Source organism: Sturnira hondurensis, unplaced genomic scaffold, assembly GCF_014824575.4.
Source record: "Sturnira hondurensis isolate 20B ecotype Veracruz unplaced genomic scaffold, ASM1482457v3 Scaffold0008782, whole genome shotgun sequence".
NCBI lineage: Eukaryota > Metazoa > Chordata > Mammalia > Chiroptera > Phyllostomidae > Sturnira > Sturnira hondurensis.
This window is the reverse complement of record NW_028081413.1, coordinates 5,030,827-5,175,005: the sequence shown is the minus strand read 5'-3', so window position 1 is coordinate 5,175,005 and position 144,179 is coordinate 5,030,827.

Below are 144,179 nucleotides of genomic sequence, written 5' to 3'. Positions count from 1 at the left end.
GCTTCCAAGCACTTGGCTATTGTAAATAGCATTGCTATGAATATTGGGGTGCATAGGTTCTTTTGAATTGGTGTTTCAGGATTCTTAGGGTATAATCCCAGCAGTGGAATTGCTGGGTCTAAAGGCAGTTCCATTTTTAGTTTTTTAAGGAAATTCCATACTGTTTTCCACAGTGGCTGCACCAGTCTGCATTCCACCCACAGTGTACTAGGGTTTCCTTTTCTCCACAACTTCGCCAGCACTGTTGTTTGTTGATTTGTTAATGATGGCCGTTCTGAAGTGGTTATCTTGGGTTTTAATTTGCATCTCTCTGATGCCTAGTGATGCTGAGCATCCTTTCATATGTCTCTGGGCCTTCTGTATGTCCTCCTTGTAGAAGTGTCTGTTCAGGTCCTTAGTCAATTTTTAAATTGGGGTGTACGTCTTCCTAGTGTGGAGTCATATGAGTTCCTTATATATTTTGGAGATCAAACCCTTGTTGCTGGGCCTTTTGATTGTTGTTCTGTCTTTAGGTTAGTATCTAAATGATGTAAAGTTTGCTTTAAGAATTAGGTTACATAGAATGGGTGTAGCTGGTGTTGTTTATAGGTGAATTTTTATTAAAATAATTTATAAATTTCAAGAGCAGTGCATGTCTTCAAGTCGTCAGTAATAATATCCAGAAATTGTAATCAACCTAAAAAAATAAAACTAAATATGGTATAGAGAACTTAGAAAGTAAAACAAAGATGAACTTTCTTATTTTTTAAATTAATACTTTCACTAATTACAGGAGAAGTTTTGACATGTACATTGATGATATTCTCTTTTAATGTGGCTTTGGCTTAATTATCCTAAGGGCTGCTTATATTCGGACAAGACCAAGAAGCGTTATGTGTATATGTGTGTGTATAAAAGTGCATATACAGATCTTTTATGTATGCATATATGTGTGCATGAGTATGTATGTACGCAAACAGAAAGATCAACAGTGAACACACACACATCTAGGGCAGCATTTCTTAGAACACTGGGCCTTTAGCCTACAAGGTAAAACTTACTAGGGAATATAAATTATTTGTCACCTTGCCCTGGCTCATATGGCTCAGTGGTTGAGTGCCAGCCTCTGAGTCAATGGGCCACGGCTTTGAATCCCAGTCAGGGCACATGGTCGGGTTGCAAGCCAGGTCCCCTGTGTGGCCTGTATAAGAGGCAACCACAAATTTATGTTTCTCTCCCTCTGTTTCTTCCTCTCTTCCTATCTCTAATAAGTAAATAAATGAAATCTTTAAAATATTTGTCACCAGGGAAAACCTCTGGTGAACCTAGAAATATATCTCACAGATTTACATGATTAAAATTAAGTTGCCATATAGTGGGTATTTGTGCAGGAAGGTATGATGGCCCAACGCTGGGAGAGTGCGCAGAGGAGTTGGGAGGCAACTGTGTCATTATCCAATTCAGAAGCCATAAAGCCTGTGTCTCTGGAGTTTAGTGACAAGGCCATGCCACTCTGTTCATGTTACCAGGTCAGGAGCGCAGCTCCTGCTCCATTAGGTCAGTTCACCTGAGCCCTCACACTCCTTTCTTTCAGGCTCAAGACCATCGCCTTTATGCAATGAAAGTTGCACGGCAAGCTTTAACTCACCTTCTGGAGATGCATACTTCTGATTCTTTGCAAGGGCATTCAGAACCTTATAACTGTCAATATATATGTGTATATATACACACATATATACACATATATATGTAGTAACAGTTTTCTTATATATTTTCAACATTGGCAAAGCTTCATTAACTATTATTTATTCAGTGCATACTGTGTCAGGCATTGTGTTAGAGGTTTAGAAAGCATTATCATATTTAATTACTACCATCTTGTAAAATAAACACACTGACCACTTCATGATTATTATATCATTTAATTGCTACCACTCTGTAAAATAAACTCAATTATTATCTAGCTCTCATAAGATGAGAAAAGTGAAATTAAATATAAGTACTTTAAATGGTCTGTACAAAGTCATGCAGTTTTGTCAAACCAAGATTCAAATCCAGATTTGCCTACTGCGAAAGCACATATTTTTTTTAAATAAACTATATGAAGTTTTTTAAACTTTGCACTCTGAGACAATTTTAGGCTTAAAAAGTGGCACAAATAGTAGAGGAAGTTCTGTCTGTCTTTTCACCAGTTTCCTCTAATGTTATTTGCTCACATAAATTTCAATTAATTACAGCTACAAAATTAACATTCACATAATACTATTTATTAATCTACAGACCTTATTCCAATTTTGCCTATTTTCTCACTAATAATCTTTTTCTAGTTCATGGTCCAATTCAGGATCCTACCTTGCATTTGGTGTCATGTCCGTTCAGTTTTCTCCATAATGTGACTGTTCAGTTCTTGTCTTTCAATGCTTTGGCACTTTTAAAGATTACTGATCATTTGGTAGAACATCCCACAATGTGGGTTTGTCTGGTGTGTTCTTATTGCTGAGGTTATGCATTTCTGGCAAGAATACTCCAGAAGTGATGTGTCCTTCTCATGTCATTGTATTAGAAGGCAGATGATATCAATATTATGCATTACAGAGTAGAAATTTACTTTTCTGTATTATCTTTGCCTTGTAATTAATAATAATATTAAACTATTATCCAGCATCTCAGATCTCACTGGTAAGAAGGATTAAACAGTTCAAAAATATGCCATATTACATCATTTAGTAGAAATCACATTGGCATCCAAGTAGCCATGATGAGTTAGAAGATGCTTCAAATCCTTCACCCAATTAGCACTGAGTCTGTGTGTGCAGAGAAATGCTAGTAAATGTTTAACAATTAGCTTTCTTGGACAGAAAAAGCCCTTGTTTTTCACTTTTGCTGATTCTGTGGTATAACTACTTCCACCACAGCCCACTTCATGCTATTAACATTATGTCACTGAACTCAGAACTGGGAAGAGATGTGCACACAATCAACTTCCAGAGGCTGGTGGCAGCAGACTCCAGCTCCCCACAGGAATAATGTGTATTTACGTAGGCATTTTCTTGGTTCTAGGCTGCAGATCATAAGGGCCATGCACATAGAGGCAAGCCAAATTAAAAATACTCAAGACTAGAATTATCATACAAGGCAAATACTGTCATCCTGAGTCATAATTAAAAATGAGGGTGAAATAATACATGTTGTCTTTGCCTCAACACCTTGCAGTTGCTTGATTCAAAACTTTAAAAGTGTCATTTTAAGTTGTCCAGTTTCTGAGTATTATTAAAAGTAACTTCAGGAGCATAGGATGAAATAGTGCCTGAACAAGAGGCAGAAAAACACCCTCTGCCCTACCTCAACTGATTTGGGCGGCCCAGTATTTTCTTAAGTCCTCTCACTAGATGCCATTAAGTCGGCTTATTGTTAAAGCAGTTTAACAATACACTCTTGCCTTCCTTACTACTTATTTTGCTAATGAGGTCACAGCTGATAATAACAGCAGCTGCTAGAGAGAGATTTGTAAGTGCCCATTTTAATTGAAAATGTAATTTTTTAACATATATTCCCCACTACATAATTGACTTAAAACACTTTTTCACAATTTAAATTTGTACATGATACTCTGTAAGGGGAAATGAACACACCCTCATTGGAAGACTGCTTTCAGGTATTAGGTTAACTAATCAAATACGAGGTATATTTAAAATAGCCAACAGGTAGCATTAGTAGCCCACACCTTTCCTACACATATCTGCATATCATTTAAAGGAATCAATTTTATAAGAGAGCGTTTTTTTTTTCAAATAGGTCATCCTTTCTACGTTAATTTAGAAGTTTTAATATTTTATGCACACTGTGATGGGCAGAATGGCCCCCCCAAGATGTCCAGGTTTTAATCCCCAAACACGATATGGCAGAAGGGACTTTGTGAATGTGATGAAGTTAGAACCTTGAGCCTGGGAGTTTATCCTGGATTACTTGAGTGGGTCTCGTATAATCACACAGCTCCTGATAATAGGGAGGCAGGCAGGTTGGAGTCAGAGAAGGAGATGTGACCATGGGAGCAGCGGTCACAGAGATGCAGCTACAAACCAAAGCAGCTTTTCCAAAGGCAACGAGTGGACTCTGCTAGAGCCTCAAGGGCACACAGCTCTTTTGACACGTTGTCTTGAGCACCCCTAGAAGACACCCCCATAAGGCTTATTTAGACTTTCGACTCCCTGCACCACAAGTCAGTACGTTGGTGCTGTTTTCAGCCACAAAGTCTGTGGTAACTTAGTGACTATCCATAGGAAACTTAGACACACACAAAACACGCTTTGACATGAGATTCGTTCCTCTCTTTTATGATTTATTTTAGCTTCCATTTTCCTCATCCTTCTCATCTTCTTTACTAAGCATAGGAACATTATGGGGAAAAAAGTGTATTAAATATTTATGGTCTTGGTGTCCAAAATGGAACTGATGATTACTTCATATGTCTAAAAGCTTTGTTTTTATATAAAATCATAGTAAAGTGAATCAAAGTAAAGTAAAATAAATTTGCACCCATTATTTTAATGAGAAAAAAAGCCCCTACTTAGAAAAATTAAATACTGTCACAGAATTAAAAGCTAACTGTGTCAAAATGCACATACCTTAAAAATGTTTCTGCTCTGAGGGGGAAAAACTTACTACTTTGTGGATTATTTGTGTTGACACAGCCAGAAAGTAATACCACAAAAAAAAGCTACTTTGGTGTGCTGTTTCAGTTGGATATTCTTTAGCTGAAACTATATGAAACAATAGAAGTTAATGGAAATATTTAACCCTAAAGTAGTATAAGATTTTTAAGTGTACTTTGGATTAAAGTTTAAATTCTCTTGTGATGTCAAATGTATTTTCTAGGTTTGAAATCCTGGAAATAGGAAACCAAATAATAAAATTAATCAGAATATTCTTTTTCTTTGTCACACTAAGTCAAATAGATTATGTATGATTGGATACATTTTTAAAACTGTTTTTAAAGAATTAAAGCTGAATTTACACTTCAGGAGTACATGTATAATCTAACACGTAGAAAACAATGATAGAATTAGAAAGACCCATGAGCTAGGAATCATAGACCGGGAATCTAGCTCCAAATCAGAACATAACCTTGAAAAAAAGTTAATACCCCTTAATTCCATTTTTAGCATTACTTGTCCCACCTACCTTATAGGAAATAGTGAGATATAATAAATTTTAAAAATATATTGTAGACAGTCAATTGCTATTCAAATGAAAAACATAATTCAGGAATAGTCTTGAAATATTCCATAGAATTATGGTACCTAGAAGTAAAACATCCCCCAAATGAATTCTTTCATTTTGTCCTTTAGAATTGTGTGTGTGTGTGTGTGTGTGTGTGTGTGTTTTCCAGGCTACTCATCACTGACTAACATACAGATTTTTATAATAACTATGGCTATTGAATTTAGACAAATTATTTAAGCCTATGTGTCAAAGTAAAGGAGTAGTAGAGGTTTACTTATTTAATTATACATATCTAGAAATAAAAAACATAAGCATAATTGTTATGTCTAAAGACATATTATGATTAGAATTAAGGGTTCAGGTGGCTCTTTTTAATATTACAACAAGCTCCCACATTAATCACTTAGAAGTGGCCCAAGGTCACGCTAAATGGATGGCCTAAAAATCAGATGAGATATTTGCCATTTCCAAAGTATTGGGGAGGTGACAATTCAGTAACTAATGCTTATTAATGGAACTTTTTATTTTCAGATGTGAATCAAGAACATAAGAAGTAGGAAGGTGAGCCAGAAGCATAATCCATATAATTACAGAAACCTGCACAAAGAAGGTGATAATCATGGTAAAGGATGTGTTCATTAAAAACACCTCACAACTATTATTATGTATGAGTGGTTCTGCAGTTGAAGACTTTGTTTCCAATGTTCTTTTTTAGCTACTCGTACGTAACAAAAAAATAAGACTCGAAATCTGACAGAGCAAGAAAATAGTGGGCATAGGAGTCCATGGAAAAGATGGGTGGGGACTGAACAAAATAGACTGCAGTAGGGACAATGCACATGCATAAATAGAAAAGAAAATGAAATACAGAAAAAAACGCATGGAAAATAGAGGGTTAGTAGGAAACAGGCTGAGAGGACAGAAGATGGGGCTGTTGGCCGATGCAACCTACTTTGACCGTGAGGGAGGGTTTGAGGCTCCTAGGAAATGACCAGATGCAGAGAATATCTGGGACTGCTGTGCTTTGACAATAATCAATAAACAAGATGCAGATGAACTGGGGGAGATGACAGTGTGGCATCCAGCAAGGTCTACATTCTGAGAAGCCTGGTCTCCTGGTATTAGAGGTACTACAGGAAAAGCAGGAAAACTATGGAAGAAGATGATAAAGGGAAAACATTAACATTGGCCCCAGACACATCTGATAATCAAAGGAAAAGGAAGGATTCCTGTGAAAACGAGGGTTCAGGGGTCTTGGGTAAGCTTGCATACACACGCAGTGAGGAAGAGGGAGGCAAAAGGAAATTACAAGACAGGGAAAGACAGCCAATAAGCAACCATTCTGATATTCTTAAACTTGACTTAGGACAGTGAGGTAAATAGGAATTTATGCACATAGTATAAGCAAAAGGTACAGATTCAAATTTCAATTTTGGTCTTAGAGAAATGGGTATGGCTCACTGATACAAGTGCTGGCTTTGGAGTAAAGAAACAAACAAACAACAACCATATTTCAATTCCAGCCCTAACTAAGTAAAACCATCTATGACACAAATTGTTGAAAGTCTAAGATTTTCTTGTTTTTCTTCAATAAAATGAGAATATTAATAGTCCTTACCTCTGAATTATTGAGAATTAAATGAAAAAATCTATGAAAAATCATAGTATCTATGCTTATGGTAGTGTTAGCTACACCACTATTTACATTAACTGCAGGACCTTAAGCAAATCCCTGAAGCTCTGTGCATCTTAGCTGGACAAAGTTTCCAACCTGTAACATGGAGATGATGAGAACAAACGGATGGTCTGGAGGGAAGCAGAAACAAGAGCATTGATGAAAAGTGTGGCCCACTGTAGGCTCACAGTAAATTTTAAAGTGCACTCGTTTCAAAATAGCCCATTTCAGCTTGTTCAGATAACAAAAGTATAGTATAATTCCTGATTTTTTAAATTTATGTACTTGAAGTATTTTATATCAAAAAGAAGGAATCTGACACAGGTTGGTAGTGATGTTTACACTTTTCTTGGGAAAACCACTGAGGATAATGACTTCTAAAAGTTAGACCACCCAAAATTCTGTTTACCCAATTAGCTCTAAACCTGCTTTCAATTTTTAAAATTTCATCCACATCTTCTCATCCATTATCATGTCTTCTGCCAGTAAAAACACAAAAGTAGTTGCCTCTGGGAAATAGAAAGTTTGTGAGATACCACCACTCTCAAGATTTGTTCTCTGAAAGGCTGGCTGAAAGTGACAAATCAAATTTATTTTTGAAATACTTCCTGATTTCCATTAGCTTTACTTCCTTCATCTTACCATCATAATTTCAATGCTGTTAAATCCATGAAGGAAATACTTATTCCTTCAGGTGCTTAGAACCATAAGACTGTTTCCCTCCCAATATTTAGCCATGTTTTTGTAAACAGATTAACAGAGATTTAGAGTAGGTACTTACCTAGAAGCTACATTGTTTTAATTTCTTTCCAAATTTAAAAAAACACACATTTAAAACAGCTATAATTAGAGCAGAGTAAACTCAGTCTTCTCTATTGGGGATCCATATTGCTGTCATTATAAATGTCACTTTTCAGCACCATGTCTATTACCAAACAGAACTCAACTTGAAATGCTAGTTTTTGTGAACAACTTCATCCATTTGTCCAAATGGTATTTGGACAAGGGGAGAAGTTTTTCTCTTCGGGTTCATTCTCAGGTTGTTAGCCCAACCTAAAATAGAGCTTCTTAAAAAGTCTGCCCGAATGTTTACTTAGAACAGAGAAGGGACAGCTGAGTGTTGAGCGGTAGTGTTACAGTGAGTGAAGACACGACTGTAAATAACTCTGCAGTTTGGAAATGAATGATGCTTTTGACAGAGATGATTATGGCGTATTGACAACATTGATGTCAAACGGGGAGTGCAAATCTGAGATTGACTATCAGCGGTTTCCACCAGTGATCACTTGAAATAGCTTCTCGGAGATAAAGACACAGTAACATATGCATTCCTCCCATTCCCTCTACTTAACACTCTTTTTCTTAGTCCAGTTCCACTTTGGGGGTAAAAAGGCCTAGTGTTCACACTTTGTCAAAAGAGGATCAAATACTCTTAGCTGTTTCTTTTTAAGTTAATCGTTTCCAGGGCATCATTAGTCACTTTTCCCTCCCAAACAAGGGGAGCCAAAATACCCAAGAAAAGAAGCCAAGCCCTGAACTTCTATAGAAGTAATTATAATGTGCAAGTTAGACCTGACATATCGGCAATAAGGCTGGTGTAATGAAAACCTCACAGGGGGCTCGTAGCAGCCTTCAGAGTCATTGTTCACATAACTGCTACATACTGGCCTACATTTCTGGGGTGGAGAATATTCTTCATGGTAAGTTTTTCAGTTTGGAAAATTGTCGTATTTTAGAGAGTCTTGGTGAGCAAATAATTTCTCCTATCTCTCCATTTTATTTATTTGTTGTATTATTGAAGTTTTTAGCTAGTATTTCTGTTGACTAGAAAGTTATGTTGTGTTTAATATGCATGAAAAGTGATTGTATTAATATCCACATTTAAACATGTAAAATAATTTAAATATTCATTAAAACTAAGCTACAGCATAAAAGTTAGCAGACACATTTGTTGAATATTCTGGAGTTAAACAAATATGCTTGCATAAGGTCTGTGGGTCACTATATCTGGGCGTGGTCAGAAGAATTTGGGGAGGAATTCGTGAGGGCATAGCATGTCTGCATGAAAAATATTCAGCTCTCACTCTCAGAAGTCACACTGGAATATTTATCTTGGCATGGAGCAGTGTTAGTTAGGCCTTTGTGCTAATCCTGCCATTGTAGCCTTTCATGTGGCCATGTGCCACCGATGCAGCTCGTGTAGGGGAAGGCACAGTTCCTACAGTGTGACCTTTCTCTTTGGGGTGGGGACATAGACAGGAGACATTTTTCCCTTTGGGAAACAAATGTTGTGAGCTTTCTGTCAAAGGATATGTGATTTTGACCCGGTAAAGAAAGTATCCAGTATATGATGCTAGAATCACACTCTTTAAAGCGAGTGCCTCTTTGTGAAATGGGTCAGTTTTTGAGGGCTTGAAACTTAGTAAGGGATTTACCAGTTCATTGTCAGAATCACTTACACAGAGATGTCGTTTTCATAAAAGGAAAAATAAAATCTATCAGCGGAGGGAAACCTAAGAACACATTTTAATTAAGGAAAATAAGGTAATTTATTAACTACATGACAATATTGGATAACTTTATTTCATTTAAAGATTGCCTTGAAATGTAATTTAGTAATTCAGCTTTGCAACTTCATTCTACAAACCTGAGTGTGTATGTCTCTCTGTGTGTATATGCAAACATATATACATATACAAATACATTTATTTTTATTTTTTACCACAACATCCTAATTTCACTCTCATATGAGATCATGGGATATAGAAACAGTTTTTAGTATAAAAGATTGCCTAAAGGCTCTAAAAATGTTAACTAGATTTTTAAATTATTCACCAATAAAATAAATATTTTTGCAGTAGACCTGTCCCATTATGCAGAAATATGGGAGGCCATTCATTATTGTGGACTTCCTAACTTTACTTTCACTCCTATGTCTCAGCTTCCTTCCTTGCAAGATGATAGAGCTGAACTAGCTCATGTCCAGGGTCTTTCTGACTTAAAAATTTCATCAATGTGTGATCCTTAATCAGAGAACGAATTCAGTAAATATTCTCATATGAATGCTTTTTTGTTCTAAGCTGAATTTTTCATTAGATGTTTGATTCTTTAGTTTATTGTTTTGACAGAGTCAATAAATCTCCCCTCTTTACCAAGGCATTTTAACATACTGCGTCTGTGGAATCTGTCTCTATTTTGTTTAGGTGCTTTTGTTCACTTGCACAAAGCACTGGGAAATTTCATGTGCACCTCCTATGTTGGCATTTTCTTTCAATATCTTCATTGCGTTCCAGTGGGTCAGACTGATGAGAGGTTTTGTATTCATTGAGATTTAGAAAATGAATGTACTAAGAGACCTTGACTGGTATTTCTCTCTCTTCTGTTCTCCATTTTTTTCCCACAAAGTAAACACCCACAAGGGGGTCCATTACTCTGCTAGAACACCCATAACTAAGTGAAAGGTGTGTGTTTTGCCCTCGTGCTTACTATATAGTGGGGAAGGTATGTATTAACAATACGTTACACATAATGTTATAGTAACATTAAGAATGAAAGAGAGAAGATACAAAGGCAGTGCCTTAGTGGGAATGATTTATACTGTGTTGTTGAGAGATGCTTGTTTTAGATGGTGGCTTTAAGTGGACTCTTGCGGAAGGAGTAGGAGTTGGCCAGGTAGAAGGTTCAGAAGGAATGAGTTGTGCTCAGGGGGAACAGCATGGGTGAGGACTGTGAGGGAGAGAATGGTTGGGTCTTTCAAGTTGGCTAGGGTGTAAAAATAGGACACTGAGCCCTGAACTTCTTTAGATGAGTTTGTAGGAAGTCATACAAAAGTTATTTATTTATTTCAAAGTAGGGTGGTTTGGACAATAGAACTTATTGTCCCAAATGGGGAGCTTCAGAAAATGAAAGTAGCCACTGCTAATGATTAAGCTGACGATAGACATGAACCAGGACTTGTCCCCCCTGCCCAGCCCATCCACACATGACAAATTGTTATCTATTTAAAGATAATACAAAAACGATTTAAAACTTTGGGCCAGGAAGTAATAAAATTTGGCATATGTTTTTGAAATAGCATCCTGGCTACTGTATGCTGAGTATATTGGAGGAAAGTAAAAATTGAAGCAGAGTCTTGCAGTAGTCTAGATGAGAAATAAGACACAATCAGTGAACAAATTTGAAATATAATTTGGCCATAAAGTTACTAGAACTTGGGGATGGAGTAGATGTGGGTAGGGAGAGAAAGGGGGATGTCAAGTGACTGCAAGGTTTCCAGTTGTGTAACTGAGTGAATGGGATGTATTTGTATGTGAACAATTAAAGAAGCAACAAATTTGGGGCAGAAGTGGGGAAAAATCAAGAGATTATTTTGGGGATTTTAAATTTGAGATGCCTGATGAAGATGGGAGATGTCATACAGAAATTTCTACCTGGAATATCAGTCTATGCAGTGGACAAAAACTTAGGGGCTGTGAACATTTAGGTTCTGCAGTACAGGATCGTCTGACATTACTGGGAAGGAATATTAATATAATAAGAGAAGACAGCCTAGGACTGGGTCCAGAGGGCCACAAACATTAAGTGATAGGCAAAGAAAGAAGAAACAACATCATTTGAACAATAAAGGGGAAGAATTCTGTACACTTCTCAGGAGGCCTCATGGGAATTAGTCTTTTTACCCCTTTTGCTTGCTGCATTGACTTTGATAACACACTTCTCTTGCCACGCATCCATTCCCTTGGATCACCTCTCAAATCAACTACTTATATACAAACCTTCAACTCACGCTCTGCTTTGGCTCCAAGAAGGAAGAACCAAAGGAATAGAAATATAAACAGGAGAGTGTATTACCACAAAAGCAAAAAGGCTGTGTAAGAAAGGAAGGCATGATAACTAATGGGGGCGCTGTGGAGAGGTTGAGCAACACAAGAAATGGTTTGGAGATATAAATCACTGGTGATCCAAGAAAGAACTGGGATGGTGGGTGTGAGAGCAAGATTGCCTTAAGAAGTGAGGGAGTTGATTTGCGTTTGAAGGGAAACTGAGAAATTAGGTACTAGTTGGAGTGGAAATGTGGAATCAAGAGAATACTTTGTTTTGCTTCTCATTTTTAAATGTGAAAGTTGATGAGAATGACTCACTAGAGAGAAATAGAAGAAATAGGAAAGGTAATTTCTAAAAAATACTTTTATTTAATTATTGTTCAAGTACAGTTTTCTAAGAGAGAGGACCCAAATAAACATAATCAGAAATGAAAGAGGAGAGATACAACTGAAACCACAGAAATAGAAGGGATTGTAAGAAATTACTATGAAGAACTTCATGCCAAGAAATTTGAAAACCTAGGTGAAATGGACAAATTTCTAGAAAAATATAATCTTCCAAAACTCAATGTCGAACAAGCAGAAAGCCTGAAAAGACCAATAACAGCAGATGAAATTGAAGCAGTAATAAAAAAAAAAAACTTCCATCACACAAAAGCCCTGGACCAGATGGTTTCACAGGATAATTCTACAAAGCATTCAAGGAAGAGAGAACTCTTATTCTTCACTGACTATTCCCAAAAATCCAAAATCATGAAAGACTCCCAAACTCTTTTTATGAAGCCAGCAATGTCCTAATTCCAAAACCAGATAGAGACACAACAAAGAAAGAAAACTTCAGGCCAATATCGCTGATGAACATAGACACTAAAATCCTCAACAAAATATTGGCAAACCGCATCCAACAATACATCAAAAAGGTCATACACCATGACCAAATGGGATTCATCCCAGGGATGCAAGGATGGTTCAATATTCACAAATCAGTAAATGTAATACATCACATAAACAAAATACAAAAATCACATGATCATATCAATAGATGTGGAAAAAGCTTTTGATAAAGTACAACACCCATTTATGATAAAAACACTCAGCAATAGAAGGAGCATTCCTCAATATAATAAAGGCCATATATGAGAGACCTACAGCCAACATCATACTCAATGGGAAAAAACTAAAAGCTTTTCCACTAAGATCAGGAACAAGACAAGGTTGTCCACTTTCACCACTTCTATTCAATATAGTATTGGAAGTTTTAGCCACAGTGATCAGAAAAGAAAAGGAAATAAAAGGCATTCAAATTGGAAAGGAGGAAACAAAACTGGCATTGTTTGCAGATGACATGACAGTGTACATGGAAAATCCTATAGACTCTACCCCAAAACTGCTCGACCTAGTAAATGAATTTGGCAAAGCTGCCAGATACAAAGTCAATATCCAGAAATCAAAGGCATTTTTATATACTAAAAAGGAAAGATAATTTTTAAATGTTATTTGAGACACTACAAAAAAATGAGTTTTGAAAGAGGGTTACTTCCTGCTCTGTAATTAGAAGAAAGAAGGAGATACCTAGATGGGTGAGTGCAGATGCAGATTGGGTAATGAGAAGATAATAGAGTATATCAGGTGATTTTCATATTCTTGGTGAACTGTGACATCAGATCACATGCTGAGAACAAATGGGATGGGACAGTTGAAGGAGCATGGAGAAGGTCCTGAGTAGTAAATAATGGGGAGAGGGAAATCATCTTAGTCTTTCCATGTTTAATGACAACTTGAGGCTAGTGTTCACTAATGAACCATCATCCCAATCTTCTCTTGTCTAAGGTTTTTCTCCCACTGTGCTCACCTCCATGGATTCTGGCCCAGAGAAAATGCATTGTTGTATTCATCACTGGGTTTTGCAAAGTGATTGTGATGGAAAGAAAGGAGCCCAGGGCATCCAGCGTATTTGCCAAAAAGTCATTATTAGAAAGGCTCTGAAACAAGAGCTAGTGAAGAAGGGAAGTGAATTCCTGAGGGGGATGGTAGGTAGTAATGAAACAATAAGGATAAAGGACTGCAGTCCCCTACCAGGTCAAAGAATTGTCATAGTGGGAATGCTCCAGAAGAGTGCAAGGTGTGATAAGAAAAGAGGATCTTTAAGGCAGGGGTGTCAAACTCATTTTCTTCTTTTTAAAAAATATATTTTATTGATTATGCCATTACAGTTGTCCCATTCCCCCCCTTCATTCCCCTCCACCCTGCACATCCTCTCTCACCCACCTTCCCCCCTAGTTCATGTCCATGTGTCACAAATTCTTTAGATTCTGTATTTCCCATAGTATTCCTGCCCTCCCCCCCCTGTCTATTTTCTACCTACCGTCTATGCTACTTGTTCTCTGCACCTTCTCCCCCCTTCTCCTCCTCCCACTCCCCTGTTGCTAACCCTCCATGTGATCTCCATTTCTATGGTTCCACTCGTGATCTAGCTGTGCTCTTAGTTTGCTTTTGTTTTAGGTGTGGTTGTTAATAGCTGAGTTTGCTGTCCTTTCACTGTTCATATTTTTATCTTCTTTTTCCTAGATAAGTTCCTTTAACATTTCATATAATAAGGACTTGGTGATGATGAACTCCTTGAACTTGACCTTATCTGAGAAGCACTTTATCTGCCCTTCCATTCTAAATGAAAGCTTTACTGGATAGAGCAATATTGGATGTAGGTCCTTGCCTTTCATGACTTTGAATACCTTTTTCCAGCCCCTTCTTGCCTGCAAGATTTCTTTTGAGAAATCAGCTGACAGTCTGATAGAAACTCATTTGTAAGGTGACGTGTCCCCTTATTTCTTGCTGCTTCTAGGATTCTCTCCTTCATTTTAATCTTGGCTAATGTAATTATGATGTGCCTTGACGTGTTCCTCCATGGGTCCACCTTCTTTGGGACTCTCTGAGGTTCCTGGACTTCCTGGAAGTCTATTTCCTTTGCCAGATTGGGGAAGTTCTTTATTATTTGTTCAAATAAATTTTCCAGTTGTCACTCTTCCTTTTCCCCTTCTGGTACCCCTATAATTTGGATATTGAAATGTCTAAAGATGTCCTGGAAGTTCCTAAGCCTCTCTTCATTTTTTTGAATTCTTATTTCTTCATTCTTTTCTGTTTGGTCATTTTTTTCATCCTTCTGGTCCACTCCATTGATCTGAGTCCTATTTTTCTTTCCATCACTATTGGTTCCCTGTGTATTTTCCTTCATTTCACTTAGTGTAGCCTTCATTTTTTCACCTAATTTGTGACCAAAGTCAACCAGTTCTGTGAGCATCCTGATCACCAGTATTTTGAACTGTTCATCTGATAGGTTGGCTCTCTCTTGGTTGCTTAAAAATATTGGCTCTGGGGCTCTGATTTGTTCTTCTGTTTTAGCTATAATTTGTTGGTCAGGTTGCAGCTGTTATATATGAGGGGCGGAGCCTCAGGTGTTCACCAGGGTGGGGCAACCCAGTCAACCCAGTTGCTGGGTTGTGACACTGTATGTGAGGATAAGGTCAAAAAGGGAACAATGGTGCTTGCTCTGCTCTTTCTCAAATTTCAGTCTCTTCTGCCACTTCCCAAAAGCAAAGTTGGCCCTTCTGGTGCTGGTTCCCAGGTGGGTGGGCTTGTGTATGTTCTAGGACTCTGCAAGTCTCCAACAGAATCTTCCATGAGGCTGGGAGTCTTTCCCAGTTCCTCAACCCCACAAGTTTTTTTCAGCTGGGTCTGTCTCACTGCCCGTTTTTGCTTGGTTTGTCTGCCCGCAAATGTGTGTCCATGGTCAACCAACTGCTTTGCACACCTCTCTGGGTTGGGTCTGCTTGTTTCTTCCTGCACCCAGGTCTTCCAACCACTGTTTTTCTCATTTTCATCAGGGGCCACATCAGCCTTGCAGTTTCCTTCAAAGGGCTGAATGTAATTTTAGGACTGTATAAATGTAACTACTCCTTAACAGTTAAGCAAGCGAGAGCTTGGTGCTGCTGCTGGGTAGAAATAGGGTGTGGGGCTTGATAAAACAAGATGGAGAGCCAGATTTGGGCCCTGTGTTTGCCACCTATCTTTAAAGGAATGATTTTGCGTGTGGTATGGCTTTTGGTGATGAATTCTGTTAGGTATATAAGTTTCTCAGAATTCCTACGAATTCAGTTGTAAGCTGTGATAGGGATACACAGGAATAGCTTACATTTCACTTTGTCTTAGAAAAATGGCCTTTACATTTCCCCTACTTGTCTAAGGCATTCCTTTGAACTGGGCATTCGTGTTCCCTGTTCGAGAAGGCAGTACAAATCTGATGCAGTTTACTAAGAGTCTGAGAGCCGTATCTGTCTCCTTCTACTTTACCAGGGGACTTCAGGGACAAACTAAGCTAAAGAAACCCTGATATCAAACACAAATGGCATTACTCTCTCACAGAAATTTATATTGTCCAATTTCAACAATACAGCAGTCATCATCTTATGTCCTTTATATACCAAACTATTGACAGGTATGTAACAATGCCATGTTTTATTTCTGTTTTCCTGAGACTGTGTGCGTCAATTGCCTGAAATGGTCTACTTCTATTATATCATATTCTTCCTTCAAAACCCTTTCAAATACGATCCCTGTTGTGATATCCTACTTGACCATCTCTGGCCTCCCCCCTCAGTGTTGTTAGTGCACCCATCCTCTGGGCCAGAATAGAGTTTCTGTAGCTTATTTTTTGTCATACTCTCGTAATAATTTATTTACATGACTCCCTCTTCACTTGACTGTTAGTTTGTTCATCTTTGGATTCTTAGTGCCTAGCCCAGGTTCTGGCATATTTTAGGTGTTAAGCAAATATTTGTTTTAAAAAATTAAGAAGTAAGCTGATACATTCCATTCATCTCTTGTAAAGCATGCAGCCATCACTAGCAACCATCATGATATTAAATGGTACACACAGCTATAAGCTTGTTTACTGATTCTTGCATTGCTGACTCTCAGAAGAAGTGTCACAGAACCACGTTTCCATACAGAAGTGTGTCTATAGTCTGGCCTTTGTAAATCCTGTGCTGTTGTGGACTGAGTCTGGTTTATCAGGTGGAAGGAAGGGGAAACCAGGCAGTACTTTCTCTTTATGAGAGGACAGGGGAGTGGAGATTAAAATGCAGAATGGCAATCAGATTAAAAGGTTGACGAGATCCTAAATACATCCTTCAAGCCTTCGGAGAGCCCGAGGGAGTAATCTTGGGAAGACTGCAGGCCACTGAGGGAAGGGAGAAACTAGGCTTCCTACCACTAAAGTAACAAAAGATAAAATGAAACCCACTTATCTGATTTTAGAATTTTATCGGGACACAGACACCTTCAAATTATTTATTTATACATCATGATATCAAACTCTATCTACTTCTACTCCAAAGGAAACTCTTAAATAGTCAAATAAAATGTTGAGGTTTCCTGCCCGAGTTAATCAAAGAAGAAGGGGAAAACAAATGAAGGGTTTTGAGATTTTTTTCTAATAACTTATTTTTAAGCAGAGTATCAAGAATTATTGGTTGTTTTATGTTATTTAACACAGAAAAGGGTCAGATTTTACTAAGCACATTTGTACCCATCAGATCTATATATTCTTAGTGTTAACACAGATTAAATACAAATACTTCCTTTTACTTTCATATTATAGAATATGAGACATTTTCTAAATGTGAAAATCCTTCAAATAGGTCATTTTCTCTCAAAGATAGGGTTTAAATGTTTCTATATACTCGTTTACAATAAAAACTCATTTTAAATTACTTTAACCACTTATATTTAGCATATATTTTAGACATTTGATAACATGCTTTTAATAATGCCAATCTTACAGTCACACCAGCTTCATTTTAACTTTAAAAATATATTTTCCTTTTAACACAGTAGCTTAAACTATTAAATCTGTTAACAGTTTTAGGAGAATGATGGGATAAGTGATGGGCATTTTCCACATAAGGAAACTGAAGGAAACAATTTGATTTATCAGAGGCCATTGCCAACATTTGGGAAGTAAATAACTAGTTTGGGTTTTTAAGACACAAAGGCAAATTAATAGCACAAATATATTTGGATGCCCTGGTACCCGAATAAATAGATTTTTATTTATGTGTCAATCTTTGTTTCTCCCCATTTGAAGAGATTCTATGTTTAGAAATGAGGAAGAAGGTGCATCTGTGTGGCTTCCGAATATCTAAGAACGAATTTAGATTCAAATAGGAAGCAGGGAGGGCATATCGGAAAAGAAAGACGAAAGGGAGTGGGAAGTTAGGGTGGCAGGTAGGACGGGAAGAGAAAATGCAGGGGAAAGAGCTATATGTGGTTGTTGGGTTTGTAAGGTTCCGACAGTCACCTCCACAACCCGACTCAGACCCTGCTCACAAGGTTCCATTTTAGGGAAAGACTGGTAGAAAGTGTCCTGACAACAATCAAACTGGTATTAAAAAATAGCCTGCCTTATCTGGAGTGACAAAAACTGATGACAATAATAGCAAAGTCTGCCTATATGGACAAAGGCCAGGAGTTAAAAATTACATAACATGGTAGCTAACATGAACTACCCAGATATCCCAGGCTGAGAGACTAAGTGAACCTTCATATTTGGATCCATGCATTGGAGGAATTGGAGAAGGAGAAACAAAATCCAATACCTTGAATAGTCTCTCCTGATTCCCATATTTCTAAGCAGAATGAAAGTTCACTTCCTGAAATTGAAGTTCTGGTTTCTAGATTATTGATTTGCTACATTTATTTGAGAATCCCTGTTTTGGGGGATTGTCATGCACTAGATTATCCCGTTTTTATTTTATTTTTATTTTGTTTTTTTTTTCACTTTATATTTTCCTCATGATTGTTTTCTACCAATCACCAGGGCATTGGCCTGCATTCATTGAAGAATCAGTCGCTCTCCTAGATAGTTTTCCATGTAAGTTCTATTCATCTTCCTGAATGATTTCTACATTCACATGGATAGCACATTCAGCACCCTTTCTTAACTTCTTCTACCTTGATGATCTTCATCTTTCCTCTTGTTCAGTCACCCATTTCATGACTGGAACTGGTATTCAGCTAGTACACACTAGCTAGTAAAATAGTAAAATAGGTATACTAGATACCAAACACTTTCCAACCAGATGCTCTGCCTTCCTCTGTGGTTGGGACCTCTCCAGAGTTCTCCCCAGTTCAGCAGTTGAAAGGCAGACCCAGGGTCATGTGCAGAGGACCACCAAAGCCCTGCTCTAGCTCCAGAAGCTGAAATGTTTTAAATGTCAGCCCTGGCCATGGCCATGCACACAATCTTATCAACATCTGAGACTTCTTCCCCCCAGAATTATATGCCCCCAATTTATACTCTAATTCCCCAATTCCATGCTTCCACTTTTCATATTTCTTTGTTCCTCTTTGCTTCTTCTTCCACCGCACTGAGCCACGCCCCCTCCTCTGAGCAATCAGTTTGCTCTCCTACTATCAGCTTCTCTGCCTTCACTTTCTTCTCTATTAAATTTTGGTCTATTACTTTAACTCCATTCTCTTCAAAACTATCTCCTTTTATTTCCCTGTCCTTCTACCACATGTGCTCTGTAAAATTTAAATTACATTAAATCCACAATCTATCTTCTCTGATCTTACAACCACCCAAGCTTTGAAGAGAGCTGGAGAAAACCAAATAAACTCACAGATAGTTATGTGCCTCAGTACTGCCTAGTGGCTTCTACAGTCCAGGTCACCTCTGTTGTTTCTTATTACTTATTCCAAATTCATAGCTCTCTCCTCTAGTGCCTAACCCATCTCTCGGTACAGCCCCTTCACTTCTGCCAGAGATTTTGCTCCAATTTTAGAGAGAAACTTGATATTCTCTTGTGTAGGAATACACTCATCTTTATAGTCTGCTACCTCGGGTTTCTGGAACTTTGACCACTTCTTTATGTTTTTATTCTCAGAGCCTAGAGAAGAAGCTTCCCTCCACTGGCCAAGGCCAGCACCTCCTCGTGATTTTGTTTCAATTTCACGGTGTTTCATCACCTCTCTGTCTTTACTCCATCAATGATTCTGACTTTCTTCCTCTGCACTGGGTGATTTCTCTAAGTTTGAAAATGTGCTTTCATATTAAAAAAGAAAACCTGAGCCCTGGCCAGGTGGTTCAGTTGATTGGAGCATCATCCCATACACCAAAAGGTTGTAGGTTTGATTGATGGTCAGGATACATACTTAGGCCGGTCCCTGGTCAGGATGTGTACGGCAGACAACCGATAGGTGTTTGTCTCATATTGATGTTTCTCTCTCAGAATGATGTTCTCTCACTCTCTTTCTCCACCTTCCCCTCTCTCTCCCCATTCCTCTCTCTCTAAAATCTATAAACACACCCTCAGGTGAAAACTGTAAAATATTTTTTGAAAAAAAAGAAAACCCAATTATTTTTCTGTCAGATGACTCTTCTTGCTACCATTATTTTATGATTTTTTTAAAATTAGTATTGAAACCCTTCTAATTAAGGTCACTGATGTTTGCCCATTTGTCAAGCACAATGGACATTTTTTTAACTTTCATTTCACCTAAACTTTTTGAAGCATGTAACACTATTGACAATTTTCTCTATTGCAAATTGCTCTACACCTTGACCCATGAGATGTGCTTTTTTTTTATGTGACCATGCCTCAGCTTTATTCAGTTATCTATTAACTAAGGCATTTGTTTCAACTGGATTCTGTCAGTCTTTGTTTCTTTAAATATTTCTCTCTTTCTGTATTACCTTCTCTGTAATTAAGTTTTAATAATCATTTGTATGATACTTTCTCTGTCTATAGAATATCTCCAAGTAGCTAATAATATTAAAATTAATACTAATTATTTATTGTATTTGTATTTATTAAGCACTTTTTTTCAGGCACTGTGCTAAGGCATTTTCTTACATTAACTAATTTACTCACCAAAATTCCTGAATTCCCCCCCACTGTTTTTATATCTGAGAGGTGAAGCAACTTTCCCATGTCACACAGAAATTAAGTGGCTGAATTATTATTCAAAGTCAGCTTATCTGATCCCAAAGCCCATTCTTTACTGAACATGATATATCCAAACATTACCACATATTCCCTAAATTTTTCATCATCCTATATAATACTTCAACAGACAAAATAATTTAGAGCAGAACTCAAAATAGAAAACGTGAAGGCATGCTACGTTCCCCCCTTCTCCATGCAGTAAGCCACCGATTCATGGTAAATGCTTGTACCTCTTGCCTGCATCCTTACCTAATGTTACTGGGTTCAATGGTCTATTATTTACCTCCTGCCTCATTGAAAAACCTTGCCAACTGGATTATGCACCTTTTTCTCATTTTGGTGTCCTCCAATTTATCCTCTAGGACCCATTTATCTTCTTATACCATTTATCTGATTACATCACACTGCAGACAGATCCCCAATGACTCCCCATGATCTGCAGCAGAGTTTCTCAGAGTGAGTTTTGTGTATCACCTTCCATCAGAAGCACCTGGAGAGCTTGTTAAAAAGCATTCTCTGGAACCATACCAGGATTTCTGAGTTACAATTGAAGGTGGTAGGACCTAGACTCTGTATTTTTAACAAGCTTCCTACGTGATTCTTTTGCACACTAAAATCTGAGAGCATCTGGCCTCCAGATCAGGTGCAAACACTTCAGAATTTCTGACAAATACCACCTGACTCTGGCTCGTTCACCTCGATTCTTGCCGCTCCTCCACCTACTCTCACACTTGCAGGTACGCCTGACTTTTTGCAGTTCCCCCTAGTACCAAGCTTCCCTGAGTGTGGGTGACTTCGTCTGTGCTTTGTCTACTACCTGAAGGCCCTTTTCCCTGTGTGCCTGGCAAGCTACTGTGTGCGTGCTCGTGTGAACGTGTGCAATGCGTGCCTGGAGTCCTGGTTAGATTGAAAGTTTATCCCAGTACAGTGTGAGCTACATTGTCACGGCAACTGTGTATTGTGAAATCTCCGTTTAAAAAAGCTGCCATTTCAACTTCAGGCTGTGTGTAAATCAAGTTATGGCTGAGGAAAATGGAATTAATATGAACTTGGCATGTACTCTGCATGTAGGGACTTGAGTCTTTTAGCAACTTCTCTGTGGTTCATGACTGATTATTTGGTTTGCAATTCACATAATCTTTTTGGAGCAGAAATTCACATTTGCTAGTCTCTCTCCCAGTAAGTACACCTATGGAAATGAAAATCAGAGAAGCTATTGCGTCATCCACCAAAAGCTCTAATCAGAGATACATCCGAAGGAGTAATTTAATTGAAATCTCTATATGTTCTGTTTATATTGATGTGTCACACTCATACATAATTCAGGGAGAGGAGGGATATAGGTAGTCGTGTTTATCACTAGATGTTGAACTATGCATTACTCTTCACAATTTAGCCTATGAATGTGTGATCTTGTCTTTATAGATGAGAAGACGTGGAAGAAGCACTTAGCTGGGAGAAGACAGCTGGAACTTGGATGCAGGTATCTTTATGTTCTTTCTTCTATTATAGGTATGTTTTCTTCTTTTGAAGTATGAGAGTATGAAAGTTTTGTCTCAGTGAGTAAAACTTGGTTCAGACATTTTTTCTCAGAATGGTAGAACTATTCTGTGGTGATTTTTCCAATAAGAGACAATGTTACCTCCCACATAAATTCATTCCTTTTAAGTTTCAGAGAATGACATGAAGGATAATATTCTAAGGTTTTTCCATAACTGGTTTTTATGTCTTCCACGAGCACAGAGAAGAGTAACATACTGCCCATTACTCAGAGAGGAGGTATTTCATGCCAGCACCTATTTGCCAGATTGGCTTACGGGACCAGTAGTGACATGGAAAGCAAAACCTCGGAGGTAAAAGCGGTGATTTCCCTGCACCTTTCCATTGCCCCTCCTTACCAGCACCCTTTCCTTTCCTATGCCCCATCTTCAGAAACTGGGACAGCTGGTTATCCATCTCATTTCCCTAACAGTTGCATGCTGACTCTGTCACCAAGCTGTGCATTTGTTAGAACATTTACTTTTTTTTATAAGGCTGATGAGGAAGAAATGGCAAAAACACCGTGCATTGTTTCTCTTAAGGTTCATGATATTCTGTGTGTGTGTGTGTGTGTGTGTGTGTGTGTTCCTGTGTTCATCCCTCTAAGTCAGGGGCAACTATTAGGAGAGAGCCAGATCTCTTTAATGAGCCTTGAGGTAATACAAAATTTATGTGCCTTCACCTACAGCTGGGTGAAGCCTGGTGCACACACAGGAAGGGGGGAGGCAGGAAGGGTCAGTTGTTTATGGTCCTGCTGAAGCAGGTACCCTGGTTGCTACTGGGCATGCTGACCCACTTGTTCGTTTTTAGAAAGAAGTAGATACTTTCAATGGGAGAAACTCAAGCATCAGATTTGCTCCTTGGAGCATTAATAAAAGGGCTCAGTTAGCTTCATCTCATTATTTTACTATGAGTATTGACTTTGGCCTAGAGTCATGTATAGATAAAATGGTGCAAGGGCTTGTCCTAAGTGATTACTCAGAATTACAAATCATTTCACGTGTAACTGAATACTGCAGTCTAGCTGGCACCCTGCCCCTTGCTACCCCCCCTCCCGTCTCTCTAATAGGAGCGCAAATCCAGCTTTGTCTGAAGAGGCAATTAATCTTATTCACTGAAAGCTGAATTTTAATTCACCAGCATGTGGAGGACATATTTGCCTATCACACAGAATTAGTTTAACAGAGAATTTAGAAAAAAATATTGGAGGTCTTGGCATTCTTGGGCAGGCAAAATATCTTGTAGGTACATTCTTTTATTAGCCGTCTACATCCTACCGATAAAATCTTCTTTTTGTATTAATAGCTCTATTAGGGGTTTATTTTGTATTTGAAAGTGGCTGATTTACATTTTATTTTATGTGAAGAAGCCCACAGGATATGTGTGTTTTGGAAGAAAATGAATGTAAGGTGAGAAAGATAAGCGGCATTTTTCTAGAGGTTCTAAAAGGCTATTATTTTTAAGGGCACAGTTTAGAGATGATCGGAAAAATGAAAGGACACGTAAAAATCCGAGACAGCCTAAACACATCCAAATAAAATCCTATAGAAGGGTAAGCATTAAGCTCTGAAGCAGACAGCACGGCCAGAGCGCTGCTGGAGACACTCACGTGAAAGCTGTTAGGCGGCGACCAGGTTTCCCTCCTGCTTCTGCTGAGCCATTTTCCCCTGAGCGAGACCCTAGTGTTTTGTCTGAGGTTTGTTTCTTGTGTAGACAAAGTGTTAAAACAAACACAGAAAACATGGAAACAAAAAAGAAAAGACACCTTCCTAAAGCAGTTTCTTAATTCAAGAGATTTAGGCAAGAGTGCGATTTAATGCGTGTCCACCTGAGTGAGATATCAAGTCCCCATAAGGTCGGAAAACACACGGGCTCCGTTCTGTACTTCTATTTAACATGGCACTGGTCAAAGGCTACCTTATGGTACAGGCAGGTATCAAAACATGTTACTGCTTCCTCCTCAGTGAAAGAGGGAATTGAGTAATAGTAGGGGTGCAGATGATCTTGTATGCCAGACAATAATTAGTAGAGCGTAAATCTTACGGGTGTACTCTAGGATAGTTAAAAGGTGACATTGGCTTTTCTGTGCCTCCTTCTCCACTTATGATTGTCTTATCCCCTGGAATTAACTTTCCAACATGATTGCTTCCATTGCCTCTTCCAGGAATGCACTGTTGAATACTTACATAATGAGACGAGGACCCAGGGAACAGTGAAATCACAGTGAACTCTTCTTGAATTTGTCTTATGAAAGTCATTTTTTTTTTTTGCTTTGTTTTTACTGCCGGTATTCATGGGGCGGGAGTGAGCCAAGTGCAGACAATCTCCCAGATTAAATACGCGTGATAGTCACCAAACTGTTTGGTGACTGTTTAAACTAGGACTGTTTAAACTAGGCACAGGCCTGTAAAGTCACACAGCTTTCTTGCCTTGTCAGACCATTTGCAGTGCTAACCCTGACAATTATTCTTATTGGAAACAACTTAAAAAATTTAAGGTTTTCACATTATTACCAGAAAATATTGCTTTATGTGCCATGAATATATATTTTGGAGTTCCTTTGTACCCTTTGTGTTATCTATATAATTGGAATTTAAAGTACGCAGAGCTGGAATTTGGATATGTAAAAGCCCAGAATCACATATTTGCAAACAGGCACTTATAAATGTTCCCGGATTTGCATGATGTTTGGAATGTGCAGCAGCGTCCATCTTCACTAATTTTTGCACGCTCTGCCACCATGTGCGGGGCCTAAAGATACTTCAGAGAAGATGTCCTGGTTTACAACTCGTTTGACTGTTTTGTGGTTATATCTTCCAAGCTGAAACTATTTGACATGATAGGACAAAAATAAATGAAAAGGCAGAGTTTTCCATTTTCTTGTTGTTTCTCAGAGTCTATGAGAAATGTTCTATTTCATTCTTCACACACATTATTTAAAATACACACCCCTTGGGGGGGGCTTCTGGGTGCTATTCTACTTACTCCTCTCATGTCAGCCTGTTGGCATCCTTTCCAGTATGAAGGTGAAGAAACTCTTCACTAGCTCCTATTTTGGATGGAGAACTTATTTCCCCTGTCTCCATAAAAAACAAAACAAAACAAACAAACAAAAAACTCACAGCAAAAAACAACCCCACCTACTCAGAACTCTATGACCCCAAACAAGTAGGTGTATTTCCATGAAGAATTTTTCCTTCAAGCCTCGAATCTTCTATCTGGGTTGTCCTGGATATTCCCAACGTCTACTTAGAGGGGGTCTGTTTGTTAAGGTAAGATGAATTGAGGTGTTAAATGAACATAAATTAAGTTCACTGCGATCAGGGCGATGTTCAGGCACAATCTTACGAAGCAGGTTTTATTACATCCATACCCAGATGGGAAACAGAGGCCCTATTACTTACATGTATCATCTAATTTGCTCAATGGAGAGGAGTTAAGATGTGAACATGGGTCTTTTGGTTCCAGAGCTGATGCTTTAAACAACTTTGACATCTTGTCTTTTTATAAACTATGAAGAGTATATAATTTTAATAGTCTAAGATAGTAAAGTGACAAAAACGGAAAGCAGAGAGAAAACCAAAGTCATGAGAGGAATTTCCATGTCTTAATATCTCTAGATCCCATTTCAATCACAGCAGTAAGTGAAGGTTCTTAGATAATTTCATAAGCCTCTTGCTAAGTAGCCATAGCAGTTTAAGGGCTTCTAATAAGGATCAGCCTTCCACAGTATGTGAAAACAGTTTTCTGGTTCACAGGTGTGAAACAAGCAATATTTGTTAAATTTATTTGGAGGAATGTTAGGATGTTTTATGTTGCAATCCATCAACAAACTCAAAAATCCTGAACAGTCTGAAAAAATTTTTAAATGTCATATACTAAGTCTGAAAGTGAGCTCTCTCAGGGTCAGGTAATCCAGCAGCTGCACAACTGTGTCACCCAGGATCCAGACTTTATTTCTCTTCCCGCTCTGCTTTCTTCAGGATAACAGCTCTCACCCCTACTGTTTTCAAAATGGCCACTCAGTTCCAGGCATCATGTCTCCACATACCAGCGCCAGAGGCAGAAAGTGCAACTGCCTGTATTTTGTGTATTTTTAGTAAAAACTTTCCTGGAAGTGCTTCTAGAATATTTCTCTTCACATACCATATATTACCATCTACAACTTGGCCCCATGTCAATCCTAAACCAACCTCTGATAAAGGAAAACATTTTTTCCTTTTAATCATCGGAATATGTTCCGCTGGTGAATGATGGTTTTTCAGAGTCAGATTGGCTGAGTGGCCCCACAGCAAAATAATTTCTTTGCTGTCAGGGTACCCACAGGGAAGCGAGTTCCACTAGGTGTCCCCCACGCCAACCCTGTGCTGCAGAAGAAGGAAGAAGCAAAGCACCTGGGAATCAGAAGTCCCTTCCTCTTCCGGTGCACAGCACCACCAGCCCCTGGTATCAAAGATGAACCTCCTGCCAGCTGGCAAGGAGTAAGGTTCCACTATCACAAGCAGGCAATGAAGGATGGCTTTGGAACTGAGAGGCAATAAACTGGTAACTGGCACAGCTGGCTTGGCTGTCAAATCACAGCTCTTTCATAAGAAGAGCCTTCTGAGATGTTGATGGCATGAGCACCCAAGAAAGCTTTATGGAAAGAAATAGCTATAGAGCTTACTCTAGAAGTTATGGTGTGGACACTGAGAGCAATAGCTCTTTTTTTACACATGGAAATATATCAGAAACCTTCTTATATATAAGTTTTATATATATATATAAACATATGTATATGTAAGTATATATGCACACACATTTATATGTTTGTATATATATATTATAGTTAAAAGATTTTTTTAAAGAATGTGAGAAGTGGATACATTATTTCCCTAGGAAAATAGGAATCTTCATGCCAAAGTCTAAATAATAGTGAGTTCCCAGAATCTTAGTGATTAAAAAACAGGCTGTGCCCTGGTTGGGGTAGCTCGGTGTATTGAGCGTGGGCTTGTGAACCAAAGGGTCGCCTCTTCAATTCCCAGTCAGGGCACATGCCTGGGTTGCAGGCCAGGTCCCCGGTGGAAGGCACATAAGAGGCTACCACACATTGATGTTTCTCTCCTTCTCTTTCTTTCTCCCTTTCCCTCTCCCTAAAAATAAGGAAAGAAGAAAATCTTACCTTTTAAAAATAAATAGGTTGGAGAAAGGAGAGCAAAAGATGGAGGGAATTATCAAAATATTTTGGATATTTCATTCAAGAGCCTAATACCCTGAAGTATATCCTAACTCCTGTTCCTTTTGTAATGCATCTTTGGAGAGAGCATAAATAGGCAATCTACTCAGGTTTACCATCCATTCCTTCATTCATCTTCTTAGCAAATATTTACCAAATGCTTCCATGTGCTGTCTGCTGTGTCAGATGCTTAAGTGAGGAACAGTGGGGGTGAAGAAAGAATTGTAGCCTCAGGAAGGTGAATAAGATTCTACATGAACTTGTGGACCTGAGTCCTGAACAAATCAGACAGGCTCTGCCAAGGCCAGCGCACTGTAATGCACTAATATATATTATTTTTCCAGGAGGCCCAACTGGAAATAGATGAAAGGGGTTCGTGTTCTGTTGTACAGCAGGTCCTAGAATAACGTAGCTTTGTTATAACAATAATGAGATGCTGTAGGAACTTAACTCTCATTTATATCAATTAGCCTATGGTAAGAGTGATTTCACTTAATATTTTGCTCGAAGTCACCAAACCCATTGCTGATGTTCAGTGAGGACTAACTGTAGTTCCCTCTTCTAATTCCCATAACTAAGCGCTCTTAGGGAGGGGATGCCCAGGGGACACAATCCCCATGATCTTTATTCCTTACCGTTTCTTAGAAGATCTTCAAGCCATAAAAGATTGCAGAGACAGCTCCCTTTTTAGGTGAATATTATAGTCATCAGTCATCCAGTTCCTTAAGACATATGGAAACCCAACCTTCCATCAAAGGAATGCACGTCCTGCCAGATTGTCTAAGCAGAACCATATTTCTGTTTGAAATAACATTCAACTTTAAAAAGATTTCTATATAAAAAACTTCTGACTTTCGGTGAGGTTTAATAAAGCTACTATTTATGCAACTCAGTCTTTGAACCATTTTTAAGTAAAAAAATGCTCAAATTTATATATCTAAATAAGTGTCCAATAAAAGGCATCATAGGCCCTAAAGACAACTTCAGAGAAGTTCCTTATTATTTAAGTCTATTGTAGGAATAAATAGCCTCCTAAGGTGACTGTTTTATATATTCTTTAATATAATTACTCACAAAGTGACTTAATTTCCAATTTAAGATAACACCTCATATAAAACAAATTCCCTTTCCCTCTGTATCAGTACCTGCTTAGTGAGCCAGCTGAAAGTTGTTGGAGTAAAACTTGTTGGGTGCCTAGCATTTGAAGAAATGAAATATGAAGAAATAGCGGATCTACAATGCTACATTAGCAGTATCCAAAATCAACAGGAGAATGTAACGAGGGAATGGGAGAACATGTAAAGGAAGACTGAAGGAGACGAAGAAGATGAAATAGAAAAAAAACAAACTTTATTTCTGAGATCCCAATGCATTATTATAGAAGTACAGAAGAGAAGTCTAGATGTTTTTATGAAGAGATAGTACATGAGGCACCATTGAGAATTAGGAATGCTGACAACAGAATTTAAAATGTTGTTATACTTATTGTGAAATTGCATGGCTTCTACTTAGTCCATGAAATATATGCCTTTGGGGACCCTGGTTAACGTAGTTTGGTTGATTATGTTGTTTAAACATCCTGTGGTGAAAGCAATCTGGCAAACTAGCCACATTACAGGCCAGATCCAAAGGAAATTTACCAAAAGACAGAAAGCTGTCTGCTCTCAATTCGACTCTATTTGTACTTGGTGGCCCTATTGAGAACATGATTGGAAATACTTCAAGAGCTTTTACCATCATATCTCTCTGTAAGAATACAGTGCACAATCAGCTCCATCATATTCACTACTTGTTATTATCATCTTACAAATATCATGCCTGGGGCTCTGATTGCCATTTTAGACATGCTGGATACAAAGGTTAATAAGGTATAAATCCTTCCAATGAGCTTATAGTCTACCATGCCAAATAAACACTTAGGCTTCTAAAAGAGAAAATAAAAATCAAAAGCTATGCTTCTATGAGTATTAGAGAATTGCTGGGTCTTGGAGATTCTTTTTCTATTAACCTAACAATTTAAATATGGCATGTGACTTACTAATATGACTACTGGCTTAACTCTGTAGAATTTTTCAAGTTGTTTGGCATTGGTTTGAAATAGCCTAACCTGAAATTAGGATTGACAATAAACTGGGCATAAATACAGGGCAGAGAGATATGAAGGAAGTTCTCTCTAATAATTCAAATTGACAATATTTTGGAACCTTACCCATGATGCATTATTACTGGATCAGGTCCCAGCCCAGGTAGTTATAAAGAGGCTGGGAATAGGTATCTTGAAGGACTCTGGGATGAAAGTTGTAGCCCAGGCAACCTGAGTTAGACCACGTAGACAAGGACTGATGCTGAGCAACGTGTTATTGTCTCTCTCCACAGACTCAGTTGCTAAACTCATCGGAGCTTTGATTCCTGGAAGCAGGGGTGGGAAAATACCACTTTTTAAAAGAATTAGAAGAGTTCTAGTTAAAGAATAGTTTTTTATACCTTTGTGAAATGGAAAATGGATATTTATAAGTTGCTTATGAATGTGTTTTTAAACATGTGTTAGGAAGATCTAGCATAAATAGTGCATCCCTATTACTGAATATACACCTCATGTTTCTGAACTCTGGCACTTTATTTCATTGTTAGATTGGAATATAAAATAAAAATGATATGAAACATTAATTATTTACCCTAAAAGTCTTAGAGTTTTAGTAATAATGTAAATTACTACCTAAATGTAGAGGGGGAAATCTAAGTAAAAAATTGTTAGTGGTTTCCTCATTTTAAATATTTCAACAAAGTATTTTTAAAAAGATCAGCAAGACGCAGAGCACCCCAAATGAACCCCTGTGTCTGTTTTTCCTCCACGTGCCATTGTCTTCCTCCCTTCCCTTAGAACAAGGTCCAATGTAATTTCAGCCCTGACTACATTTCCTCCTGCTTTTGTAGGATGAAGGGAAACCACCAGTTAATATAGTAGTTATGTTATGAAAATGGAGCTAATTTAGGTTATTTTTATAGTTCTGTTCTTTTCAGAAGTAAGATTGTGTTTTGCGACAATTTATGTTTTGAAGAATATTGACTGACCTGTACTCAGAAAACTATACAACAATGAAGGAAGAAATTAAGAAAAACACAAATAAGTGGAAGCATATACCATTTTCATGAATTGTAAGAATTAACATCATCAAAATGTCCAAACTACCCAAAGCAATTTATAGATTCAATGCCATCGCTATTAAAATACCAATGACATATTTCACAGAAACAGAACAAACATTTCAAAAACTTCTATGGAACCAGTAATGACCCCAAATAGCCTCAGCAATTTTGAGAAAGAAGAACAAAATAGGAGGGATCATAATATCTGATATCAAACTGTATTACAAGGCCACTGTGATGAAAACAGCCTGGTACTGGCATAAGAACAGACACATAGATCAATGGAACAGAATACACAGCCCAGAGTCTATAAACCCAAGTCTCTATGGTCAATTAATATTTGACAAAGGGGGCAGAAGTGTAAAATGGAGTAAAAATAGCCTCTTCAATATGTGATGTTGGGGGATCTGGGAAACTAAATGCACACACACACAAAAACAACAAAAAACTCGACCACCAACTTATACCATACACAAAAATAAACACAAGATGGATAAAAGACTAAAATATAAGTTGTGACACCATAAAAGTCCTAGAAGAGAACATAGCCAGGAAAATCTCAGATATTTCATGCAGCAATATTTTCACTGATATGTCCCCTAGAGCAAGGGACATAAGGAAAGAATAAACAAATGGGATCTCATCAAAATAAAAAAAGCTTCTTCATGGCTAAAGAAAGCATCAGCAAAATTAAAAGGGAACTAATCCTATGGGAAAATATATTTGCCAATGATACCTTGGACAAGGGTTTAATCTCAAAAATATATAAAGAACTGGCATTACTCTCCTCCAGGAAGAAATACACCCCAATTAAAAAATGGGAAAGGGCCTGAACAGACACTTCTCCAAGGAGGACATGCAGAGGGCCCAGAGACATATGAAAGGATGCTCAGCATCACTAACCATCAGAGATTCAAATTAAAACACAATGAAACACTACTTCATACCCATCAGAATGGCCATCATAAACAAATCAATAAACAAGTGCTGGAGAGGATGTGGAGAAAAGGAAACCCTAGTACAGTGTTGGTAGGAATGCAGACTGGTGCAGCCACTGTGGAAAACAGTAGGGAATTTCCTCAGAAAACTAAAAATGGAACTGCCTTTTGACCTGGCAATTCCACTACTTGGATTTTACCATAAGTATCCTGGAACACCCATTGAAAAGAACCTATGCACCCCAATGTTCATAGCAGCACAATTGCAATAGCCAAGTGGTGGAAGCAACCTTAGCACCCATCAGTAAATAAGTGGATCAAAAAACTATTGGTACATTTACACAATGGAATTCTATGCAGCAGAAAGAAAGAAGGAGCTCCTACCCTTCACCACAGCATGGTTGGAACTGGAGAGCATTATGCTAAGTGAATTATGCCAGGAGGTAAAAGTCAAATACCATATGACCTCATCTATAAGTGGAACCTAATCAACAAAACAAATAAGTGAGCAAAATATAACCAGAGGCATTGAAATGAAGAAAAAAGTGAGTAACTGGAGAGGAATGGGGAGGAGATAACAGGGGAAAGAAGAAGGGTCATCAAGGAACATCTATAAAGAACCCATGGATGAAGCCAAAGGTGGGAAGGATTGAGGGTGGAGGTGGGTTGGGTGAGGGAGAGTGCTGGTGGGAAATGGAGACAGCTGTATTTGAACAATAAGAAAATAGTAAAAAAATGAACGAACCAAAAGTATTGACCAAGGCTGAGTCCCTATTAGAAAATAAAAGGTTCCTTTATTCATATTTATGGAACTCAAACATAGCATGTCCTTGCTGATGGTACATAGCATCTATTTCATAAACATATATTAATTAACTGTTATAAAACAGACAAAAGAGAGCTCAACTGAAACAAAAAAATTCTAAAAGCTTGATAAGACACACAGAAGCTTCACGGTTATTCTTCAATTATGTAGATGAGTCCAAATTTGTCCTGCAGCATGGTTACCAGACAACTTAAAAACATATTTGTTTTCCTTTCTTTTTGACCTTCTCAGTCAATTGGCTCCACCTGGCTGAGTTATATAGCTCAATAAAAGAGAATTCTGGGGATTTTTCTCCGTTAGTTTCATGTTTGTAGTAAACGCCCTGAACCTTTTATACATGTAATGATTTTCTCTTAAAACTCACTACTATTATAACTGTACTAATAAAAGCATAATGTAGATGACTAGGTCTGAACCCTTGGCCATGGGCATCTGTGCGTCTTAGAGATGGTCCCTGCACGAGTGTCATAAATGACCATTTTATAGATAGATAATGTTCTTAATCCATAATTCTTTATTGCTGATGGTTACTGCATTAGATGATGACCCAAAGCTATTAAGAGTCAGTTTTTAATATCACAACCATTTAGAAAGGTTAATGGACTCAGTTTTGAGACTTAACCTTTGGACGCTGCAGGTTAAGAGGTTGTATTTGTGCACTAAAATACCAGAAAATATCTGCTTATTTTCATTTCTTGATGCACTCTTTGTAGTGTGGTCATGTACAATAACGTGTATTTACCAAGCAAACTGGAAAAAAAAAGTGTACAACACATAAAATAACAAGTTTCTAGAGCAGTGAGATTCTTTTAGAATATACATTTTGTATTCGGGTTCTATTATTTTTCATTTGGACATGAGAATTGAAATGTGAACAGAGGCAACCTAAGTCAGATGAGGAATATTTATTATGGCTGCTCAAAAAAAATTAGACCGAGGTTATAATTCACAATATTCTTGGCCAGCTTGAAAGTTCACATGCATTTAATGGGGGAACTGGTCATCTGGGAAAATCATGAATCCCTGTAGATGATACCTGTCCACAGGCCAGAATTTTCAGAGGAATAAAATAGTGTCTATGTGAATTCAGTTAATTCCATTTCAAAAATCTAACCGGGATTCCACAAAAGCCATTTATCATTTATTTTGCCACTATCATGCATTATTCTTTCTAACATCAGCCTTATTCCCTTTTTATTCCATTTCTTAATTGGGAATGGGCTTGTGGGAGGAAAATCCCAGCATCTTCTTTCTACTTTGGAGGCCAGAAGCTGAGTGTGTAAATAGTTACTGTAACAGTTCCCGATAAATTATACCTTCTTGTATCCATGGCATTGTCTCCACTCCTCATGGACTCTGGGCTGGACCACCTGAAAGGTTTGGGCCCTATGGGATGTAAGCAAACATGACACAAGTGAAGGCTTGAAAAGAGTCTGCACCTTTGCTCTCCTCTCTTGCTTGATGCTTTCAGAACACAGTCACAGTGTGAAAAGTGTAGGCTCCGAAGTGAGAGACCCAGAACCCGTGCCTTCCTTGCAAAATTAACCGCCAGACCAGTCAGACCTCAGCTGATGCACCCGTCCTTGTGTTCTGTTCCCTAACCTGTCACTGGCTCTCTGAGCTTCCTGACAGTTTTCCAAGAAGTTTTCTTTTGACTAATTTAGCCAAAATTGGTTGCTAGTGCCACCAAGGACCCTAAATAACAAGGTTCTTCAATTGGGACTTGGAAAATGTAAAGGGATTACTTGAGGATAACACAGAAATGCCAGGAACATTCTTATAGATATTCACTTAGAAGTTAAATTACGAGTGAATTCTCATTCCTTACCAGGGTGTGGTTGATAGACCGTTTTTTTGAGCTAGACCGTAATACTAACTTAACCACCTCTGGAGAGTAATCTGAGTTTCCATTTCTTATTACTTGAACTCATCTGCTTTGTGCTCTTGGAAATTTTACATGAAGTCCATATATTAATATAATATGCAAATTATCTTAAAAGATACAGTGTATTTATTTTTTCATCCATAGCCTGAACAGCATAATTATTTTTAAAATATTTTATTTATTTGTTTTTAGAGAGAGGGGAAGGGAAGGAGAAAAAGTGGGAAAGAAACATCCATGTGTGGTTGCCTCTCATGTGTCCCCTATTGGGGACCCAGCCTGCAACCCAGGCTCGTGTCCCGACCAGGAATCGGCGACTCTTTTGCTTCACAGGCCTCACTCGGTCCACTGAGCCACACCAGCCAGGGCTGAACAGCATAATTATTGATAAATGTTTGTTTTTACCACTTTAAGGATGGAGGCTGTATCTCCCTGTCATTTTATCGCATCAATTCTTCAACTCTAACCTGGGAATCTAACCCAGCAGTGGGTGATTCAATCGTGGTTGCCTGGGTGTCTGCGTTTTATGGTGACAAGATCCTAGCTCTTACAGCTGGTGATCAGCACAAAGAGGTGAAGTGTCCTGGTGTTGCTGCTCTGTACACTGCTCTAGAGGTAAACTAAGCTTAATACATGTCCATGGACTTGGAATTAAATGATGTAATTTTTAAAGATTACAGAATTGGTCCTCATTCATTCTAGAATAAAGAAACCTAGGGTTTCTGATATTATATAACAACTCCCAAAGTGACAGGAAAAGAAAGTTATTCTCTTGATAGATATGCATTCAGTCACAAAATAAATGGACCGAAAGAAGATATGGAATGGAGATATGAAATCTGAAATCCAAGGGGGGAAAAAGAGGCCTTAAAGGTTAAATAACATTTCCCTCTTTTTCTCCCCTGCATCACTCCACCAAAGCTATCGCAATCTAGTCAAAGATTGTAAATTTGATATTTTGTACATTAGAAGGTACATTCAACTGACAATGCCAGGAAATCCATTTTTATAACTTAACAATTTCTGTCAACATTTAAAAAATGTTTTCTGTATCCATTTCTTGGGAGACTCATAAAGCTGGCTTTCCTGACTGTTTTTGGTTTCTGCTGTTTGTTCATTCTTGAACTATTTTTTCCTTCCATTTTGAGGAAAGCTGTTGGCCATTTTCTCACCTTCTTGGGCTTTGCCTGTGATGCTAGGTGATTCCAATATAATTAGGTGAGATTTTTATATGCCCACAAAGGCTAACAAAATAATAAATGTGGCAGTTCAAATAATAGCAATCGTAGCAGGTCAAGAAAAAAAAACCCTCTGCATTGAGATCGACAAACCCTAATGTTATCAGAGTTTGGAAATGCAACACTCTGTTTTCTTATCATTTTTTGCTTTTTTTAAAAAACTTTTTTTCTGTTGCGCAGGGATATTTTCATTGTGTCTCCACTGTTCTTTTTTTCATTTAAATTTTCAATGCATAGTTTCTGCTTATTGAAAAATAGACACATATTATTGTAAAATGATCATTTTCCTTGAGCTTATGTTTATTGTAGGCTCTTTCAAAGAATACCTGTTTCTCTAATTACTCTCTAAGAAATGAAGACATTATACATTTCTTTGAAATTTTTTATCCTTTTGATTTTAAAAAGAATGTGCTTATTGCAGAAAGTTAATATACTTCAGAAAAGCACAAAAAAGAAAATTATAATTATTATCTATTTTCCTCATCATTTTCCCTTTTGTATCTTTCTAATCTTTGACTAAATGTTTACATGTATGTGACATACATACAACTGGAATTATGTGTTTATTGAACACATGTTTATAGAACTCCAATTAGTAAAATATCAAGTGCAGCCTTTTTACAATTAAAACTATTTAAATTAAAACATGACAGAGCTCCATCAAATTTCTGTAGTGTGGATAGAAGTGCAATTGCTCTTTAGATACGAACAGCTCTCACTATTTGGATGGGAGCTTGTCAAAAAATTAACTACAGCATATATAAAATGATGAACACTTCAGATGGCCCTACAAATAATGCCCTCAGGTTCACTTTGATTTTTAATTATTTTTCTAATCAACTTTAAGGCTGCTCATCTCTCTATCCTTACATAGCATTCTTTTTCTCATGAAACTGAGCTGTTACATATTATGGGCTGAAATAAGCAAGAATAAAGCTCACAGAATTTTTCTTTTATTCTTTTATCTTTTAAAAATGTGGCTTGCTTTTTTTAAATCAACACTAAAAATGTGGCTTCTGAAAGATAACAAGGAATGGTTCCCTAGCCCCTCTGTCTCCCCCACTCACGGCTAACTCTTTTGTTTGTACAATATTCTTTTATTCTGAGCAATATAACATTTTAGTTCTTGTAATAAATGCCTTCATGTGAAGCAGTGCAGCTAAGAGAATGTTATTAGACTGTGCTCCCAGGCAGCGCACCTCCACCCGATCAATACAAAGCTGGGCCTCAGCTCATTCCCTCTTTGCTTAAATTCCCTGCAAATGTGCAAGAGAAGCAGCAGAGGGTGTCATCAATCACAGGCCACTGTGACATATGCTGAAACCTGACCAGGGCCGAGATGTTTTAATAAGGCATCCATTAAAACCCTCAAATAAATTGCAATTTGAAAACAGAACATAATACCAGCCAAGTTTTCCTCATCCATCTTGTGGCTTGTCATGTCATGTAATTGCGTTGTTAATTTATCCAAGAACTTTCTCAGTACACTGTTTCGTTGGCACCACTTAATTTCCCTGTAGACTATTTGTGTGTGAGCGTGTGTGAGTGTGTGCATGCCTGCCTGCATGTGAGGCAGAGAGAGAGAAAGCAAGAAAGAGAGCAACTGGAGGGAAAAAAAAGAGACAGAATCTGGGCTTATTGTGTTTGTGTGTCTGTTGCTTCCTTGGAGGAAATAGCCATGTTTCTGCTTAGCATGGCATTAGCCAGAGAGCTAGTCAGAAGTTTGAAGTATTTGACGTTTTGTCAATGGCCCCTGAGCATTGCGATGCTGCCTCACCCGCTCTGGCCCACAGCTGGACCACCTCCTTCCCCCGCTCAACTCGCCATTGGTTTATACCCCTCCAGAGTGGGATCGCTCAGAGCGCCTGTGGATCCCATCAATAAATATTGACAAAAGTGTTTAGGGGCCACCTAGGATCCCCACACAATGACACTCAAAACAGGACAGCGCTGATTCTGTTTCTCTAGCTCTTGGGGTGATAAGTGAAAACTTTTGACAAGGGTAAGAAAAGTAAGAAGTTATAAATCAATAGAAAAGAATGAAAAAAAGTTTCTCTGAATAATGTCAAAGCAATTGCATTGAAAAAAATATATATATTAAAGCTTGGAGGAAAGATACAGGCAGGCAGGGGCTCATATAGATTTCTTTGTCTTCTAAGCATAAATCTAAAAATAAATAATGTGATTCTTCATGTAGGGCTGCATCAGCAGATTCTTCACCTTTATTTATTCTTTTGGGTTTTCTTAATCTGTTTTTTTTTTCCTATAAAAGAAGCCATTGGAAGGCAGAGGGTGAATTGACTCCACACATTCCATTTATATCTAGGATGTCACAGCAAACATGGTGCCAGTCAAACGTTGGTTTAAAGCTGTAAATGTCTCTTCTTGGCCTTGTGTTTCATAGTGATGAGTTGTTGAACTAATGACAGAGAAGGCAGTATGACAAAAGAGGAAAAACTGCACCGTAAATGTACTTGCATAGTAGCTGTCGTTTTGTGATCATTAATAAGCAAAAGACTTATTTGGGATTTTTTTTATTTGTAGAAAAAGACAAGCAAATAGAAAGCATACGAGCCAATAAATGAATAGCCACCCTCTCTCTGTGGCTTCTTCTGTCTAAAGTTGTGTTAGAAGCTGGCCTTCCGAACACGGCGACATTCTACTGCAACCTGCCTGCATACTAACCATTCTCTTCCAGGCTCTGGCTGATCACTATGCAAACTATTAGACAATCACTGCGTATGAGAGGTGCCAAGGAAAGCCAGATTAGTTTCGGCTTTCTGCTAATGGATGACCTTTGTGATTTGAATCAGGTGCTGAAATTCACTTAGTCAGAAAGGCAGGAGAGTGGGGACAACACCTAAAATCATTTTCTCTCCCTGTAGAGAAGATGCCTGGCTACCACCTGCCCAATAAATGTCAACTGAGTGGTTTTTTAAAAAATAAGCAGGCTCATTGAAAAGCATTGGATGTGGGTTGAGGGGTTCAGGGGAGTGGGAGTGAAATCTCTTCAATGCATAAAATCAAAAAACACAAAGCTGAAACAAAACCGCTAAAAATTAGACACGAGAGTGGTTAGTTCTTTCCTAAGAGCACCTCGGGGTTCTAAGTGGATTCTTAAAGCTTTACTGAAATATGAGCTGGTTTATTATGCTTAGTAGGAATCATGTTTGGTTTTTTATAGTTGAAAATATTTTGAGGTTTAGCTAAAATTTGTTTGGAGTTGGGAGTGTAATACCCTATGCAACATTCAAGGGATCAGAACCAACAGGAACTGGGATATACAAAAACACTGCTTCTGTAGCTGCACGTGAGCCCGGGTTGCCAGCTCTCACATGCTTCTAATGTTAGCTCAAGCTTTCTGGCAGTCCCATTGTAAAAGCTCCATTTCACAGGCATCCTCTGTTATTTTGGCATTTTAGCATTGGCCTTGCTTCCTTTTATTTCCTTGTCCGGAAGTAGTCATTTTAAAAACAGCATAATTATTATAGGATGTGCATTTTTTTGTACAGTTCCAGCTTGAGATAAATTCTTTTTCATTGATATTTAGCCACTATGCTCGAAATGCATGGAAAGAATAAAACATTAGAGACACAGAGGACATGGACCTTTAATTCCTCTTGTGTATTACAAGGGCGCGGATGAAATGTCAGTTCCCTAGGTGATTATATAGTGCATGTTGGCGAGAATGAAATAATTGTGTCTCACCCAGGGTGTGAGAAATGTATACATGGAGAGATAAAATTGTAAGGGGACAGACAATATACGGTAAGCACATGTACAGCACAAAAGAATTCAATTGGGTGGATGACACAGGTCTCTGGCCTTTGTGGAAATCAATGAACTGCTGTTTAGGTGTCTTTTTCAAAGCACAGGGATGTTGAAAGGATAAAGCCTTGACTCTCTGATCCACCGAGGCTTGCTCAGCTAACCTTAGGATATTTTTAAGAAAGTTGATTTGTTTTCTTCTTTTATATCCTTTTACTCTTGGCTTCCTTGAACTGATTTACAATTCCTGCATCTATTGCTGCCTGTAGCAATGTGTGCCATTATTCAGCTACCCTTTTTGTAATTAAATTCTGCTTAAATTGCTCATAGGCCTAACCTCCCTCTTTAACTTCAACGTGTGACCTCCTGTCTCTAAGTTAGTTAGTCACGTTGTACTGGGCACCCCATGAATAACCTTCCCTAGCTGCTCAAATACCTGGGTCTGAACACAATTTGAGGTTTCATCTTTGTACAACATTCTCTGCAAACTTGCATGTAAATTCAAAGCCTGATCCATAAAAATCTTCTAGCAATATCATTCTAATTTCAGAAGCCTGGTGAGATGAAGCCATGTGTTATGTTATAAACACCCCAACAAAAGAACTGTGATCTTACCATGTTATTTTCTTCCCCAATGTAATTTTGTAAATGTTGTTGATTCTGCCTCGCCATTTGGAGACTCTTGCATGTGTTACTCTTCCAAATTCCTGGCTTTAAAATTCCCTAGAGTCCCATAAGTGCTGGGTTTCTTAAAGAAATAGGTTACCCTCACCCCTACCCCCCCAACACACCCACTCCTCCAAAAACAATCCCCATACAAAAGTGCCAATAAACTAACTCAGCCGCATACAATGATATTGTCAAGAAAACCTCAGGAGAAAACCATTTAAATTTTGTGGCATAAATCTGAGCTCTTGGCCAACCTTCCGTTTGCAAGTCTCAAGCACAAGTCTCATGCTAATTCTCTACCAAACCTCTAGTTTTATGAAAGCTACATTTTATCTCTTTGGTTACTTGCCGTCTCCAGAGTTGGAAAAGGCATATTAGCACCATTCACGTTTTATTGTGGGAGCCACAGTACTTGGTTGACCCCCCTTTCAGGTCCTATTGAATTTCCTATACAAAGGAAATGAAAATGTTTTATATTTAATACAGCAGCACATAACGAGAGGCTTAGTTATTACACAGAGAGCTGCAATTTTCTGCCTTTGTTTCAGCTATTGCTGTGGAGCTGAAATTTCCAAGCACATTTCTTATGATTTGTTTATTGCTGGCTTTAGAGATGACAGTGAGGGGGGGACACCACCTTCCTGCTCCCTTCTCCGCAGAAAAGGGCGTCTGTGTGTGTCTATTCATCACACAAAAGAGCGGCCCAGCTTTATACCGATGTCCCAGTTTCTTGCAGACAGATACATTTAAAAAGTCTAAGAAAAAGTAACCTGGCAGAAGTCACAGATTAAACATAGAGCATTCTTCAAAAGTTTACTCGCAGGTGCTCTGGGGTTACAGTGGTGAGAAAGAACTCCAAGTGGGCCCTCGGCACGTGCCAGGCCCTGAGGCTGAGCACTCACCTGTCTCAGCTGTCCCCACAGTCACAGTGGGGTGACGGTCACTAGGCATTCTTGTTATTATTATTAACCTCTTTCTGTACATGAGGGAACTGAGGCTTAGGGGGGGTTGGTTTCTAACTTGCCCAGTGTTACCTAGTCAATAAACAGGTGGCTCAATTGGATTGGAACTCAGGTCTGTCTGATTCCAGAACCTGTGTGTCTCCCTTTTTTGAAAAAAAACAGTAGGCATTTATTATGTTAAGTATTTAAAATTTACTTTTCTTCTTTATTTTAGTGTCTAAATTTATTTAACATGTAATATAACACACACACAGCTTTTAGCAAGATTCACCAATGTTGCCATATTTGTTTTCTTCCCCTAGATGTATATCAATAAATGTCTGTGTGCATTTAGTTCTAATGGTTTCTGCTAAGCCATCTGAAAGTAAGTTATACCATTATGCTTCACCCCAATAATAAAAATATCCTCCCATTTCACCAAAATGTCATTGCCACACCCAAAAAACATTAATTCAGTTATGTCGTCTACTATACAGTCCATATACAAAGTTCCATATACAAAGCCTGCCTCCAAGTGACTTTTATTCCTTTGACCTATTTATTTTTGACTAAAGATCCAATTATGGAAGAGCCTGCCCTCTTGACCCTTCCACCTGTAGCCTTTCCAGTATTCTCTGAATCATGTTATTTTGTTTTAATGTTGATGAGATGTTGTAGGATGTTAACTCTCGTTCATATCAATTAGCCTGTGGTAAAATCAGTTTTGTTGTATGTCGTTTCACGTAGAGTTGTAGAACCTATTGGTGGTGTTCAGTGAAGACTTACCATACTCGATGTAGAGCAAGCTGGTTTGAATTACGTAAAGAGCATGAGCTGAACGAAGTGCAGCCATTGTATTGATTCTGTTGTATATATACTATCATATAGGTCCATATATATTGTATATACATACTATCATAATAGGCCCATACCTTCTAAAGTCTCTTTCCACTCTGACATTCTTGCAACCTACAATTCTTTGACTCAGGCCATCTAGAGTGAAATAATAAGAGTTCAGTGGTTCTGTAAGCCATTTGAGGCTTAATTTTTTTTTTCATCTCAGAATTAGTTTTGCCTACCATCCTCAGCCTCATTTTATCTTGTTGCCGAAATGAGTCTAAATAGGCCTTAGTAAATCTGTTCCTAAAAGTACTCTGGACACTCTGGGATTTGAAAGCTGTTATTGAGGAAGAACAGGGAGAAAAAGGAGTAAGAAACCAGAGATAGGAGAGAACTAGGGAGAGGAAAAGGCAATCAGAATGTGAAAAAGAGAAAAAGGCAATCAGAATCAGGACGATTCATTTTTATAGTCACAACCATGTATTTGGCCAATAATGGCCAAAATATTTTGAATGCTTTAGCATGCCTGGCAAAATAATTAGGGTTTAAATGTATCGATTCATTTAATTTCTACAAATAATGTTCCAAAATAAGTTACGACTACCTCCTCCCCATTTAATGGAAGAATTATTGAGTCTTGTGAAGGTTAAGTATCTTGTCCAAGGTCACCTAGATCATAAAATGCAGCTGTGCTCAAACCCAAGCTAAAGAGGGAGGAAGGGATGAGGAGGAGCTGAGGAATGCTGATGTTGGCAGGGGCCCAGGGGTCATCTCCAGCTCCTGCTGTGCCCTCCTCTAAAGTTCCTAGTCAACACATCCCATCACTGGTGGAGAATCTCATTTTTTTCTCTATGACCACTGCTTTAGTTCAAGACAATTCTGTCTCTTAACCAGATGCTGACAATAACTCTTAACAGATTCCATATCACCAGCCTCTCCCTGTTCATCCTCTACTTCACAAAATGGTCAGAACATTCTTCCCCATGGTCTTCGAAACGTGTTGCTCCCCTGTTTGAAATTCTTTGACTGCCTGTTACATAGACTGCTGTGGTTCTCAGCCCTGCCTGCACATGGAAATGGCTTGGAACACTCTACGAAATACCAGTGGGCAAGCCTACCTCAGGGATTCTGATTGATTTTTCCAAAGGGATAGGAAAAAACTATAGACAAGAGTTAAGTTTAAATTTCAAGTCCACAGCAAATACATTGGACATAATTTGTACTAAAAATTGCTTACCTAAAAATTCTGATTTACCTAGCTGTCATTTTCATTGGCAAGATCTTGCTATATGTTTGTGCATTTTGTGAGGGAGCTGAGTGTAAGTATCTTAAAAATTTTCCTGCATAAGTCACATATACATCCAGGGTGGAAACCACTGGCTTGTAGCAAAAATTATGAATAAAATAACACCTAAGTCCCTTTTCATGGCATAAAAGGGCCTTCAAATGTTGGCCCTTGCTTCCTTTCCAAGTCTGACATGCTCTCTCTGTACACCCCACACTTATTCTCCTAAATGCCATTTACTTTATCTCCGTGTCTTTGCACATGCTGCCTCCCAAAGCCTGGGATTTCCTTTTGGGGCTGTTTGATGAACTCCCGGTCATCTTTTTAAGACCCAAATCCAACTTCTTAGGTGAAGCGAATTGTCCGTTCTTCTCTGCTGTGGAGTTTCGCTTGTGCATCTACTGTTCTGACTACTCCTGCAATTAGCAATGATAAGCATCACCTGTCCTCTTGTTGCTAAGCTCTGTAGTCGTCACTTCACATTGATTATCTCAAGCTCCTGATTAAAGTATAATCATTAGTTTATTTGTTAATTCAAATTAGTCGCAAGCTGTGCTAGTTGTATGAAAATAGAACCTTTCCAGCAAATGTCAAACACCAATTCTGAGCCAATTAACATGGATTACACTCTTAACTTCAGTACATATCAAATACAACATATACTGAAATTGTACATTTTTTGCCAAGACTTCTCTCCCTCCTACCCAGCAGCCAATGAAACAAAATAGCTTAGACAAACACTTGTATCCAAGGCTTCAGCATTTGAAAGATGTTTGTATTTCTAAAACCCCCAGCTCCAGTTTTCCTGGTGGCATTACAGTTATGCTCAATAATATGTTTGGATGTGTCCTACATTAATTGATATAAAGTTTTGGTCTATCTAATTAGAATGTTGTCTTATTTATTACTATGAGTTTTATGTTTTTTCCTCATATTTAACAAGTGAATTCCATTTCTTGGGCTTCTATCAATGCTAATATATTATGATTTGAGTAGAGTGTGTGTTGTGGTTACTTCTCATACTCAATGTTTATTTTACAAAATAATTTCTTTTGGAGTTGAAAATAGGCAGAAAGGTACAAAAGTCTGCTGTCTTGTAATTCCAAGGTTAAAACCTAAAACAGATTTCCAGCTGAGTAATGACAGAAACACTCACTGACAGGGGAAGGAACTCAGGCAGTCACAGTGACCCCAAATATGTTGTTTATATTTGCAGCTCCCATTTAGAAGGCAGGTGAACCCTGCAGCGTGATGGTTTCCTTGTTGAGTTCTGGGATTTCGAGAAGCTACTGACAAAATTACTGAATTTGATGAATATTTTGTCAAATGCTATATGACCTTGTGATATTTGTCTTTGTTTTCCAAAGCAACCCAAAGTTTGCCATGTGATTCACATTCTTCCTCGTATAAGCATAGTATAAGCCTCATTGAACTTTCACCCCATCCTGGGTTTCCCCTTTTCATCCAGTAGCAGCTGTATAGCCATAGTCTTACATGCACTCTGAGGTGGTGTCAGGAATCTTCAGCGTGATATCGAGCCTTTCTAACTTATTGATCAAACGCCTGCCTCCTCATTAGGTGATGACCTTCTCCGAGACAGAGACTGCCATTTACTCTATCCCAGCACCAAGTATTAGGCTTCCCACAAACTGGAATTTCAGCTTATTTATTCTGAAGTTGACATGTGACAATTGCTGGAAAGCAAATTACAACTACAAAGTTAGTTGCTATTAGCTTGAAATGACAAATCAACACACGATTACATTTTACTCATGACAATGTGATACAGTTGATATAAAATATACCTAATAAGTTGCTTAGCAAACAGCAGATAAACAATGAATTCAATTGTAAGTAGCTATAATCAGAACAATAGATGTGCATGTAAAAATGTATATCAATAGTGAGGAACATATACAGAGTGTGGCAAAAGTAGGTGTATAGTTGTTCATATGGAAAGTAATATAATAATAAGTAGTAATTCAAGAATAAACTCTGAATTTTGAATACCCACAACTATAAACCTACTTTGCCTCACCCTGTATTCCCTGGGTCTGGGGAAGGCAGCTTTGTCTCTTAAAGGATGACTGGGGAGTTCATCACACAGACCAGACAGGAAATCCCAGACTTGGTAGACGTCAGGTACTAAGACATGGTTCTCTCATATACGAGAAATCATATACTATGTTATCAAGTAGGTGTGAGGTGTAGAGAGAGAGAGGAGGTAAAACCTGAAAAGGAGTCAGGAAACAAAGACATTCACATGGTTCACAGGTACATGAAAAGTGCTCATCATCACTAATCATCCGAGAAATGCAAATCAAAAGCACAATGAGAGATCACTTCATGTCTGTTCAATAAATATTCTCAAAAGACAAAAGATAAGTGTTAGTAAGAATGTGGAGAAAAGGGAATTCTTGTGCACTGTGGGTAGGAATATCAATTGGTACAGCCACTGTGTTAAACAGTATAGTTTCCTCAGAAAGTTGAAACTAGAAGGACCACATGATCCAGTGAGTTCACCTCTGGGTAAACATCCAGAGCAAATGAGAACAGGGTCTCTAGGAGAGACCTGCTCTCCCCTGTTCACTGCAGCACTGTTCATGGAAGCCTCGGCATGGCAATGACCTAAGTGCCCTCTGATAGATGAATGAAGAAGATGAGCTACACATACACATAGACACACAATACACACACCGAGGAATATTCTTTAGCTAGAGAAAGAAGGAAGTCCTGCTGTTTGCAGCAACGCTGATGGACCTTGTGAGTATGATAAGTGAAATGTGTCAGAGAAAGACCCATGCTATATGGTATCACTTATATGTGAATCTAAAAAAGCTGAACTCACCCTGGCTGGTGTAGCTCAGTGGATTGAGCGCGGGCCTGCGAACCACAAGATTGCGGTTCGATTCCCAGTCAGGGCACATGCCTGGGTTGCAGGCCAGTTCCAAGCAAGGGATGCACGAGAGGCAACCATACATTGATGTTTCTCTCCTTCTCTCCTTCCCTTCCCCTCTAAAGATAAATAAATAAAATCTTTAAAAAAATAAAAAAATTAAAAAAGCTGAACTCATTGAAGCAGGGGATGAGGGTTACCAGAGGCAGGGGGGAGAGGGCCTAGAGAGGTGTTGATAAAACAGTACAAACTCCCAGTTATAAGACAAAAAAGGACTGGGGGTCTGGTGTACATACAGCATGGTGATTATATTTGGCAATACTGTGTTACATACTTGAACATTGCTAAGAGAGATATCCTCACCACAGAGAAAAATGGTAATTATGTGATGGAGATGTTAGCTAATGCTATAGTGGTGATTATATTGCAGTGTATGTGTGCCAAATGGGCACCTTGTGCATTGTAAACTTATACATTGTTATAGATCAATTGTATCTATGTAAAAATGGGAAAAAAGAAACACGGCCCAAACTCTGAAGGATGTTTTATGTTATAACAAAAGCTTAGATAATACTTTACTCACAATTTTCCTGTGAGCCAGTGATTCCAACCCTGGGTCCATACTTGACTTAGCTGTGTTTGTTTGTTTAGTGAATACTTAAATACTGATTTCTTTCCAGACTTAGAGAGTTCATTTTCATGTGACTTATCTGCTGGATGTTCTAATTTATTAAAAACCAAACCTGTTAGAATAGTGATTATAAATATAATTTATATTTGCATAGTACTTTATACCTTTCAAAACAAGGAGTATTCAAAGAAAAAATCATTTGTTTTGATCTTCACAGCAACTTTGTGAGATAGATAGGGAAGGTATTAAAATTACAAAGAAAAACGATGGAGAACTTAAGTTGCCTTCTGATTCCATAGATGAATGAAGAAGACGAGCTACACATACACATAGACACACAGTACACACACCGAGGAATATTCTTTAGCTAAGAGTGCAAGAGTGCAAATACTATGCCATCTCTTACCTCATTGCCTACTGTATCATGTAGTTAACATGGAATTATAATGCAAATAATGTAGAATTTTTTTTAGTGGTTGTCTGAGATTTCCTGGAAAGAAAAAGCCTACGTTCATTGAAGTACTTCCACGAAGATTTACTTGAGATGAGTCAGAGACTCCTAAAGAACATGCTAAAAGTACAAGAAATAGTCTTGGCAAACAATTTAGAAACTGGTAGGGTCTGATAATTGCCAGGGTTTTCATCTGAATAAACAAAGACATGTGGTTTCAGAATAGATACATTTACTTATTTTGATCTAGATACATTTCTCTGTATAATAGAGGGCAAAAGCAGTCAAGGTTGGAGATTATAATGTCTGGGAAAGAAGAAACAAGAGTCAATAAGACTAGATCTCATGGGAAAAAAAAAAATCATCTCATCTCTTACTCAACAGAGATGGGCAAGAGCCTGAACAAGATGGAGCAAGAGCTCTGTCTGAGGTTGGGAGGGTCATAATGTGCACCTCACTGTACTCCCTAAGTCATCTTCACGTTACTCACTGTTAATTGTTTGTGGAAGCTAAAAATAAGGAAGAAAGAAGAGTTGGTATTTGGGTACCATAACATAGTCTCATAGAGTAAGACAATTTACATACAGCATTAAAGACCATAGATTTTGAAACCAGACAAATATACTAGCTGTCTGAGTAAGGAAATGTCTGCTTTCTGAGCTGGGATAATGACACCTAACACAGGATCATTTTAGGGTTTAAAGTTATGCTAAAGTATGTATGGCATCTAGACTCAGATTGGGACCCTACTGCATTCAATAAATCATGGCTATAATTATTGATGCAACTAAGCTCATCTGGATTAACAGGTCACAGAAACTCACATATTGATGTGAAGAGACCCTTGGCACTGGAGGCCGCAGCACATACTTGCTCTAGATGGAATGAAACAGCCTGGGTTCAATGAGCCCTTTCTATGTCATTATCTCTCTCCACCTCCATCAATCCTTATGTGTGCTCCACTCTCATATTTTTTAGACAAGGATTAAAATCTCATTTACACTATGGTCTGAAGATATAAGTGTCTTATAAGGTTCAATGATACCTTTCCAAGGGTAGAAAGAGCACTTTTATGGGTGATGAAAGTAAAATGAATCTTTGATAGTGGATTTCAGGCATTGATAGCTGTAGCAGCAGGACTGAGAGAGAAACACCTCGAGCCCTCGATACCATACCAACTTAGCTGGTCCCTTACTCTACTCGTGCATGGGGTCTGCATGGTTCCATCACCAGGATCCCATTCAGAGGGTCTTAGAGTTCAGTAATCTGGCAATGCTCATGGAAGACACATGTACTTGGAACATATACCCTTCCGAGGTCTGTGTGGCAGCAGTACTTACAAGAAAGCCAATTTCCTGGCCTTCAACATTCACATGAACTTCTGTCTGATAACAAGTCTGTGGCTGAAGCATCATTCTGGTTCTTCTTCCATATTTCCTCTTTAACAGGTGTCCTCCTACTTTATGAATGAGAGTCATACCACTCACCAGTCTGGCCTGCAGGTGTAAGGAAGTTAGCATACCAAATTGGGGGATAACTAATACTACTATTCTCTGTGAAGCCAACTGTAACTACAGAGCCATAAATTTAAGGTCTTTTCTCTTACTTAAACATATATTTTTATTCAGAATAAACAGAGAAGGGCAGCTAGCCCCAAGATGATACACTATTTTAATTCAAACATATTTGTGAAGTAGGTGAGAGATGTTATATTTCCTTCAAGAACTTTGTCCTTTTCCTTTGCTAATTATTGTCAAAAATGGGTGATTCTCATTAGAGGGATCCTTGGGAACAAAGCAAAGAGAGAAACATGGAGTGTCAGCAGATAACAAATTTATGACAAATTTCTATATCTGATCTATCATCATAACTATCTACCTACCTACCCACCTACCTAATATATCTTAGAGGTAGAATTCAGAAGTGAGGTATTGTCACAGAGGTGTGTGATAAATAACATGTATTTGATTTGAAAAATAACATCAGATTTTTTTTCCTGTTAAAAAGTAAATTTGATTTGATCAATTGACTGGACAAGAACTGGCTTTGTCAAGTAGGTTAAATAATGAACATTTTCCAAAAATGGAATGAACTAAATCTTTAGCTTCAAGTTTTGACATAAAATATATTAAAAGCATGTGATAACATGAAAGCACTTTATTTAAAAACATACTAGCAAAGATATGTTGAAATTAATAATATTTTTACTTTTCCCACCTTTTTTTTAGTGCATCATTACTCAAAGTGCTTCAAAGTCAAAGAGTAGGAGGGATCATTGGTAGTTGTTTGAGATACTGGTAATGTCTCCTTTTGAAAAAGGAATTTATTATTGACACTATTACAGATGTCCCTATTCCCCCGACCCTTTCACCTGCCTTCACACATCCTCCACCGCCCCCTCCCTTGGCCCAGCCCCCCATTGCTGTCTGTCTCTATGGGCACATATGTTCTTTGGCTAATCCTTTCTTTGGTATACATCCCAGCAACTGAGGCAATGTGCGTATAATGTCTGGGTGACAAGCCTGTCTCAAGGTAGGTTGTTTATGATTCTTTGCCTTTAGTAGAATTGAAGAAGCACATAGTCAAGTTAGCTGATAGAGTACTAGAAGTGATTTTTTATGATAATGCACTATTAGATATTTTGGAATTTAACTAAAAAAGTACCAATAATTGAGTGCCAAGGCTATAAAAAAATTTCTCCCAATTCCATTCACCTATTGGTGTGGGCAAGGTTTTTTTGCAGTGTTTATACCTGTAAGTGAGGGAAGGAATAAAATCAGTGCTCAGCTCTGCCCAGTGCTCATTGCGGCAGTAATGTTCACCCACGAATACACAAATTCACTGAAAATGGAGCCAGACCTATCAGTCTCATTAAGAAAAGCATCTCTAATGAAATTTATTGAACGCAATTTTTATCCAGATTCGTAAGTTATCATTTGTTGACTGATATTAATAAGCATAATAATAAATCACTGTTAATTTTTTAACTGTAGGTCCTTATACCAAAGAAAAATAAGACTTTAACTGATAGACATTTTTTATTACAGAGCAAGTAACATAGGGAAATCAATACAAAACCTTCGAGAATAAACATGTATGTATGAAGATAAATTTAGTTGGGAAGTATGAATAGACATACATTTGTGGAGGAAAGGGAAAGTTGTCAAATTGTTAAAGACAATCTCACTTTTTTAAAGGATAGATGATGTAGCTCTGGCTAGTGTAGCTCAGTAGACTGAGCATGGGCCTGAGAACCAAAGGGTTGCTGGTTTGATTCCCAGTCAGGGCCAATGCCTGGGTTGCAGGCCAGGTCCCCAGTGCGGGGCATGTGGGTGGCAACCACACATTGATATTTCTTTCTCCCCTCCTTTCCTTCCTTCTCTCTAAAAACAAATAAATAAAATCTTAAAAATATAGATGATATAGCCCTGGCTGGCGTAGCTCAGTGGAACGAGTGCCGGCCTGCAAACCACACATTCGCGTTTCGATTCCCAGTCAGGGCACATGCCTGGGTTGCAGGCCAGTTCCCAGCAGGGGACTCACGAGAGGCAACCATACATTGATACTTCTCTCCTTCTCTCCTTCCCTTCCCCTCTAAAGATAAATAAGTTAAATTTTAAAAAATAAATAGATGATATAAATTAAAATCTTGGCAGTATTTAGGGATTTTGTCTTTACATACAATGTTAATATTCATAGCGATCCAGAATTTTTTTATTTTTAACTATGTAACATTATGAAAACTTTGGATATCCACTTAAAATAGATTTTTATAATTACTTTAGGGATCAGGAGAACACAAAAATGAAAAGTTAAATACTATAATGGGAAAGAAACTGTTGGGAAACTTCACCTCATGTCCATCTGCCCAGTAAGTGAGGCTCTGGAGCTACAGTGAGGCCCACACCCAGCTGTGCGGGTAAAAGCAGCTGTGCCACACCTCCTGCTCTGAGAATGCACAGTAAGAACGCACCTGGACAGCCATACACCAGTGCGTTTTAGAGCTGCTGAAGTTGGATCCAAAACAATATAGCTTCTGACGCAATTGTATTACACTGAGATGCAAATATTTCTAATATTGAAGCTCATTTAGTCCCTAAATGTTCACTCTTTAGAAATAGCACTCATTGAGTTTTTATGAAGATACTCCCCTGCCCAGTTCCTTTATCACTGTTTTCCACTGGAATCCAAGGAACATGATTGAAATAAAGTTTAATGGAGATTTGGCCACAGTCCAGATGTACACTAACCACAAAGAACCTGGGACGTGACACTCTGCTGACTCCACAGAAAATCCCTTTGCTCCTATTAAGAATAGTTGATTCAGGATTTAAAGATGAGCAGCTAAATTTTATCCAGATGTCGTAGGAAATAACATTTTCATAAATACAGATACAACTAGAAGTGGTCACCTATAAAGATTTTAAAGACTACATCAAGGAGAAGGCTTGACTAAAGACTTAATGAACCAAATGACTAATTATCAGTATTAAAAATAATAGCCAATAGTTGAAAGTCTTACAGTGTTTTTTTGCTTTATTGTTTAGAGTATTACTGATGTCCCCATCCCCCCCCCTCACTTTGCCTGCCTCCACCCAGTTCCCACCCCCATTCCCTCTGGCCATCACCACACTGTTGTCTGTATCTATGGTCATGTATATATGTTCTCTGGCGTCACCTTCTTTCATCCGGTCCCCCTTCTCCTGTCTCCCCTCTGACAGCTGTCAGTCTGTGCCATGTGTCCATGCTTCTGTTTCTATTTTGTCTGTCAGCTTATTTTGTTCATTAGATTCCACATATAACTGAGATCATATGGTATTTGTCTTCCTCTGACTGGCTTATTTAATTTAGCATAATAATCTCCAGGTCCATCCATGCTGTCACAAAAGGTAAATCACTGTTTTGAATGCATTACCCACTTTACCTGGAGCAATCCGCAGAATGAATCTAGGAGTTGAAAAATATCACTCCCGGTTTACAGATAGGACACAGAGAGGTTAAACAACCTTACAAAGTTCACCCAGCAAATACGTAGAGAGCTGGGGTTTGAACCTGGTCTGTGTGGTTCTAGAGCCCTGCGCTAAACCCTTCTTACACCTGACTTTGTGGGAAATGCTGCCATAGACAAAGCAATTTACACTTCCTGAAGGTGGGTTTTTAAAAATATGGCGAGGGCAGATGGAGGAGGAGGTTTGGGATATTTGGCCCTCTGCCTAGAACTAAACATTTGCTAATTTCTTTTGCTCTCTCCTTTTTCTGAGTAAATTGCTATACACACTTATTTTATTATCATTATTTCTATCTGACATGCTGTGCAGGAACATCACGATTGAAAATAGCTTAATAACAACCCAGTGAAAGGGACTTAAAAGTAGTGTTCAGAGAAAAAACAGATGGCTGCCAAGTGCAAATTCTGCATTCTTATTATTTTGTATGAGGAGTAGATGTGGTTGGTAAAGGTTATGCTAATAAGCAAAATGTTCATGTATTGTTATGAGCTTATTATTTAAAATCATTTCTGAGATTTCTAAATTCGCTAAAATAGTATCCAAAGTACATTCTGGCAAAAGGAACGCTAAGTCTTCTTGAAGAAGGTGACCTTATTTAAGCAGATCCCTGAGACTCAGATAAAAAGTCAAACTACAGATTAACTCTCGTCAATAGGCTGGAACGACCTCCATTTATGGCATGTGCTACTAACTCCTGTCTGAAAATACCAAGGTATTTGTACAAACCTGCACTCTATACTGAAGCTATTTTTAAATCCCAGCAACTTCCTGGGGAAAAGTTCAGTAAATATGGCCAGGAAACTTGAATCCAAGATCCTGACTGCCGAGGCCCTTTTTGATCACCTTTGAACCCTGGCTTGCCATATCTTCGGTACAGCCATCCCCTCCCCCAATCCCTTTGACTGTTGGCTGGAGTCGCAGCCTCATGTAAGTTCATGCCCTAGTTCAAGAACCCCACTGTCCTTTTCGTCACCTTTTTCTGGATGACAACTGTTTCCTTCTGTTTCGCTGTGGAAATAGGTATTTTGGATTAAAAAATAAAAAAAGACAAGTCAATTCCAACCCCCTACACAATTCTACAGAAAGGATTTATACCTATTCCCGGTGGCCTCGTGGGTGTCATCCTCCTAACCCAGCTGTCGGGATGTGCTGTACTGGCTGTCCGCCACACACACAATTCTGCCTTGGGACCTCCTGCTGGAGGCAGAAGGCCAGTCTGCCCTGTTCCTCAGCAGCTGGGTTGACAAGCCAATACCCTGAGGATAATGATGTTAGTATATGTGTATATATTTAGAAATACACCTATACTCTGTGTATGCATGTCTATACAAACACATGCGATAATTGTTCCATATATGCCATGAATTCAGTTTTGTTGTGTATATGTATGCATATGTATGCATATACTCAGATTCCAGATGTGCTATAAGCTTCCTATTTCTAGTCTAATCTGAAATTTGTATGCCTCCAACCTTACTTTTGGTCACTCTCAGTCTACAAGGATGTTGCTCACTTTTCAATGTACCCTCAGAGCACAACTCTATTCTTCTGTATTGTGCTGACATGGTTTCACTTTGGGAATCTTTAAATTACTGATGCACCTTCTGACATACGAGTGGCAAGCATAACGTTAAACATTATGCTTTGTGTTTCTGGGTTACCCATTCACACATCATTTTATTTTTATAAGCAAGGAAAGGAAATACCAATCCAAATAGATATCAACATAAGCCTTAAATTTCCAGACCTGAAGGTTTAACGTGGATTTCCCTCTACTCTATAAATCACTGTCCTAGATTCTACTAAATCTAGCCAAGCAAGCTATATCAATATTTTGTCTGACAACACAGATGCGGTTTTAAAATAAGTAAAGGAATAAGAAGGTACAAGTTATGGAGATTCTTGGATGTTTCTCTAAATCTCCTATGCAATTAGAACACAAAATTGGATGGATTTTAACAGATTAGAAAGAGAATTGTAATGAAGCCAGGATTTTCTCTAGAAGGATTTTTATTCAAAAAGCCTCTGAGATAACTGTGCACTGAGGCAGAAATGTGTACTTTAAATGAAAAAAAAAATAGTGGTAGGAAAAGGTTAGGGCCAGAAAATGAAAAAATATCAAAAACGTATCTTTTTAAATTAAATTTAGTGGGATGACATTGGTTAATAAAATCATAAGTTTCAGGTGCACAATTCTACAACACATCATCTGTTAATTGTATTGTGTGTTCACCACCCCAGGTCAAGTCTCTTTCCATCACCTTTATCTCCCCTTTACCCTCTTCTACCTCCTCCCACCACCACCCTCCCTTTTTCTCTAGTAATCATCATGTTGTTGTCTTTGTCTGAGTTTTTCTTTTTTTCTTAATCTCTATACCTTTTTCACCCAGCCCTCCAACCCCCTCCCCTCTGATAGGTGCCAGTCTTTTCTGCTTCTATTTTCTTAGTTTATTTTGCTCATTAGATGCTACATAGAAGTGAAATCATGATACTTGTCTTTCTATACTGCACGGTAGAAAGAAAGAAGGAACTCCTACCTTTTGCAACAGCATGGATGGAACTGGAGAATATTATGCTAAGTGAAATAAGCCAGTCAGTGAAAGACAAATATTCTATGATTTTACCTGTAAGAGGAATCTAATGAACAAAATAAACTAACAAACAAATAGAACCACAGGCATGGAAATAAACTGAAAGTGACCAGAGGGAAGGTGAGAGAAGGATAATGGTGGAAAGAAGGGGAAAGGACTAGACAAAGGACATGTATGAATGACCCATGGATATGGACAATAGTGTGGGAGTTGACTGTGGGGGGAAGTGTGTGGAGGAGGGCGCAGGAGGAAATACTGGGACAACTCTAATAGAGTATCAATAAAAATTGATTTAAAATATATCTTGATAAGGAGATTATTTAATTAGTAAATATGGACTGTGAATATTTTAAACATGGAAGTAAGTCAGCAAATAACTTTGAACATATTCTGTGGTTCCCCTGCCCCCCAAAAAACTGTAGAGCTTAAAATGTAATTTTCTTCTTAATTAATTTATTGCTTTGTTTTTTCCTTTATTTTTATTTTTATTTTTATTTATTTCTTGTTCAAGTACAGTTTTCTATCTTATATTCCCAGCCCTGCCCCGCCCCCAGTGCTCCCAACCTCCTTCCCATTTCCGCCCCCCACCTTAGTTATTTTATTGCTTTGAATGGAGCAACCCTTTCTGTTTGAGACTAATCTGATGGTGAATCATTTCACTCTGGATATTTTAAAATATAGAAATAATTTACAACAGATTTTTTTAACTTTACTGAGGCACATATTTGAACCTCATGCTTATGCCCTCTTTTTCACTTGAGTGATAAAATAAAACACACAGTATTAAGAATGGAGTTTCATTCAACTAGCATATAAGGTCATTATGCACAGAATTGTTCTTTTTGGGAAAGAGAATAAGTTTTAATGAGAAAAACATAAAGCAGTTTAAAAATTAATGAATGAATCATGAACATAGAAATGAGTACCTATTTGTGAGTATAGTAGAAACAAAATACAGAATGATCAAAAAAGTGAGTCAGGGAAACCTAGAAGATGGAAACTTTTGATTTGGACATTGTGTCCTAGTGATCTCTATGGCAGGTGTCTTTAAAAGGGAAAGTCTCTCATTTAATTGTATACAGTGAGCTAAAATGCACTTGTTCAATACCGATCTGTGTGGTTCTTCCCAAAAGGCATTTCTGGCCCTTTAATAGAGGAAATCATCTCCCCTCTTAGTACTCCTTCTTCACCTGTCGCATCCAGCAACTGTTGTACGTATCACCCATCCACTCTTGCATGTATCATCCTCTGTTGTATTTTGCTGTTTACCTGTTGATTTCCTGTGTTTTACTAGGAACACTGTGAGGTCAGTAATTATCTGTGAAACCTAGTACTGTGTCTTACTAAACATAAATGTTTTATGAATTGATGAATCTATAGATGATAGATGAATACATAATGGTATTAAGCTGAATGTGTGGCATAAAAAGCAAAAATACAATGCTGAGATTTCATCAGCTCTTTCACTATGGTGTCAGCTGATTAGCTTTTCCCTCAAGTAGGGTTAAAAGTAATGAATCTTAATATTTCTTTTAAAAGTCCCTTTTAAAATAGGGTTAGGGGTAAGAATCCTGATATTTCCAAATACTGTTCTTTTTAAAAATTACTACTTATGGACTGTTAAAGTAATCAGAGGGACTTTTTCCCTCTTTGTGAAGTAAATCCCTACATGAGATGAGGACCAACCAGGGAATGTTAATGGCCAGGTGAGAGTTCTTTATGATTGGCTAAATAAATCTTGGAGAAATTCTACTGGCTCTGTGAAATTCAAACTATATGAGTAATATTTAGAATACAACAAAGCTCTTTCCCCACCCCATATTAATATCCCACATTAATTTTTCCTATTTTATAGTTTATTTAACCACTGTAGCTGAAAATCTGATTTCTAGCCAAAACTGAATTTTTTTCCACCAATTTTGGAGCCGACTTTAAAGTCATACATAGAGCACTATTACATGAAAGAACCTGGTATTGGCCTGGTTTTTAGACCTGTTAAGTAGCTGATTTTTTTAGAAATTTGCATATTCCTGTAGATAAAATCCTACCTTTGTTTGCAGTACATTATTTATAAAATACTTCCCTCCAGTTCTCCTCTATATTTGCTGCAAATTGAAAAAAATGGCAAGAATTTTACTTGTAGCATCCTGGAATTTTTTTTACTATTTTCATCAGAACAAATATTTCATTGCTATTTATCTAAGAACTACGCTTTACCCAGAGTTGCATAGTAGTTAGCCACAAAGTTAATTAGAACTTAAGTCTTCCTTCTAACAAAGTATCTCTGATATAGCCCATTTGACCTTCGACTGTGATTGATGACCTTAAAGCTATAAAGAAATCTGAGAATTTGGGCAGATTAGTTTTTAAAAGTCATGGCAGGGCTGGTCAGAATTTTGTCAGATATCGACATGCTTACCAACTTTGCCTTATTTGCAATGTAATTTAATCAGAGTTCCATTATTTCCTTCAAGCCCAATCTTAACAGCCTCTCTTCTCAAAGTTAAGTGCCCAGATTCGAATTCTGCCAAGTGTGTGGGCATTTTATTTCTTCACTTCTCTTATCTTCATGAAAAAAAGTTTCCGTCTTCTTGCCCAAAGCAGAAATGGCAACACTGCAGATCCTGTGATTAGCATCAGGCTATCCCTAACTCTCAGGCTTGAGTCCCGATTGAACATTTCCCTTCAGGCTCAACTTCACAACCAGTGTACTGATGCTTTGATTTCTTTCTAACTTTAAAAGTTCTCTGCCTACTGTGCTACCATTCTACTTACCTTCACAGCTGAGGTGTTTAAAAAATAGTGTCTACTATTTCACATATGAGGGAGGACCCCCAAAATGGAGTTTATTTATAAAAATTGTGTACTTATTGTTAAATGTTTAAACTTCCATCATCTTCCAAGTGCTCTCCATCTGATCCGGCACATCTATTGAGATGTTTTCTCCCATTACTCAGAACAGTTTTTGAACTCATCGATTTTGAAGCCTTTCAGTGCTTCTGCTATTTTTTGTTTGTTCATTTGTTTGTTTCACCTCTTCCACCTTGGCAAAACATTTCCCTTTGAGGACTTTATTCATCTGGGGAAACAAAGATAAGTTACTTGGGGCAAGATATGGTGAATAGAGAGGGTAGGGCATGGGGGTCATGCCATTTTTGGTCAAAAACTGCTGAACACTCAGTGTAGTGTGGGCAGATGCACTTGTAAATCACTCATCATGAAATGGGCACTCCTGTTGAGAGTCTTCAAAAAAAATCACAAAAGCCAAAAGCAACGTCTCATAACAACGCTAGCTGGTACACTGATACAGATGGGCTCCCTAGTGGAGGAAGACTATACTACAAAGGGGCCCACCCTCCAGAAGGTAATTCCATGTTTTTTGCCCCCCCATACCTTACCTGTACTGAGAGACATTGCAGCATAGTTTCTTATACCACTAGTTCTTCCCACCCCTCCCCCCAAAAATAGTAGCCTCACCACCTTGGTAAGTACAGTTCATTCTTTTCAGTAGTCACTTAACCAAAACATGATGGAATAGAAAATTAGTCACTTGGTTCTTGAAGATCATGCTTCCTTTGGTCTCCATGACCAACCAGTGTTTCGCCCTACTTCTGCTTCTCCATTTCAATGTGTTTTATGATGTCCTCTACACATAGTTATGTGTGCCTCAGTCTCTGTTTATTTCTTCTTGTCTTCTTATTAAGTCACTCTTCAGGGAACCCATTCATTTCTGTAGCTTAATGAACTGATTCCAAAAAGATACAGGGTGGGGCAAAAGGGGGTTTACAGTTGTAAGTGAAATACAGAATTTGTTCTATATTGTTATTTATTAATATTGCATTATTTTCCATACAAACAACTGTAAATCTTTTGCCCAACTCTATATTTATTGAATGCTCTTTGTGTGTCAGTGAGCTCTAAATCATTCTGTTCGTAACACCCCAGAAAAAGGTACTCCCATAGATGTAGACACACAGAATAACAAAGCAGTGATTGACAACTGAAAGAATTAGTGAATTTTCCCTGAATCTTCCCAGGAATTTCAAAAAACTCAAAATTATAAGAAAACCCATACCCCTGGATAAGAGAGGGGCAAAGTATGTAAATCCGTGTTTAGTTGTGATTAAATAAGCCTCAAGTGAACATGTAAGTTGATATTCCACTGTCTTGCATTTAAACATATGTCACTTCCCAGTTTTACCTCTTTCTAGTAAGGGACCACAGATGAAGTCCTTCATCTATTGCAGGGGAGTCAAACTCATTTTCACCAGGGGCCACATCAGCCTCACGGTTGCCTCCAAAGGGCTGAATGTAATTTTAGGACTGGATAACTGTAATTACTCTTTAACTAGGGGCGAGAAGCTTGGCAATGCTGCTGAGTAGAAACAAGATGCCGGGCCAGATAAAACAAGGTGGAGGTCTAGGTTTGGCCCACGGACCTTGTGTTTGCCATCTGTGCTCTATTCATTCAGCGGTATTCGTTGAATTCTTATTACGTACCTGGTATTGAATCAGTGCTGAAGGATACATGATTGAACAACGTAGAGAAAATCTCTAACATCATTCTCAATCTCAGTTTGCTTATCTGTAAAAAAAATGGGTAATAATACCTAACTCCTAGAGCTTTTTAAATATAAAAGGAGAAGGTATCTGTGGAGTTCAACTAACACAGTACTAGTAACCAAGCAGTTTCTCAGTAAATAATCATGTGTGATTCTTACAAGGTTTCTCCTGTGGAATGCTGATGTCTTGGGCTTTAGACAACAAAATGAGTCCTATCCTTAAGAACTTCAGAATGGAGCAAAACATACCAGGCTTTGGGGGGAAGCTGGTTAATTAGACAAACTCAGGTGAAATACCACTGGACTTTGCTGGTTATTTAAGAACTTTAAGGCTTCTCTTTATCTTCTATTTCTGGGCTAGAATTTTAAATAATAATAATAATGATAATGATAGTAATAATACCCTCTACTTAGAGGGCACATTTCATGCATGTCACCTCTTGTTTAAATTGTCTCTAATGCATGATAGAACCTTCAGGGAGGTAGTACTCTTATTCATTATTAGTATCTTATGAAAGAGGAAATTAAAATCCAAAGAGCTTGATCAATGAATCAATGTCACATGTAGTAATAGATACAGGGGAGAGATTTTGATTTGGTTATTCTGACTGACAGACTGTGCTTTTCCCACTATATACCACATTGCCTCTGCGACAATTAGACTTATCTCACACAATTTTACTCCGATTTTTATTCAGGTCTAAGGACCTGATTCTGATACATGTTTTTGCTGACTGTTTTAAGTTGTGTGTGTGCTGGTCAGTGGACTACAGCCGGGAGACCAAGGGTCAGGCAGGTCAAGGTCTATTGGTGCCTTTGTTCTCATCTTGTCTGTTTCTCAACTCTCCTGACAGCCCATGACTGGATCTTTTCCTTTGTTTTAATGTTCTCTTACAGACTTCTGAATCTTGTGCCCTAATAACTCTGATTAACCAGGTCACAGACATTCAAGGAAAGGGGCCTTCTATCTTTCCCTGTAGCTAGTGCCAGCCTTTCAATGACAGAAAGCACCATGCTAGAGACGGTGGTTCAGGATTATAGTGTAAGTCTCTGTTCTGGACCAGGGATGGCACAATAACCTAGCCCCAAGCTCCAAGTGAGGTTCTTAGAGCCTGATTCCTTGAAATTCTCCAGCGTATGCCTCTCCAGGGACCCTGCTCTCTGAACTTTTGGTTTCCCTGACCTTTGACTCCACTAGGCATTGACCTATCTGAACCTGTGTCCTGAACTTACTTCCTGGCTATCATGCACCAACACACACACAATTTAACCCTTTCCCTCCTAATCCATCACTCACCACGTATGCCACAAATTTGACAGCTGAAACACCCCGTTCAGACTTCCAACTCCTTTACAGTTAAGGAATTTTTGTTAAAGATATCATTTCCTTGATAGTTTAAGAAACTTTTTGTAAAAATTAGAATTAAAATAATTACAAAACTGTATATGGTGGCTCAAAAACCCATGCATTAAAAAATACCAAACAAATTCATACACACTTATTTTTGTAAGGTAAGTTCTATATGTTTAATACTCATTTTCAACATTTATAATAACTAAAGTAGAATATATCATCCACTTGCAATTTCCTATAAGACTTTTACATACATTTTTCATGCTAAGTAGATAAAGGTGTTTATTTATAAAGTGTTGCATTATTAGTATCCTTTCTTAAATTTTAATTGGTAGATTGAAATTTTATTTGAAATATATATTTCATAGACCTATATTTTATAATATAGCACTTACTGCTACATATGACTTTACAACTTAGTTCTTTTAGACATTTTAGACAGTAAGACTGTAAGAGAGAAGCTCAATCCTAAGAGCTATGAAAGTACAGTTAAACTGCTTTCTGAGAAATCCCTGTAGGTTATGGAAATTTGATAGCTAATGGCAGAAGACACATTTTAAAAAGTAATCAACAACTACTACCAATAAGAATATTCATCACTTTATTTTGTAAGAGTAAAATATAGAAAATAATTCAAATGTCCAACATTTGGGACATTTTATGTTTTCAAAGGAAACTTAATAATTTTTATTTTCTTTCTCTTTTTTTTTTTGCATTTTCTAAATTTTTGAAAGAGCAGAAAAAGCACTGTGAGTAGGTATTAAACCACAGTACCTAACAATAAATCTTTATTGCCATATGAGGGGGCAGTTTTGAGAGTAAGGGGTAGAAGCAGGCCTATAGCTATAATCTTATGTAGAAAATAAAAAGAAAAACAAGATCTATTTAGATCAAACAAAGACTAGGTGTTTGTTAAAAAGCATCTCCATTTGTACAGCAGATGTTCCATATAAAATTTCTCTACATACATATTTTAACCCCAGCTAATGGTTATCTGGATTTAGCCTGAAGTCGGCCAAGACTTAGAGGAATGCCTTGAGATAGTCTCAGCTGAGTGGTAAAATAGGCAAATTAAGATGGGACTTGAAAAGGAGCAGAACAAGAAAAGTACAGAGGGAGAGAACAGGATGAGTTATGGAAGAGTGAAGAAAAAATAAGCAGATGGTGTGGAGGTTGGCAGAATTCATTTGTTTTAAATATATTGTATAACCTGAACTTTCACTGGCTTTGGTGAGCTCCACCCATGTTGGCAGTGCAAGGTTTACTTGACTTTGTGAAAGAGGTCCTTCCTGTGGCTTCCAGGAATAAGTCTGGTATTCAATAGCAATAATATTGTAAGCATCAAACGACAGGTAAACTCTAAATTTTATAAGTAACATGATTCACTGAACAAATGCATATCATTAAGAAGCCTAAATCTTAAAAAGAAATAAAATGAAATAAAGTAACTGGAAAGGAAAAATAAAGTAGAATATGTATTAAAATCATTTACATTTATTTTTATAGAGGTTCTAAATCATCAGTAACCCTCTTTACTTGGAAGCAGTTATGACACTGAACAGCATTCGGCATAGTAACCCGGTTGAATAAAACTTCTAGGCCTCAAACCTTAGCAACTATGCAATGTGATTTAAATGCCTAGTGCCTAGAGCGTAATGTGCATACATCTGTTTTATACACATGTAAAACATTAGCACGTTTCCAGCACATATTTTCATCTGGAAATCTGATAGGCTTCAAGAAGAATCTGGGTGTATAGGACAAAGACAGAATGGGTGGAGGAAGGGGAAAAGGGAGAGAGAGTTGAGAGGTAAGAATGAACATATTTTCTCTGGGAATTTTCACATGGAAGGTATAATATTATTTCCCTGCTGAGATCTTGTCATCCTTTCTTTTTACTTCATAAACTCTCCAGTCTACTCTAGTTGAGTTTTCCTTTGAAGGCCACCCAGAAGCTGTGACCTGGCTGGCAATGGAGAGCACAGCTGATTTAAAGGCTGTCTCAGAGACCCCTGAAACAACACGGTTTATACTGCAGCATCAGGGAGTTGGGCTGGACAAAAGGTAAAGATTACCCCACACGGGAAGGAGGGTGAATAAGCTTTCAGACTCCCATTTTTCCTTTCTGCTCACCCTCTCTCTTTACATTAGCATTAATGAGACACTGTTCATAATAGAGAGAACTGTTTCTAACAGCTTGGTATAATGAGATATGTTCTTTCATTTATTTTTGTAAATATGATGATAGAGACAGTATTGAGTAATGTTTCAAAGTGTAGCCTCAGGGGCCAGATGACCTGGATTCAAACTCTGACATGGCTACTTCTTAGCTGTACTTGAATCAAAAAGACAAATAGCTTCTCCGTGCCCCAGTTTACTTACGGAAATGGGAATTACAAGGATGTTACAAATTTTATGGGGGTATTGACCAAGTGAGTTTTTAAATGTAAGGTCATCAGAACAGCGAATGAAACATGATAGTCCTCAAAAAAAAAAAAAAAACCGCTGGCTATTATCATCACATCACTGTGCTTTTCATTCCCTCTCCTGTTCCCTTTTATGAAGATATTATTCACAAGGTGTAGAAATGTAATCTGTGGCCACAAGAGTTTTGTCTTTCTAGAAAGCCTCTTTCAATGAGCGCCTTGTCTTTCTGGTTGATCTGAGCACCAGGTAACCTGCTCAGATGAGTAGATCTTTGACATTCTCATACTGCTTTGCTTTGCTTAAAGACAATCAAGTAGAAATCTTTGGGGAAAGAGGAAAAAACTGATTAGGTCAGAAGTCCCAAGGAAGTAAGACATTTGCCGTGCACATGGCTTCAGGGGAAGCTGGCCGCCATTTGGAACCCAGGCCCAGTAATTTCAGATGGCATCAGGTCTCAGGGTAGCCGGCGCTGCCACCAGCACATGGTCCGCTTCCCAGGGAAGCCTGTTTGCTGGTGGTTCACAACTGTGAGGCCATAACCATCACTGCTGGCTGTCATTTCCTTAGGAAATGGCAGTGGTTAGGAAATGGTTAGGAAACATGGTTTCTAAAATTTATCTGCTTTGAAATAGCTGATACCTTTTAGGACAGAGCATTACTGTTTTCATTACCTCAGAATTTAATTTTAGGATCTTGTCTGGGAGCAATCACAAGTTAAATGACGTGTGTCATTCTCTCAGGCCACAATATACTATTTCTAGCATGTTTGGTACTGTAAAGGAAGGAGGAATAGATAGAAGTGAACATTTCCTGAAGGGTGACTATCTATCCCATTGAATCTTCACAATAAACTGATGAGGGAACTGACTGTTGGAGAGATTAACTGACTTTCCTAAGGTTTTCACCTCATACCCCATCTGCAGTTTCTGTTTTCATCTCAAATGTCCTACTGCCATCCAACCCATCATCAAGTCCTACATCTAGATTTTTTAAAAGATTTTTTATTGATGATGGAGAGAGAAGAAGGGGTGGGTGCCAGAAAGAGAGAGAGAATCATGGATGTGAGAGAGAAACATCAATCAGTTGCCTCCTATAGGTACCCGTAGCTAGGGATCAAACCTGCAACCCAGGTATGTGCCCTGACTAGAAATCGAATCTGCACCCTTCTAGGGTACCAGATGATGCTTCTAACAACCACCTGGTCAGACGTTTGAAAGTCACAGATGCAGCCGCTTTTTACCACCCCTACTACTACTACACGAGTCCAAGCCTCCACCATCACTTGATCAAGTTACTACTGCAAGAAGCCCTTGATGGTTTTCTCTGCTTCAACCACTGTCCCTACAATCTACTCAGCACAGAGTGCCAGAGTGACTCCATCTCTCTCAGAATAATACCCAACGCCTGTATGCTGGCCTAATTTTACAAGATCCAGTTGTGCCAAGTCCCTGACCTCACCTCCTACAGGTCTCTATCTTACAAGTTACTGTTCCTTTGTGTTCATTCCTTTGTGTAAAATACTTGTTTTTATAAGTAATATTTGGATTTGCAGCTATGGGAATTGAAAGCTAAACCTATGAACAATTTCATAAAGGCTTAATTTCTTATATTAGAATAAGACAAGAAACAGAGATGATATATATGAGCCAGGTGGGATATAAGAGAAAAGAGAAATGATATTTTTACACCTTAAAAGACAGGAGCCATGTGGGGGAAAATGGGGATAATTTCTGCTAGCCTTAAGTTAGAGAAAAACAGAAAGATGCACCGTTTTACCTATTTTATGATTTATTTAATGGGTAAATTATACATTTTATTTTATTTTTTGTTGTTCAATTACAGTTGTCCCTATTTCCCTTCCATTTTTTTCCCTCACCCTACCTACCTCTCACATTTAATCTTCCCCTGTTGTCTTCATCCATGGGTCCTTTATATTTCCCCTTCCCCTTCTTTCCCCCATTATTTCCCTCCCCCCTCCCTTCTGGTTACTGTCAGTTTGTTCTTTATGTCCATGTCTCTGGTTCTATTTTGCTCCCTTGTTTGTTTTGTTGATTAGGTTCCACTTATAGGTGAGATCATGTGGTATTTGTCCTTTACAGCCGGGCTTATTTCATTTAGCTTAAGCTCTCCAGTTCCATCCATGCTGTTGCAAAGGGTAGGGGCTCCTTCTTTCTTTCTGCTGCATAGAATTCCATCCTGTAAATGTACCAATGTTTTGATCCACTCATTCACTGATGGGCACTTAGACTGTTTCCAGCACTTGGTTATTATAAATTGTGCTGCTATGGACATTGGGGTGCACAGGTTCTTTTGAATTGATGTTTCAGGATTCTTAGGGTATAATCCCAGCAGTGGAATCACTGGGTCAAAAGGCCCATTTTTAGTTTTTCGAGGAAATTCTTCTATTCTAAAAGCATTGAGTCTACTACAAATATACATGACCGCTTTCTTACCTTATTCAGGTCTGTAATCAAATGACACCTTTCGAGCAGACCTCTCTCACTATTCTACCTAAAATAGCGTTTCTTGCCATCACTTTTCAATCACAGCTTTATATTTCAGAGCACTTTTTCTTGATAGTACATTACTTTTTTACTTTGTCTCATCTAAGATATCCACCTCCATGAGGACAGGGACTTGCTCATAATGGATCTCTAGTGCCTAGAAGAATCCACAGCACATAGAAGTGATCAAATATATTTATTGGATAAATAAATGGTCTGAAAAAATTGGAGTGGGAAGTGGGAGAGACAACTAAGGAAACACATGCCTAATTTCATCTTGGTAGGTTAAGGGCTCAAACTCAAATACTTGCTTAAGGGCAAAATGCAGACTAAAACCTATACCTCCTCACTTCACAGTGTGCTGAATTTTATGCTCTAAGAGAGGCTGCCTTCCTTTAGGGATTTTAACTTATCAGTAATACACAAGCGAAAAATTTGAAAAGTTTACTTTGCAGTGACCATATTATTATTTTAAATAATATTTAAATCTGGATACTTATACTTCAATATTGCACAACTACTCAGAGTACCTTCATCATAGAATACATCACAGAAGAAAGAAATAGAAAATCACTGGCTCTCCCTGAAAGTGTTTTCCTAAGAAAATATTAATGTGCCTGATATGTAATTTTATGACCTCTCTCTAATGGCAAAAGAATATGGAAAAAGTCATGAGAATGAGTGAACAAATGAATTTATTGTTCTGGGTTTTCTCTAGAAACTGACTATAAACTAGTTTGGCAAGAATAATAATAATTATTATTATCGAACACTTATGTAGTACTGAACACTGCTCTAGGTACAAAAAATATTTTAATCTTTAATTCTCACAATAATTCTGTAATTTAATTTTATAAAAATTAAGGCTCATAGTGGAGCATCTCACTATTTCATAAGATAAAAATCATTTTTCTATGTCTTCCAAAGCACCTCAGCACTAGCTATACTATAGATGCTTTAAAATGTTCAGAATAAAACTTACAGTTGGAAAGAAGTTTAGAGATTGTCTGTCTTTTCCAGGAAGGAATCTCTGACTAATGTTTTGGGATACAACTTTAAGGAATATCTTACTTCTTTAAAAGCAGAACTAGATTTAAAAAAAAAAAAAACCATGTATAAAGGACCCATGGACTAAGACAACTAGGGTAGGGGGGATTGAATGTGGGAGGTGGGGGTGGGTGGGGCGGAAGACAGTAATGGTGGGAAATGGGGACAACTCTAATTAAACAACAATTGAAAATATATTCTTTATACAAAGCAAAACTGGATAGAGATCTGAGCTCCCTTAATTGCTGGTTGATCTTTCACTAAACCCAGTCCTATTGTGTTGACTGGCATGAATATGATACTTGTAAACATGTTAAATTATAATCCTATGTATAAAGTTCTATTTATATCTAAACTATATAAGTGATTTACATTTAGTAGAATTTCAATTCAAGTCCTTCTATGTTCCACACAGTTGGACCTTCTGGTAAAAAAAATGACTATAGCATTGAACCATTATGGTATAAATTAACTTTTGTGTAGTGGGTCAAATGCTGTCGTCACATCTGTTTATGTGTTGCATGTATATTTGCATGTACATTGCACATGAGCATAACCTAGCAATGCTTCCTATGTATTGGATAAAAATGATGGAAATAAGAATTGTGCATAAGCCCACTTAAATCCTTAAGCAAAGTTAACATTATGGGAGAATTGTGTTGACGTTCATAAGTTCATGTTTGTTTTCCAAAAATAACCATCCTGTAGACTGCAAAAAACACTGGTCCTAACCAAAGATTACATACCAGGTAGCGATGCCAAATGCAGTTCACACAAAGCAATTACAGTAAAAGCTGTGAGTTTTACTACTGCTTGGGGAATACTTTACACATTTACTTTTCGTCCATGAAAGAAACTTGTGCTGAGAAACCGCTGCCTTCTCTATGCAAATACAAAATGTGAGATACCTGAGGAAAAGGTAAAATTCCGTTTAACTTTTATGTGAGCCTGTTCAAATAACTTTAAAAATCAAATGGACTTGGGGGAAAGTAGCACACAAGTATTCTTATTGCTGAATTGGCTCTTCTTAGCCATTTTCTTCCTAGAGTCTAATCTGATTCAGAGCAGGAACATACAGTACAGTTAACATTCAACTTTAATTGCAATGAGGTGACAACATACTGTGTAATGAGTTGTTTATGAGTTGTAGATGTGTTTACAATGAGTTGACAATGTGTTGGATAAAGTGTTCTTCTAAAGTTGTAGATCTATTTACAGTGAGCGGTGGGGGATATTCATTAGTTGTCGATTTGTTTGTTTACATTGTTTTCGATTTGCAATTGCTATGAAACAAATTGCACACTGATGAAGGATGATTGTTTGTGCGCCTTAATGATTTACTGTAGTAGCTTGTCTGAAAAAGTACTTAACTCTGCCTCATCTGTCAGTTTCCACTGCAAAAGCTCCCAGTCACAATAGTTTTATTAGCATAGCATGGACCATTTGTAAGAACATTATGCATCTAAGAAATCTCAGGACTTTGCTATTCAGCCCATTGTATTTGGGCCAGCAGACCTGAACTGAATTCTTTCTGCTTGATACACATTTATATCTTTTTAAGTTATAACATGATTAATAGTCACTTCTCAAACTCCCAGCTATAGGAAGAATTCTACAAACCCTGTGTAACTCAAGGTACTGTGAATTTTCAACCTTAAATTTGACCTACCAACTTCTGTAAAAGGACTCTAAAAAATCAGAATAATTCAAGGGTAGTCATACAATTTTACAAAATAGATTTTAATGTATTGGAGGACAAAGGCATAGCATGGGCTCTTATGTTTAAAAACTCGCAATAAGCCAGTTCAGTCTGCATTAGTATGTATTACTTCTATAAGGGGTACTTAATAGCTTTTGTTGATAGAAGAAATGGGGAGGGAAACTGAACTCTACCCACATCTTCACCATCTCAAAATTTACTCTGTTCTCTTATCCACATCCTAGACACATATGTATTCACATAAAAAGACGAGTGTACATGATGCCTCATTTATATTGCATTCTCGTCTGTTATGATAAATAAACCTATCTTGCAATAATTTGACTGTAAAAATTGATGAGTCAGACTTCATGGGCCAAGCCTAATTAAAGAACCTATAGTCTTTAAAGCATTGAAAATGAAATATTGTGGTTAATTCTTGGGATCATTAAAAAAGCAACAAAGAAAATTAGAAAAGACAAAGAAGCCCGTTAAGAAAAATGAGTTTACTAGATGGTAAATAACATTAATTTTAATTTCTACAACACAGTATCTTATTTAATCTACTGAGGACACACAGTAGTATTTATTCCCATTTTTCATAGAAAGCAACTTAGACCAGACACCTATATTTTTATGTAAAATATGTGATTTTTAAATGTTGGCTTTAATTTTTTACAATATGTGAAGCAACTCCTGATTTTGGAAGGTCCTAATTTTACATATAAAGTATTTTACATATAAAGTAATTTTACATATAAAGCAATAATAGAAGCCATTGACTTTTTAAACTCATGTATCTAGAAAGGACAGAACCAGAACATAAACCTAAATGTTCTGATTCCAATCTATTGCTGTTATTGTCAGTTTCTGTTCTATTTTGTTTTCTTTATGCTAGAAGTAAAACCTCAAAATATGAACCAAAAGTTTTTCTTCTACCCTTTTGACCCTCACTTGTAGGAAGCACCCCCAACGAGAGATTCCTACTAAGTCTGGTTGCCATGCTTATCACTGAGGAAGATGTTTTGCCTTCATACCAGAAGTCAGTGTCATAGGCATGGTTTTCCATGCTTAGTGAGGAGAAGGAAGACATTTTAGTTATCTGAAACATTTAATTTAATAGATATGTCAAACAATTGCCTCTAAAGATATTACCTGAAAGGTCCTAAGTGCTATATTGGGCTTTTGGAGAGCTTGAAAAAATAAATTCTTAGTGCATTTCAACATGCTGACCCTAAAACAAATCTGTCATTGGAATCTAAAGAAAAGGCATTCAACGAAGTGCTGAGGTGTTGCTTCCAGGGATCATGTTAGCATATTCATGTTGGAAAGGATTTCATCTTGGAGGCTTCTGTTCATCTAACCAGATACTTTGCAAGTAAAAATGCATGAAATTTAAACCAGCTTTTCACATGGCCATTTTTTATGGCAGACCATTTCAGCAGTGTAACAGGGCTAGACACCTATAAATGTATAATGTGATGGATTCAATTGTAATGTAGCCTAGATACATATGGAGGTAGTGTTTGCCCTTCAGTGAAAATCCATTTTTATGTCAAAAAGAATCCATTGAAATTAATAGGGCATTATCCAAGCAATAAGTAACACTGTATATACAATGCAAAATTTTCTAGCAGGAAGACAAATTTTCTCTAAATAATGTGAAAAACAACCATGCTAAGGAATAGTAAATTTATGCACCAAAACAGTGAAGTATTTAATATTAGAGGAAAATAGGCAGTTGAATGAGTAAGATCTTTAACCTTTATTGGAATAATATCTAGTAGAAAATGAAAGGTACTATTTTATAAACCCACATTTACTTTTGGAACAGGCACTCAAGTTACTTTATGTCACTGCATATATTTTGACTATATAATGTTTACTTTGCTGATCAAAAATGATTGCATTCATTCATTTATGCTTTTTTAAATAAATATTTTTGCATTCCTATCATGTGCCCCCCCAAAACACAAGTTAAGCAGAGAACACAGTAATAAACATAACGGGCATAGTTATGTTCATTGTGTTAAAGTGTGAACTTTTTCAATTTCTGAATATGCTTTCTAAATTTTTCTCTGAAGTGTTATTTTTACTATTTAATTTTTATGAGTCCTTTGGCTATTTTCATGTTTCACTTTTTTATGCCCAGTGTTTCTTAAAAATAATGTGCTCCCATACTTTTGCTCTGACGTAATTTTTATCACTTTTTCTAGTTGGTACTCATGTATATGCTCAACTTTCCTTTTCCCATCCCCAGGAAGTATTTTCTGACCACAGCAAATATAATATATCCAGACTTCAGCATGTACTCAATACATACTAATTTCTCCATTGCATCCTCAATAGGAACTACTGGTCTTTTAATTCCTTCTGTGCTTTACAGAATTCAATGAAGGAATATTAAAGGCAGATGGGAAGTGATATTTGTAAATTTTTTTCTTTTAGTTGTATAATTTTTATTTTAAATCATACTCATTTTTCAATTACAGTTGGCATACATTATTATTAGTTTCAGGTGTACACCCCAGTTATTATACATTGCATAACTTACTAAATGATCATCTGGACAAATCTCATACCCATCTGACACTATACATAGTTATTAGAACATTATTGACTATATTCCCTGTGCTGTACTTTACATCCCTGCATCTATTCTGTAACAACCAATTTATACTTCTTAATCCCCTCACCTTTTCACCCAAGCTCCTAACCACCCACATCTGGCAACTGTGAAAATCTTCTCAGTATCTGTGAATCTTTCTCTTCTGCTTGTTCATTCATTTTGGATTTTAGTTTCAATTGTTGATAAGGTACTTATTTATTGCCATCTTATTGTTCACATTTTTAAAAATATTTTATTTATCTTTAGAGGGGAAGGGAAGGAGAGAGGGAGAGAAATATCAATGCATGGTTGCCTCTCATGCGTCCCCTGCTGGGCACTGGCCTGCAACCCAGGCATGTGCCCTGACTGGGAATCGAACCGCGATCGTGTAGTTCGCAGGCCTGCGCTCAATCCACTGAGCTACACCAGCCTGGGCTTATTGTTCATATTTTTATCTTCTTTTTCCCAAAGAAGACCTTTTAACATTTCATATAATAATGGTTTGGTAGTGATAAACTCCTTTAGTGTTTTCTTGTCCAGGAAACTCCTCATCTGTCCTTCAATTCTAAAGGACAGCTTTGCTGGGTAGAGTTATCTGGGTTCCAGGTCCTTGGTTTTCATCACTGTAACTATTTCTTGACAATCCCTTCTCTGAAAAGTTTGTTGAAAAATCAACTGACAGTCTTACTGGACCTACCCTGTAGCTAACTAACTGTATTTCTCTTGCTGCTTCTAAGATACTCTCATGTCTTTAAAGTTTTTTAATTTTAATTATGATGTGTGTTGGTGTGGGCTTCTTTGGGTCATCTTCTTTGTAACTCTCTGAGCTCCCTTGTATGTCTATTTCCTCCACCAAGTTAGGAGATTTTTTGTCATTTTTTAAAATAGGTTTTTAATTTTTCTCTTTTCTCCTTCTGGTACCCCCATAATGGAAATATTGTCCCAGGGCACAAAATATTGTACCCTGGAAATTGTCCCACAGACTTCTTACATTATACTTACTTTTTTGGATTCTTTTTTCTTTTTGCTGTTCTGATTGGGTGTTTTTGCTTCCTTATCTTCAAAATGGCTGATCTGATTTGATTCTTGGCTTCATCTATTCTACTGTTGATTACCTGAAGATTATTCTTTATTTCAGTTAGTGTATCTTTATTTCTGCTGGATCCTTGTTTATGCTGTTAAGGTTCTAAGTTCATTGAGCATCCTTATAACTTGTCTTTTGAAATATGCATCTAATAGATTGTTTATCATCATTTTGTTTAGGGTTTGTGTGTGTGTGTGTGTTCTGTTCTGTCATTTGGAAAATACATCTTTGTCTCTTCATTTTGTCATCCTTCCTGTGTTTGTTTCTATGTATTAGGTAGAGTTTCTACATCTCCCAGGCTTGGTAGAGTGGCCTTATGTAGTAGGTGTTCTGTAGGATTCAGTGGTACAGCCTCCCCTGTCACCCAAGCTGAGTACTCAAGGTGCATCTCATCACTCGGGTTGAGTACATCCTTCTCTTGTAATTGAGACTTGATTGCTGTTGGTATTTCAATGGGAGGGATTTACCCAGTTTAGTCAATTGCAAGGACTGGCTGTGACCACAAATCACTGACCTCCAACCACCATGGAAGATCAGCCATGCTGGTGCCCACCCCACAGAGTAGGACTTACTTCAGGAGAGCTCTGATACCTACTGAGCCTGTTCCTTGAGTGTGTCACTTGTGGAGGTGGTTGGGTGGTGGCGCTTCAACAACATCTGAAGCTGTCTGCTGGGTAGGCCGGCTCTGCGACCTCCTGGGAGGTTCAGGCCAAGGTCAACCACTACCTGTGATCTGCCCAGGGCTGCCCAGCAGGGACTGCAAAGTGATTCATCTATTTGTGCAAGACTTAGAGATCCCCAGGAGAGGCCAAACTGTGAATCAAGGATGACTGCTACTACTGTTGGGCCTAAGACAACTTAGCAAGAGGCATGGATCACCCTGAGGCCAGATTTTAGGAAATTTTGAGAGATTCTAGGAAAATGTAAAGCATGAGCCAAGAAAGTCCATTTGTATGGAAAAGTCACTGGAAACCACTTGGGTGGGCTCTAAAGCTGGGAAGGAGTGTCTTAGGGAATGAATCACCAGGGTGGGACAAACTGTGTGAGCCACATAGATGGAGTCTGAAATATGGTGGTACCTGCTGAGTTCTGTTGGGGAGGACTCATCAAAGGAACAGTGGCCTCTGCCAGGACTTCTGTCTGGGAGAAAGCTGCACCGCCAGCTCTTGCCCTGTTGCTGGAGTTCCTCCCCATACGTCCTCATGACATTCAAGCTGCTGCCCCAGTGTTGGAGCTCACAGCAAGTGACTCAGAATAAGTCCATGAGCAGGGTCTTTAAGAGGAACTGCCTGGAACTCCAGAAGACCTCTATCTCTCTCAGCCTCAATTCCTGCTGGTTTTTGCAGCTAGAAGTTATTGAGACTTCTCATCTTGGCACTGGAACCCTCAGTTGAGGGGCCTGGTGTGGAAATGGGAACCCTCTCTCCTCAGGAGGACCTCCGTAGCTGAGATATCCTTCTCCATTTTTATTTTCCATGCATGGGTGTGGGACCAGCCCATTCAGTGTCTTCACCACTCCTACCAGTCTCAATGTGGTTTCTTTAATTTCTTAGTTGTAGGACTTCATTCAGTCAGATTTCAGGTGATTTCAGAAAGTGGGGTTGTTTTCACATATAATCAATAGTTCTTTACTTTTGCTGTCAGTACTAAGTCATGGGAACCATGGAACAGGTAGATCTGAAAGACCAGATCCTGGAGTCACTTGATTCAGAGAATTTGGTGAATGGTATCTACTAGCAGTCAGGTCCTCAAGAGAAAGGCTACACACAGGTAAGAATGGGAAAGACCAGTGGTTGCCACCAAGTACCCAGTCTAGCTTTTTGTTGCATCAGAAAGGAGTAAGCTGGAAGAACAGAACTGATCAGGAGCTCCAAAGCAAATGCAAATTATGATTTGGCATAAACATGCCAGTCTGGCACAAGTACCTCAACCTGAAGAAATGATCAAGGAAAAGGTAAAATCTCCCTACCAAGCGTTTCAGACCTAGTAAAGCATAGGGAAAGTCGTGCAGTAACATATATGACCCCAGAGATAAGATTTTAAGCAGCAGGGCTAGAGGTTAGAGCTGAAACCTACCAACCATTTCTTCCTTTTGAGCAAATATGTATGCCGATGGGTATGATCTAAGGTTAGAAGGATGTGCCTCATTGCCTTTCTCAAAGGTGAATGAGGGCTCTTCCACAGCATGTGTGAGGTGGCCACCACCTGGGCCTCATGTGTATCGGGGTTTGTTTGAGCTCTGTCCTCTCCATGAACCTTCAGGGCAGGTGCACAAGAGTGAGGAGACTTGATATGAACATGTTTCAGCCTCGTTAACCTCCTGCAATTTGCCTGATATACAATGTATTTTTAGCTATTTTGTCATGGAGAGATTGCTTTTCGGAACCTTTAAACTGCAAAATTTGTTGAATTGTATGTCAAATATTTATTTAGAATCAATACTAGTACTGGGAAAAGGATAACAGAGCCATAGTCTTACTTGTCTTCATTGAAAGAGCAGATAATGCCGCCACCTGCAGTCTTGTGGTTGTGGACCACTGGCTAGTTCCACTAATTAGTGCTCAGCAACCCCCTGGTCCTGTTCTGCTCACACAGAGACATGCATTTTCTCCAGCTCTCAGACCCTTGTAATGAGGCTGTAAAAGAAGTTTATGTGGCACTCCATATGCTACATACGACAACTGAAAAAAAAGATTACCCACTCATAATCCACTGATGTGATGCTCATCCCCCAAATGTCCACAAGCAGCACAGTGTTCAAGGGAAGACCCTTTGCCTGAAGCTGGACACAAAGCCAAGGATGGGTCATTTTGTGAAAAGAAGATATTTGGAAAAAGGTAATTTTTAATCTTAAAGTTATATTAGGAAGTGATTTTCCTGCTGGATAAGAATGTGGGAAGCTTAATAAGTGTGGAGAAAGAGAGGCAGGCTCTACCTCAAACTTCCCCCATGGTGCAGAGCTGTGGTTTTCAAAAATGTGCTTGAGAATTACTTGGAGATCTTGTAACAATGAGGCATTTTCAGCTCTACCTTCAGAGATTTGGATTTAGTTGATATGGACTTTGACTCAAGTATCTGCATTTTTCATAAAGAACTTCAGGTGTTGTTTTAAGGTAGATAGTTTGTGAATTGTATTGTAAGAAACACTAACCTAGAGTCTTTGTGGAGTTCACCCTGATTTCCCCCCAAGAGCAATGTGGTGCACAGTCCTCATAGCAATTGGAGGAACTCTTCTGAAAGTCTCACTAGGACTCTCTTAGGAGGGAGGCACTGCTATTCACACAGATCTTACTAAGTCAACTGTTATATTTCTTATTGAAAACACAGAGTAAGACTTTCAGTGATATCAAAACTGGACTAGAGAAAAAAAGATGTATCAACCCCCCCCTTACAGCAATGGAAACCCCAACAAGTAGAATAAAAAGGCCAAGTAGACTGAAAAGGATTTTATTGTGAGAAGAGATATGTAGAAGTAGAACAGGCTATTTATTTGAATTTTCCTATACCCTTTAAATATCAGCTTTCTCAATGTTACTTTTCAGAGACTGTGACCTTTTTAAGAAGTGAAGAGGCACCAAAATGCTATCTATATTGAAGCAGTTTATCAAAATGTCACCCAACCGTTGATTCCAATTGTTAACAAGATATTGTGTTTCCGTATTAATTGGCCAGCTTACCTAATTATAGCTGTCTTTGGATATCTATTGATGGGCTCCTTCAGAGAAAAAAGAAAGTATCATTGAAGGCAATTTCTTATAAATACATTAAAAGGGAAATAAAGTAAGGGAATATGCCAATAAGAATTATTAGATAGTAAAATTTACCCACTTGCATTGATCCCTAATTTATAGAAACACCTTCATAACATATCCAACACAAGTCTGGATTACTGCCAATTGCCCAGGCTGCTGTACCTTCCGAAAGTTATCTTGGCATACAGCTCAGCAGAAAAGTAGGAAGTGCCCTGGAAATTACTCACAAAATGTGAATACCACATGTCAGAGTCAGTGAGCTTTGGATGAACTATAAAGAGTTTTCATTATTTAGGCCTATGAAAGCAAAGGAAACAGAAATATATCCAATAATGTAAGGCAGCGGAACCAGGAAATTTATAAGGCAGCTTAATCTGTGGATCCACTTTAAAACATTGGGCCATGTTCAAACTGGGATGTTAAAAAACATTACCCCTGGCTGTACTCGTGATCCTTCAGAGGTCAGGAAGAATAGGATGTCAAACTTCCCAAGGTTTTTAGACAAAGGACTTTTAATGAGTCCTTTCCCTTAAGCTTTCCTTTTTCTTCTCTTATGTGGACATGAAAGACAAAACCTTAACACGTTCCATAATCACTGGGGAGGCTGCCCAGAGCCACTTATCTTAAATGCTATATCCATCATATTTATTATGATTAGTAATAAATCTAGGCTGAGGCTTTAGATAATTAAGTGGGCCTAGGTCAATCCATGCTCTGTAAGAATGCTAATAAAAAGTCTCAACTCACAGAGAATTACACATAATGATACCAAAACTCACTGCCTAAGTTTAGCATTGGAAGATCCGGGGAATAGCAGAGGGTAGAGAATCTTAGGGATTCTCAGGAGGTTTATACCTCAGGTTTGTTTATGCCCAACAAGAAGAATATCTGCAATGAAAGTGAATCTTGTTTCCTTCAGGACATGCACAAAGGGCTATAAACCTCTTGATGAAGGACCAGAGTAACAGATTATCCCACTTAATAAAATAGAAGACTTTGGTCTACACTGCAAACAATATTTTATCTTAGAAGTCTCATATTTCAAATTCTCTTTGGATTGCAAATTGCTCGAGCTATCGTTGGAATAAATAGGGAATGAATATGCTGAGTGCCTCTAGCTTGCTTGTTAATGCAGACTGTACCACTGGGTAGGTCTTTAGTTTGTCTGTAAAGTTAGATCAGTCAGAAGGCCAGCTGGGATGAGGGAGTTTAATGCTGGCCTTTAAACACATGACCAAAATCAGAAGAAAAGCTTGCCAAAGCTACTTGCTCTGCTGTAAAACCACCCTAGGAGATATCCATGGATTGGTATTTCAGGTTCTTGAGGATAAACTATTTCATCAAATTAACACCTTAAACAATCACCACATAATACTTTTGCCTGGAAGGCACTAGGAGAAAAAAAAATACACAGATAACACTTTAAAATCGGTTACCAAAAAATCTAATAGGAAGTACAAGGTGCTCTGAAATGCCCTGAATATTAACAGCTTGTAATAAAATTCTTTAAAATGAAAATAAAGCAAACAAGAAACAGTGTACACTGCTCAGCTCCAGGAGCTATGGTGCCCGCGAGTAGTGTGCAACTAAGCTGAGCAGCCCTGGCAACAGTTTAACTGCACTTCTGAAACATTTGTCGTTCTGAACCTCAAGAGAAAATTACATGAGAAAAACAGAGCCAGTTAAAATCGTCTAGGGTGCTAAGTAACTGTGTTATATAACAAAACCAGCAAGCACCTGAGCACATCCCAGGAATGGGTAGAGGCAGGAGCTCGGGCCTGAGACCACCATACCTCACGGCACATCTTCGCCATCGTCTGGAAGTCTTGACACACTCTAAGAGCTCACTCTGGCTCTCATCTAAAACCACCTGAAAATGCCAATGGCTACACTGGATGTGAGCATTGTACCTGAATTTGAAACTCTTTTCTTTCTCCTTCCCTCTATGAGCATAACTGCATTTAGGTTGCATGGCAAGAAAGAGAAATATGGTGGTGTTTTCCACTGTTTCAGTTACCAGTGATAAACTATGGTCTGAAAATATTAAATAAAAATTTCAGAAATACACCGTTTGTAAGTTTTAGTTGCATGCTATTTTGAGTGGTGCGATGACATATTGTGCGGTCTGGCTCCATCCTGCCTGGGATGTGGATCGTCTCTTTGTCCAGCGACTCCACATTGTAAAGGCTACTCTCTGCTACCTAGTCACTCAGCTGTCTTAATTATCAGATGGGCTTTCAAAGTACCACAGTGTTTGTGTTCAAGTAACTCTTATCTAATAATGTCTCTGAAGAACAAGAGTTCTGTCCATAGAACAAGCTTGGTACTGTCCATAGATGAAGGCATCCACTGGGTGTTTTAGAACATACCCCATCACGGGGTGGGGGCTACTGTATTATTTGTTCATTCACTTATGTATAATGTGTAAAACTTGAAGGCTTTTATAAATTCTTTTAAAATGAGATGATCAACCCTGGCTGGGTGGCTCAGTTGGTTGGAGCATCATCCTGTACACCAAAAGGTTTCAGGTTTGATTCTTGGTCAGGGCATATACTTAGGTTCCAGGTTTGATCCCCACTTGGGGCACCAAAGGGACTCAACTGATGAACATCATCTATCTCTCCCTCCCTCTCCCCCTTCTTCTCTCTCTAATATAAGTAAAAAAAAAAATCCTCAGGTGTCGATTTAAAAAATAATTTAAAAACATGATCTGGTTGCAAAATGACAATTCTGTCTAATGAAAACAAATAGTAGTAAGACTCTCTGTGTCTCACTTCTTTTTTCAGAATGTTAAAAAGAGCTGGTGGCTCACTTCATCACTTTCAGATATTCAACTTAACCATGAAGGCAAGTTTAGGAACAATTATTAGAAAGTGTAATGTGAGATGAATAATAACTGTAGTTAACCTCACCCACTAGAAAGAAACCTCCTGCAGGCTTTGAGGGTATGAATGAAATGGATCCTACAGGAAGATATGGCATGGTGTTACAAACTGAATTGTGCCCCTTCAAAACTCTGATGTTGGTGTCCAGCCCCCGTTGTGACTGTATTTGGTATACAACTTAATGATTTGAGGATTCTATATTGAGAAATGATCTCCACGATAGATCTAGTTTACATTTGTCACCATATACATAGTTACAGCTTTTTAACAGTGATGAGAGCTTTTAAGGTCTTACACAGATCAGCTTTTAAATATGCAGTAAATATTAACTGTAGTCACCATGCTGTACGTTACATCCTCATGACTTGCTTATCTTATAACTGGAAGTTTTTGTTCTTCTTGTCCCCCTTCACCAATTTTGCTCAGCCCCCGCCTTTTTTTAAATATTCCACATGTAAGTGATATCATACAATATTTGTTTTTCTCTGACATTTCACTTAGCATAATGCATGCAATTCTATTCATAGTATCACAAATGTCAAGATTTCCTTCTTTTTTATATCTGAATAGTATGCCATTGTGATATTACAATTTCTCTTTCATTCATTGACTCACAGACACTGAGGTTATTTTCCTACCTTCACTGCTATACACAATGCTGCGATGAATGGCATGCAGTACGCATCTCAAGTTAGTATTTTTATTTTTTCATATATATACCCAGAAGTGGAATTGCAGGATCTATTTTAACTTTAAAGAAAGGTTCCCACAGATTTCCATAGTGGCTGTACCACTTTACAGTCACATCTATAGTGCACATCCCCACCAGCAGCAGCCTTTTCTCTACATCCTTGCCAACACTGATGTCTTGTCTTTTGATAATAGCTTCTAACAGGTGAAAGAGGCTTTTGATTTATATTTCCCTGATGACTAGTGATGTTGAGCAACTTTTCATGTACATGTTGGCCATCTGTATGCCTTCTTCAGAAAAATGTCTACTCATTTTGCCATGTTTTAATTGGACTGTTTTTCTGAAATTGAGTTGTATGAATTATTTATATATTTTAGATATTAGCCTCTTATAAAACACAATTTTCAAATATTTTCCCAGTAGGTTGCCTTTCATCTTTTTGATAATTTCTTTTCTGTTCAGCAAAGAAAATGTTTGTTTTTATTTGTCTATTTTTGCTTTTGTTGCCTTTGCTTTTGGTGTCAAATCCAAAAATATCATTGCCCAGACTGATGTCAAGGAGTTTATCAGCCATGTTTCTTCCAGGGGTTTTACAGTATCAAGTCTTACATTTAAGTTTTATTCCACTTTGAGTTAATGTTTATATATGGTGTAAGATAGTTATTTTTATTCTTTTGCATGTACAGTATTTTCAACAACAGTTATTCAAAAGACAACAAAAGACTGTCTTTTCCCCATTGTATATTTTTGACTTGTTTATCATAAAATAATTGACCATATGTGGGTGGGTTTATTTCTGAGCTCTCTTTGTTTACATGTTTGTTTTTATGCCAGTGTCATCTTATTTTGATTACTCTAGCTTTGTAATATAGTTTAAAATCAGGTAGCATGGTGCCTGTAATTTTGTTCTTCTTTCTCAAGATTGTTTTGGCTCTTTGGGCTCTTTTGTGGTTCTATACACATTTTATGATTATTCTATTTCTGTTAAAATGCCATTTCAATTATAATAGAAATTGCATTAAATCTGCAGATTACTTTGAGTAATATGGACATTTTAACTATTAATTCCTCCAACCCATGAACACAGAATATTTCCATTTATTTGTATATCCTTTACTTCCTTTCATCAATGACTTATAGTTTTCAGTGTAGAGGTGTTTCTTTCACTTCTTCGGTTAAGTTTATTCCTTGATATTTTATTGCTTTATTTTATTTTTGACTGCCAAGTTTGTTTATTTATTTTTTTTACCTTGCAAGTACCTTTAAAACTTTTTTTAAAGATTGTATTTATTTTTAGCAAAGGAAGGGAGGGCAATAGAGAGGAAGAGAAACATCAATGTATGGTTGCCTCTCAAGCAACCCCCTCCTGGGGACTTGGCTGATAACCTAGGCATGTGTCCTGACTAGGAATCAAACCAGTGACCCCTTGGTTTGCAGGCTGGCACTCAATCTACTGAGCCACACCAGTCAGCACTAAAATATTTTTTATATTTCCTTTTTTAAAAATTTTATTTTCCCATTACCATTTATCACCCTTATACTCCTACCCCACAATCATGACCCAATTGTCCATGTGTCCTTTTCCCATTTCTCTCTATCCATCCAGCTCCAACCCCCCTTCAGCCCCAACCCCACCAGAGAGATATCAGCCTGCTCTCTATGAATGAGTCTGTCTCTGTTTAGCCTGTTAGTTTGTTCATTAGATTCCACATATGAGTGAAATCATATGGAATTTGTCTTTCTCTGACTGGCTTATTTCACTTAGCATAATACTCTCCAGGTTCATCCATGATATTGCAAATGGTAAAATTTTCTTTGTTTTTATGTTTGAATAGTATTCCATTGTGTAAATGTCCCATAGTTGTTTTATCCACTCATCTACTGATGGACACTTGAGCTGCTTCTATATCTTGGCAATTGCAAATAACACTTCAATGAACATAGGAATGCTTACATTCTTTCAAATTAGTGTTTTAGGGGTTTTTTGGATGAATTCCCAGCAGTAGAACCACTGGGTGACAATGCAGTTCCATTTTTTATTTTTTGTGGTATGCCCATACTGCTTTCAACAGTGGCTGCACCAATCTGCTTTCCCACCAACAGTGCAAGAGGGTTCCCCTTCCTCCATGTGCTGACCAGCACTTGTTGCTTGTTGATTTATTGATGACATCCATTCTGACTGGTGTGAGGTAATATATAATGGTTTTAATTTGCATTTATCTGATGATTAGTGACATTGAGCGTCTTTTCATATGTCTATTGTCCATCTTTGGAGAAGTGTCAGTTCAGGTCCTTTGCCCATTTTTTAATCAGATTGTTTGTGTTTTTGGTGTTGAGATTTAGAAATTCTTTATAAATTTTGGATATTAACCTCTTATCAGATGTATCAGCAAATATGTTCTCCCATTTTGTGAGTAGTCTTTTTTATTTTGTTGATGGTTTCCTTTGCTGTGCAAAAATGTTTTAGTTTGAGATAGTCCAATTTGTTTATTTTTTCTTTCATTTTCCTCGCCTGAGGATATATGTCAGAAAAAATATTGCTATGGATTATATCCAAGATTTTGCTGCCTATGTTTTTGTCTAGGATTTTTATAGTCTCAGGTCAAACATTTAAATCTTTAATCTATTTTTGAATTTACTCTTGGGTGTGGCATAAGAATATGGTCTAGTTTCATTTTTCTGCAGATATCTGTCTCAATTTCCCCAACACCATTTATTGAATAAACTATCTTTAGTCCATTGTAGGGTACTTCCTCTGTTAAATATTAATTGACTATAAAGGTGTGAGTTTATTTCTGGTCTCTCTATTCTGTTCCATTTACCTACATGTCTGTTTTTATGCTAGTACTGTGCTGTTTTGATTCCTATGGCATTATAGTATAATTTGATATTAGGTAGCACGATTCCTTCAAATTTGTTCTTTCTCAAGATCACTGTTGTTATATGGGGCCTCTTGTTATTCCATATACCTTTTTTGAAATATATATTCTAATTATGTGAAATATGTCATTGATATCTTGATATTAATTGTATTGAATCTATAGATTGCTTTGGGTAGTGTGAGAATTTTAATAATGTTAATTCTTCCTATCCATGAACATAGTGTGTGCTTCTACTTACTTATGTTTTCTTCAGTCTCTTTCTTCAGTGTCTGACAATTTTCCAAGTACAAGTCTTCTACATCCTTGGTTAGATTGATTTCTAGGTATTTTATTCTTTTTGAAGCAATTGTGAATGGGATTGTTTTCTTAATTTCCCTTTCTGATAATTCATTATGGGCATATAAAAATGCAACTGAGTTATGGATATTAATTTTGTATCTTGCTATTTTAATGAATTAATCAGTTCTAGTAGTTTCTTGGTGGAATCTTTAGGGTTCTCTCTGTACAGTATCATCTCATCTGCAAATGAAGATGGTTTTACTTCTCCCTTTCCAATTAGGATTCCTCTTATTTTTTCTATTTGTCTGATTGCTATGGCTAGGACTTCCAGTACTATGTTAAATAAGAGGTGAAAGCAGACATTCATGTCCTGTACCTGATTTTAAGGTGAACAATTGTAGTTTTTGCCCATTGAGTATGATGCTGACAGTGGGTTTGTCATACCTGGCCTTTATTATGTTTAGGTATGTTCCCTCTATTTCCTCTTTGCTGTGAGTTTCTATCATAAATGTGTGCTGTATTTTATGAAATGTTTTTCTGCATCTATTGATATAATCAATGTGGTTATTATTTTTCATTTCGTTTATATGGTGAATCACGTTTATCGAATTGTGAATGTTGTGCCAACCTTGCAAGTAGATTTAATCTTATTTGATCATGGTGTATGATCTTTCTTATATATTGCTATATTCGGTTTGCTAACATTTTGTTGAAGATTTTAGCATCTATGTTCATCAGGGATATTGGCCTATAATTTTCTTCTTTTGCGGTGTCTATCAGTTTTAGGAATTAGAATAATGCTGACCCTGTAAAATGAGCATGGGGGTTTCCTCTTGAAATTTTTGAAGTAGTTTGAGGAGAGATGTTAGCTCTTCTCAAAATGTTTGGTAAAATTCACATGTGAAGCCATCTATCCTTTTTGATAAAATTGTACGTGGAATTGTTTTCTTATTTTTTCTTTCTGCTAGTTTGTTATTAGATTGTAGTAATGTAACAGGTTTCTTGTATTACTTGTACAAGAAACAACTTTGCTGAATTTGATGATTAGTTCTAACAGATTTTGGTGGTGTCCTTATGGTAGTGTCCATATGTAATATCATGTCATCTCCATTTAGCAACAATTTTACTTCTTTCTGATTTGAATATACTTAATTCTTTTTTTTTTTGTCTAATTGCTCTATCTAGGACTTAAAATATATATGGAATAAAAGTGGCACATTGTGCATCTTAGTTTGTTCCTAATCTTATAGTAAAATCTTTCAACTTTTCACATTTGAGTCTGATGTTAGCTATGGGTTTATGATATATAGCCTTTATTATGTTGAGGGTACATTCTATCTTTACCTACTTTATTGAGAGTTTATATTAAAAATAGATGTTGGATTTTCTCAAATGCTCTTTATGTATCCATTGAGATGATCATATGAATTCTATCCTTCATTTTGTTGTAGTGCATCACAATAATGGATTGGGGGTTGTTGGGCCATCCCTGCACCCCTGGAATTAAACCCACTTGATTTTGGTGTATAATCCTTTTAAGGTATCATGGAATTTGGCTTGCTTATATTTTACAAAAAAAAATGCACCTATGTCCTTCAGGGATGTTGGCCTGTGATGTTCTTTGTGGCTTTCTTACCTGGTTTTGGTGTCGGGGTAATGCTGGCCTCATAACATCAGTTTGGAAGTATTCCTTCCTCTTGGACTTTTTTTGTTTGTTTGTTTAATTTTGAGAAGGGTTGGTGTTAATTCTTCTATAAGTGCTTGGTAGAATTCCCCAGTAAAGGAGTCCAGTGCCAGGCTTTTGTTTTGTGGAAAGTATTTGATTACTGACAGTCTTACTAGTAATTGGTCTGTTTATATTTTCCACTTCATTTTCAGTCTTGGTAGATTTATATTCTTAGGAATTTTTCATTTCTTCTGGGTTGTCCAATTTTGAGCATATAATGTTTCATAGTATCTTATTGTTTCTATTCTGTAATACCATCAGTAACTTCTAATTTCTGATTTTACTTGTGTTCTCTCTCTCTTTTTTATTTGGTGAGTCTAGCTAAAGCTTTCTCACCTTCATTTTTTCAAAAAGTCAGTTTTTAGTTTCATTGATATTTTCTATTATCATTTTAGTCTTTTTTAATTTAACACCTCTTTGATCTTTGTTAATTCCTTTTTTGTATCAACTTTGGGCTGCTTTTGTTCTTTTATGGTTCCTTGAGGGGTCAAGTTAGGTTAATTATGTGAGATTTTTCTTGTTTCTTATTTAGGCATTATCACTATCAACTTCCCTGTGAGAACTGTTTTTTATTGCATCTTCTAATTTGGGTATATTGCATTTTCATTCTCACGTGTTTCACAATATTTTTATCTTCTTTTTGTGTTCTTCTGCGACCCATTGGTTATTTAGTAGCATGGTTTTAATTTCCACATATTTGTAAATGTTCATTTTCGTGTTATAACTGATTTCTAGTTTTATGCCATTGCAGTTGGAAATTTTGTTTAAAATGATTTTAACCTTCTTAAATTTATTAAGACTTGTTTGGGGCCTGTCATACGATCTATCCTAGAGAATGGGCCATGTGTGTTTGGGAATATGTATTCTGTTCCTCTTGGATGGACTCTTCTGTGTAGATCTGCTAAATCCATCTGGTCTAATGCATTGGTTAGAGCTAATGTTTTCTTGTTTTCTGTCAAGAGGATCTCTCCACTGGACAAAGTGAGGTATTAAAGCCCCTACTGTTATTGTGCTGCTGTCTCTTTCTCTCTGTAGTCCTGGCAATATTTGCTTTACCTATTAGTTCCTCCTACCTTAGCTGCATAAATATTTGCCAACATGATGTTCTTTTGTTGGGTTGACCCCTTTAAGATGATGTGATCATGGTCTTTTCTGTCTTTACAGTGTTTATATGCAGTCTATACATTCTGATATTACTATAGATACCCTAGCTTTGTTTTTGTTTCCATTTGCATGAAATATTTTTTTGGATCCCTACACTTTTACTCTGTTTGTGTCATTACATGAAGTCAGTCTCTCATAGGTGGTATATGGGTTGGGTAATGTTTGTTTTTATCCTTTCAGCCATTCTATGTCTTAATATTAGATAATTAAGTGCATTTATTCATATTTAAAGTAATCAATAGGTATGTGTTATTTCCATTTTGTTCACAGTTTTCTGGCTGTTTTGTATTTCCTCTGTTTTTTCTTTTGCTCTTTATCTTTATAGTTTAATGACCTTCTTTAGTGGTTTGCTTAGATTTCTTTATCTTTTGTGTATCTACTGTTGGTTTTGCTATGGTTATCATGAACTGGTAAGTCTTTATCATAATCTCCTGGTAAAGAAAAAAGAAAAGAAGGAAAATTATGTCACAATATGTACTACAAAAATTTCAAATAATATCTTTTACTCACTTTGTCCCAGAGTTTAATACCATGTTGCAAGTGCCTTATTTAAAAACTACTTAACATAATAGGACTTAGACTGCTATTCTAGAAAGACCTGCTTGCCAGGTTGGCTGATATTTGCCCCCACGGATTTCAGAAGCATTCCCACCACCATTAATCATAAGAATTGTTCACTATGCCTAAAGTATTTGTACAAACAATGTAAGTTATACTGAACATTTACTGAGTTTTTGGGGGGCTAGTCTAGGCTTTTATTATGTGCCAGGCAGAGGGTTCCTATGTGACCAGTCCCCAGTAATAACTCCAGGCACCAAATTTCTAACAATCTTGTATTCATGTATTGCCATAATTTGTTCGTGGAGGAATTGGTGCTCCCCGTTTGACTCCATTCAAGCGGGACTCTTTAGAGATTGTTCCCAATTTCATCTTGACTTCTCCCATGTGCCTTTTCTTTGTCCTGATTTGCTTTTTTGTATTTTCACTGTAAAAATCATCACTTCAAGTACAACTACATGGCGAGTCCTCCCCGAAAATCAGCAAGCCAGCAGTAGCCTTGGGGACCCCTGGCACGTGCTCTACTCTCTCTTTTCTCATTTGCCTGTGGAACCTCTAGCTGTGCTCTTTAAATTCTGCACTCCTTTTAAAATACAAATTGATTGACAATATGGCATCAGCAAAAAATGGTGTTCCAAACTCTGTGGAGCTCCAAACTCTCCTTCCACAAAACCAGTTATAGGATTTTTGGAGTCTAATCAAAAACTTACCACAACCAGAGTAATGCTCACTACGGAAAAGCTTAATCTCAGTAAGAGAGCTCTGTGGTGGTTAACTTACCTGCAAGCATCGCAGACTCCCTAGTAGAATGAGTAAAAAAAACAGTATCCAATTATGTGGTGTCTGTAATTGACTCACATTAGATCTAAAGCCACAAGTAGGTTGAATGTGATTTTCCACAAGGATGCACGATGACAATAGCCAAAATGCAATCTATTGCATTTGTCCCACTATTTAGTCAATAGAGCAATCTATTGCTCTATTGTCCCACTATTTAGTCAATGTTTTTAAGGCAAAGCTGACATTTGGGTGGAAACAACTCTGTCGATTAATTGATGGATGGATAAACAAAATATCATGTATTCATACAATGAAATATTATTTAGCCATAAAAGGGAATGAATTACTGATGCATGCTACCATATGAACAAATCTTGAAAACATTTTACTAATTAAAAGAAGCCAGACAGAAAGAGACACATATTGCATGATTTTATTTGAATGAAATACACAGAATTAGGCATATCAATAGAGACAGAAAGCAGATCAGTGGTTGCCAGAGCCTGGGGGAAGAGTGGAACCTGACTGTTTAATGGGTATGGATTTCATTTTGCAGTGGTTCAAAAGTCCTGATGTTTGTATAACATTGCAAATATACTAAAACCCACTGAATTATGTATTTCAAAATGGTTAAAATGGCAAATTTATATTGTATAAATATTAACCAACTATAAATAATATAAATCAGTTTAGCCTCTCTTAGCTTTTTCCTCCTCTTGTTCTCATCATAATTCAACCATCACCATAAAGTTTTGGAAAGCAGTAATAATAATGATGGCTAATATTTGGGGTACTTATTCTGAGTGATACATTTTTTGTTTTTTCTTTTTTAAAATATATTGATTATGCTTTTACAGTTGTCCCATTTCCCCTCCTTAATCCCCCTCCACCTTGCACACTCCCTCCCCTACCATTCCCCTCTTTAGTTCATGTCCATGTGTCTTAAGTTCTTTAGCTTCTACATTTTCCATACTATCCCTGCCCTCCCCCTGTCTATTTTCTACCTACCATGTATGCTCCTTATCCTCTGTACCTTTTCCCCCCTTCTCTTCCTCCCACTCCCCTGTTGCTAACCTTCCATGTGATCTTCATTTCTATGGTTCCACTCCTGATCTAGCTATCCTCTTAGTTTGCTTTTGTTTTAGGTGTGGTTGTTAATAAATGTGAGTTTGCTGTCCTTTTACTGTTTACATTTTTTATCTTCTTTTTCTTAGGTAAGTCCCTTTAACATTTCATGTAATAAGGGCTTGGTGATGATGAGCTCCTTGAATTTGACCTTATCTGAGAAGCACTTTATCTGCTTTTCCATTCTAAATGAAAGCTTTGCTGGATAGAGCAACCTTAGATGTAGGTCCTTGCCTTTCATGACTTGGAATACTTCTTTCCAGCCCCTTCTTGTCTGCAAGGTCTCTTTTGAGAAATCAGCTGACAGTCTGATGGGAACTCCTTTTTAGGTGACTGTCCCCTTATCTCTTGCTGTTTCTAGAATTCTCTCGTTTATTTTAATCTTGGGTAATATACTTATTATGTGCTGTGGTGTGTTCCTCCTTGGGGCCACCTTCTTTGGGACTCTCTGAGGTTCCTGGACTTCCTAGAAGTCTATTTCCTTTGCCAGATTGAGGAAGTTCTGCTTTATTATTTGTTCAAATAAGTTTTCCACTTGTTCTTCCTCTTCCCCTCATGGTACCCCTATTATTTGGATATTGGAACATTTAAAAATGTCCTGGAGGTTCCTAAGCCTATCCTCATTTTTTTTGAATTATTGTTTCTTCATTCTTTTCTGTTTGGTTATTTCGGGTGGGTGGGCTTGTGTATATTCTAGGACCCCATGGGTCTCTCCAACAAACTCTCCTGTGAGGCTGGGAGTCTCTCCTGGCACCTTAACCCCAACAAGTGTTTTCAAACGGTGCTTTTAGGCTTTATTTCCCTGCGCTGGGGCCCTGGTCTGTGAGGTCTGTCTTGTTGCCCATTTTTATCTGGTTTATCTGTGTGTGAATGTGTGACCACAGTCACCCAGCCACCTTGCGCACCTCACTGTGTCTGCCCATTGCCACCCTGTTCCTGGGGTTTGCCAATCACCGCCTGTGCACCTGGTTTGCCAACCACCACTTTTTCCTGCCATGACCCCTTTCCACTGTCTGCTGACTCTGTTCCTCTTACTGGTCTGGATGAATGGTTGTTGAACAGTTCGATTTTCTGTCAGTTCTGATTGTTTTGTTTTGTTTTGTTTCTAAATTTTTGTTGTCCTTAATTTTGGTTGTACAGGAGGCACAGTGTGTCTACCTATGCCTCCATCTTGGCTGAAAGTTCACATTTTTCTGTTTTACTTCAATTCCAATTATCCTAAAGAGGTAATAATATCATTCACATTTTATAGATAATAAGATTGAGGAAAGATCAGACATTAAGTAAGTAGTCGAACACAAACTAAGAAAAAACTACATTCTGAAATGTTTTTATAACACTCTCCTCCTGGCAAAGGGAGATAATGAGACTCTGCATGTGTATATTTTAATATTTTCTCACACTGTCATGACATGAAGTCTTAAGGTTTGGGTCAGAGATTCATTTGAGGAATAAATGTAGTGATTTGCCAATTTGTGTAGAAAAATTTTGTCACCTCCTAGAGGGAGTCCCTCCCCTTGGTGTNGAAAAACTGCATTCTGAAATGTTTTTATAACACTCTCCTCCTGGCAAAGGGAGATAATGAGACTCTGCATGTGTATATTTTAATATTTTCTCACACTGTCATGACATGAAGTCTTAAGGTTTGGGTCAGAGATTCATTTGAGGAATAAATGTAGTGATTTGCCAAGTGTTTGCTAAGTTCACTCCTTTTTGTCATTAAAACATCTTTGGAGCAATTCGTGTAGAAAAATTTTGTCACCTCCTAGAGGGAGTCCCTCCCCTTGGTGTGAGTGGCCTTTGACCAATGGATTTGAGGGTCTCGGCGGTCTTAGTCTAAGGGATTATTGTAGGAAAGATTATAGCCATGTGTCTTATTGTTTTACCTACAGAGTTTCTGGAATCGGCAGGCAGAACTTCCAGAATTTGTATTAAGTACACAGAAGATCCACCACATGCAAAACAGACATGTACATTAGAGAAAGAGACAGAGAGATGGGACATGTGGTAGGCAGAGAGAAGTTGGCCTTCTATATTTAAAAGAGAAAAATTTAGATATACATTCTGTACAAAGAAATTATTCTGTGAACAAACAAAATAGAAACATCCTAATAGAAGCAGAGAACAGACCGATGGTTGCCCTAGGGGATAGGGGTGGGGAGGCTGGGTGTACAACGTGAAGGGGCTGAGAAGCACAAATTAGTGGTTACAAAATAGTCACAGAAAAGTGAAGTATAGCAAGTTAAATAGAGTCAATGATATTTTAATAATTATGGCACCAGATAGGTACTAGAAATATTGGTGGGAATACTTGGTAAAGAATATGATTCTCTAACCACTATGCTATAGACCTGAAACTAATACAAAATAACATTGAATGCAAATTATAGTTAAAAATAAAATTTTATATCCCTGGCTGGTGTAGCTCAGTGGATTGAGCACAGGCTGTGAACCAAAGAGTCACTGGTTTGATTCTCAGTCAGGGCACACGCCTGGGTTGCGGGCCACGTCCCCAGTGGGCACACATGAGAGGCAACCACACATTGATGTTTCTCTCCCTCTCTTCCCCACTCTTCCCCTCTTTCTAAAAATAAATAAATGAAACCTTTAAAAATAAAAATAATAAAAAAGTTTATAAAAAATTGTTTTTTAAACACAAATGACCACTTATGGATATTTCCAAAAAATATGAGAACCCAATGGAAAGCAAGTAGAATATGGAGGCTGCTGGGGCTGAGATAGAGGCCAGGCTCAGACATGTATGTGCACATGACCTTGAGTAACTTATTTGACTTCTAAGTTTCGTGATTTATAAACATGGAAGACCACCCCCCTCTTAGAAGTGTGAAGATTAGAAATAATTGAGTCATAGATCCAAGCACTTGCCTGGCATAAAGAAAATATTGCCCCTAGGACTGCACATCACAAAATCAAACTTGAGAACAGGAGGCATCACCAACCTATGCCCAAGTTAGACACTTTCTCAGAGCTTGAGGGCCTTAGTAGGGTGCCCTGTCATAAACACTTGTTGCCAGGAGACACACTGATATAGTCTGAGGAGCACATTACAAACATACACAAAACTAACTGGTATTAAGAGAAAGAGAAGATATATGACAAAAAATCCAGATATCCAAAAAGTGTATGCAGGGGAGGAAGGTGTTATATCCAGTTGCAGAATCAGGAAAGGCTGCACGCAAGAAGTGGAGAACACAGATGGGCCCCCATTCCCCACAGCAGTGAGTATTACAGCTGAAGCTACTTGACCAAATAATGAGGCTGAAAAGCAAGAGACTCACATAGTTGAATTTGGCTCAAGTTGAAAATATGTAAATGGAAGATAAAGAAGCAAAGAGAAAATTCAAGATTATGGACAGTCTTGCCTGCTAGGCAACTGCTCAGGCTTTATCCAAAAAGTAGGATTGGGAGTTTAAGTCTCAGGTTGTAGGAAGTTGAGAAAAATTATGGTGAGATAGACAAAAAGGCCCACGTACATGGAACATTTTCCATAAACATGGGGTTCTGTGCATCTGGCCTTACTCCATTAGGATGCCTTGAATCAAATTTCTTCAGGTCATAGGATTTCTTTTAACCTGCAATACTTGACTAAATGAAAACTCATGTCAGAATTCAACACATAAATTGGGTGCTTAGGCAGTACTGGACTGTCTCGACATGAGAATTCTGAGACTTTTTTCTCTCATACAAATATTATTAATTGATCTTCCTTATTTTTATTCATGAGCCACAATTTGTACCCATCTGAAATCCTGGCAATATCTCTGTCATTCTTAATGATATAGCAGAAGTGAAACTTTAGCTTAGTAAAAATCTGTAGTTAACTTCTCCTCACCGCTCTCCTTCCTGAAAGGGTGTCCACAGGACAAGAGTGTTACCCTAGAAGGCTGAAGGACAATACCTGATGCATATTCACACCTCCAAATCACCTTGTCCTAAAGTTACCATGGAAGCTACTGGAATCTCAATTTTCTGGTTATCCAAACTTCAGATTACTTTGTATTATTTTTTCTCTTTTCAGCAATCTAGGCTGAAGGGGCACTTCTTTGCTCACTTGATCCTGTCTTCTATTTATTTTCTGTTGATGCACCCTTCCTCATTTGTGTTAGCTGTCTTTACCATTCATTAATTCCAGCTTCTGTCATGCCTCCTCTCTCTTGCACACAGCTCAGAAACTCACTCTCCTGTTTCTGTCAAAGGGGAAAAAGTAGAAGGAAAAATAATGACAAGGTCATTTGCTTTTAGTATATAAGTGCTATGTTGTTTTATTAAAAGCACACTTACTACTCCATTTTATTTTGCTTAGGAGTATATAAATATTAATTAGCATTGCCTATAAAATATCTTGTGGATAACAGGACACTGGACAAGTACTCTGCTGTGAAGAAGCAAGGTGTCCTAACCATAGATTAATATCCTGCTATAGACAAGCCACCAAGTAGATAAACAGATATTTAGTTTTAATCGGCAATTTATGTGCCAGTAATTCATTTGGATTGGTCATTTTTCTTTCTCAAAGAAGTAGTTAAAATACACGTGCTTTCCCTCTACATGTCATGTAATAATAGATCTCCAGTCCTGGACTGTCACACACAGAGCACAACTGAGGACTGGCTTCCATATGAATCATCCTAAAGGCCTGAGGCATGTTCACATGAATATTAATACCTCCAAATCACTTTGTCCTAAAGTGAGCATGGAAGCTACCGGAATCTCAATTTTCTCATTATCCCAACTTCCGGTTACTTTGTATTATTTTCTCTTTTCAGCAATCTAGACTGAAGGGGTCACTTTTTTCCCAACTAAACTTCAGGTCAGAGTCAGCAGATAGCACACTAGGCAACAGAAACTAGAACCAGGTTTCCTGGTTCCACATGTAAAGAGCTTGGAAGTCACCACTCTGTCCTAACACACAGACAGCTGAACAAGCTGAAAAATCAACATCTCTAGGATCTTCAAGAGAGCTAAGGACACTAGGGCAAACAGCTGTCCCTGAGACTGGAGACACGAGCAGGCAAATAGAGATTGTAACAATTTATGGAAGCAGTGACTCAGGTGGAAGCCACTCTGAGATCCGGTGCTGAGTAGGAAAATCTGAACTGTAATTGAATTACTGGGGGCTCAGCATAGACCAGTGATTTTCCACCTTTATCATCTCATGACACACACAAACAAACTACTAAAATTCTGTGGCACGCCAAAAACTACATTGTATTTTTTTCGTGTGACACACACGCCAAAAGATATAATTTGATTCATTCACACCAGATGGATATTGTTATATTGGCTGTTGTTATCTTCTTACCTGACAGTCTAAGGAAAAAGAGGTCAGTGCCCCTGACTAAACAGTCAAGTACTGCATATCTTAAAAATTCTTGCGGCACACCAGTGTGCCTGCCATGTGGCATATTGGTTAAAAATCATTAGTGTAGACAACTCTAAGAGGTATTTCCCGACTAGCGGTAGCTAGATCTAGAGCCTTGACTGAATTGAGGTTTGATTTTGATTTGTTTCTTCAGTAAGAATAGTTCATAAGTGGTAATGTTTATTTCTGTCAGGAACCATGTTATATCTATTTTGTTAATGTTTGCATTGGGGTTTGAAAATAGTGGTATTCTAAATCTGTCATTCCTTCTTAATTTATTGATGGAGTCTTCTATTGAGGGAAACTTTCTTTGTCCAGTTAAATAATTTTTTACAGGAAATACAGAATAAATTCTTGTTTCCACTTTTTATTAGTTTTCAGAATAATGAGTTGCCTTTTTGGCATCCTCCAACTATTTACACATGAATCGTTTTAATGCCATTATGACCTCATGGACTTAAATCTATTTTTATGCTCTAGTTGTATTCATATAGCATTCTTTATTGATGCTTCACTAGTTCTGCACAGGCCAGTGGAAGCCTCTTTAAATTAGTTTCTGAGGTTAGGTTTTGTTTTGACATGAACCCAGCAATCATTGACAATTTTCTTATTTTCTGAAGCGATTAAATATTGTAGGCTCAGATTATACATTCCGTCACTCAGCCCTAATATCTCTTTTATGAGAAAATTTGAGCAACTTTTCATATATTGAAGTAATTTGCATATTAATTATATGAATTGCCAGTTCATATCTAAATTTTTTTCACCGTATAGTTGTTGATCTTTTGCTTATTTAAAAAATTTTTTTTTGTAATTTAGAGAGTTGTTTTTTATCATGTCTAGGCAGGCCATTAAAATGTAGCTTTTTGAGCCCAAGCTGAAAGATCATGTTCCCATAAGAGATCTAAAAATGACTCAATAGTCAAAGGGCACATAAAGATCATTGAGCTAAAGAACATATTCCAATATAGGACTGCTCCAGTAATTCTCCAAAGAGGAAACCAGATTTGGCCCAATTCCATCATAAAATTTCCACTATTTGATTTAAATCTAAATTTGTTTCTGGCTTCAAAGACTTCTTCAACTTTGACATTTTCCTAGAAAATTCTCAAATTAGTTAAGATCCCTGCGCCTGTTTCTCACTCGACCTAAGATTCCATAAGGCCCAGTGACCCCACATTCAAATAAGTCAGTGTACCCAAAGTAGGGCACATTCTCAAAGACTGACTCAGGAAAGCCAAACCCTTTCAAGGCAAGTTTTCAAATTAGAATAAACACTTATTTTTTAAAGATTTTATTTATTTATTTTTAGTGAGAGAGAAAGGGAGGGAGAAAGACAGGGAGAGAAACATTAATGTGTGGTTGTCTCTTGTGTGCCCCCTACTAGGGACCTGGCCCACAACCCAGGCATGTGCCCTGACTGGGAATCAACCAGCTACCCTTTGGTTTGCAGGCCAGCACTCAATCTACTGAGACACATCAGCCAGGGCTAAAAGCTCATTTTTTTACAACGAGGAACACATACAAACACACAATTTTTATACATAAATATAAAATCATTTAACAGAATATGCTTCTATTTATCACCAATTTTATTATCAGAGTTCAAAAGCTAATAAGCAGTCAATAGGTGATCATGTTGTATATCAGTCAGAGTCCCAAGAAGAAGCAGATGGCACATACAAAGTGGAAATTAAAGAATGTATGAGTTTTGTATAGTTTAAAGTTTATTAGACACACATGACCAGAGTTTAGGGATGATGGGATTAAGAAGCACCCCAGGAGTCTCAGCACAATGTTAAGTATCCCTGGTGATATACTAGGGCATGAAAGGGTAAAGGGTGCTAACTGTAACCAGAACTTGGTGAGAGCTTTGAAGAGAGAGCACTTGACAGAACTCATGGCCTTAGGTAGAGGACTGTACTCTGAACTCTCCTCCTGACCTTCAACCTTGTGCTGGTACACTTCAACCCCTACTTCATTGGCTGAGACCAAGTGGAAGTTTGAGTTAAAAGACCACTGACATACAGGCTGAGGAGGGAAGCCTGGGGCCATACAAGTCAGAAGTTTAGAGACTGGATTTATAGGGGCAAAGGAAGACTTTCCATTTTGTGGAGTTAGAGCCCTTGTAAATCCTAAGTGAAATTTTACCAGTGATGTGGCAAAGCACAGAGACAGGTTCTTTCCTAAGAAAACTCCTGCCCTCCCAGATTCAGCATCCCTCTCCCTCTGACAGTGCTCACAAATGGTCATATTCTCTAACCCAGTGTGTTCAGACTTCTTTCAGACCAACCCGTTTTGGTTCACACATCATTCTTTAAATAGGCCTCACCACAATTGATTCTTTTCTGGTTTCTAAGTTCATTACATTCTAAATTTGAGGTTGTACTCTCACTAACTACATGGGGCTTGGGCATTCTCAAGGCTCCTGAGCCACATATCACTGTCACTTGTGTGATTTTCTACAGATCGCTATTATAAACAAACACTTAAATTTTCTCATTTCACTCTCATATTTCTGGTTTTTACAGGGGGTTAGAGGGTTCTTATAGATTCAAATATTTTTCTGATCTTATCTGTCACACTCTTAAAAAACTTCTTCATATTACAGAATCAATGTAAATATATAAACATATACATATATGTATCTCATGACATAGTTTAGTCAACAAAAGTATTGGTTGAATAGAGAGTAGATACTGAACCTGGCAAGCATTGCTCTATCTTTGTGGAAGAGAAATATAAGAGTTACCAGTCCCATTGGGAAGTTTAAGTTCACAATGTCATGTAAAGCTGAATGCAACCTAAATAAAGCAAACCAAGAATAAAAGGGGTGAATTAAAGACTGATTTGGAACTGGGAAGACAAGGTACATATTTGGGGTGAAAAGAAAATAGTGTACACAGAAGAAACACAGAAATATGTGTATTGAACAACATAACTCGCCTGAAAAAGAGTGAAAACAATTTAGTAAGGCCAGACTAATTTAGACTTAGTATTATAGGAACAAAATCCATGGAGTGAGGCAGTTCCAGAAATCTTTCCTAAAGTGAAAGCTGTGTAATTATCTGCATTTGGATAATGATTAGAGTCTAGCTTATGTTGGACTATTTGAAAGCAGATAAAAGATGTGGATCTATCCTGGCTGGTGAAGCTCAGTGGATTGAGCGCAGGCCTGCAAACCACACAACCGTGGTTGATTCCCAGTCAGAGCACATGCCTGACTTGCAGGCCAGTTCGTGGCAGGGGATGCACGAGAGGCAACCACACACTGATATTTCTCTCCCTCTCTCTCAACATGAATAAACAAAATCTTTAAAAAAATGAAAGATGTTGATCTGTTTGTTACATCTAGTACATAGGCAATGATAAAAATGAGAACAGAAAACAACTGCAAGGGTTCAAGGAAAAACAACACAGAAAATCATGGAAAATGAAAAATGAATGGCAAATGGCGAGGGAGAAAGAAATGCCAGCTCAGTTTCTGACATGTCCACTTTTAGGTTTCGATAGTTAATGTACATGATGCTTTTCAGGAGACAACTGATGCTTCATAGTTGCAATAGGATATGTTATCAAACCAAGAGATGACAAAATAAAGCAGGTAGTTTTTTTTCTGAGTATATGAATTCCCTAAAGCAAAAAAGAAAAGGAATTTTGTAAATATGCTTAGGAGTTACCAACTCTCAGGGCAAAGAGTAATCAGGGAATAGCATTCGGAGACTTAAGGTCAAGAGAATAATATATCATGGAAATTGGGACTGGAATGCAATGTCAAATACCCAGAAGAAAAAAATCACTGGTTTCCAAACAACAGACCATTAATATAATGTAAGTGTCCTTTTTCTAAGACTGTTCATTCTTTGTATCCTGTACAGATACAATGAGATTTATTAAATACATTGCATACATATAAAATAAGTAAGTCGGCCCAATAATTACTCATGATCAATCAATCATCCCAACATTCAACACAGATTTTGTATTGTGAAGTCTATGAAGTTTACATGTAAGCAATCAAATTATCTTGATCTTGATATATTAATACATTTTTTTCTGAATAAATTTAAGAAATTTGATGTTACAATTTCAAACATTTAGTGTAATTAATTACCAACAAATGAGAGCTATAACTTTGAATAACTTGTTCAGTGGTGATAGTATGCAAAGCTTCATGTGTTTTAGCTTTTGCTAAGGCAATTTTGACTACACTTTGTTTATGAATGGAAGTGTGATGTCAGTGTCTGTGTGCATTAGATCTTAGAATATGTTAGGAATGTTTTTATTGGTAAAAAGATCTTTCAAATAAACAGTTGAGATGCCTTTCCTCATCATTATTTAAAAAAATGCTTGTTTTGCACTCAACTTAATGTATATGTTTTTATGTGTGTGTTTTGAGGACAAGGGGGTCCATAATAAGTTTTACCAGAATTATGTTGCCATAAATAATAATACAGATGTGAGATCAAACTTTATTTGAGAACATCAAAGACTACATCAGGAAGCCAAGTGATGTTAGATTATTATGCAGCACACTAAATAAACATTCATTGTAAAGGACAGTTTACTGCAACTTATAGATTCAACACTATCCCTATTAAAATACCAATGACATATTACACAGATACAGAACAAAGATTTCAAAAATTTATATCAAACCATAAACCATCCCAAATAGCTGCAGCAATTTTGAGAAAGAAGACAAAGTAGGAGGGATCACATTACCTGATATCAAACTATATTACAAGTCCACTGTAATCAAAACAGTCTGGTACTGGCATAAGAACAGACACATAGATCAATGGAACAGAATACAGAGCCCAGAAATAAATCCACATCTGTATGGTCAATTAACATCTGACAAAGAGGGCAGAAGCAAAAAATTGGGTAAAAATAGCCTCTTCAACAAATTGTTTTGGGAGATCTGGACAAACTATACGTGAAAAAATGAAACTGGACCACCAACTTACACTACACACACAGTTACAAAATTAAACTCAAGATGGACAAATACTTAAATACACGTTGCAAAACCATAATAGTCCTAGAGGAGAACATAGCCAGGAAAATTTAAGATATTCCATGCACCAATATTTTCACTAATATGCCCCCTAGAGCAAGGGACATAAAGAATAAGCAAATGGGAATTCATCAAAATAAAAAGCTTCTTCATGGCTAGAGGAAACATCAGCAAAATGGAAAGGGAACCAAATATATGTGAAAATATATTTGCCAATGATACCTCAGACAAGGGTTTGATCTCCAAAATATATAAAGAACCCACATGACTCCACTCCAGGAAGACAAACAACCCAATTAAAAACTGGGTGAATGTCCTGAACAGAGACTTCAAGGAGGACATACAGAGGGCCCAGAGACATGAAAAGATGCTCAGTATCACTAGCCATCAGAGAGATGCAAGTTAAAACCAGGGTGAGACAGCACTTCACACTGGTGAGAACAGCCATCATAAACAAATCAACAAACAAATGCTGGCCAGATTGTGAAGAAAAGGGAGCCCTAGTGCACTACTGGTGGGAATGCAGACTGGTGCAGCCACTGTGGAAAACAGTATGAAATTTCTTCAAAAACTAAAAATGGAGCTGTCTTTTGACCCAGCAAGTCCACTGTTGGGATTATACCCTAAGAATTCCGAAAAACCAATTCAGAAGAACCTATGCACTCCACTTTTCATAGCAGCACAATTTACAATAGCCAAGTGCTGGAAACAGCCTAAGTGCCTGTCAGTAAATGAGTGGATCAAAAAACTGTGGTACATTTACACAGTGGAATACTACTCAGTAAAAGGAAGAAAGAGCTCCTACCCTTTGCAACAGCATAGATGGAACTGGAGAGCATTTTGCTAAGTGAAGTAAACCAGGCAGTGAAAAGACAAATAGCATATGAACTCACATAACATTGGGACCTAAGAAACAAAACAAACACGTGAGCAAAATATAACCAGAGACATACAGAACAAATAAAGAACAAACTGATAGTAATCTGAGGGGAGTGGAGAGGGAAGTAAGGGGAGAAAGAAGGGTAAGGGTCATCAAGGAACATGTATAAAGGACCCATGGACAAAGCCAAAGTGGGGTAAGATTGAGGGTGGGAGGTAGGGGTTGGTGGGGTGAGCAAGAGCAGTAAAGGGGGATGGGAATGGAGAAAACTGTACTTGAACAACAACAACAACAAAAAGAACAGTTACTGACCAGATTTGCCACTTCAGTGAAAGTAGTATGGGGTATTTCATGAACATCACTGTCTTCAGTATGGAAAATGGTCTAAATGCAGAGTGGGGTAAAACTGGATTCTAACCAGTTTGGAGGAAAAATAGATAAATATACCCAAATTAATAAGTTATTCATGATGGGATAAACCCATTACATGCTTCTGAATTTACTAGCTGGTAAATGTCAATCTCCTTCTACTCTTATACATAAATTTGGAGAAGTTAGACCACAAGTATCTAAGAAGAGATTCACATACAATATTACTGTCTTCTTAGTTTTTGATTTTACAAATAAAACTATATTTTTAGAATCATAGTGTGAATCCTTTACCTAAAGACAGATATTCTATTGTATATTATAAACTCAAATGAATTTTCCTTTTATTTTATAAAGTCAAAGATAAAACTCATTTTTATATATTTTAAATTATAATGGATAAGCAATATTTTATTGTGCACAACATAGTTATTAGGCATTTATGTAACTTACAAAGTGATTACCTTGATAAGTCTAGTAACCATTTGACACCACATTCATGACAATATTATTTACTACATTCCCTGTGCTGTATTTTTCATCCCTTAGACTATTTTTATAACTAGCAATTTGTACTTAATTCATTCATTTTTTCCACCCAGGCCTCTAACCCGTTTAATTCCCTTCCTTTCTGGCAAACACCAATTTGTTTTTCCTGTATCTATGAGTTTGTTTCTGTTTTGTTTGTTCATTCATTTCGTATTTTAGATTCCACATGTCAATGACATCATATGGTATTTGTCTTTATCTGACTTATTTCATTTAGTATAATACCCTGTAGGTCAAAGCATGTTGTCAAAAATGGCCAGATTTCATTCTTTTTTATGATGAATGATATTCTGTGTGTGTATGATCTTGGCTATTATAAATAATGTCACAATGAACATAGGAATGCACATATTTTTTGAAATAGTGTTTTGAATTTTGGGGGGTTAAGACCCAGAAGTGGAACCACTGGTTCATAGGGTAGCTTAATTTTTAATTTTTGAGGTAACTCCATACTGCTTTCCACAGTGGCTGCACCAGTCTGCATTCTCCCCAGCAGTGCATGAAAGTTCCTTTTCTCCATATCCTTGCTAACACTTGTTATTTGTCTATTTCTGATGACAGTCATTCTGACAGATGTGAAGTGGTATCTTATTGTGGTTTAGACTTGCATTTCCCTGATGATTATTGATGCTGAGTGTTTTTTCACATGTCTGTTGACCATCTGTATGTCTTCTTTGGAGAAGTGTCTGTTCAGGTCCTCTGATTATATTTTAATTGTATTGTTTGTATGTTTTAGCATTGTGTAAGTTCCTTGTATATTTTGGATATTAACCCCTTACCAGATATACAATTAATGAAGATATTCTCCCATTTAGTAAACTGTCTTTCTATTTTGTTGATGTTATCTTTAGCTGTGCAGAAACTTTTTAATTTGATGCAGCCCATTTGTTTTTGTGTGTGTCCCTTGCATAAAGAGACATACATAAAAAATATTACTAAGAGCAAGGTCAAAGTGTTTATTGCTCATGTTTTCTTTCCATCAGTCTTCTGGTTTCAGATCCTACATTTAAATATTTAATCCATTTTGAGCAGTTTTTTGTATATACTGTAAAAAAAGTGATCTAGTTTTGCTTCTCTGCATGTGTCTTTACAGTTTTTCCAGCACCATGTATTGAGGAGACTGTCTTTACCCCATTGCATATTTTTGTCTCCTTTGTCATATGTTAACTGACTTTATAGGCATGGTTTTCTTTCTGGGCTCTTTATTCTGTCCTGCTGGTCTGTGTGTCTGTTTCCATGCCATGTCATTACTATAATCTTACAGTACAGTGTGATATCAGGTAGCTGTGGCTATTTGGGATCTTTTGTGGTTCCATATAAATTTTAGGATTTTTTGCTCGATTTGTATGAAAAAAATTCATTGATATTTTGATAAGGATTACATTGAAGAGATTGCTTTTGATAGTAGGAACATTTTAACAATGTAAAATTTTCAATCCCTGAGTACAGTATATCTTTCCACTCATTTGATTCTTCAATTTCGTTCCTCAGTGTCTTACAGTTTTTTTAATCTTACAGGTCTTTTACCTCCTTGGATAAATTTATTCCTAGGTGTTTCATTTTTTGTGTGATTGTAAGAGGGTTTAAAATTTTTTTTTATTTCTGATAATCCATTATTACTATATAAAAATTCAACCTATTTATGAATGTTAATTTTCATTCTGCTACTTAAATTTATTTATTTTAATAATTTAGGTGGGTTCTTGAGGCTTATGTCTATGTAGTATCATGTCATCTGTAAATAATTATAATTTTACTTTTTTTCTTTTTAATCTGGATGCATTTTCTTTTTCTTGTTTGATTTCAGAGGCAAGGACTTCTCATATTAAATTGATTACAAGTGGTAAAAGTGAACATACTTCTCTTCTTACTGATCTGAAAAAGATTTTAGCTTTTTACAAAAGACTATAATGTTAGTTGTGTGTTTGTCATATATGCATGGCCTTTATTATATTTTCTTATTAATATTTTTTATCTTTTCTTCTTAAAAAAGTCCCTTTAACATGTCTTGAGACACTGATTGAATGGTGATAAACTCCTTTAGCTTTTTTATTTCTGGGAAGCTCTTTATTTCTCCTACCATTCTAGATGGTAGCCTTGCTGGGTAGAGCAATCTTGGTCATATATTTTCCTTCCATGCCAGTGTCTTCTGGACTTCATAGTTTCTGATGAGAAATCAGTCAACAATCTTATGGAAGTCCAAGTGTATATAACTGCTTTTCTCTTGCTACTTTTAACATTGTTTCTTTGTATGCTTTTAATTATGATGTGTCTTGGTGTGGGCCTCTTTGGATTCATCCTTTTTGGAACTTTCCACACTTCCTAGACTTGTATGTTTATTTCCTTCACCATGTTAGGGAAAGTTTTCTATTCTTTCTTTAAAGAGGTTTTCAATCCCTTGCCTTCTCTCTCTCCTTCTAGTAACCCTATGATGCAAATGTTGCTATTCTTGGTGTTGTCTCAGATGCCACTTAAACTATCTTCTTCTGGGAGGATTCCTTTCTTTCTGCTGACCCTTTGGATTTTTTTTTTACAGCTTATTGCTCTATATGCTGATTTAATTCTCTGTTTTATGCAATATGCCGTTGATTCTAATTCTTAATTTCAGTGTTTGTATTCTTCATTCCCAACTGGTTCTTTTTTTAGATTTTGTGTATTCATTATTATGTTTTTTTTATATCTTTGTTGATATCCTCAGTGAGTTCATCTACTGTTTCCCTAAGTTCATTGAACATTCTAAGACCAGTGTTTGAAATTCTAGTTCTGGTAGACTGCTTGTCTCCATTTTGTTTAGTTAAGGGTTTTGTTTGTTTTGAGTTTTCTTTCTTTTGGGACATGTCTCTTTGTCTCCTAATTTTGGCAGAGACCTTGTGTTTGTGGCTATGTTTTAATTAGATCATCTCCATCTCTGGTCTTGGCAGAGGGCCCTATAAATTCTAACTGTCCTGTGGGTCTAGTGGTGTAGTCTTCCTAGTCACCTGAGCTTAGTGCTCCAGCATCCAGGGGTGTCCTTGTGTGGGTTGTGTGTACCCATCTGTTGTAATTGATCCTTGATTGCTATTGGCACATCAGTGGGTAGGATTGACCTTCAGGTTGACTGGCTGTGAAGGTTTGCCATGACTACAGCTGGTGAACTGCTGAGTAGCTGATTCCACAGAGTGGTGTCATTCACTTTAAAAGTGCTCTAGTGCTAGCTGAATCTGTCCTTGTTTGTGTAGTTGGGTGGTACTCTGGTATGGTCTGAAGCTGGCCACTAAGTGTATGGTTCAAGAACCTTTGGGGAAGGGCTCTGGTTCAGATCAAGATCAGCCATCACTAGTGCCTGCCCTGTGGTCATCTGGTAGGAGCTACAAAATGATCTGCAGCTGGTTGTCACTTTTACTGAGCTTAGAGGTACTTGGGAAAAGCTATTTAGCACACGGAGGCTGGTGCTGTTCTGTTGGGCTTGGGACACTTGGTGGGAACAATTTCATGAGCTGAGGCCAGCTGCCACTTGTGCTGGTTTTGTGATCTTTCAGTGAAAGCTGTGTTTTAAGCCAAGACTGGTTGCTGATTATGCCAGAGTTGGAACTTCCTGATGGGAGATACAAGGCCAGTCATGACTGGTTGCCACTTCTGCTAGGTTTAGGGAAGATTAACAAGAGATACAGGGCACACCAAGGCTAGCTGCTCCTTGTTTTGGGCCTTTATAAATCTTTGAGAATTTTCAAGAAAGTCTTCAACATGAGCTAAGGCAAGGCTGCTTGTGTGGAGGGGCCACTGGAAGAGGCTTAGTGTTGTCTAAGGGAAGCACCAGGGTGGGGCTAAGAGTGTCAGTCAAGTAAATGAAAAAGTATATTTGGTGCCCACATGCAAGCTGGGCCAGGGCAGGGTTCAACAAAGGAATGGTCTTTCCTGCCAGCACTTCTGTCCCCAGAGAGCTGCAGTGATCCCTGAGGTTAGCTATTTGCCTGTGCCTCTTGTGCTTTTTGAGTTGCTGACTGCACTAGAGCCCAGACCAAGTGAATTGTGAGTGAGAGGCTGTGTGTGGTCTCTTTAATATGTTCAATACCTAGACCTCTAGTAGGCTTCTGTTTTAGACACAATTCTGGCTGGTTTTTACAGCCAGATGTTAAGGGCACTCCTCTTCCAGGCACTAGGTCCCTGGGCTGAGGGATGTATTAGGGGGCTGGGAAGCCTTACTCCCCAGGAGTGACCCTTGCAGCTGCTTATTTCACATTGAGCCCTTCCTGTTTCAACATGGCTTCTTCTTTATAGCCTTAGTTACAGTACTTCCCTTCAGCTAGTCTTCAGGTGGTTCCCACTGATGGTTGTTCTCTAATATAGTTGTAATTTTGATGTGGTCATAGAGGAAAGCAAAAACAACTTTTACCTACTCCACTATCTTGACCAGTCATCAAACATATTTAAAAGGAACAAGTTTACATTTTGGAAGACTAAGAGGAAAGGTTATTTTTCATCTTGAAAAATGTGTGTTTAAAATCTTGAATAAAAGTTGATTACTAATGCCCTATATTCAAAATTTATTGCTATTTTTATTTGTGCTGTCCATAATGAAAGTAGCAATTTTTATTTATAAAGCTAAATTGTTATCTTGCTGCTGGTAATGATCATTGACATGGCTAGTTTGTAAAGCAATTTGGTAGCATATCAAAGGCCTTAAAAATGTTAATTCTCCTTGACCCAGTAATTCTTATCCTGATTAAAAAGTTCTAAGAAAATAATCCTAAACATGTACGGTTATTTATATGCAGAAGTTTATTATAGCTCCAGGGCTGTAAAAACTCCAGAAGTAACAAAAAAGCCAACAATAGAATGATTAAGAAAACTTCTATACATAGATTTGATGGAATTGTGATTAGTCATGGTATACTATGGGTTTGAATACCAGGCATTGCCTTGGAAATATTTATAATTTAATAATTTTAAATAATAAAAGCAATGTAAATCAATATCAAAAATAGTGTTTCAATACATGTTCCTTGAGACAGTGAATGAATAGATGAGTTAGTGAACGAATGGACTGCAGACATATCCAGCACACTTTCTTTTGGGCCCTTCTAGTATCAACAATAAATAAATTAGAATAAATAAGCATGAATTTCCTGGTGCCACTTGGGGGCAGTCACCAAAATGAGATTTGCATAAAAAGAGAAAAGAATAGTCAAATAGGTTACATTTGTTTAATATACAACAAAGTTTTGGAACTATTCTTCATCCATGAAATACTCTTCAAACAAGAAGTGTATATGCATTCTATAATTAACAAAGAGAAAGTTCATAAGTGGCAGAGCAATAATAAAATAAATGTAGATTTAAAAAATTTTAAATTATATATTATGTATATAACACATAAATGATTTTGTATTTGTATATAGGACAAAGTTATTAATGCAGTGAGTCTAGTTATTTGTCACCATACATAGTTATGTTTTTTCCTGTGATGAGAAGAATTTTGAAGATCTCTTAGCAACTTTCAGATATTATTAACTATGGTCACCTTGCTATACATGATAGTCTCATGACTTACTTCTTTTATGACCAAAAATTTGTATTTTTTGACCCCTGTCAGCCATTTTCTCTAACCCTCACCCCCTACTGCTAGCCACCACCAATCCATTCTCTGTATCTATCAGCTCAGTTTAAGAGTCCACAAACAAGTGAGAAAAAGTGGTACTTATTTTCTCTTTGACATATTTACTTCACACAATGCCTCAATGTCCATCAATGTTAAAATAGTAAGATTTCCCTCTTTTTATGGCTGAATAATATTCCATCATGTATGTGCATGCACACACATGTGCATATAATGTATTATTTATCTACCATTGGACACTCAGGTTTTTTGAAAATATCTTAGCTATTGCATATAATACTTCAGTGAACATGGAAGGGCATGTATCTTTTCTAGATAGTATTTTCTTTGGATAAATACCCAGAAATGAAATTGCTGGATTATATGGTAGTTATATTTTAACTTTTTAAAAAGAAAATGGCATACTGTTTTTCATAGTGACTGCACTAATTTACATTCCCAAAACAGTACTTAAGGGTTCCATATTTGCTCATCCTTGCCAACACTTGCTATTTCTTAACTTGTGATAATTGTCATTCTAACAATGAGGTGTAGGCCACTCTAACATTATGGTTTTGGTTGGTATTTTCCTGGTGATTGTGATGTTGAGCACATTTTCATGTGTCTGTTCGCAATCTGATATCTTCTTTGAAAAATTGTCTATACATATCCTCTGCCCATTGTTTAATCAAAGTGTTTGTTTTTTATAGTTATATGAATCCTATTTTATATTTTAAATATTAATCATTTCTTAGATATATGATATTTAAGGTACCTTGCTGTTTATTATTTTTAATTGTCTGTATTGTATTTTTTACATTACCATTTAGTCTCCTTATACTCCCCCTTTGAAATCACCATACTGTTATACGTGTCCATGAGACCTTTTTCCTTTTTGCTCAATCCCTCCACCCTCTAACCTCTACCTTCCCTCCCTTTAGCTATCATCTTGCTCTCTATCTATGAGTCTGTCTGTTAGTTCAGTTCATTCATTAGACTCCACATATGATTGAAATTATAGGGTATTTGCCTTTCTCTGACTGGTTTATTTCACTTAGAATAGTGTTCTCCAGGTCCATCCATACTGTTGCAAAGGGTATATTTTAATATACTTCTTCCCATTCAGTAGGTAGCCTTTTCATCTTGTTGATGGTTTCCTTTGCTGAGCGGTTCTAGTTTGATGTGGTCCTACTTGTTTGTGTTTTGCTTTTGTTGCCTTTATTTTGGTATCAACTCTAACTGCTCAAACTCAAGACTAATGTCAAGAAGCTTATGTTTTTTTCTAAGAGATTTGTGGTTTCAATCACACATTCAAGTCTCTATTTTGAGTTAATTTTGTTTATTATATAAAATAGCGATTCAATTTCATCCATTTGTATATAGTAAACAGTTTAGTTTTCTCAGCAAAATTTATTAAAAAGTCTGTTCATTCCTTTTGTGCATACTTGGCTCTTAGAAGTTAATTAAAAATATATACATTAAGTTTATTTCTGGCCTCTATTCTGTTACAAAGATCTGTTTTTGATGACAATATCATGCTGTTTCAATAACTATTGTTTTGTAATGTAGTTCAAAATTAAGAAGTGTGATGCCTCCAGCATCATTCATGCTCAAGGTGTCCTTGACTATCTGGGTGTTTTGTGATTCTACACAAATTTTAGGATTGTTTATTCTATTTCTGTGAATAAAGCCCTTGGTATTTTGAAAGGAATTGCACAGCATTTTGAATATTATGGACACTTAAAAAACACTAATCCTGCCAATCAATGAACACAATATATTTTTAATTATTTGTCTTTTTCAATTTCTTTAATCAATTTTTAATAGTTTTCAATGTACAGGTCTTTCATATCTTTGGTTAGTTTATTCAAGGGTATTTTATTATTTTTGATCCAATTACAAATGACATTCTTAATTTATCTTTCTGATAGTTTATTATTTATCTATAGAAACACAACAGGTTTTTGTACATTTAATTTTTGTGTCCTATAACTTTACTGAATTTACTACTTCTAACAATTTTGGGGTGGAATCTTTAGGATTCTCTCTTTACAATATCATGTCACCTGCTAATACTCCCCATTATAATTCTTCCTTCCCAATTCAAATATTTTTCATTTCTTTGCTTACCATATTTTGCCAAGTATACTACACTCATGTATATAATATGCACCCATGTTTTAGCCCAAACTTTCGGGAAAAATTTTTTGTTTTAATTTTTTGATTTAATTATTTATGTATTTATATTTGGATACTTGTTTTTGTATTATAAAGGAATTTTGTAATTCTTATATTTGAAGGAATTTTAAAGGAGATACACTTAACACATAAGCATAAATAAAATAATTAAAATATTTATATAGATGTGGAATTAGTAGTACTCGTGCACACCCTTATTTTTTCCTCAAAAATGTGTACAAAAGTCACTCATTATACAGGACAAAATATGGTAATTGCTCTGGCTAAGACTTCCAATACTATATTGAATAAAAGTGGTAAGAGTTCTTACTCTCGTTTGTTCCTGAACTTAGATGAAAATCCTTCAGCTTTTAACATTTGGGTATAATGTTAGGTGTGGATATGTTATATATGGCCTTTATTATGTGGAAGGAAGTTCCCTCTGAGAGCTTTTATCATAAATGGATATAAAACCTTATCCAATGCTTTTGCTGTATCTGTTGAGATAATCATGACTTTTATCCTTCCCTTTGTTAGTGTGGTGCACCACGTTGACTGATTTGCAGATACTGAACCACCCCTGCAACCCTGGAATAAATCTCAGTTGTTCATGGTGGATGATCCTTTTAAAGTATTGTTAAATTTAGTTTGCTAATATTTCATTGATAATTTTTGCATTTATGTTTATCAGGGATATTGACATATAATTTTATTTTTTTGTGGTGTTCTTTTCTGGTTTTGGTATTCAGGTAATTCTTGCTTTGAAAATTGACTTTGAAAATGGGCCCTTCTCTTTTGTTTTTTGGAACTTTTGAGAAGGATTGATATTAATTCTTTAAAAGTCTTCGAGAATTCACCAGGAAGCCTTATGGTCCCAGACTTGTTTTTTGGGAGGTTTTCATTAATGATTCAATCTTCACAGTAGGAATTGTTCTGTTCAAATGTTTATATTTCTTCATGATTCAGTCTTGGTAGGTCATAAGTTTCTGGGAACTTTTCCATTTCCTCTGCTTGTCCAATTTGTTGGCATTCTTGTTCATAGTAGTTTTGTAAGATTGTATTTCTGCGTTATTTCCTAACTCACTTCTGATTTTGAGTTTTTTACCTTTTTTCTTAGTCTAATTAAATGTTGCCAGTTTTGTTTCTTTTTAAAAACCAGTTCTTAGTTTTACTGATATTTTCTATTGTTATTTTAGTCTTTTTTAGTTACTAAAATTCTGATTTTTATTTCCTTTGTACTAATTCTGGGCTTCTTTTTGTCTTCTTCTTCTAGCTCCTTAAGGTATTAAGAAAAATCTCAAATAATCTAATATATTTCTTAATATAGATTACTGTGAGCTTCCTCCTTATGCTGTAGCCCATAAGTATCGGTGTGTTGTACTTTCATTTTCATTTGTTTTAAAACATTTTAATTTCCTTTTTGAGTTCTTTTTTTTTGACCCACTAATCATTAAGTAGCATGTTGCTTAAGGTCCACATATTTCTGGTTTTTACAGTTTTCTTCTTTAAAAAATTATAAATTTATACAATTATGTTTATAGGACGATGTTTGATATTATTTTGATCTTCTTAAATGTAACAAGACTTGTTTTGTGACTAACATATTATCTTTCCTGAAGCATGTTCATGTGCACTTGAGGAGCATGTGTATTCTGTTGTTTTTTGTATGGAATGTTCTGCCTCTGATTCATCTGAATACCAGGTGATATTTAAGGCCAGTGATCTCTTAGTGATTTTCTGTCCATGTGATCTATTCAATGATAAAACTGGAGTATTAAAGTTCCCTATGCTTATTGTATGCTCTCTATTTCTCCCTTTAAGCCTGTCAATATTTGCTTTATATAGGTAGGTGTTACTACATTGGGTGCATAAATATTGACAAGAGTGTATTCTCTTGTAGGATTCATCCCTTTGTCATTATGTAATGACTTCCTGTGTCCCTTAATCTATGTTTTAAAAGTCTGTTTTGTCTATACTGGAAAAGTATAGCTTCTCCAGTTTTCTTTGTTTTATTGCGTATGCTATTTTTTCCATTCCTTCACTTTAATTCTGTTTGTCCTTACATCTCAAGTGAGTCTTTTTAGGAAGGGTGTGAAAGAGTCTCATTTCTTTTTTCTAGTTCAGCCACTCTGTCTTTTAATTGGAGAATTTACTTCAGTTTCTTTTAAAGGAATTATTTTGTTTGTACTTATTGTCCTTTTGTTCATTGTTTTCTGGCTTTTTTGTTCTTCTGTTTCTTCTTATATCGCTCCCTTTTAGTTTAATAACTTTACTTCGTGGTATGCTTCGATTCATTTCTATTTATTTTTTCTGTGTTTATTATAGGTTTTCTCTTGTAGGACCATAAACATCACCTATTACAACTTATAACAGCTTATTTGTAAGTTGATAATAACTTGGGTTTGAATACATTCTAAAACTCTACATTTTTACTCTCCCTTCCCCAATGTTTCATGTTTTTGATGGCATATTTTATATTTTATATATTTTTATTTTGTTTAGACCTTAACTAATTATTATACAGTTATTTTTATTACTTTTGTTTTTATACTAGCTTCATACTTGATTGATCCAACACCTTCACCAATTAGGTTTATCCCTTCATGTGTATTCTTGTTGCTCATTAGCAGCATTACTGTTCACCTTTATGACGTCCCTTTAATATTTCTTGTAAGGTCAACTTAGGGGTGATGAACTCTTTTAGCTCTTGCTTCTTGGGAAAGATCTTATATCTCCTTCAATTCTGAATGACAACTTTGATGGTTAGAGAAGTCTTGGTTGGACTTTTTTTCTTTCAGTAATTAAAATATATTGTTATAGTTTCTTCTGGTTTGCAAAGTTTCTGCTGAAATATCTGTATCATCTTCTGATGGTTTCCTTATATATAGTGAGTTTTTGATTGCTGCTTTTATGATTCTCTCTTTAGCTTTTAACTCTTTAAATTATAAGGGTTCTTGGTGTGGTTCTCTTTTGCATTTTTCTTTGGAACTCTCTAGGCTTCTGGGATGTGGAGTCTATTTTCTTCCCCAGTTTAGGAAAATTCTAGCTATTATCTGTTTGTATAGGTTTTATGTCTCTTTCTCTCTCTTTTTCTTCTAGGACCCTCTAATGTAAATGTTGGTTTGCCAGATTGTCCCATACGTCCCCTAAGCTATTTTCCCTTTTTAAACTTCTTTCTTTTTCTGCTGATTCCCACTTTCCTGTCTTGAGGTTCAATAATTATTTTTGCTTCATCTGCAGTTTAACGCCTCTAGTGAATATTTTAGTTCACTTATTGTTTTTGTAAGTTCTTTGACTTCTATTTTGTACTTATATTTTTATCTTCTTGTTCAAGTTCTCACTATATTATTCCATTCTCTTAAGTTTGCTAAGCATCTTTATGACCATTATTTTTAACCTCTTGTTGGTTAAATCACTTACCTCCATTTCATTAAAGATTTTTTGTGAAGCTTTATGATAATTCTTTTGTTTGGAACATATTACTTTGTTCACATTGTTTGACTCTGTGTTGGTTTTATGAATTAGATATAATAGCTACCTCCTCCAGTCTTGAAAGAGTAACCTCATGTAGAAGAAAAATCTTGTCATTCAACCCTGCCCTCATTCTTAGGTGACTCTCAACCTTTGTGATTGTCCAACTCCTAGTGGTTGAGGAGGTGCCAAGACCTAACAGTATCCTAAAGTGGGACCACTCAGAACCGGGCTAACTGGAAGCTAGACCTTGAGGCAGTAGCTTTTAATGTATGCAAATACATATAGTCCTGTGGGACAGGAAACATAAGCCCTGCTGGCCATGAGAGCCAGATGAGCAGGTGGCATTCACAAAAATTGGGGTGCCAAAGGAGAATGAGCTCCTCTCTTCAAGTTACCAGCAATTTGGAGCTAGGCAGGAGGGCACAAAGATGGTGGCCTATATCCCCAAAGGTTACCCCAGAGGGCCCTACATGTGCATCAAATTAGATGCATGCTCCTCAGCATAGTGCTTTAAGATAAACAAATAAGCCCTTTTTCCACAAATGCTGGGAGCTACTCAGTTGGTTACCTCTGTGCAGGTCATTGAGTAAGGTGAGTCAACATTTTCAAGCCCTTTAAAAGCTGTCTCTCAGTTTGCTCTAGCCTTATGGGTCTTGTGGACAGAAGCCCCTTTGGTTTTCAAAGCCAGGTGTTCAGGAGCTCATCTCTGAGGTGTAGTTCTTATAAGCTGGGGTGCCTGATGTGTTGTTCAAACCCTTTACTCCTCAAGGAGAAGCTCTAGGTTTTATCTCCCTCCCTCCTGATTGAAGGACACCGTGCCAAGGGTGTAACAGATTATGGCAAGGCTGTGTTTCAGCCCTTCTACCTGCTTCTGTGTGGGTGTTTTCTCATTTCTCTGATGTGTAGGGGTCAACTAACTCTCAGGATTTTTTCAAAGGGAAGTGTGTCATATGCATCTGTAGGTTTGTTGTTCATGGGAGAAGGTGAATTCAGGCACTTCCTATATCACCCTCTTAATCTGAACCCCTATTAATAAAGATAATGTTTTAATTAAAAATTTTTTCAGAGTACTTTAAAAATGTCTCTTGTAGACATATTGCCTGGTATGTAGGTAATTGGTAAAATAATTTTCTTTACATATAAAATCTAATGACAAAGTGAAATATTATATCTGTTGAAGTCATTTTAACCTCACAATCAAACTATGAAGTCTCTAAATGCTAGGGTAGATAGGTCCATGAAGACCATTAATATAACATTTATACGTCCCCTTACAAACAGTTCTCCATTCCTGACTTTACACTCTTACTGATATTTTGTCTTTTGTTGTCTGATGGTTAAAAGCCCACTCACTAGATGGTCTTTGTATTGGTCTGTTAGGAATAACACCTTGTCTAACTGACTCTTGCTCCTCTGTAAGAAAGATGAACACATTGGAAAACTGTCATATAGTTATTCTAGGGATTCAAACAATGCCTGGATATTCTAGATATTATCAACATTATATCCAAATATAAATTAATGTAGTTTCCATCAATAATCATTCTGGCATATTCAAAATTCTAATCTCAAAGCAGTCTCACAAAAATGATTATGTGTCTGACCTGTGTGGAGTGTTTCTTTCTTTGGGAATTATAATTAGAGTGAACATTTTTCAGCCCAAACAGAATACTTTTTAGAGTGAATGAGAAAACTTTATAAGTATTTTGGGACAAAAATTTATGAACCAGTAATGTCCCTGGTAAACATATGGTCATCTTGGTTACAATGGTCCATCTAAACATCCTTACAGAAACTTGTCAGCTTTGTGATTTACACTGATTAATCTATAATGAAGAGAGAATTCTAAAGACTCATCATTTTCTAAGCATATCTCTGTTAGGAAAATTTCCTGGGGCTGAGAGATGTGAGAAGGAAGCTGAGAGCCCCATCGTTACGCGAAGAGTTTATTAAGGGAACTTACCGAGGAGGCGCACCTTGGGCAGCAGCAAGATGACGCAGCATTCTCTGTACCACGTGGCAGGCCCTAAGTGGTGGTAGCTTCTTCCTCATGATCCAATTTAATTACTTATTACTATTTGTTATTATGATGATTCTGTAGAAAGTTATATGACCATATAAAATATTCTATTTATAAGCTAGTAAAATTATTCAAACTCACAGCGTAAAAGAAAATATCTTAGAGCTTATGTAGCATAACATTTTTATTTTTTAAGCTACAAAACTTAGGATGTAGGAAGGCAAAATAAATTGCCCCGTGCTATGCAGTCAATTGCAGAGCAAGAGATACAGTCCGGGTGTCCTAGGTCTCACGTCAAATGTGTGAGCACCCTACTTCAATTCCTTTCTATGAGCTGCTTTCCTTTAAGAATGATACTTAGGACAACAACTATAGAGTAGGATCAAGGAGCTTGTAGCATACCAGCATTCCCATTGAGAACCGCTAGAAAAATCACACAAAGTACTTTTAAAAATGTATTAAAGGCATCAGAGAGCCTCTGAAGTAACCTGGATGAGAAGAGTAAATAAACAACAACCACAAAACCAACTAGGACAGAGACGGGGAAATGGCACTGAGAAGGCAAGCTTACCTTCTATCCTCATTTCGCTTTGGAGCCATGTTTTGTTCTAGGCATAAAATGAGACCTTGAGAATCCAGGTTTTCTGTAAATAGTGAGCCACTAATGGGTCACAGAGAAACCAGCAGTCTTTATAAGACTGGAGAGACAAAACTGGAAACTTGAGGGCTCAGGTCAGAATGTGAGGGAAGGACAAAGAAGTGAGCCTGAGACAGGGCTGACTATACCTTTAAGATATTTGCTGAACTCTGGCGCTTCAAGGAACAGAAGCACATGAAACTAAACAAAACATCTATAAAAAACAAGGAGGAATTATTTACAGTTTCACCTACTACAAAAAAAGTGTTAAGTACAGGGGGAAAAGCGGAGGGGTGGTGTCTTGGGGAACATACTATTTCCTAAAATGAAAACCATGAGATCTATACCCTAAGAGCGAGGGTGAGCTAGAGGAGGCTGAGCTTTACTGAACCTGCATTCTGTTTTTGCTCAGCCCAGTGCTTGACTGCATTAAGGCAATAGGCCTGTGCTCTAGCTGCAGAATAGAGGAGTGACCTTCTCTAGAGGAAGACGGTATCAGCTGGGGCTCCTATGATTCTTTACATACACCCATTGTCTATTGCTCAGTCAAAATAATTAGTCATGCCAAGAGGGAGGACCATACAACCCTTCCCACCCCCCAAAAAACAAGTTTAAAAAAGGCAAGATAAGCAGGGGATCCAAATATTTGTATTAGCAAAGACAAAACTAAACTAACAGTATGTTAAAATATGGTGAAAGATGGATAAAATAGCGTGAAAATGGAAAATTTTACATGAACATTAGAACTATGAAATATAATCAAGTAGAAATTCTGAAATTGAAACTATAACTGAAAGTAGGGACTCCAAAGATAGGTCTAAGGGCAAGTGAAACACAGAAGTTGCGATTGGTGACTTGGTCCATAGATAAATAGAAAATAAAACACTAAAGAAATAATAATGACACAGAGACCATAGGAGAGGCATAGAACACGTTGAAAAGTACATAATATAGTGTCCCAGTAGAATGATAGAATGCGGCCTATACAGTATTTGAAAAAAAATGGCTGAGACATTTTAAATTCATTATTTAAAAATAATGTTTATTGGCCCTGGCTGGTGTAGCTCAGTGGATTGAGCGTGGGCCTGCGAACCAGAGAATCGCGGTTCGATTCCCAGTCAGGGCACATGCCTGGGTTGCAGGCTGGTTCCCTGCAGGCCCACTCCCAGCAGGGGATGCACGAAAGGCAACCATACATTGATGTTTCTCTCCCTCTCCCCTTCCCCTCTAAAGATAAATAAATAAATAAAATCTTTAAAAAATTTTAAAAAATGTTTATTAACTTTTAACATTGGTCTACATGTATGTTAGAAATAGCACTAGAGCACAAAGCATTAAACTGACCACCCTGGCAGCTCTCAGCACTGTGACGACCTCCCTCCTGAAGACCCTTGTTCTTCCACGAGAACTTTTCATCGAACTACCCCTGCCTGAGTGACCAGCTATGGCAATCCCTGTTCATTACGACCTACCTCTGGACCCACCTGCATAACGGATGTATCCAGTGGTTCAATTTTAGAATAGAAACACTCTCTCAGGCTATTTAAAATCTTCACTATCAAAGTCATGTATGTGACTTAAAGCACTTTTTCCGAAGGCCTTTGTTTAAAAAGCAACAACAACAAAACAGTTTTTTCAAATCCAAAACACATCTTAACTCATTTGACAGGTGTGAGCTGGACTCATTGTCCACACTTCTCCACTCTGCCCTGTCCAGAGTGTCCTCACTCCCAGCAAAAGGATCCACAATACGATGCCAACCACAAGAGCTTGAGTTTTCACAACACTTCAAACATAGTCTTCATTACACCAGGTCCATGACTTTACACATTTTCTTTCTCTCTGAGTATAAAGCCCACCTAGCCATATCTACCTGCCAAAACCCATTATACTTCAAGAATTTATCTCAATCACCACCCTTTTCATGAAGTTCTTATCTCATCACCTAAATGTAATTTCCCCCTTCTACTTGATCCTTGAGAAGAAGTATGATGAGCCATAAAAACATCTCTGCAATCACAAAGAATTTAATTTGAGCCATGACTTTGACATTGACAAGCTGTGTGACTGAGTTAAATGCCATGGTAACCAAGGCACAGTGCACCTAAGAGGAGAATCAACATGTCCCTGGGAGGGGCAAAGGTCAAGGAAGTTTTCCTGGAGGAAGTGACATTTAGATAGAATTATAGATCACATGAGGCCATTAAAGAAAGGAGAGATGGAGGGGGTATTCATCTGTAAGCTGATTCTCTAGTAAATGTTTAAGTTGTGATTACTGTATAGAAAGTATGTGAACCCAGTGACCTAGTGAGGGACATAACATGGGCAAGAAGCCATTTAAACTTTTAAGAAGATTTGATGGTAATAAAGGAGAAAAGCATGTGTGTAATTTTGTGGGGTACTTACTGAGAGGCATGGAATAAATACCACACAAGCGGCTCAGACAAGTACTCGGAAAACTCAAAAACAGTCTCGTTTCTATCTGGTGCAATTGACAAAAACATGATAAAAACTGTCATTTGAGCTGAGTATTGGAATAAGAATAAATGAACTGTGTAGTTATTTTAAGAGGATTAATTAGGTTGTGGAAAACAAGATGAATAGGAGAGAAAAGAAAACCAAGTAGATATTTACTGTGATAGTTAGGATAAAATTTTGAAATTGACCTTGTCTGCATTGCTACAACCAGAGCTTGGAGAGACTTACCTATAATGAGGAAGGTAGGATCTTGGAAAATACCATATTTTGCCATGTAAAATGCACACTTTTTGCCCAAATATTTGAGGGAAAAATAAGGATACACATTATACATGGGTATAATAATGGGCATAATCGTCCCGTGTATAATGTGCACAAGAATGTGGGTGCCCATTGCACGGACAACACAGTAAAATATGGGTAACATCCTCATCAAGCTACAGGAAAAGATAAGGATTAGTGTGTGGGTTTTACTTCTACCACCTACCCCATTCACCAATACATTCTGCATCCTCTGTCCTGCTGTGCCCAGTGGGCTGACACTACAGAATGCAGCAGCCATAGGCTTCCTGGCCCTCTGACCTCTCCCTGGGTTCAACCAATGGGAAACTCCAGCAAGAAAATATGTTTAGGGTATTTGTTCCCTGCTCCCGCTCTGCCTGGGTACCAAATCTCCAGACGGAGCTGCCTTCCTCTGTGACTCCAGCTCTCTCTGAGCACCACGAATATTGCTTTCCCGCTTGCTTCTTCAGACTTAGGGGTGTCAATGGTTTCTTCTGCTTTCTGGTGCCAGCCATTCTTTGTTTCCTGGACCCTGCCCACATCTCTGTCAAGGATGTTTCATAAAATTGTGTTTAAAACATCTGGGGAATATTCTGTTTTAAGAATCTGGTTTACACAGTGAAAGAGTAATAGATAAACTAAAGGATTACAAACATTTTGGGTTATGGAAAACAATCAAATTTATTTTTAAACCTAGCAGTATTTTTTTAGGACAAAACCTCTCCGCAGGTATCTTGGCCAACTGACTTTGAAATAGAGGGACGCACCTGGGACTGGAGGAGACATGGTGAAGAGAGTAGACACAGTCAAGGGCGTGGAAGAGGCAGGTGGGAAGAGGAAGGGAGAGGCATCTGAAGGAAACTTTTGCTTACTTCATATTTTAATTCAGTGCCAGTTTGGCTCTGTGCTTGAGTTACTGATTTTAAGAGAGACCGAGAGAGAAAATCAGAAAAACCTGGCCAGAGTGCTGTGCTAGCGACTATGAGATACTCTGGGAACGCTATGCTAGGTAATGTGCAAAGCTGATGATTCTATTTGATGGAGCAACACACACTCCCTTCATACTTTTTTTGTTCTTTTGCAATTTATAGGACCCATAGTTTGGTGCTGACTGGTAGTCATCGAGCAATTAGATAAGAACTCAGTAATTCCATCAAGTTTCCACGGAGACCTATTTTAGCTGGTTGCATAACCTTGTCGTGACTTTCCTGCTCAGGGCAGCTTGGAAAAACCCCGGTGGCAGGTTTTTGTCTCTATTTACATTTATCTACATCCTACACCCTGTGGCAATTTCCTGAACTTGGGAAACCTTTTTAGTAATTCAGACTATGATTAGCAAAGGCCCAGGGTCCCAGTTCCGTTCCTGTCACAGAGAGAGGTCACTTCAGATTGGAGACCATCTGGGAAACCTAGAAACTCTGGGTGGGAAAATGTGCAGACCCCCAGGAAACACTGGAATAAGATTCTAGCCTCTAGAAGCTTCTGGGCATCAGGTAAATCCCTACTCAAGTCCCCTCCAATACAAACCTGAAGCTCTCAGGGCATCTTATGCTTCCAGAAGTCTTCAGAGCTATCTCTGCTCTCAGAATGAGGCTCTGGGAACAAAACTTGTCCTTAAGTGACTGAATAAACAGCACTCATGTGTCATCCCTTATCCCTGGTTTGCTTTAAAGCAGGGATGGATAAGCTGTCCTTGCTGTACACTCTCTAGTGGCTCTCTGTGTGTGCATTTCTTTTTTCATGATCAGCAGAGATTTGATCAAATCTGAAAACCCTACATAATGTATGCCAAACACATTCAGATTCATTTGCATGTAAATCATCACAGATGACGCTTTATAAAGATTTCTAAGATGCCTCTTAATAAGCATTTTCAAGCCTCTTTTATTTTCCTATAAACAGTCTCTTTAATCTCAAGCTCTGGAAGGTTTGCATTTGGTTTGAAATGGTAAAGCCCAGGAATTTTGAGCAGATTCTGACAGGTCTGAATTCTCCCAGTCCTACTTTTCATCCATCAGAGATTGACTCAGAATCTCTCAACCAGACGGATGAAGAGTCCCAGCTGTCAACTCCCATCTCCCACTGGTACTTTATACTCATTGGCTTTAAAAACAGGAGTGTTTTCATGTTTTAAATGCTCATTTACAAACTGTTTCTCATCTCTTGAGTCTCTGCAATGTTCCCTCTGAGGCCTCCATGCTCCCAGGGGAATTTTCCCTGCTTTAGGAATAAATAGGAAGGAGGGGAGGGAAAGGACAGCCCTCTTCTGATAAGCTGTCCCAGCTGACAAGGCCTTCCCCTCAGACCCATCCACTGAGATCAATGAACATTTCACAGGCTTAACCAGTTATCTTCATGAAAAACAAAACAGTTATGTATCCACACAAAGAGGGATGCAACACCAAAAATGCTTCCCACACATTTGAAGTATGAAAGAAATGTGAGTTTCTTACCTTTTGAAACCCCAGAGAATACCCTTCTCCTCCCATTCAATTTCTCCCTAAACCAGGCATTCGTTTTGTTATTGTTTCCTTATAATTTTTCTAAAAAATTTTTCACTAACCCTCTCTTAAGCAATTTCCTGGTTTGTCCTGTATACTTTTCTCTGTACACACATATTTTTCATAAACACAGATCAACAAATGCACAGTTTGGAAATTTGCTCTTTAGTGACATATAGTCTAGTCCCTTGTGTGTCTAAATTCAAGCATGGGTCAGTTTTTGTGGGATCACTGTTACATTGACCTCTGTGGGATATATTCTGCTATGTGGTCCACAAAGATATACTGAATGGATGGATACAGCAATTAAAATGTACCATTGTCTGATGGCTGAGGTATATTTTAAATACCAGAAGGAATATATTCTGTTTAGGTCTCTGGCTAAAACACAATGATTATATCAGTAAAATAATAGTAATTCTTATGATAATTATTATGGTTATAACTAATACTTAGTGGTCCACAAAGTTTTAATTTTTATTGAATTTGTTGGGGTGAGATTGGTTAATAAAATTAAATAGGTTTCAGGTGTATAATTCTATAATACATCATCTGTATATTGTATTGTCTGTTCACCACCCAAAGTCAAGTCTCCTTCCTTCATCATTTAGACCCCTGTACCCTCTTCTACCTCCTCCCACCCTCTTTCCCTCTGGTAATTGCCAACTGTTGTCTATAAGTTTTTATTTTTTCTTTGCTAAATCCCTTCACCTTTTGACCCAGGCCCCCAACTCTCTTCCCTGACTAAAAGCTGTCAGTCTGTTGTACTTATGAGTCTGTTTCTACTTTGTTAGCTAGTTTTTGTTCATTAGATTCCACATATAAGTGAAATCAAATGGTACTTCTCTTTCTCTGACGGGCTTATTTCATTTAGAATAGTACTCTCAGGTACATCCCTGTTGCAAAGGGTAAGATTTTCTTTTTTTATGGCACAGCCATAATCCACTGTGTAATTGTCCCACAGCTTTTTTATCCATTCAGCTGCTGATGGACACAAAATTCTTATATACAATCTATTTTCACATACAACATTGCTTTTAATCTTGAGACACTGGTTCAGTTTATTTGCAAGCTATATTATCCCAAGGTTAAAGGCAGCCAGTCATCTTTTGTTACCATTTTCACGTGTAATTGAGAAATTATTTCCTTCCAAACCTCTGATGCTAAAAGAGAAGATAGTTGATTGGTTTTATTAATTGACTGTTCTTTGTGGTATGTGACAAAATACCTATCAAATGTGTTGCCTCAGCCTTATTTTGTTGGTTGGAATCCAGGTCAAAATGCAGAAATAAAGGGAGCAGACAAGTTAGAAGCCTATTTCCCTCCCATAGAAGAGTTAGTTAGTGTCCAGGGCTAGAGTCTTCCCTTTCTTTGTCCACAGGGTCTGTGGTGTACGGGCCGCGTGCTCTTCTCTGCCATCCGCACTACGTGGCTTCTGTCTCTGCTCCAGGCAGCTGCTTCAGCTGTGGGCGTTTCCCAGCCCAGGAGGACGGGGCCGGGAGAGAGGGCAATGCATGCAGGACAGTTTTTAAGGACAAATCCTCGAAAGGTCACTTCCTATCACACCTGCTGCGAGAGTTTAATCACCCTCACCCACAGAGAGGTTGGGGCATACAGGGTCTAACAGAATTGCTTCATGTCCTGCTGAAACTCAGGGACAGCTTGATGGGGAGGTCCTATTACTAAAATGAAGAAGGAACAAGTGGACACTCAAAGAAAACTAGCAGCGTTTGCCACAATTTGGCCAAACTATATTTGTGTATTGGGTATATGTGTCCTTCTCTGGGAGTCAGGGTAGGTGGAGAAGGATCTTAGAGAAAAATTATCCTGAGAGGAAGCCAACAGCAAAACTTTATCTCACAGCATTCTTCCATTGTTAGATTTTACTCACATGTGGAATATAAAGCAAATTTATAGACACAGACAATAGCATGGAGGTTACAAGAGGGAAGGGGGTGGGGGAGCAAAGGGTAAAGGCAGCCAAATATTCGGTGATGAAAAATGACTTGACTTTGGGTGGTGGAAACACAATGTGATGTACAGATTAACTATCATAGAAATATACACTTGAATCCAACATGATCCTATTAATGATGTCACCCCAATAAATTTAATAAAGAAAAAGAACAGTGGTGAGGAAAATGTGGACTTGGCCATTGGCACATCTGTTCCATCTCAGCCCCTGTGTACATAGGTCTAAATATTCAGGAGAGAGAAAGGTAACATTCTTCCACGAGAAACATTTTTTCACCCAAAGTCTGTAAGACCTGATGGGAGGGAAAGCAGCGCTGAGTCAGCTGTGTTCAACCTTCCTGGGTTTCTGGAAGCGGCATTTCCAGGGGCAACACTCGCCTGAGCAGTGCGAGGGCGGTGCGGGTGACGATGGGGCACTGCTGTTGGGCTGGAGGTGGCATTAGCTGGCATGGGGCCTGGAGCTCAGCAGAGAACAGTAGCAGGAGATAACTCCATGGAAGGCCTAACTGGCAGTGACAAGTCACTGTAAGCTCAGCCCCAATTCCCAGAACTGTTGTGTTGGAAGGTGATTAATTAAGGAGGGCCTCTTAGGAAAGACAGTTGACCCTCAGCTCTGAATAAGAATACAAAGTCAGTGTGATACTATTGGGAAAATCCATGTTATTTTTCCCACATAAAAACAGTAAAACACATTCCCTCCTTTGCCTTCCTCCCGCCGGAAATGTTGGCACATAGTGTTTCAGTTTATCTTATGCCAATGTGTTTAGTTGTATAAATTTACCAGTCTACAGTGATTGGGTATGGAAAAGTTAAATAGCATTTATTCAAATGACTATTTTCATTATTTATTGAACAACATACAAAATAACGCAAAGGGAAAAATCCTCAATAGCAGTTTTTTCCATAAATTACAAATACAGCATTTAGAAATGCCCCTTTTCTAAGATTATTACAAAAACCAAACAAGACAAAAGCCACTTCTCTCTTCATATAAAAGACCCAACAATTTCTGTCCCTCAATGCACAGTAACCCTATCTTCAAAGTGACAGAAGCTGCATCTTTATGTAAATGATTGTAACTGCATGTAGTATAGACTTCCACATAAGAGTCAAATTAAAATTCATTCCATGTGTCCTGAAAAGACAGTATTCTACCAGATGAGTTTGGGTGGACGCAGAACAGTTCAGCACATTTGATTTTCCACTGACTTGATGTTTATGTTGGGTGTTCAATTGTTTTAAAGCATGACTAAAGAGTGTAAAAATGCTACAGGAATTCATGACTCCAAAAGAATCCTCTGCTACGCTGAATCCCCTGAGTTACATCCATTTGTATTTTCTAGACCCATTATTTTATTCCAAACCTTTCTGAGTGTTTGGAGATTGCAGTGATTGAGGGACATGGTCATTGCAAATGACAATTTTCCATTTTAAAACCTTTCAGCAAAGAAGACTCTTACTCTCTCACAAAAGTACAGGATTCCTCAAAAAAATTCAAGAGAAACAATATAAAGAAGAAGGGGTAATTTTCCATAGGACCATGAAATGTCTCAAGGATATATTAGTTGACTTTCATATTTTTATCTCTTTCCCTTAAAGCCAAAGAAAACTTCTAAATCTTGACAATACACAGGGTGGGGGGCACAGGGGTATAAGCAAGCTTGGCAATGTGGAATAGATTCTTAGAAGTAATTGGCTTTAGTTATGATTTAACTCTGAGGGAAAATGCTGCGGGTGACTCAAGTTTTATTGCCAATTTTATAATTATTTTTATTTAGTATTGGCTTTACCCATAAAGTGTTTAGCCTCTTTCACTTGCCATGATCTTCCCCAGCAAGCAATTGAACACTGCTGATCACGTGGTCAGCCATGGACAAGACGAACTATTAGCTTAGATTTTCCGTTTCCTCTCCCCTCCACCGCCTGCTAAGACTGAGGTTCTCACATTATAATTTCAAGATTTCTTCCTTTTTTTTTATGCTGGCAAAACCTGCTTTTCACTTGTATTAAAACTGTCAAAACTGCCCAAAGGGAAAAAGTATATGTTTTCCCTTTGGTACTGAAAAGAGTGAAGAAGCATATTTTGGCAGTTTGGGTGTAGGTGTGAAATTTTTCGTGCAGCTCTACTAGGGAGGTGCACAAGCCTGGCCCTGTTGGAGCATCTGATATTTCATGGATGGCAATTTCTCTAAAAGGTATGGCCTAGGGCTAAATTAAAAGATGGGGATTTAGACTAGAAATGATAGCATTCCGTTGAAACAATTGTCAATTATGTGCAAGATGCTGTTACATATTTAGAAAACAAATGGTACCCTTTTAAATTTTCCCCATGGCAAGTTTTATTGTAAAATAAAGATTTGGAGTTATATATCAGAAATGTATTTTAGCTTATAGAACCCACATCATAACAATGCAAAATATATTAGACTGAGTTATTGATTTTACATGAAAGCGTATCAGTTAGTGAAATGAAGAGCCCAATAAAACATCACCATAGCTGGGTAAGAAATATCTGAACATAATTCATTTTTACATTTAAACCAATTATTGGCTTTGTTGTACTTTAAAAGGTGTGGTATATAGTCCTAGAAGTTTTATTTTTAATTCAAACAAATTCCATCAGTTTCATATCCCATATTAAACAATAGTATTAGTGTTAATACAGTTCAGTGTGGCTACCATGTAAATACAAATGAGAGCTCAATTCTCTGGATTTCTTCCCCCAAAGATTTGTCTGCCCAAACACAAATATAAATATTGATTTTTATTTTACGTGCAGTTTATAGGTTGGTCCATTGCTGAAATTACTTCACAATTCGTTTCACAATTCGTTTCACAGAAAGGAAATTTATTTAAATAAAGTGTTTATCACCCATCCTCTGGTTCTATCAATTTTAGAATAGTAGATTAATTAATCAGATTCACAGAAAAGATAATTTTATAACTGTTAAATCAAATAGGATTCCTATAGCCAATTCTTCACACTTAGCTACCAAGGATGGCACAGTAAAATTGAGCCTTATTTTAGTGTGCTTTGTATACCTACAAATTCCTGATGCATATGAGAATTATTTAATTCTATTCCTGTTAGAAGATACTCAAGAACTGTTTTAGATTTGCAATCTATTTTCACTTCTTGCAAATTTGGAGATTTTTAATCTTCTTAGATTTTATGTGTCCACAAGTTTTATTTTTATTGTAAAATCAATTTTTGAAGTATGGGGAACCTTTTCTAATGGAGGAATCTCTCTTAATATATCACTGTCTGATTTTTTCTTTCAGGAAAAAAACAATTATTTTTTGTAACCACTCATATTTTAAAAGTGATTCTTATGAAAAATAAAATTATTTTCCCCATGATTTTCACTTAAATTGATTCCATCTCTGGAGCAATATTGAATAAATCTACTCCTTATGATTATAAATTAGATACTTATGAATACACATCCTACTTTTTCTTGGTCTTCATTTCTTTACCTTAATACCCTCAGTTTAAAACCCTCAATATCTTAAATCTGTTGGTCTCAAGTGTATAATCTCTTATCTGGGACATTTATTAACTCTTTCCTGACCATCTTCAGTTTTATCTCAGTCTTTATGTTTCTGTAAGGGATTTCAATATTTCTTCTGACTGGGAAACAAAATAAAATTATGGCAGAGAATTTTGACCTTTGCCTAGATCACAATTTGGGTCCCCAGACACTGTGCACACAGACCCTCTCCTCACCATGTATCTCCACATCACCCCATGCAGCCATGGAGCCAATGGCCAGAGCACCAGGCATGGACTTTTCAAATGCTCCAGATAATGGCTGCTTGGATTTAGGGAACATTTTCTGGCCAGGGAAACATTCCAATGGGATAGATTAATCTATGTAAACCACATACCTCAGCTGAAATTGCTGTTCGGCATTTTAAATTGCCAGTTCTGTCTCCTCCTCTGCACAAAAATGCACATTTCCTCCTATAATAAAGATATTTTATAATAGCAATAAGGCAACTCCAGGGTGTATGGTTATCACGAGATAATCATACCCTAGAGGGATTACAGACACTTGGCTGTGCCTCATAACACCCCATGTGTGTGTTTATCTCATGATAACCACACTCGCTTTTGTATCTTATTGCCTAATTATTCTCTTCTAATGCAAAATACTAATTTTTTGTCTGAAACAATATGTGCAAGGATGCATTGTTAACAGTCACAGAAAGACACTGACAAACAATACTGCTGTTACTCTATATTCACTTTCCATAAGAAAACTAATACAGAGTGATAGGTGAACATTCCAGTCCATTTTTAATGAGCTGTTTCTCGGGGTCTGAGGTTCTACCTGTTAATGGTATAAGATAAATTGCTCAGACACTTTTTTCTCTCTTTTAGACATAAGATCTCTCAATTATAATTGAAAGCTAGAGAATGAGCAGGAATTTCAAACCTAAAAAAATACAGACACTAACTTCATGTACTACCAAAATGTTAATGGTAGAGATTGCCTTTGCTTTATTGAGTCATCTAATAAAAATATCTGTATGCTGCTTAGTTGTAAATATATATCAAATTTTGTACCTTACCATAGTATGATTCATACAAACCCATCCATCTTAATTCATTTTACTAACTTTTATAAAGCAAAATTATTGCCTACATAATTATCCCAATTCTGCATAGTAATGTATATTATTTTATATTACATCATTATAAAACAAAGCCAATAGTGGTTACATGTACAGATTTCCTATGAATCTGATCTCAGAAATGATCTCTTTCAAGTTTTATTTTCTAAAATGTTACTTGTAGATTTTTGTATATTTAAGACCCTGCAAAGGATGTTAAGGGCTCTCTTGTATTTCATTACTTCAGTTAAATTATAAGTAAAGAGGAAATCTAGTGTTTCAGGACTTCTACAAAAAGGTAATGATATATTCTTAAGAGTTTGCTTCATACACTGTTGTGTATGTACACACACCACCTGTGTTTTTCATAAGTGTTCCTTCAGAGCTGGTTTCCACGGACCGTGACCATGACTCTCAAGGCCGCTCCTTATATTTTCTTAACCTTACAAACTTGATTTCCTCTTCCTGGTTTCTGACTTCATAAATACCACTGGGTCAGAACTGCTTCAATTCAATAAACCTGTTCTTTCTGAACTGCCTGGTTATAGGCTGCAAGACAAGCCATTGCTCTGTCCCTGGAGTCCTGTTCCAAGGGTACATTTTTGAACTTTGATTTTAGGGCTGGATTATCCATCTGCATTTACTAGCCAAGACTGCACTAAATCTCAATCTATACATGACAGGTAGATACAGCAGCAATTCTTGGTGACTTGAGGGCAGCATTAGATTTTTGTAAGGACTAAAGGGCAAAAAAAAAGAGATACTTTAGAACTTGCTACTCCATTAACAAAGGAGAAGTGGAATGTATCCTTAACTATTAATTATTCACTGGCTGGTAATTCATAGGAAATACTGTTTTATTTTTTGATTCAGAAATATTTTCTTAGAACTGAAAAGCACTTTCGAGCTCACCTATTCTAGTCACCTCTTTATACAGCCAAGAAAATTGGACAACACCATTTATTCTATTTACTTGTCTTTCACTAAAAATTGGAAAGGGAGATCTTTTAAATCAATATACATAATTACCTACACCAGAGATGGCATGAGCCTGATATTAAGTGAAATTAGCTAAAGCAGATTATTTCAGGTTAGCACTGGCTAAGATTCCCCCCCTCTGCCCTTACTCAGCACACAGTTGGGGAACCAGAGAGAGAAGAGCAGTCTGACTAGGTGAAAATACGGAACAACAAACACTTCAAACTTATGAGTGCCTGGCATTTTCATTTGACTTTGTTTGTTAGAGGTATTTGGAGAAGTTTCCTGGAGTTCACTAGATATTAAGCAGCTATGATGAAGGGCCTCACTAAAACAAAACAACTACTGTAGGTTCTGGATAAACTAGCACCAATATGCTTTACTCTATTGCTGAAATCACAGGACAGAAGGGAAAGTAGTTGAGAAAGACTGAACATCTACATAAATAAAAAGAAACAGTGAGCGAATGTAGAACAAGAGTTTCAGGATGTAAGCAAATAAGAATGTAAATGCTGCCCTTGGGGTGAGTGCTCATACCCCAGATAAGGAAATTTACCCGGGATAAGAAAGCCCAGGCTCTCTTATGGCAATTCGACTTAGTAAAATATTAGTAACAAAAAATATGTTTCAAAAGTATGCATTGAAAACTAAAGAAGAAAGCAAAATAGAATTTAGAGGAAGAAAACAATCGAATGTAGTTAAAATAATAAACAAAATATCTAGAATGGAGCAAAAGTGACAATTTGACAGACACTTATAATCCTAATTATTACATTTAAAAGAATTGCTGAAATAAACAATCTAACATGTAATATAAGAAATGAGGCAAAGAACAATAAATTTAAATATAGTGGCCAGACCTAAAACAATAGAAGACCAGAAACAATGATAAAATTTCAAAATGAATAAAAAAGAAAACCAAAATACAAAGAATTGGTTCTTTGATGAGAACCCCCCAAGTAAAATTGATTTAAAAAAAGAAAAAGGATGATGATGTATAAATACTATTAGGGGAAAAATTGGCAAATATTTGTATGCAGGCTAGAATTAAATGCAACTAAGGATTGTGAATCTTTTAATAATAATAAATTTTAAATTAGAAAAATAGTCACATTTCTAGAGAAATGTAACAGTATAAATGACTCGAAAAGATAGTTAAAGACTGTATATTCTATATTCATTAAAGTGTTTGAAAAGCAGGACCAGATGGTTTACCCAGAACATTCTACCAATCATTCAAGGAACACACCATTTCAATCTTGTTTAAACCTTTCAGAAGACATGAAAATAGGGGGTACCACAAGTCACACAATCTGCCTAGTATAACTCTGAAATCAAAATCAGAAAAGGGGGTTTACAGAGTAGGAAAGTCAAAGCCCATTTTATTCATGAATTTATATTAAAAATTCCTCAAAAACATAATGCAAGAAAGAATAAATGTCTAATTACATTTATTATAGGAATTCAAGGGTGATTTAATGCTAATAAATATGTGACCACAATCTACCATATAGACAGATTAAAAGAAAACTCAATTTGCTAAATGGATAAAGCATTTGATAAAATTCAATATTAATATTAATATATTTTTATGAGAAACAAGCACAAAATGTTTTCATAAACTAGACAAATAGCATGCTTAATGGTAAAACATTAGAATTATAACCTTTAATGTCAGGATGACTGCCCACTAACACCAACTGTTGATAGCATTGTTTTAGCTGAGTTCTTAACCCACATGATAAAAGGAGGAAAATGTACTATTTAAGATTTGGAAAGAAGAAAACATAACTGTTGATAAACAATTTATCAAATGTTTCTCAGTATAGACAACCAAAAAAAGCTATATAGAACATTTTTGGAAGATTAGATCAATTGAAAAGGGTATTCAGCTGGATATGAGATTATTACCTATTATATTTATACAGAACAGCATAAAATAGAAGAAAACAATATTATAACATATAATAACAACATGATACCTAAAATTAAATAAATAAATGTAAGACCTCTATTAGAAATATACAGAGGAGTTAAAGAAAATCTTAGTAAAATAGTACAATACCACATTCATGAATTTAAGAAAAACTAAAAATCAATGAACAGTTTTAATGTAATATTTTTCTTTTTAAAAATCAAAACCACAATGGGAATATTTAATGGAAATGACAAACTGATTCTAAAAGCGTGTAGTTAAAAAATAAATTTAAGAAAATCAAGCTACTCTTGAGCAACAATCAACTGAAGATAGAGTACTCTACCAGGTATTAAACTTCATTATATAGCTGTGGTAATTTGGGCAGCACAGTACTAGTGCAGGAAAAGACAGATAAATGGAACAGAAAAGAACAACCAATAAACAGATATATGAATTATTACCCTAATTATGACAATGATGTATGTGTTATGTTGTAGACAATGGGAAAATGAGAAACTTTTGACTAAATGGTGTTGTGAACATTGTTAATTCATAGAGAATTCTCATTTTAGAGCCTCATACAATAAAATACAAGAAAAAGCCTCCTGAATAGATTAGAATAGGTAGTAAAAACTTTAAAATTTATATGCTACATTATTTTTTCTTAATTATTGATAGTTCTTTTAATATTAATGAAACAGCATGAAAAAGTTGCTTTAAGGGAAAAAAAAACAAGAAAATGGGTCACTGGGTACCAAGAAAACAGACTTGCCTTCCTGCCAGCATATAATGTTCCTATGAGAGTTGCTACAAAGGAGAGGTATGTCATACGATTTGATTTCATTTCCCATCTGATCTGTTGGAATCCCAGGATTCACACAGAACCATCCTGGCAATGCTGCCTCATTCATTGTTGCGATACTGAAAAAGCAATACTGCGTTGCCTACCACAGTGTTTGCACAACATGTCCACAACTGCAGCTGCCTTCTTTGTATTATTTAAGTATATCTGGTACAATATTATATTAGTTTTAGGTGTACAATGTAGTAATTTGGAAATTTTATACCTTATGCGATCACCCCACTAATTCTAGTGATTGATGATCTGTCCACAGTATCATTGCCTATATTCCCCTTCACCTTCTTTCACCAATACCCTGACTCCCTCCCTTCTTGTTGCTATTCATTTAGTTTGTTTCTATGAGTCTATTTTTATCTGTTTTCTTTTAGATTTCACATGTTAAATGGAACCAAATGGTATTTTTCTCTCTTACTTATTTCACTAATCATAATATCTTTAGGTCAATCCCTGGCTGGTGTAGCTCAGTGGATTGAGAGTGAGCCTGAGAACCAGATGATTGCAGTTCGATTCCCAGTCAGGGCACATGCCTGGGTTGCAGGCCAGTTCCCAGCAGGGGACGCATGAGAGGCAACCATACATTGATATCTCTCTCCCTCTCTCCTTCCCTTCTCCTCTAAAGATAAATAAAATCTAAAAAAAAAAAAATCTTTAGGTCCAGCTACATTGAAACAAATGGAAAGATTTTATTATTCTTCTTGTTGTATAATATTCTATATGTGTGTATGTTTCTCCTTCATTCATTCATTCACTGATGGACTGCTAGGTTCTTCCATATCTTTGCTATTATAAATAATGCTGCAGTTATCATGGAGAACATACACCTTTTCTGAGTTAGTGTGTCATGTCTTTGGATTAATACCCAGCATGGAAAGTGCTGGCTCATATAGTAGTTATACTTTAACTTTTTAAAGAAAATGCCATTCTGTTTTCCATAGTGGATGCAGCAATTTATATTCCCAAAACAATGTTCAAGGGATCCGTTTTCTCCATATTCTCACCAATACATTTGTTGGCTTTTGACAACAGCCATTCTGACAGGTGTGAGATAGTATCTTGTGGTTTTGATTTGCATTTCCCTGATGATGAATAATGTTGAACATCGTTTCATATACCTCTTGGCCATTTGTATGTCTTCTTTGGAGAAGTGTCTTTCATATCCTCTGCCCACTTTTTTGATCAAATTGCTTATTTTTTTTTTGTTAGTGAGTTTTAGGGATTACTTCTATATTGTGGATAATAATACCTTATTTGATACACATTTGAAAATAGTCTCCTATTCGGCAGGTTGTTATTTTGTTTTGTTGATGGTTTTCTGCACTGTAAGAAAACTTTCTAGTCTAATGAAGTCCCATTTGTTGATCTTTGCTTTGGCTTCTCTTGCTTGAGGAGAGGTATCCAGAAAGATTACTCAGTCTGATGTCCGATAATTTACTACCTGTGTTATCTTCTCAGATTTGTATGGTTTCAGGCCATACAGGCCATACATTTAAGTCTTTAAATCATTTTGAGCTTTTTAAAAAATGTGTAACAGAATACTCCAGTTCCTTTTTTCTGTATGTATCTGTTCAGTTTTCTGAGCCCCACTTGTTGAAGAGACTGCTTTTACTCCATTGTGTATTATTACCTCCTTTGTCACAGACTAGTTTACCATAAAAGCAAGGGTTTATGTCTGGGCTCTCTATTCTGTTCCATTGATCTACATATCTGTTTTTTGTATCAGTACCATATTTTTTCATTCTTATAGCTTTGTAGGATAGTCTGAAATCAGGGATCATGGTACCACCAACCTTGTTCTTGTTTCTCAAGATAGCTTTGGCTTTTGTGGCCATTTGTGGTTCCATGAAAATTTCAGGATTATTTGTTCCAGTTCTGAGGAGAATGTCACTGGTATTTTGACAGGAATTGCATTGAATCTGTATATTGCTTTGGGCAGTATGGTCATTTTAATCACATAACCCTTCCAATCCCTGAGCACAGTATATCCTTCCATTTATTTGTGTTCTCTTCAATTTTATTCTTCAATATAATTTTCAGAATACATGTCTCTTCACCTCCTTGGTTATTTTTTTTCTATTTTATTATGAAATAGGAACTGCAATTATAAATGGGGTTTTTCTTAATTTCTTCAGTTTGTTGTTTTAGTAACAGACTTCTTTATATTTTCTATCCTGCTATTTCACTGAATTTTTTAATTAATTCTATTAATTTTTATTGGATTCTTTAGGGTTTTCTATATGTAGTATAATTTCATCTGCAAAAAGTAATAGGTTTACTTCTTTTTTTCCAGTTTGGATGCCTTTTATTTCTTTTTCTTGTCTGATGGCTGTGGCTAAGACCTTAGTGCTGTATAGAATATACTGTTCCTGATCTCAGAAAAAGAGCTTTCAACTTTTCATCATTGAGTATGATGTTAGCTGTGGCCTTGTCATATATAACCTTTATCAACTTGAGGTAAGTTTCTCGTATACCAATTTTTTTGAGATTTTTTAAATCATAAATGAATTTTGAACTTTGACAGACATTTTTCTATATCTATGAAGAAAATCACATGAGTTTTATTCTTTGTTTTGTTGATGTGATAAATTCCATTAATTGTTTTGAGGGTGTTGAACAACTCTTGTATCCCTGGTAAAAATCTCACTTGATCATGTTTCATAATCCTTTCAATGTACTGTTGAATTTGGTTTACTAAGAATTCTGGTGATGTTCATCAGTGATACTGGCCTGTAATTCTCTCTCTTGTGTAGTGTCTTTGTCTCGTTTGGTATCAGAGTAATGCTGGCTTTATAAAATGAGTTTGGAAGATTTCCTTTTTCTACAAATTTTTGGAATAGTTTGAAAAGGATAGGTACCAATTCTCCTTTAAATTTTGGGAGAATTCACCTGTGAAGCCATCTGATACGGTTTTGTTTTTGGTTTGGGGGGAGTTTCGTGATTACTGCTTAAATTTCTGAACAGTGACTTCACTGTTCAGATTCTCTTTTTCTCCCTATATTTTAGTCTCGGAAAGCTTATGTTTCCAGAAATGTATTAATATTTTATGGATTGTTGAACTTTTTGGCATTTAATTATTCATCTTCTTTAATGATCCTTTATATTTCTCTGGTATTGGCTATAATCTTTCATCTCTAATTTTGTTTTCTTTTTTGCTCAATTAAGTCTCAATAGAAGTTTGTCAATTTTATTTATCCTTTTAATTTCTTTAGTCTTTTATATTGTTTTTAATTTTAATTAATCTATTTCTATTCTATTATTTTCTTCCTACTTTTGTGCCTCTACCAGTGAGATATTTTTTTCCTGTCCTTTAATATTTCTTGAAAGGCAAGTTTAGTGGTGGTGAACGCCTTTAGTGTTTGCTTGTCTGAGCAACTCTCTCTCTATTCTGAATGATAACTTTGCTAGATAATACATTCTAGGTTACAGATTCTGCCACTCCCTTCTAGTCCATAAATTTGCTTCTGAGAATCCACTGATAGACTTATGAGTTTTTCCTTGTATATCTCTTGTTTTTTTTTCATTCTTGCTCCCTTTAAGATTGTTTCTTTATCCTTGTTTTTTTGCCATTTTAACTACAGTATGTCTTTATGTGGCTCTATTTGGGTTCATCTTATTATCTGTGCTTTCTGGACCTGCCTGTCTGTTTCTTTCCCACAACTGGGAAGGTTTTGGACATTATCTCTTCAGATATTCTTTATGCCCTTCTCTCTCACTTTTTCTTCTGGAAACCCCACAATGCAAATATTGGAGCACTTGATGCTATCCCAGGGATCTCCCCTACTATCCTCATGAAAACATTTTTTTCATATTGTTCTGATGGGTGATTTCCACTCTTGTCCTCCATGTCACTACCTGTTCTTCTATATTAATAAATCTGTTGTTGACTTCTGTTGATGTATGGTTCATTTCAGTTATTCCAGTTATTCATTTCAGATTGGTTATTATATATTTTCTCTTGTTTAAAATATTTTCAGAGAAGAGGGGAAGGAAAAAAGAGGGAGAGAAATATCAATGTGTGGTTGCCTCTCATATGGCCCCCAACCCAGGTATATGCCCTGACTGGGGATTGAACCACAACCCTTTGGTTCATAGCCTGTGCTCAATCCACTGAGCTACACCAGCCAGGGTGGTTCTNACTTCTGTTGATGTATGGTTCATTTCAGTTATTCCAGTTATTCATTTCAGATTGGTTATTATATATTTTCTCTTGTTTAAAATATTTTCAGAGAAGAGGGGAAGGAAAAAAAAGGGAGAGAAATATCAATGTGTGGTTGCCTCTCATATGGCCCCCAACCCAGGTATATGCCCTGACTGGGGATTGATCCACAACCCTTTGGTTCATAGCCTGTGCTCAATCCACTGAGCTACACCAGCCAGGGTGGTTCTTTATTATATTTTCTATCTCTTGGTTGAAGTATTTTCTATTGTATTCTCAAGTCTCTTAATCACCCTTATGACTGTTTCTTTGAATTCTTTATTAGGCAACTTATCTATCTCTGGTTTATTTTGGCTTTTCTAATTTCTTCATTGGAGCATATTCTTATGCCTCCCCATTGTATTTGATGTTCTATGTTTGTACCTATGAGATAGAATAACTACCTCTTCCAGTCTTGAAAGAGTGGTCTTTGTGCAGACGGTGTGTTGAGTATTTTGGCATGTCTGGTACCTCCTTTGTTCTCTTAGATGAAGGAATATGGGTCCAAGTGGAGTAGCCTGATGAGTGCATGCTTCCTGAGCTGCCTGATAGAGGAGCTTCTACAAGGTGTCCCCTATTGCTTTAACCGTCTTTGATCAGAGGCAGGTCTGCCTGTGTGCACCATCACACTTTGCTGGTCCTACTCCCTCTCTGGGCAGTACAGCTACTCCCATACTTCTCACTCTCATTCTACGAGGGCAGCCCTGCATGTATGCATGTGCGGTTGCTTTAATTGTGTACAGTCACAGCAGGGGCTGGATAGGGCCACTCTGCATGCCTGAGTCTCAATGCACTACCAGCTCTGTTCTTTCTCATGGTCCACCAGCCTTCTCTATGCAGTCCCTCTTTCTTGCTTGTTGTGCCTAATCTGTTACATTGGCTCACAATTGTGTCTCAAGAAGATTTCCTCTAAATATCTGTGTCATTCAATCTATTCTTGTGAGGCAGACAAGCTCAGCATCAATCTCTACTGCTCTCTTAGACCTGCCTTTAGACTACTATTTTTTGAAACATAGAAAGATTTTCTTCAGCAAGACATACACAAATGCTAATTAAAGAAAATAAAGTTTGATAAGTACAATTACTACATAAATTTAAATATGTTTCTTAAAATACCATAAAATGAAAAGAAACTATAAACTGGGAGAATAGGTAATCAACAAGTATTAATACTGTAAATAAAATAACCTAATAGAAAAATGAGGTTAAAAGTCAGCAAAATAAGGAAGTTCGTAGAAGAGATCAGTAGTAAGGGGGAAAGATGTTTGGGGGTCAGTTAGGCTTTAAGGTTATGGTAGAAGATGTGAATCAATCTGACCAATTGATCACAAACTGGCGTGAGGTTGAAGGGTGTGGAAGGAAACATTGAATTAGCCTGGTGTCCTAAAGAAGGGGTTCGGGGAGCGGAACACACACTGATCTAGTCTCTGGTATCAGTGCCATCCAGCATCCTAGCCTAGACTTGCTGTTACCCCACCCAGCCCCCTACCCTTTTTAACCCCATTCTACATCATGAGTTAACTTGCTTGTCATTGGCCTTCTCCAATCCCTTGGAGATAAAGCAAAAATAAAACTTTATTATACTTCTTTCCCCACTGCTGTCTTTATCGCTCCCATTATCTTTGTCTTTGTGAGCTTGCCTTTTTTTATTCTTTGTTGTTGATTTGGTGAGGGGTAAAGATTAAATTCTTATATGAAAATAGGTCATGATCTACTTGAAATCCTCTCCTTGGAATGTATGTCTAAAACATCACCATCCCCTGTCAAATGAGATCTATGGTCGTGGGCTACCACAGGAAACAATGTTCTTCAGCTGTGAATTTTGGCTAAAGCACTTACTAGCTGTTTTAGGCAGGATAAGTTAAACTCTTAGCTGATATATTATCAACAAAATGAGGCTTCTATGCATCCAAATATATTCTTAAATAAAATTAAGTATAATTCATGGGTTAGTGCCATATGCATGTGTCATCTTGACATTTTCCACCTGGTAGAATAATAGGCAGCACCCACAGTAGAACCTCAACTGTAATCCAGCTGTGCGGTCTCCCTGACGTTGCTATCTGCTTTCAATGACTGGATGAATGTCCTCTCCAAAGGACCATTAGAGAGGATTTCTATTTCGTTTGAAATGTCAGACCCAGTGATTGTTGAGGTATTTTCCTCTTGAGATTCTGTCTCTATCTTTCTGTTTAAATTTTCCTTTCCTTCGTGAGTTCTCAGCAGCAAAATTTAGCCTAACAGAAAAGCTTATGTCAACTGAAACTGATCACTGGTCTAGTCTCAGNAGTGTTCTTTTAAATGCCCCCCCCCCCCCCCCCCCCCCCCGCCAGGACTGCCACAGAACATCTTAATAGCTTTGGATTGTGGCCTGGGTACTCAGTAGTTTGGTGATCTGATCTCTGTCTCATCAATACTATGCTAAAGGTTATATTCTCAATCCCAGTTCATGGCTTTAGTTTCTTTATAGGGGAAAGAAAGGGGAGTGCTTTGCCAAGAAGGTTTGATCCAGCCATGAATATGAAATCCTAGGGAAGAGGCTGGGTTTATAGTGAGAAATTAATGCTGGCATCAATCCACTTAGAATCTTAGAATTGCCTAGTGTTCCCACCCGCACCCACAATGTGGATTGGTTTAACACCCATTGTTGGTGTTATTTGGCCATTCCCTTCAAATGCTAATGACCAGCTAGTTTAACACCCTTTATTGGTGTCATTCGGACAGTCCCTTCAAATGTGGATGAATAGCTTGCTTTGTTTCCATAGACAGGGGAGCCAAATAACTTCAGGGCCTAGAAGCAAATTATTTCTCTAGTATAGACCCACCCTGAATGATGAATTGGGCTCTATGGTGGCTGTTTCACCGAAGACTGGGATTTTCCTATCCATTGCAAACCAGGCCAAAAAGGAGCCAAACCATTTTCTCCTCATTATCACCTCATTAAGCTCCCCAAGCCAGTGCAGGGCTAGGGTAGAGGCCTGTTACAGGTAGCGTAATGAGTTTCTTATTTACAGGCCCCTATGCTGTTATGCAAAAGCTTGTTATTCCCAGGCCAGGAGTAGGGCATTTTCTAAAGGGAGTTGAGAAACGCTATTATCAAGCACCTCAGTATGAGCCTCACACTGCTTCTTGGCCACTTGATTGAAAAAATAAATACGTTTGTTAGATTTGTAGAACTTGATACTGTGCTATGGTGTTTACCCCGAATATCCTTGTTTTCTTTTGCTAACAACGCAGAACAGATGTTGCCCCAGATGTGGAAGATGTAGATATAGGTGTTTGCCAGCTTTAGGATAACTCAAAACTACACAGCACTCTACAGATTCCTTAGTCTGATTTTAAAGGGAAAATTTGTGTCCCACCTGAAAAGTTTTTTCTTGCTTTATGGGTGGCTTGGAGATCACATTTAATTGAGAAGTGAAAAGCAGTCCCATATTTACTTTCCACATAAGGATGTTACAAATTGCTGTAAATCATATGTAACTATACAAGACTATAAAAAGTGTGCCATATTTGTTTTCAAAAAACAAAATAATTCAAACACAATATTTGTTAAGCAATGACTATGTGTCTAGCTAGCATCAAGCAAGATACTGACAAGAAGTACAAAGTTCAACACAATAAATTTATCATCTGAAGTGCTAGAGTTACAACTTGCATGTATGGAGAGGGATACATGTGTATCTTTCCCCACAAAGGTACTGTATATAGTGAGGAAGGTAGAGAACAATTTTAAAACAAAATAAAACTTGGTTAGTAGAGAGCAGGTGAAATCACAGGTACAATCGGTTGTTAAATGATCGGTTATAATATCATAGCAAAATCCATGTAAAATGAACCTGATTAAATAAGGGATAATTTGGCTCTATTTATACTATTAGAAATAATTAGTTAATCAGACACAATATTTCATATAACTTGAATGATATGAGATGTACAGAAATGAATGTTATGAACTCTATCCTCACCTTGTTGATCAGTAAGAGGGGTAAAATAGGCATAAAAAACATGATGCTGTACAGAAAATAACTAGAGAAGATTAAACATACTAAAGAAGCACCAAGAGGAATTCTTTCAATTTAAAGAATAAAAGAAAGCAGAATGGATGAGTTAAATGTTGCATTCAGAAGTAGTAGAATGGGGAGGCTTCAAAACAGCACTTTTCCAATATCTCCATGTGAGACAGACTTAGCAGCAACCTGAGACTGTCAGGAGCTTAATCGACAGGCTCCCTGTTTTCCCTTGGCTTTTGTGTATCTGAGGTGACTAACTGGCTAGCAGATACCAAACAGGAAGTAGATAAATTTGAAAAGCATTAAATAATATCAAAGCATCTTTTCCAACTACAATGGTAGAAAACTAGACATTAACTACAAGATGAAAAGAGAAAAATAGGCAAGTATGTGGAGATTGAGTGACATTCTGCAGAACAATGGATCAAATACCTTGAGATAAATGAAACTGGAAGTACAACATACTGCAAAAGCAGTTCTAAGAGAAGTTTACAGCAATAAATACCTACATCAAAAAGAAAAAAAAAAACCCAGGCTCACTCTGCATCTCAAGAAAGTAGGAAAAAGCAAATACACTCAAAGTTAGAAGGAAACAAAATAAAGACTAAAAAAAAAATTAGAAAAGATAAATGACATGGACAACAACTAAGAAGGGTGGAAATGGGAGCACTGGGATGGGAGTAATAGACAGAAAACTGTACTTGAAAAATAAATTTAAAAATTGGGAAAAAAGAAAAGATAAATGAAAGTAAAAACTGGTTGTTTGAAAAGAAAGTTGAAAAACTCTAACTAGACTCAACAAGAAATAAAGAGCATGGAGTCAAATATGTGAAAACAAATGAAAGAGGAGACATTACAGATGATACCAGAGAAATACAAAGGATCATAAGAAACTGCTGTGAAAATGATATGCCAATAAATAGGACAACCTAGAAGGAATGAAAAAGAAAACCTAGAAACATACAATCTACCAAGTCTGAATCATAAATAGAAAACCCGAACACCTCTTTCAGCAATATTGTTTCTGACATGGCCCCTTGGGCAAAGGAAACAAATAAATGAGACTACATCAGACTAAAAAGTTTTTGCACAGGACTGGAAACTATTACAAAATGACAGTGTACTGAATGGAGGAAGATATTTTACCAAAGATACAACTATAAGGGGTTAATATCCAAAATTTTAAAAGAACTCAGGCAACTCAACATCAGAAAAACAACCCAGTTAGAAAGTAGGCAGAAGACCTGAAGAAATACCCCTCCAAAGAAGACATAAAGATGGCCAATGGGCATAAGCAAAGTTTCTCAACATCACTAATGGGAGAAATGCAAATCTAAACCATCCCTACACCTGTCAGAATGATTATCATCAATAAGTCAACAAACAGCAAGCGTTGGTAAGGATGTGGAGAAAAAAAAGAAATCTCGTGCACTGTTGGTGGGAATGCACATTGGTGAAAGTACTACAGAAAACAGTACAGAGGTTCTGCAAAAAAATAAAAATTGAATTGTCTTATGAGCCAGCAATTCTACTTTTGGAATACATCTGAAGAAAACCAAAACACTAATTTGAAAGAATATATGCACCCCCATGTTCTTTAAAGCATTATTTATAATAAAGATATGGAAGCAACCCAAATGCCCATCAGTAGATGAGTAGATAATAAAGCTATGTCACATAGATACAATGGAGTACTACTCTGCTATAAACAAAGAATAAGATCCTACCCTCAACAGCATGAATGGACCTAGAGGGTATTATGCTATGTGAAATAAGTCAGACAAAGACAAATACATATGATTTCTCATACTTGTGGAATATAAAGTACAAAGTAAACAAGTACAAAGTAAACAAGAGAAACAGACAGATAGATACAGAGAACAGACAAAGGTGATGGGGACAGGGGTTGGGGGCTGAGTGAAAAAGTTAAAGGGGTTAAAAAGTACAAATTGTTCATTACAGAATTATCACAGGAATGTAAGGTACAACACAGGGGATATAGTTAATACTGTAATAATTATGTACGAGGCCAGGTGGTACTTGAAATATGAAGTGGATCACTGTGTAAAGTACATGATTATTTAATTGCTGTGCTACTATACATCTAAAACTAATCTGGAGTAATGTTGAATGTAAACTGTGATTGAAAAAAGATAAAGCAACTCCAATAGTCTTTAATTAATTCAAACAAAAACCCAGAAGCAAATGAATTAACTGTTGAATTCCACCAAACATTGAAAGAATTACTTCCAACCCTCTTTAAATTATTCCAAAAAATAGAAAAGGACAAACCACTGCCAAACTTAATTTATAAAGCCTGCATTCCTGAATTCAAAAAAGATGCCACAAAAATAGAAAATTACAGACCAATATCCCTAATGAACATAAATACAAAAATCTTTGACAAAAATTAGCAAACCAAATTTAACAATGCATTGAATAGATTAAACACCAGCAGATGACATAAATTACTATATTAATTACTATATTAGAGAACCCCAAAGAGTCCACCAAAAGAATTCAAAGGACTGTGCTTGAAAACTAGAAGACTCTGAAGAAGGAAACAAGATTAGTTTGTGCTCATGGATTAGAAGAATTAATATTGTTAAATGTTCATATTATCCAAAGCAATATACAGATTCAATGCAACACCTATCAAAATATCAATGGCATTTTTACAGAACTAGAACAAATTATCCTAAAGTTTATACAGAACCACAAAAGACTCCAAATAGCTAAATAAATTGAGAAAGAAGCACAATATTGGAAGTATCACAATACCAAGGTTATAATAAAACAGCACAATACTGACATTAAAACAGATACATGGATTAACTGAACAGAATAGACAGCCCAGAACTAAACCCACACATCACACACCTATATGGTCAGTTAATTTATAATGAATGAGGAAAGTATATACAATGGGGTAAAGATACTCTATTCAATAAATGGCACTACGAAAACTAGATGAGTACTTGCAAAAAACAAGTGAAGCTAGACCACTTTCTTACACCATATACAAAAATAATCTCAAAATGAATTAGAATTAAATGTAAGATCTGAAACTGTAAAAATTCTACAAGAAAACATAGGCAGTAAACTCTCTGATATTGCTCTCAGTAATATTTTCTGTCCTATATGTCTTCTAGGGCAAGGGAAACAAAAGAGCAAGTGGGACTACATCAGACTAAAAGGTTTCTGCACATCTGAAAGCATCAACCCAATGAAGAGACGATCTGCAGAATGGAAGAAGGTACTTGCCAGTGATACATCTAATAAGGGGTTAACATCCAGAATACATTAGGAACTCATAGAACACCACAAAGAAAAACAAGGCAACCTAAAAATGGACAGAGGTCATGAACATTTCTCCAAAGAAGACCTACAGATGCTCATTAGGCATGTGAAAAGATGCCAAACATCACTAACCATCAACCTTATACCTGTCAGAATGACTATCATGAAAACACACACACACACACACACAGAACTGTGATGAGGATGTGGAGAAAAGGGAATTGTCAGGCGGTGTCGGTAGGATTGCAAATTGGTGCAGTCTCCTTGGAAAACAGTATGGAGGTTTCTCAAAAAAAAAAATAACACTACCATATGACCCAGTGATCTCACTGGTGTGTATTTTTCTGAAGAAATCCAAAACACTAACTTGAAGACATGTATGCACCCTATGTTCATTGCAGCATTATTTACAATAGCCAAATATGGAAGCAACCAAAGTGTTAAGTCAGTAAAAGAGTAGATAAAGAAGAGGTGCATATATACAATGGAATACTACTCAGCCCTAAGAATGAAATCTTACCATTCTCAACCACAGGGATGGACCGAGAGGGTATTATACTTTCACTTAATGAACAAGCAATTAACTCATACATGCAGAGAACAAATTGGTATTTGCCAGAGGGGACTGGGTAAAAAAAGATGAAGGAATTAAGAAGTACAATTGGTAATTACAAAATAGCCATAGGTTTGTTAAGTACAGCATAGGGAATATAGTCAACATTGCAATAATTATGCATGGTATCAAGTGGCATTAGACTTACCTAGGAGATCACTTGGTAAGATGTGTCTACCCACTATGCTATACACCTGAAACTAATATAATCTTGAATGTGGACTGTGGTTAAAATATTTTAAAAACTTAGAAATAAAGCATTTGACCCTGTCCACTTTTCTACCTAAGATTCGGATGGGAAGACCTGCTCCATGATGGGATTCTTAGCATGTTTTCTTTTGTGTGGTAGGCTGCAGGCAGGGCCCTTTTTACTAGATCCCCTTGGGTCCCATTGTTTCTGGGTTGTGTAATGAGAATTTGCCCACTGTGTGTGTTCCACTCTCCCTCAACTACCTGTAAATTGTCAATGTCCTTTGACTCTAGACCTTTTACCTTTCTTTCTCCTTGGTCCACAATGGCAAAAAAAAAAAAAAAAAAAACCCTCAACTGCCTGATGTATTTGGGGTCCCATTTTTGTATGGTACCACTGAAGGTACATTCATATAATAAATTTTGTTCATTTACTCCTGTTTTAAAAAGGATCACTTAATGCTATTCCAATTGCATTTTTAACAGAAATTGAACAAACATTCCTAAAGTTTGTATCGAACCATAAAAAAAAACTCAGACAAAGCAATATTGACAAATGAAAACAAAGCTGGAGGCATTATGCTAATTTATTTAAAACAGTTTTATAAAGCTACACTAATCAAAACAGTATGCTATTGGCATAAAAACAAACATATAGATTAGAGGAGCAGAATAAAAAGCCCAGATATAAATTGACATGTTTATGGTAATTATGACAAAAAAGACAAGAATATACAATGGATAAAGGATGGCCTTTTCAATAAACAATTTTGGGGAAACTGGACAGCCTCATGAAAAAGTATAAAACTGAATGGCTATCTTACACCATACATGAAAATTAACTCAAAGTGAATTGAACTTTAAGGTAAGATCAAAACCACAAAATTCCAGGAAAAAATGTAGGTTGTAAGCTCCTTGACATCAGCCTTGCAATGACTGCTCTTGGTGTCAAATCCCCCCCACCCAAAAGCAACAAAAATAAGTGGGACTACATTGATCTGAAAATTTCCCAGCAAAGAAAAAATATCAGCCAAATGAAAGGGCAACCTATTGAATGGGAGAATATATCATATTTGGAAATCATATCTGAAAAGTGGTTAGTATCTCCAAAGTTATAAAGAACTCAAACAACCTAATAGCAAAAACACAATCAAATTTTATAATGGGCAGACCTAGACATTTTTTCCCTGAAAGACATACAGATGGCCAACAGGTATATGGAAAGGTACTCAACATTAATAACCATCAGAAAATTGCAAATCCAAACCACCATGAGATACCACCTCATACCTGTTAGATGGTTCTTTTGAAAAAGACAAAAAAGTAACAAGTATTGGTGAGGATATGGAGAAAAGGGAACACTTGTGCACTATTAGTGGGAGTATAAATTGGTGCAACCACTGTGGAAAATTGTATGAAGGTTACTCAAAAAATTAAAACTATCATATGATTAGTTATTCCACTTCTGGGTGTTTATCCAAATAAAATGAAAACACTAACCTGAAAAGAGATACGCATCCCCTCCTCTAAGTTCATTGCAGCAATCTTTACAATAGCCAGCATAGGAATGCAACATAGATGTCCATTGATGAATGAATGGATATATACAAAGATGTAAACATACAGTACAATGCATGGATCTGTTTAAACTGAAATCCATTGTTCAATGGCCATCTGTATTTTTCATCCGAAGTTGGAATTCTGCATATGTGGAGGGCTGACTTTAGTTCTGTTGCGATTTTTGACTCTGAGGTGGTAACCACCTCTAACCCCTGCATTGTTCAAGGGTCAACTGTGTGTGTAAAAGAATGTGTGTGTATGTGTATATATATGCACACACATATATATATACACCCAATGGAATGTTATTTGGACATGAAATCTTGCCTTTTGTGACTACATGGAGGAAACGGAATTATGCTAAGTGAAATAACTCAAAAAAGAACAAATATGATATGATCTCACAAATATATGTAATCTGAAAAAATAAACGTTCTATAGATACCCGAAGATTGGAGGTTGCTGGACAAAGGGGACAGAGGTGAGAAGGTACAAACTTCCAGTTATAAAATAAGTGTCATAAAGATGTAATGTACAACATGATGACTACAGTTAATAGTGTATTTCTATTTGAAAGTTATCACAAAAATTTATAATGACATACAGTGACAAATGTCAACTAGACTTGTTATTGTGTTATATACATATATCAAAAATTCTTGCATAACAATGTAATATGTCAATTATACTTCAATTAAAAATATATAAAATTTTAAAACATTTCAACATTTCAAAAAAGTAACTACTGACATATAAGTCTATAGCCAATTGGATTATTCTTTAAAATATTGGCAAAAGAAAAATATTCCCCTGGTTGATTCATACTATAAAATATACTAAGCAATATCTTTCAAGTAGAAGAAAATTATCTCACATGATGATATGAAAATTCAGAAAGAAATGAAGTATTCTAGAAAAG